This window comes from Xenopus laevis, chromosome 6L, assembly GCF_017654675.1.
Source record: "Xenopus laevis strain J_2021 chromosome 6L, Xenopus_laevis_v10.1, whole genome shotgun sequence".
Classification (NCBI taxonomy): Eukaryota; Metazoa; Chordata; class Amphibia; order Anura; family Pipidae; genus Xenopus; species Xenopus laevis.
The window spans coordinates 102,067,488-102,203,375 of NC_054381.1; the positions used below are offsets into that span (position 1 = coordinate 102,067,488).

The 135,888-nt window shown below is 37.5% G+C and overlaps 1 protein-coding gene across 3 annotated transcripts; it reads right to left on the bottom strand.

Moving 5' to 3' along the window:
* Positions 1–251: 251 nt before the first annotated feature.
* cmahp.L (cytidine monophospho-N-acetylneuraminic acid hydroxylase, pseudogene L homeolog) lies at positions 252–69,619 on the bottom strand. 3 transcript variants are annotated; one of them, XM_041565277.1, is made up of 15 exons: positions 69,500–69,619; positions 39,566–39,772; positions 32,422–32,513; positions 30,924–31,033; positions 29,939–30,129; positions 26,241–26,388; positions 25,135–25,216; positions 23,794–23,931; positions 22,273–22,408; positions 18,246–18,386; positions 16,630–16,804; positions 9,664–9,780; positions 8,288–8,403; positions 4,220–4,347; positions 252–595 (listed from the first exon to the last, which is right to left on the bottom strand). In XM_041565277.1, exons 1-14 carry the CDS (start codon positions 69,508–69,510, stop codon positions 4,236–4,238), a joined length of 1,776 nt encoding a protein of 591 aa, XP_041421211.1. In that variant the 5' UTR covers positions 69,511–69,619; the 3' UTR covers positions 252–595; positions 4,220–4,235.
* Between the last annotated feature and the right edge of the window lie 66,269 nt (positions 69,620–135,888).

The window sequence follows — 135,888 nt, forward strand, 5'->3', positions numbered from 1 at the left end:
CTTGATGGACTTTGTCTTTTTCCAACCCGATTTAACTAGGTAACTATATAACTATGGAACTTTAGCATGTAATCTTTTCTCTGCACTAAACCTATATTTAAAAATCCCAAATGAGCAGAGATAGTAAAGGTAGATAAAAATATAAGATTTCTTAGGTGGAAGAGGATTGATCAGCTGTGAACAATATTTGAAGAAATGCAGTTGGATTTGGTTTTTCTTTTGTTCCAGAAAGTTTGAAAGATTTCAAAATGTCTGTTGGAAGGTTTAATAGGCATATTACTGGATTGAGTTTCAATGAAATGTTTATGTAGAATGAAATGATCCTTTCTATTTCTTGACATAAGTAACTAATAAAGGGGACATGACCATAAAAATGAAGAGTATTTGGGTTAGGACAGTTACATTTGGGATAAATCTGCTGGAAAGTTAATGCCTAAATATTTTATACTGTCTTAATATGATGTACATTAAAGTAAGGAAAAGAAACCAAACCACTTTAACATATAAAAAAATCTTTGGTACAGAGCTTTGTGGATCTTTCATTTTCTTCTAAATGTAGTAAGTCGTAGTGTTGATTATTTGGCGCAGTCTTCATCTGCAAAAAAAAATAACATTGAACACATTAACACATTTTGAAGAAATATCATTTAAGTTTTTAGTGCTGTCTTTGAACCAACATTACAAAAGCATATGTGCTAATCAAATACTACTATTACTACTACTAATAATAATACCTTCATTTGGCCTTAAATATCACTTGTATACTGATGACATTCAGATACATTTAGACACTCCCTCACTAACCTCTGACGTTCAAACCCAGATAGTAGACTGCTTAGTAGCTATCTCTTCCTGGATGAACCAACGCCACCTCAAGCTCAACTTGGCCAAGACTAAGCTCATGGTCTATCCACCCAAATCACCCTTCACTCATCTGCTCCTCACTACATTTCTTCCCTTGTCTCATTATAAGTTTCTGCTCGTCTTCTCTGCTCCTCTCAGAGCCACCTTCTCTTCGCACCATCCACATCCATTGCCACCTCTCATCTCAAACCCTTCTATCTTGCTGCTCCCTTTGCTGCTACCATTTGGAGCATATTCCTGTGTCTACTGACTATGCCTTACCTTGTGCACTTTTTCATCTTCAATTTGTGCCTGTATGTTAGCCTCCCATCCACTTAGACTGTAAGCTCTATGGCACAGGGACCGCCTTCACACTATGTCTCTTTATGCACTGTACAGCACTGGGGCTCCTTAACAGCACTTTACTAATAAAGTTATACATACATACACACACACACACACACACACACATACCTACCCCATACAGTGTGAGAGGCACTAAGGAATAATATACAAGAAAGAACTGAATAATAATCACATAATCACAGGGCAAGCACTACAATTCTTTAGGGGAAAATGTTGTTGTCTCTTTTGTTAAGGTCAGTTGGCCATATTGGTACAGAAAGCAGGGCACAGGTTTCCAAAACCCACAATGCTGAAAACAGTGATCTGTAGTATATCAGTAGTGATGTTGCTGGGGAGGAAATTAAATCTAAGCATCTTCAAAAGAAATTCGATTTTTAAAGATATTTATATTGTGATAACTGATCATAAATGGACTTAAAGTGATAGAGAGAAAAAATGTATAGTTCCTTTTCTCTCTCTGTATACAATTTCTGTTTCAGAGGTATTTGAATTTAATTCTTCTGCAACTTGTCATTCACACAGTAGATGTCAGTATATCACCAGTGCGTTTTTATAGAAGTTTACTGTTGTAGTCCCAAATGCCCCTGTAGCTTGAGGGAAAATGAATTCCATGTGAAACTTCATGAGGAAAGGTAAAGAGAGTGTTACTTCCTTTTGAAATTTACAGGGAACATGTCAAAATCAATTAATCCCTGGCCTGTTTTAAAGGATACATCCACCCCTGAACTGCCAATCTGTAGATTCTGGCAAATGCCAGAGGGGCTGCTGTAAGAGGTCATAGACAATCAATATTTATTGGGCTGGTGGGGGCTTTTGGGCCTCTGTGTACTTGAAATGCCAGGGCCTATCCTGAAGTCCAGTCCAGGCCCTGATACGTCAAATATTTCTGCTAATGAAGAAGTTTTAATAAAGTTATGTCTTCTTGAAGCAAGAAAAGCACGGTGTCTGTGTGCAGTTTCTCCTCTGTCTAAAGAAGAATGGCAACATAGGGAAGAACTTGATTTAATGAAGAGGCTTCTTGGAAGATGATCGATGATACATATACAGATATGCAAGGCCAATACAAACATCTGTGTAGCAAACTTTTCTTTCCCAGGACAGTGTTGGTGGCAAGAAAGGACAATACAGAGTCAGCATAGGGAGAATTGTTTTTTATGAACCTGTGTGATTGCCATAAAGGAATGTGTTTACCTCTTTTGAAGTTTTAAACTGGTGACTGACGTGACATGATGTTTACTCAAATATATAGCAGTCATTTGTTGTTATAAAACCTCCCTGTAATAAAACTCACAGATGGTCTATAGGGTGTATGAGTTATATCACTCGGTATAAACAGAATCTTTTAGGCGCAGCTCTTGTTCCATTTTCGAATTACATTACATGGTTATATAAAGTATGGGTTTATCTTTCCAATATTCATTTGACCTTGAGGAGCCCTGCAAATTGTACTCTGACTTTATGCGTTTGTCTTCCTCCAAATCAAACAGTAAAAGGTTTTGTAAAGATTTAACTTGTTATACATATCAATATAGGTAAATATGTAACATTTTTAGAGAATGGAACTAGAGAAATCTAAAAGATTTTAGATAATATGCTGAGTTTTACTACATACTGCCTTTGTACAGCATATTTTATATGGCTTTATTTTACTATTGGTATCTATTACAGGTATGGTACCTGTTATCTAGAATGCTCTGGGCCTGGGGTTTTCCAGATAACAGATCTTTCTTTTAGAGCTTCTTAGCTTAAGTCTACTAGAGATTCATGTAAACATTACATAAACCCAGAAGGTTGGTTTTGCTTCCAATAAGGATTAATAATACAGGTAAGGTACCTGTTATCAAGAATGCTCGGTACTTGGGGTTTTCCAGATAAGGAATCTTTCCGTAATTTGGATCTTCATGCCTTATGACTACTAGAAAACCCTGTAAACATTAAATTAACCCAATAGGCTGGTTTTGTTTCCAATAAGGATTTATTATATCTTAGTTTGGATCAAGTACAAGGTACTGTTTTATTATTACAGAGAAAAAGACAATCATTATTAAAAATTTGGATTATTTGATTATAATGGGATTATATGGGAAGCAGCCTTTCTGTAATTCGGATCTTTCTGGATAACGGGTTTCCGGATAACGGATCCCATTGGATCAAGTACAAGCTACTGTTTAATTATTACAGAGGGGAAGTTATTTTTAAAAATTTGGATTATTTAGATAAAATGTAGTTTATGGGACACAGCCTTCCAGTTATTCTGAGTTTTCTGGATAACAAGTTTCCAGATATCCTACCTGTACTGGTATTACTGTGTCTAAGTTGTACTTCTGATTCTTGGTTTTCTGGATTATTTTAATTTTGATGCCTGTCCCAGTCCCTGCCTGCCCTATTCAATACTGACCCAAGTCTGTGTGCAACTATGAGAAATGGCTACCCCCCCATGCAACTTTAGTTACAATACACATTCACAACCACTGTGGATTCATACTGTACATGGCAAATTCTGAACCAGAAGAAAGCTTTAAAAAGGTAAAAACTACAGTGCCATTTCAGGTGAAAATCTTGCCTCAGGTGGCATGAACGAGTTTGGCGTCTGAGTTTGATTCTAATTTTACAAATAATTTATTGGCAATAATGCAAAACAATTTTATTGGATTTATAATGATTTCTAATGATTTTTAAGTATCAAATCCTCATCAGATCCAAATTAAGGAAAGATCCCTTATTTGGAAAACTCCAGGTGCAAAGCATTCTGGATAAAATACACTATACCTGTACTTTGAAAAATATAATAAGTGATGGGCGAATTTGTGGCGTTTCTCTTCGCCGAAAAATTTGCGAATTTCCTGCGAAATTCGCGAAACGGCGAAAAAATTTTAACGGGAATTCACCACGAATTTGCGCCTGGCAAATAAATTCGCCCATCAATAAATATAACACATATTTGCCAGTTTTCCTTATACACTTGCGTGCCTATTAGGTGCAGAGATATACTTTTGCTCATAGAACATACCCATAAATATGCTCATCTACATGATGCTGCAGTTTTGTAGTGTTGCATTGTTTTCCTTCTCTCGATCCAAGAATACTTTCCAGTCAGGAGGTGTTAGGGGCAGCTTGATTTGAAAATGGTTCCAAAATCTAAACAGGAGAATATATTTTACATTCCTTCAATAATTTACAGTATATTATATGTACTGTATATTAGTAATGTCCGGTTCACTTAAAGTCGACCAACACCCCACTGTAACCTGTCTGCTCCTAACATGACCTGGCAGGTCACCTCTATCTATAGACCTGTGCCTGCCCCATCCCTGACATCATGAATGGATGGGGCAAAAAGAGTAAGGCTGCAGATGGGGAGGGTGCAATGGAGAGCTCTGCCCAAACCCACCCGCGGGTCCCAGGCCAGCCCCATATCACTACTGTACGTGTATATTAAATAAAGTTCCTCAGCAACAGGCGCACTCCAGTACTTCATAATGTGGTTGAAATGAAGAACATGTATTGTCAATGTTTCAGTCCCATTTTGGACCTTTCTCAAGACATACCAAAATGTGACCCAAATGTTGACAATACATTTTCTTCATTTTCACAGCATTGTGAAGTCCTGAAGTGCATCTGTTGCTGAGGAACTTTACTTATGATTTTCAAGATGACACCCAGGCATATGCTGATTAGTTATGGGAGTGCACCACACATGGACCGTTTATAAAATAAGATATTCAATTTTTTTCAGTGGCTGCTTTTCCCTGATTTACATAATATTTTCCCAGATTTTACATCAAATTTTTTTTCCAAAAAATTGTTTCTAAACATTTCCCATAATGTAACATTAAGGCTGCTTTGCTTAACCCATGTCATTAACACAGTAACTGCTGTACGTCAAAGTACAACTGACTCCTGTGCTTATATCCCTTAAATACTTGAATAAGTTGCATTAACACATTTCCCCACATTTTTACAGTATTTTTTCTGGTTCCTAGAAAAAGTGTAAAATGGTGGTTCTACTGTACATGAAAGTTTCTGTTGTTTCCCTTCACATTGCACTGCACATGATGCATATCAAGTGTGGTCATTACAGTAACGAAAGTCTATCCTCCATTGAGCCGCACTGCGGGATGTGTCTCATGCTTCCCCACAACACAAGAAACCTCAGGTCACATGCAGGAAATGGAAGCGTTTATGATGTTCCTCCACTTTCTGCAGTACAACTTGTGCTTCTGCGTGAACTGCTAAATTATCATCAGTTAATCTGTGGCATATTTTATAGCGTCACTAAAGACCTCAAGAATTTAATGTATAGTATAATTTCCATTTAAACACAAGTACTTCTTTGGTTTAACTGGCCAAATATATATATATATATATATAGATAGATAGATAGATAGATAGATAGATAGATATATATGTGTGTGTAAAAAAGTGATGTGTACCACGTAAGACGCAGTAAACAAGTGCCCTCCACCTTGCCATTGGCCAGTGGGTCTTTAAAATAGAAAATAAAATATTATAAAAATGTACCATAAACACAGTGAAAACATAGGAGAAAGCTTGACTAAAGTAATGGAAACAAAGTAGCGAGAGAGAGAGAGAGAGAGAGAGAGAGAGAGAGAGAGAGAGAGAGAGAGAGAGAGAGAGAGAGATTGATTTTACATCCCTTGATTTTAAGTTTTCCCCATTTTACATTGTTGTTTGTGGTCCCAGCTATACATTATGCATTATACATGTCCCTGATTTTACATTTTCCTGAATTGTAAACCATTTTTTTCTGGTCCCCTGAAAAACGTAAAATGGGGGTTTTACTGTAATATATAAAAAAAAGTCTGTGATGTTGATCACTACTCTGTAGTATGTGAAATTATGCTCTTTTATTGATCTGTATGAGATGTTGTATCAATAAAATAATTTCACAAACTACACTGCTGATCCTTCATCTGTTTATATTATAACCTTTGATTGTGCACCTCTGCCAAATTAAAGTATGAGTGCGGGCGCTTCTGGACAATTCTATATATACAGTATATATATATATTTAGTATATAAGATATGGACCAAATCCACTTTTTTTGGGATTTGTCTGAATACTGAATCTTTCATGAAGGATTCAGCCAAGTCCCAAACTGAATAAGAACCCTAGTTTGCATATGCAACTTAGAGGCCTACTTTAAATTGTAGGGATGCACCGAATCCACTATTTTGGATTCGGCAGAATCCCAGAATCCATCTTGGAAGATTTGGCCGAATCCCGAACCGAATCGTAATTTACATATGCAAATTAGGGGCTGGGAAGGAAAACGTGGAAAAAATTGGTTTACTTCCTTGTTTTGTAACAAAAAGTCACGTGAAATCCTGCCCTTCCCATAATTTACATATGCAAATTCAAATTTGGATTTGGTTCGGCCAGGCACAAGGATTCGGCCGAATCCTGCTGAAAAAGGCCAAATCTTGGCCGAATCCTGAACCGAATCCTGGATTCCGTGCATCCCTATTAAATTGTTCTGGTTGAGTTTTTTAAGGGGAAAACTTTATTATTATTTTAGAGGGAAAAAAGTCAAATTTTTAGATTTATTATACCCCAAAGCTTCTACAAATCCAAAAATACTCCATCTCAAACTTGTCAAGGTCATAGAGAAGTCAATGGCAGATGTCCCTAAAGATACTTCTTGACATTGTGATCCGTACTAGTTTTTGAAACTTCAATCATACGATTCTAGTTGACACTCGATTTTGTCGCAATTTTTTTGCTCCGACTTTTCCCGAGAAGAATTATTGATAAATGAGTTAAATTCGTGGATGGGAGTTTGGTCGACATTTTTGATAAAAAATTTAGATAAACTCTAGTTGTAAAAAAAAACAAAAAACCTTAAACCACCAATGCCATGACATTTATTAAAAGTTCCTTAAAAATTGTGATTTACTTGATAATGTGGTCATTTGTCTTGTAATTTTAGGGGGTTGGGTTTGGCGTGGCTGGGTGAATCCAAATTCTGATGAAAAAGGCTTTAATTAAGCCAAATCCAAGATTTGGTGCACCTGTACAATATATATGTATACATATATATTGTTTGAGTGCACCAAATCTTGGATTTGGCTTATTTCAACTGCTCCCCAGCTTATACTTATTACAATTGTCAACAATTTACGCAGTGCTGTACAACACACTTTAACCTATTAACAGCTGCAAGAGGATAGAAGGCTATATATATATGGAGTTATTAAGATATGGACAGCCACAGTTACCATGTTGTTTAAATAGAGGGGAGAATGCAAAATACAGGGAAAGATTGTGACAGAATCAGTTTCAGTAAATAAAACCGAAGCTTGGGGAGCAAATACATCTTTCACTGGACATTGATATCAAACACCTGGCAAAAAACTCTACATTTATTTAGAGTAGTGTTACCTAGAGTAGTATTACTTAGATTACTAACTAAGATTACTAAAATTATACTATAGATTTAGGGGCAGATTTACTAAGGTTCGAGTGAATTTTCGAAGTACAAAAAGTTCAAATTTTGAAGTAATTTTTTGGACACTTCGACCATCGAATAGGATACTACGACTCTTTTTTTTAAAGAGTCGTAGTATCCTATTCGATGGTCGAAGTTAAAAAAACTTCGACTTCAATACTTCGCCAAATTAAAGCTGCCGAATTGCTATGTTTGCCTATGGGGACCTTCTACAAACTTTTTCTAAGTCTTTACACATCGAATAAAAATCCTTCGATCATACGCTAAAATCGTTCCAATCATTTGATCGAACGATTTTTATTCGATCGTAGGATTGCCAGTTTCGGTGAAAAAACTTCGAATTCGATATTGAAATTCAAATTTTTTCAATTCGATGGTCGAATTTCGAAGTTTTTTGTACTTCAAAATTCAACCCTTGATAAATCTGGCCCTAAGTATAATAAAAGTGATATAAGTCCCATCTCTTGTACATGCCACCGATCTTATTATCATACAACCTGATCTCTCTGAAGAAGCCAAGTGCAGTTTAGACTTTCATAACTTACAATACAAACAGTGCAGTTAGTTAACATTACATTACATAGAATCTGTAATAACTAGGAACCTACTGATGGTGGTAGATATCTGGATTGCGCTGAATACGGGTTTGGAATCCAATGTACAGATCATCCCATAGAAGCCCATGTTTCACCACATGCCTAATGACAGTTGCTCTACTGCTTATCTGTAGGAAAAGAAATACTTTCAAACTTTTATTAAAAACTTTGCAATTAGTGCAACAATTACAGATACAGATTGATGCCCCTGATGTCTGGATCACACTTTTTTAATCACAATTTCTGAAAATGTTGCCATTGAAAGATAAAATAATAATGAGTAAGAGCAAAAATAAAAAAAGGGGGCAGAATGAAAAGAGGGATGGGGGAAGAAAAAGAATAGTTTTGTCATTATGTTATACTCCAGGAAAGTATTTGGAAATTTGGTATGTTTATGTACATGTACAAATATACTCTTTGCTCAGCAGATTGTCAGTGCTTCTTTGGTTCTGTCAGTCATTTTCTCAAATCTTTTTAAACGTATCATCCTCTGGGAAGCATCTTGAGACAGAATACAATTGTATGAACTCCCCCAACTTGGATGGATTCTATTCATAAGCTAGCCTTGGTCACTTTTACCCTTGCCTTGAGGGCAGAGCCACCTGTTTGGCTATAAGAGCAGTTTGATGTTTCGCTGAGCTGTGAAGAGATCTGTATGCTCTCCCATCCCTTCACTCCCATACTTGTATGTTCCCTGTGATCCTGTGACCTGGTGATCTCTTTGTTCTGACTCTTTATAAGTTTACAATACTCAGCTAGTTTTAAATAAACTTGGTCTTTTCCCTCAAGTTGTCTCTGGTACTGGAATTCCCCCGACAATATAATTTACTACGCTTGTATTCTGCACTACACATATCCTAAATGTCTTGCAGGTGTACTATGAAAATAAAATCCGAAGTAAAAAAAACAATACTTTCATGGTAGACCTGATAGTATAAATGCAACCTTCACTGATTTCACCAATCAAAAGAACCACCTATGATTAAGTGCTGAGTAAGCATGAAACTCGTTAGGCTATAGATACTGTATGGGGTCAATATATGTTTGGAATATATGTATGGAAAAATGAAGACTTTGTAGATTTTAAGCTGTGCAATAGTTACTGTATATGTTGATATATATTTTATATGCATACAGATAACCAGGTTCCCTTGTAGAATTACAAAACTATGATAACATTTTCATTATTTTTTAATATAAAATCAGTTTTCTTTTCTGTCCTCTGCTGCCAAGCAACTGTGGTCTTTCAAAATGGAGAACATCCTAACTTGTTGTATTTCACTAATATAAATATTGATTTATATGCATTGCCCCTGACTCACTCATTGAAGCAAAGCCTTTGCAAGCCTATCCTACCCTAGTGGTTTGTTAGAAGTTAAAGACCTTACTTCTTCATATGGGTGGTCACGTTCAGGTCTCTCAGTAGGGAAGGACAGGTCCAAGAAATCCACTAAATAATTGTATCCTTTAGGCAAAGGAACAAAGTGTTCATCTGTTTCAATCATCTATAAAAAGCAGATATTAAACAGCAATGAAATAAAATAAGGCTTCAGGCAATTAGTTTTACTGAAACAGAACTAATGACATTGGGGATGTTTCAATAATATAATATACTTTAAATAAAACTTTCTTATTAACATAAGAAACATGCATGTGACGTCACGCACATGTGCATAATGAGCAATTCTGGCAGTTTTTCATTATGCGCATGCGAGTAACAGGAAATGGCTGCTCACACTGGGAGCTCCCTATAAGCCCGAACCTTTGATTGGGGATAACATATTTACCCAACAGGTGCCCTTTAAGACAAGCCTTGCTTTATCTCAAAATCTTGTTTGTGCACCAGAACAGGGGATCTGATGTCCATCCCCATGCACATGATTTCACAATTAAATGGTGAAGAGAACAAGAGGAATGCAGAGAGTGCAGTAAGTGCTCTAGTAAGTGCTGAATAGAAAGTGAAAGTAATTGTCTGCACTGCCTGTATGCCTAATGCATTAATTAGTTTATAATAGCTATGAATACTTAAAAAAAAAATAAGAATTTGGGTTTCATGTTTAATTTGAAAAGGACTTTTATTATACAGCTTTTTATGTCTGGGTGACAGGTCCACTTTAGGTCTACTAGAAAATCATTTAAACATTAAAGTGGACCTGTCACCCAGACACAAAAATCTGTATAATAAAAGTCCTTTTCAAATTGAACATGAAATTCAATTTCTATGTTTTATTAAAGCATTCATAGCTGTTGTAAGCTCATTTAAAAATCTCAGCTGTCAATCAAATATTGTCTGCTCCTCCTCTATGCCTAGGCATAGAGGCGGGGCAGACAATTAATTTACTTTCCATTCAGCACTTCCTAGATGTCACTGCTCTCCCCACATTCCCTCGTTCTCTTCACCATTTAATTGTGTAACCAGGGCATGGGGATGGACATCAGGTCCCCCATTCTGGTGCACAAACAAGATTCTGAGATGATACAAGACTTGCCTTAATAACAGTGTCCACAAAATGGCTCCTGCCTGCTTGCTATAATTATGAGTTCCCAGACTGAAGGAAACAAGATTCAGATATTTTATATAGTGTAATTAAAGTTCATTTTGCTTGACTAATGTGATAAAATACGATTTTGAATAATTTTTTTGGGTGACGGGTCCCCTTTAAACAATAGGCTGGTTTTGCCTCCAATAAGGATTAATTATATCTTAGTTGGGATCAAATACAAGCTACTGTTTTATTGTTATAGAGAAAAAGGAAATCATTTTGAAAAATTTGGATTATCTTGATTAAATGGAATCTATGGGAGCCCGTAATTTGGAGCTTTCTTGATAATGGGTTTCCAGATAACGGGTCCCAATACTATGTGTGTGTGTATATATATATATATATATATATATATATATATATATATATATATATATATATATATATATATATATATATATATATATATATATATATATATAGTTTGTGTGTGTGTGTATATATAGATACAAAGACCCCATTGAGGATCGAAACGTCGATTCCAATAAAGCTTTTTTACTGCAAAAGTCCCTAGAGTGCAACAGCATTTCTTGGAAACTATATCTAATACTTCTGTTCCAGGGCATTATCTCCTTTTAAGTGTGTGCAGCAGCCTTACGATATAAATATAGATACACGCACACACACACACCACGGAGAACAGAACATTTAATAAATACCAGCTTAATGAAGGATCCTTCATTAAATTGGTAATTTTTTCAAGTTTTGTTCTATTCTTCTTGATGTTTGTGTTGGTCAATCTGTTTTTCACTTATCATGAAACATTATACATGTATGAAATATAAATCTACTGAATACTCCCTTTTGTATATAGTATCCATGCTCAATCACTGATATTATAGAGGATACCGTATAATTAACTTTGAATGTTCTTATGTAGATTAATACAATATACCTTTTTTGGAATGGTGTAAACTGGGTCTAAAAACATGTTTTAATTACTTTTCATTTTATAATATATTAACATATATATAAGTTAGAAAAGCAGACCTCTCAGCAAAAAAATGATCAACATGACCTATAGGTAAACTTTAAATGCACATTAATATTTTGAAGAGTATTTTTTTAATGTGTCAGGATGACTTTAATAAACTGTCTAAATACTGTATGCAACCAAATTAACAAATAAAGTTATAGGACAAGAAAAGGCAAAACTGACAAGGGCTGTCATTCCCCATGTAACACAATTGCTTCTGCATATTCTCTTATGAAGAATGAAATTGATTGTTGTGTATTTGAAACAAATGTCTGGATTTACAGCGCTAATTTTGTTTTTATTAGTATTTATTATTTTTTTATTATTTTATTTAACATTATATCAATTACTAACAATATAGTTCCATTTTTTTTTTTACAATAAGTATCATATTATTGTTTACATAAGGTTTAGAGTATGCTGTTCCTTTAATTTGCAGGCCCATTTAAGAAAAGGTACCATTTTTGTTTTTTTTTGTTTTTTACATTTTTCTAATAATATACCTTTTTGATATTCATAGTACTGAGATCTTCTGCAGCATAAGAAAATGAATTCCAAGATTGTAAACAGTGTGGATTAGTTTTTATACAATCCACCATACAGTATAAGAAACATATATATGAAACTAAAAATCAACAGGATGTGGAACCAAATTGGGGTCTATCTGCCCAGTCAACAAAAGGGAGTAAAAATTACAGACAGGACTAAAAGGAATTTTAGGACCAATATGACTATGGTAATAAAAAAAATAAACAAGGAGGCAAAATATAAAAATATTTTTATATATTTGTATTTTGTACTTTTTATATATGTTGTAACCATATGATTTATGAGTAGAAAAGAAATGTGATATTTATCTATTATTCATATTTGTTCCTGTTTTTGACAAAATATATTTATCATATAAATTAGTTAATTTGTTTTCGATAACCTATATACATATTTATTCTTTGTTTTTATCTTTTTTTTACCTTGTTTCTTTGATTGAGTTGAGAATATGATGTATCTTTGTTGAAGATACCTGTACTTTTAGGTGACTTGACAAGAAGAACTGAACTGGGATCTGCTGCATAATAGATCCCAAATGAACAGCTTCTCACTTAAGGGGTATATTTATCAAAGAGTGAAGTTTGAGATCACCACAGTCCTCAAATGAAATTTCATCTCTCTCCATTCATTTCTATGGGACTTTTAAAAGAGTATTTATCAAAGGGTGAAAGTGAAAGTAAATACGCCTTTCAAAATCCCATAGAAATGAATGGAGAGTGGTAGAATTTCACTCTAGAGGACTGTGGAGATCTCTAACTTCACTCTTTGATAAATATACCCCTTAACCTCTAGGCCAACTCCTCCTCCAAGGAAGAAAGGGACAGTATCCTATGGTGGTCAAGGGCGAGATGAATTTTCATATGAAAAAAATTTAAATTTTGAGCTATTTTTTGTGTATATCTCTTGCAATAACCATTATTAAATCCAGTCTAGAAACTCCAGACAGCCTTGAGACAAGAGAAAGGTTTTATGATATTTAGAAAGAAAAGCACTTTGAGTAAACAGCAATACTGGAAAAACAAAATTAAAACGTAGTCTGTATTTTTCAAAGACCATCTAAATTAATTCATTTTAATATAATCATTTGGCTGTAAATTACAGATTTGTTTATCTGTTTTAGAATACTTAGATCATAAAATACCTAGGGGCAGATTTACTAAGGGTCGAATATCGAGGGTTAATTAACCCTCGATATTCGACTAGGAACTAAAATCGTTCGACTTCGAATATCGAAGTCGAACGATTTAGCGCTAATCCTACGATCGAACGATCGAAGGATTATTCGTTCGATCGAACGATTAAATCCTTCGAATCGAACGATTCGAAGGATTTTAATCCAACGATCGAAGGAATATCCTTCGATCAAAAAAACGCTGGCAAGCCTATGGGGACCTTCCCCATAGGCTAACATTGACTTCGGTAGCTTTTAGCTGCCGAAGTAGGGGGTCGAAGTTTTTCTTAAAGAGACAGTACTTCGATTATCGAATGGTCGAATAGTCGAACGATTTTTAGTTCGAATCGTTCGATTCGAAGTCGAAGTAGTAGTCAAAGGTCGAAGTAGCCCATTCGATGGTCGAAGTAGCCAAAAAAACACTTCAAAATTCGAAGTTTTTTTAATTCGAATCCTTCACTCGAGCTTTGTAAATGTGCCCTCTAGTGTACCAATAAAAAACTAATAGCTTTCTGAGGGCACAGAAAGTTCATTTTAATGACATGCAGGCTTACAGAAAATATGTATAAATTTAAAGGCACGGCAGGGTTTTTAAAGAGGTGGTTCATCTTTTAAGTTAACTTTTAGCATTTTTTTTTTTTTTTATAGTTTTTTAAATATTTGCCTTCTTCTTCCCACTCTTTCTAATGGGGGTCACTGACCCCAAATAAAAAAACAAATGTTCTTTAAGGATAAAAATGTAATGTTATCCCTACTTTTTATTACTCATCTTTCTATTCAGGCCCTCTCCTATTCATATTCCATTCTCTTATTCAAATCAATGCATGGATGCTTGGGTAATTTGGACCCTAGCCACCAGATTGCTGAAATTAAAAAGCTAAATAACACAAATAATAAAAAATGAAAACCAATTGCAACTTGTCTTCGAATATCACTCTCAACATCATACTAAGGGGCCGATTCACTAACTTCGAGTGAAGGATTCGAAGTAAAAAAACTTTGAATTTCGAAGTTTTTTTTGGGCTACTTCGACCATCGAATGGGCTACTTCGACCTTCGACTACGACTTCAAATCTAAGGATTCTAAGTAAAAATCGTTCGACTATTCGACCATTCGATAGTCGAAGTACTGTCTCTTTAAAAAAAACTTTGACCCCCTAGTTCGGTATCTAAAAGCTACCGAAGTCAATGTTAGCCTATGGGGAAGGTCCCCATAGGCTTTGCTAACTTTTTTTGATCGAAGGATATTCCTTCGATCGTTGGATTTAAATCCTTCGAATCGTTCGATTCGAAGGATTTAATCGTTCGATTGAAGGAATAATCCTTTGATCGTTCGATCGTACTATCTGCGCTAAATCCTGCGACTTCGATATTCGAAGTCGAAGGATTTTAGTTCCTAGTCGAATATCGAGGGTTAATTAACCCTCGATATTCGACCCTTAGTGAATCAGCCCCTAAGTTAACTTAAAGGTGAAGAACCCCTTTAAAGAATACAGAAAATATGCCAGATATTGATTGGGCAGGTTTGATTTTCAGGTTGTATTCCCATATTCCTAGGGCCAGATGATCAGATTAGCCTGATATTGCCCAATTTAGTTGGGCATATTGGGCAAATGATCCATTTGTTTTCCGATCCTGCCAAACGAGTGGATCTTATTGTGTGTGGCCAGCTTGAATAATATGTAAGAGGAGTAGACTGGACAGCTGATCCTCATAATAGGTTCATTGGTTACTGAGATGTTTGTGAAATCTTTGGAGCAGCAGTTGTACGCATGTGACCAACCACATCATCACAGCTTTGAGAATCTCACAGCTTCTAATGCACATGTGCCAGCTAAAAGCCTTTCATACTGTGCATGCAATTGTGCCCAGACTCAAGTACGTTCAGTGTTAGTAGACTGAATGTGACATCTTGTAGCTGCTAGTTTTACAGATTGTGGGTTAACTGTTGCAGGCACAATAATTCCATGTCCTTTAATAAGTAACTAGCTTTATAGGATCAAATTCATGCCCAAATATTTTTAAAATGATTGTGGGCACAAAAATGCCCACAATTTACATCTAGTTTTCTAAAGAAGTTCCTGTAGACTGTCTGACAACTAAAAGAAGAGAAGGATAATTGCAGGGGAAAGGGCAACAATTTCATTTACCAACTGTTGACCTGACAACTATCTTTATTGAGCATCCAGTAGAAGCTACTAAATTTCCTCTTCTTGAATTAGCAAGACATTACTGCTTAAATGTTTATTGGCCAAACATTGCATCCTTTTATGAAGTCCACCCTCTGATTACAGCCAGGGCACTAATTGCAAGAAAATTGCATCTCCCTATGCTTGAATAGATTTCCTACCATGTTCTTTCATACAGGCAGGTTAAATGGCTCCTAATAAAATTGACCAGAAAATGTAACAGTTGGCGTCGATTGGAAGCTCCATTGGGACAGGGACTAAAGTGCTACAGACTATGTTGGTGCTTTATAAATAAACAATAATTTAGATCATACGTTGAATTTAAAACTTACTGGTGCAGGTACTTGTGTGACAAAAACCATGAGAACATAACATTATGCCCTCCTGCTAATAGTCAACTTGATTTAACAATTCATTCCTTATGCCACAGCAAGAGTTGTCTAAAGCAGAAAAAGACTGTGATATGAAATGTACAATGATGTATGTATGTATATTATATAAGTAGTTGTGGACAGGTGCCTTGAGACCATAATTACTGCAGGCTGGAGTTTTTGACATTAAAATATTTCAGTAAGTGACGGCATTCATTTAAGAATACAAGTGCAAATTGTGTGCATTTAAATGCCATTCACATAGTTACTTGCAAATATATATAATCCTCTATACTTGCACCAAATCCTGGATGCTTCCCCCTTTTCTTAATAATTTGCAAGGTGTAAATCACATAGAGTTTGGGCAAAAGGGTAACACTTACACACACACTCACTCACACAACTGCCTTGCACCTAAAGAATTACACACAAATGTCATTTTCTGTACCATGTGAAATAACATGATCCATACTCTAAATGAATCATGGAATAAAATGATATATATAAATATCACACCTATGAAGTAAATGGTGTAAAAAAGTTGAACATGTTTACCCTCAGCACAAGATTATAGCCCTTAAACCCAGCCCAGGAGAAATATTCTTTAATCCAGGAGGGATAATGAAAAATCTCATCATCAAACGAAAAAGAATGGATACTAAGGTACGTATCATAGTCCCAGGAATCTTTGAACATTTTTGTTCCAGGAGGTGGATCAATAATTCCATTTCTAAATTTAAAAAAAGGACAGGTTATGACAAATGTTAAATCAATGCAAAATATACATATATACAATGTTATAATCCTAAACTAATACATTTAATACAGATACAACTAACAAATAAATCAATTTTATTATACTTTTCCCTTTTCTATATTACAGACATACAACCATACTGCAAAGGCTTCACTCTAAAAAATGGTATACAGATACATCTACGGGTATGGGATCTGATATCCGGAAACCCGTTATCCAGAAAGCTCCAAATTACAGAAAGGGCATACAGTTTACCAGCTAAGGAGATCAATCTGCTACAAGAAAAACAGACTAATAGTTACTTTACATCTAATTCTACATTAAATAATGTAAATAGCAGAGGGAAATGTAGTAACCTCCGCTGTATGCTGGTAAATGCAGGTAAAATGGGAGAGCTAGAGGTAATTGCATGCACTCAAAACTATCATTCAATTGTATCACTGAGACGTGGTGGAATGAAACATGTGACTGGGCTATCAATTTAAATGGCATACCCTTTTTAGGAGGGACAGGGGGATTAAAAAGGGGTGGAGTTTGTCTTTATATAAAACCTGAATTAAAGCCATGCACTAAAGAAATAATCAGGGGGCCCAGGGCCCCCAGTCGGACCCCCTGCTGCGTCAGCGCTTTGCTTGTGTGCGCACACAAGCAATTTTTTGGCACAACCGCCCAACAAATTAAGGTCACAGCATGAAGAAGCCACGGATCTGGGTGCAGATCTGGGCCGGTGGGGCCCACAAGAGTCGGGGGCTACAAGAGCCTGGGGCCCATCCGCCGGCCCAGTCTGACCCTGCCCCCATGGTGCAAATATAAAAACAATGTATATTTAAAAAAGAAAGAATAAACAACCCGATAAGTACATAAATAGAAAGCCTGTCAGTAATATTTCAATATAAAAAGGGAATTAGAATTTTTCAAGTTTTTTTTACTCCAAATGTATGACCTCTATATTTCCCACTAAAAGTTTCTTTCGAGGGAACTACAAAATTTTTTTTGACGGCGGTGAATTTTTGCTGCGAATTTTCGCGGGCGTTTCGCGAATTTATTCACTGGCGGCGAATCGCGCAAATTCGCGCCTGGCGAATAAATTCGCCCATCACTAGTCAGTCCATAAGATCAGTAAGTGACAGCAGCACAGAGCATGTGCAGTGAATAAGCATAGATGAAGATGGGGAGCTACAGGGGCATTTTTGGAGGCACAGATCTTTACTATTAAAGCACATTTTATGGATTCCACTTTAGCCATTCATACTCACAGGTACATTCTGGCACATTTGCACACCCTAGCACCCTGCCCTATATACACTCTTACATGCTCACATACTCTCACAACACCCTCACTTACACCCTCACTTGTAACCTGTATAGATTTGTTTTATACATATTGCTTTACTATAATAAGAAAAGAACATACTTATCTGTTGGGTCAATTAATAATCTTCCAAGGTCCAGTATTGCTCCAGGTTTGGGAGTCCATGTAACAACATCACTTGTATTTCTTATTAGCATATTAAGTTCAGCTGCATCATTTTTCAGATTTGTCTCTTTTATGTACCTTTGGGAATTCAAATAATCAAAGGTTAGAGAATTAGGCATGTATTTTGTTGTTGCTAAAAATTATTTTAGGGTTAACACAATAAAGTGTTTTAATGGTCTAGTAACTCCTGGCAACCAATCAGCTGTTTAAATGACCTGAGCAAAGTATGCATATTTTATTTATATGTGGTTACCGTAATTGTCAGTTTCAACTCACCATTATTCAGCATATTTGTAATAATTGTACAGTAACCCTCATTTTACATTTTTGTATTTAATATATATATATTTATATATATATATATATATATATATATATATATATATATATATATATATATATATATACAGGTATGGGACCACAGTACATGGGGCTTTCTGGATAACACATCTTTCTTTAATTTGGATCATACCTTAAGTCAACTACAAAATCATGTAAATGTTAAATAAACCCAATAAGCTGGTTCTGCTTCCAATAAGGATTAATTGTATCTTAGTTTGAATCATGTACAAGCTACTGTTTCATTAATACAGAGTAAAAGGACATTTTTTTTAGAAATCTGGATTATTTGGATAATATAAGGTCTATGGGAGACAGCCTTTTCGTTAAGTTGGAGCTTTCTGGATTCTGGATGCAGGTGATGTGTAGGTAATCTAATAAAAAGGACAAATGTGCCAATTATTGCTATTCAATTATTATTGTGCCAGTGATTGCAAACTCTTATGGTTTTACATGCGCACACAGAAAAGCATTAATTTACATTTCTATTGGTTATCTTTTTGAAAGCACACCCTGCATTCTGGTAAGACCCAGAGCTTTATAGCAGTGTGTGGTTTTTCAGCTGACATATAGGGGCAGATTTATCAAGGGTCGAATTTCGAAGTAGAAAATACTTCGAAATCCGACCATCGGATTAAATACTTGAATTTCGAATATCGAGGTCGAAGGATTTTTCACCGAATTTGGCCATCGAACGATCAAAGTAAAATTGTTCGATCAAACGAAGAAATCGTTCAAATCGAACGATTCGAACGATTATCGAATATTCAAACTTTTTTACTTCGAATCAAATTTGAAGTAAATTTGAAATCGTAGTATCCTATTTGATGTTCGAAGTATCCAAAAAATTACTTTGAATTTTGAAATTTTTTTACTTCGAAAATTCCCTCGAATTCACTTTGACCCTTGATAAATCCCCCGTGTATAATTTGCTAACAAAGTGTTCAAATTGGTTTGAAAAAAAAAACCAAGTCAAGTTCAAACCCTCCTAATGAAACCCAGTGCATATACTGTACAAACACACATTGACCCCTCCATACACTCACAAAACTATATGTATACCAACATCTATACTAACTAACTAGATTTTAGTGCCACTATAACCTTGGATATTAGGCTTGTCCAAGAAACCATCCAAGTACCTCTCAAAGGCATTAACAGAATCAGCCATCACGTCGCACATGGTAATTGCTGAGGTGAAAATATCAATTAATTCAATAAAGATGGGAACACCCAATCCACACTGCACACTTTGGGGTTTAATAGTTTAGGCAATGCTGTTTTGTCCTGAATGTAGTTGAGAACTTGGGACCAGAAGGCTTGGATTCTGGGACATGGCCACATAAGGTGGAAGCAAGGTGCCTCTGGGGCTCTACACTTAGGGCACTGGGGTGCGTTTGTTCATGCGAAACAGACTGGTTGGGGTTAAGTGGAGTCTGTGTAGGATTTGGAATTGAATGAGTCTGTCTCTAGTTGAAACCAAGTAGACATATGTACTGTCAGTTGCCTCTTGCCAGACATCATCTTCTAGCTCTGGAATGTCTCTGCTCCAGGCCATACCCACTGCATTAAATGGCGGTTTCATAGTGGCTATGAGGAGCGAGTATAGTGTGGTGACGAGCTTCCTAGTGTAGGTGGCTCTAATGGCTGAATCTATCTTAGTGACTGTAAGATTCAAGGTGTTCCCCTGAAATTGGGTATTAGTGGCCTGTCTCAATTGGAAATAGGAGAATCAGGAGAGAGCTTCCTGGGTTTGAACATTTTTGAGTTTGTTCCTGGGGCGTATCCTTCCGTCTTTAAGCAGGTTCCCAAGTGTGTAAGACCCCACTGTGGCCAGATTTTGTATTCTGCTATGTGTTGCAAATGTGGGAGGAAGGAGTTTCCCCATAGGGGTAGATGTGATAGATGTGGCAAGAGGAGAGGTTGTGCAAGATTGCAAACTTCAAGTGCTGTCATCCATTCTTTGTAGGGGGTGGTTATAGCTTGGTGTTTTGTCTGTAGATCGGGGGGTATGCGGAATGGAATGCATATGAGTGACTCTGTGGAGCTTGGTAGAGTGGGCTGTAGTGGGAAGTTCAGGTTATATGGGTCTGGGTTGAGCCACCAGTGAATATAGTATATCTGGGCTGCCAGTAAGTAAAGGTATCAATGTGGAAGGCCCAGCCCCCCCCCCTCACTGGGGCCCTTAAATTAGCCCTGACAAGCTTAGATCTATTTTTAATTTGATTAATAATGCTTTCCCTGTCAACTAGTATAAGGGAGAAGAGGGGAAAGTTCACATCACAAAACTGTCTTCACTGAGCAACCAAAGCCAACTAGATGAAATGCATCACATCATAAGTACATACAGGATTGATTGTGCATCAGGGAATCCTTGCATACATCTTGTTTCATAAAAAATGGAAAATTGCATTCTCTTTACATTTATGTTGAAACATTGCAACAAATGGATCTAGTAATGCAGACTACAGGTGAATTGTGGCTAAATCCATATTATTAAGCACTAATATGAAAAAGCAGCATGCATGGATGCTAATCCTCTCCTGTATTTACCTGCAACCCTTTTTCGGGGATAATGGAAAAGTCAGTAGAAAAATTGCAGCCCTATGGTTCCCACTTCATACTTGAGTACACACTAGAGGACATGTGCCCACAAGTACCTGCAATCCTCAACCTGAGGTGATGGCAGGTACTTGTCAGTAAATAATGGCACTACCATCCCAAAAAATTGCCTGATTCATTTATTGGCTTTTAAAGTATTTCATTCCAGGTGAGTTAATTTCAATGTTGTTTGACATGAGGAATGAGGTCATGTCAAATGAAGCCCATTTGCAGTGATCAATATTAAAGGTGCCATCTATTGTACCTTCAGCAATTATTACAATGTAAGAACATTAAGGGGGTTATTTACTAAAATTTTTTAATTAAAAAAAAGCTCGACCAAACTCAAAAACCCAATTTGAGCATATTTATTAATAAAAAAAACCTTGATTTAATTGGATAGTGTAAAAACTCAACAAAATTGAGTGAAAACTCGAATCGTACAAATTTTTCAGCCTTTTTCGTTCCGTTTTTTTAAGTTTTTGCCCAAAAACCCAGAAAAAGTAAAATTTTCGAGCTAAACCCAGCGCAGACCATGATAAATTCAAATTGGCAAAATAGAGTGGATTTGACCAGACTGTTCAATCACTATGCTTCCATCAGTGCTTTTATTCAACACAACATGTTTCGAGCTAGGCTCTTTATCAAGTGTGCACTTGATAAAGAGCCTAGCTCGAAACATGTTGTGTTGAATAAAAGCACTGATTTTGCAGCAACCCACTGCGTTGGACTGAAATTCATCACTTTTTGTTCTATTTAAATTCAAATTGGCATAGGTGACTCTCCCGTTGCCTTATATAAGACCTAGAAAGGTCTAAAATGGCAATATTTTGGATTCAGGCTTCTTGCAGCATCGGGGTATAAATAAAACACATTTTTTTCCCCTCTAAATATTTTTCTTTTCTAGTGAAAAAACTCTATTTTTTCGAGATTTCATAAGTTGACCTTTAATAAATAACCCCTATACTTTTACGAACTTATCCAAAGATACAGACAAAAAATTTGAAAACAACAATTAACATACTTATCTGATGGATGCTCTTCAACAAAATATCCAGCAAAAGGACAATAGATTTGAGGGTTCAAGTCTTTAACAAGCTGCGCTTTATAGTTTAGCAGCTTCTTTCTTTCAGTTTTGATAAACTGTGATTTCCACTCCTCTGTCAGCATAAAAACAGAATATTAGTGGGTGTGCAGCATGGGTTCCCACTTTCTTTTCTATTGAAACTATTATCTATTTTAAGAGAAACTTGTGATCTATCACCTGTAAATAGTTATAACAAAATTACCAACTGTAACTACATTTTCCATGAAATTTAAAAAAAAATCTTTTGTTTTTTATTTCACAGTTTCACAGCAACTGCTGTTCTAAATTCTGAACCTGTCAAGACATATCCATGGTCCTGCTAATGGGATCACAGTATTGTCCCTCTACAGAAGGCAGAACAGCAAAAGCAGGTATTAAACGTGCATGGATCTTTAATTGGAGCTATTCTGTGTCTTTTATTTACCTAGTGCTGCACATAAATGAGCTCTTCCTTCTTTTTATATTTGCATTTATACTGTATATGTGAGTGGAATTAGGTTCAGACATTCTTAATAACAGCAGCACAGAAATAGTGTTGCCTATTTATAACCAGCTGTCCACACATCTGTGTGCATGTTTATGTCTGCATATGGCTTAGCTTCCAATCTATCTAGTTATCTATACTAATTAGCAATCATATAGTGAGGGTCTGCTAGTTAAGAAGAATTAATTGGGTCAAATAAATAAGGAGGATTGAACACTCTCTCAAAAAGTATAGAAAATGTATTCAATTCATAATATTATAGTACTGAACAGTCGAACAAAGTTCTGTTATGAAATTTGTATCCTTCTCATGCAATATATCAAACATAAACTCATGACACCACATTCCTCCCAAAATAGTATTGCAATTCATACACAATGCAAAATGTCTTATCCCAAATATGCCAATTCATATTAAATCTGCACCAGTGTAGATGGTGTGTTAATGAACACAAAATACCCCCAGAATATACTAGGGGTTAACAGAGAGCAGTGTGCAACATTCCGCAATCAGTCATTTTTGTGCACTTTGCCCAATGCACTCTGGTGTTTGCAGGGTCGGACTGGGCCAACAGGACACTGGGATAAAACCCCGGTGGATCCCCAGGTCTTGTGGGCCCTCGCTGGACCAGACCCGCTCCCTGCACTAATCTTCCTGTCGCAACCTCCCTTCTTTGGGCCGGTTGTGGCAAAAACATAGTGTGCAGCACAGGGCCAGGCAGAGGAACTAGAGTTGTGGCAGGGGCCTGAGGGGTGCCCTGAGACAACAGCCCCGGTGGGCCGCAGGCTTCCCAGTCCGACCCTGGGTGTTTTCAAATTGATGCAGGCCTCTGCTCCTAGTTCCTCGCACTCTAGTTTTATCCTGGAGGTTTTAATAAATCTCAAGATACAGAGAGACAGAATAAATAACAATAACCCCAAAACATTGTAAATATTTTTCTGTGGCAAGGTATATGAGGAACCCCATGCTCCTACCTGTAAATTTTCCACCACTGAATGTCATTGGAAATCCGGAAGCTCCCCCGGCAAAATCACTCATCATAAGAGCAACGTTTGTGGGTAACTTGCCACCATTGGGTCGAGTACAGTCTACTGTATTCAGTATTTTATTACCTGAGGGCACAAAGCAGATAAATTGAGAATTCATGCACTATAACTCTTACCTTAATCTAAGTAAATTTCATAAAGTGCATAGCAGTGCCCTGTGTGGAGGCAGGGAAGCTGTTGCAAGATATTTTATGCTAAGCTTCCGACAAAGGAAAGTGCCCATTAATACAATTTCAAACTTGCTGGGAGTTCCTATGAGCCAATCAGTCTGGCTTGTTGAATTGTGTGCAATTGCACATATGGATGCTTTGAAAACCTGCCAGCCTTGGCATGGCGGTAATTCCAGAGTAGCCCTTAAGGTTTGGACACAACTGACTTGCACCAAACAAATCAGATATTTATACTATTAATGATACCGCATGCATTGTCATCATGAAAGAGATACTATCCCATGCACCACAACTTGCTCCAGTTGCAATGGATGAAATGCCCGGCGAAAATCACTGCAATGTACTGTAAATTAGAATCATGGAGATTTGCATCTGAATGTGACACTTAGGTGGTTATTTGTCAAAGGTCAAGTTTTAGAGGTTTGTGAGATTTTTTTATTCCTCAATTAAACTCACAACTCAAAAAACATGAGTTTTTTTAGCAAAACCCACCGAAAAAACCCCGAACATCATGAATGGTTTAAAAAAACCTCTGCCATTGACTTCTACATGACTTCTGCAGTTTTTAGCTGGAGTATTTTCAGATTCAAGATATTTTCAGCTTTGGGGTATAATAAATCTCAAAAAATGTAAAAATTTTTTAACCCAAAAATTTGAGTTTTGACTGATAAATACAATTGAAACGTCGAATTTTTAGAACATTTTTGGAAAAAGTTGCCTCTGCACTAACCCACTCCCAGTGCAACGCGTCCGGCTTCATCGACGGAGGTAGAGGAAGCGCAGGGAGCAGGTCTGGGTGGATATATTTATAAGGATAAACATTTTTAGTTCCTGCTGTCAGTGATTCATATTTTTCATGATTGTGAGAACATATTTGCAATTCACAATTAATTATATTATCTGCTTTACAAAACATAAACACTAAAATAAAAGACGGTCATTCAAGCCCCTGCCTGACTGCTAGGGAGCAAAGCACTAGGGTAGCAGTTAAATGTTAAAAAAAATTAAATAGGTGAACATCCCCTTTAAGTTACAGTTCTTATAGATTTATAAACAATAGAAGGGGGATTTCATTGTTTATTTATATATCAAAAATTACCTTTGTATTCCACAATGATACATGTGTCCATTTCAGGGTGAACACCGTCCATAAGAATCATGAACCTTAGGTTTTCATCTACCTAAAATATGAACATAGTTTATAATTTAGAGATGAGTAAAATCTTTATAATGGGAAACAATGGGAAGTAAGTAGTGATGAGCGAATTTGCGCCGTTTCGCTTCGCCGAAAAATTCGCAAATCTAGCGGGAAATTTGCAAAATGGTGCCGACGTCTCGTTTTTGATGCCGGCGTCCGTTTTGGACGCCGGCGCCCATTTTTTCAAAAAAAATTTATTCGCTGGCTGCGAATCGCGCAAATTCGCCACAAATTCGCGCCTGGCGAATAAATTCGCCCATCACTAGAAGTAAGTTCCCAACCCAAAAACTCCAATTAATCGAGTTTTCAGCAAATGTTCGAGTTTTCAGGCAGAACCCTCCAATAAAACTCAAACATCATGAAGTCTATTAACATCTTCAAATGGTTCAAGAGACCTCTGCCATGGGTCGGGGTATAATAAATCTCGAAAAATATGTTTAAAAAATATATATATATATATATAGTTTTTTTAACCCAAAAAATGTATATGTTTTACCAAAAGAAACATTGAAAACATGAATTTTCGGGGAAGACACTACTTGATCCTTAATAAATCTGTATATATATGTATATATAGTGTAAATAGCAAACAAGTAGTCATCACCAATGGCCACTTTCCACTGGCAATATTAGCAGAACAGTTGCTGCTATGCCCATGCACCAATAAATTTATTCAGAACGAAGTTTGGTGCTGTTACAACATTTCTGCTATATAGTGTAAATAAACATCATATTACTATTGGATCACGGGATAGATATGTGTTTATCTGTAAATACTGACACTGTGTTAGAGGTTAAGCAGAGTTATATTCTGCATATTAGATGATCAGCAAAAACCTGCTTTTAACCCCAGAAAATCTCCAAAGGAAGTGATTGCAAACTGCCTATTGCACATTTTTTGAAAGTAATTTTGCTACAGACTTTCATCAAACTAAACAGCCATCTTAAAAAGTATTTGCCAGAATCTCATTAAGGAAAGAAAAAAAAACATTTCAAATGTAACTAACCTCTTGCCAAATTCCAAAAGGGACAACATTGATATTGGTAAGTTTAACCCCACTTTTGTCCAGGTACCAAAAGACAGGGCGTTCAGTTTTTCCAACATATATAGGAATATCCGGTCTTTTTTCAGAGAGCTTCTTGAGTGTAGGATAACTATACAAAGAATGATAAAATGATTAATGTGGTTTGAATTTGCAAATCAGGAGCACTGATTGTATAAAATACTGCTGATCACTTGTGAATGATAGAACCTTTCAAGCTCAAGGTACTGGTTTATTATTACAGAGAAAAAGGAAATCATTTTTAAAAATATGAATTATTTGATCAAATGGAGTCTATGGGAGATGGCCTTCCCGTAATTTGGAGTTTTATGGATAATGGGTTTGCATATAAGGGACTCCATACCTGTGTATATATATATATATATATATATATATATATATATATATATATATATATATATATATATATATATATATATATATATATATATATATATATATATATATATATATATATATATATATACACATATATATATATATATATATATATGGCATACCTTGGCGCACGTACCACGGCAAATTTATTTTAACCACTCTCATTGTTGTGGCCACACCCCCTAATTACCATGTTTGTTTTGCAAAATTTGGCAGGTTATGAAAGTTTGAACATATTTCGGTGTTTTTTTTCCAGTTATTACAGTTTTGCTAATGAAGGTGAATTGCCCTTTAAGCTGTGAATCTAAATTTTCCCATGGGACCTGTTATCTTATATTGTTACAATTACTTATTTATCTTATATACAAAAGTATTTTATATGCAGCTGTGGCTGTTGTGGGCTCTATGCCAAAAGGCAATTAAGTTAGAAACTTTGTTTCTTTTTCTGGCTGTTAAGTGCAGAGAAAAACAGGGCCAGATGGTATTCATCCCAGGGTAATTAGCGAGCTTAGCTCTGTGATTGCCAAACCTCTTTACTTAATTTTTCAGGATTCATTGAGATCTGGTATTGTGCCAAGAGACTGGCGAATTGCTAATGTGGTGCCTCTATTCAAAAAAGGATCCCGTTCTCAGCCTCAAAACTATAGGCCAGTTAGTCTGACGTCAGTATTAGGAAAGCTTTTCGAAGGGTTAATAAAGGATAAGATACTGGACTTCATAGCAAATCATAATACTATGAGTTTGTGCCAGCATGGTTTTATGCGTAATAGATCTTGCCAGACTAACTTAATTTCTTTTTACGAGAATGTAAGTAGAGACCTCGATTCTGGGATGGCAGTGGATGTGATTTACTTAGACTTTGCTAAAGCATTTGATACAGTGCCACACAAAAGGTTACTGGTTAAATTAAGGAATGTTGGCCTGGAACATAGTATTTGTACCTGGATAGCGAACTGGCTAAAAGATAGACTACAAAGAGTGGTGGTAAATGGAACATTTTCTAATTGGACCAGTGTTGTTAGTGGAGTACCGCAGGGCTCTGTACTAGGTCCCTTGCTTTTCAACTTGTTTATTAATGACCTGGAGGTGGGCATTGAAAGTACTGTTTCTATTTTTGCAGATGATACTAAATTGTGCAGAACTATAGGTTCCATGCAGGATGCTGCCACTTTGCAAAGTGATCTGTCTAAACTGGAAAACTGGGCAGCAAACTGGAAAATGAGGTTCAATGTTGATAAATGCAAGGTTATGCACTTTGGCAAAAATAATATAAATGCAAGTTATACACTAAATGGCAATGTGTTGGGAGTTTCCTTAAATGAAAAGGATCTAGGGGTCTTTGTAGATAACACGTTGTCTAATTCTGGGCAGTGTCATTCTGTGGCTACTAAAGCAAATAAAGTTCTGTCTTGCATAAAAAAGGGCATTAACTCAAGGGATGAAAACATAATTATGCCTCTTTATAGGTCCCTGGTAAGGCCTCATCTGGAGTATGCAGTTCAGTTTTGGACTCCAGTCCTTAAGAGGGATATAAATGAGCTGGAGAGAGTGCAGAGACGTGCAACTAAATTGGTTAGAGGGACGGAAGACTTAAATTATGAGGGTAGACTGTCAAGGTTGGGGTTGTTTTCTCTGGAAAAAAGGCGCTTGCGAGGGGACATGATTACACTTTACAAGTACATTAGAGGACATTATAGACAAATGGCAGGGGACCTTTTTACCCATAAAGTGGATCACCGTACCAGAGGCCACCCCTTTAGACTAGAAGAAAAGAACTTTCATTTGAAGCAACGTAGAGGGTTCTTCACAGTCAGGACAGTGAGGTTGTGGAATGCACTGCCGGGTGATGTTGTGATGGCTGATTCAGTTAATGCCTTTAAGAATGGCTTGGATGATTTTTTGGACAGACATAATATTAAAGGCTATTGTGATACTAAACTCTATAGTTAATATAGGTATGGGTATATAGAATTTTAATTAAAAGTAGGGAGGGGTGTGTGTATGGATGCTGGGTTTTCATTTGGAGGGGTTGAACTTGATGGACTTTGTCTTTTTTCAACCCAATTTAACTATGTAACTATGTAACTTTCCAGTATAAATGAGAGACTGCAGGTTGAGCTGTCAAAAGAGGGACTGTCCCTCTAAAAACAGTTGGGAGGTATGTTATGGTACACATTCAGTGCTCTCTATTTTTTCTTGTACATGTGTATGTTATATAGCATTATAATACACAAAAGCCATGAATATCTTGTAAATGATATCCTTATAAACAGTGAGTTCTGATGTCATTTCTGTCACATGACTCACTGAAACTTGTGTATTATAATAAATAAAGTACCCCCAGTTGCAAAATATGAGGATATTAGAAGTTACCTCGGAGTTCCATGACCTGTATAAAAACATTCGGCCTTCGGCCTCGTGTTTTTATCAGGTCATGAAACTCCTCGGTAACTTATAATATCCTTATATTTTACAAGAGGGGGTACTTTATTCACTATACATTTGTCATAAACACAATCACATGAAAAAGAGTGCCAGATAAACATATGTATATTATTTGATTTTTAGAATGAGCAATGGCCTTTCCTTTAAACAATGTTGTTTGCTGCTCTCAAATAAAACCATGTGTGTGCTATCATGGGTGATATATGCAGAATTTAACCCAAACCCACTCTGTCAATGTAAGCCCATGTTAACCACCCACAATACTAAACACAATGTTGGTCAAGTGATGAAACGTTACCTACACTTTTCTCATGCTTTTCATATCTATAAGTTTTTAACTGGTATACTGTATACTAAAGGTTATATGTTAATTTTTAACTTCTTTGGAATAGTCACAATTCACTGATGGGAGGGGGCAAGAATTAAGGTTGCTTACAAGAGATTCCTATTCTAATTAGTGATTATATTTGGATCTTGCACACCTTATAGTTTGGTTCATGAGAAGAGGTGAGAGGTACACATGGTTTCCCTATGGTGTTAATACAGGTAGGAGAAATTGTTTATTTTTTTCCCTGTAATAAGAAGATAGTACCTTTAACTTGATCCAAACTAAAATATAATTAATCCTTACTGAAGGCAAAAAAATCTGATTTTTAGTAGACTTAATGTATGGAGATCCAAATTACAGAAAGATCCCTTATAAGGAAAACCCGGGCATTCTGGGTAACAGGTCCCATACCAGTATAATTATTCTGATATAAAAGCACCTTATTCTCTAAAGCACTGCGGGAAATCTTTTTGTATTTGTATATATTTACCTAAGATGATCAGAGTGCATGTGACTTATATAAATCAAGTCTGCTCTGCACAGTCTTTCTAGCCAGTCACATGGAGGCTCATGAAGTAACCACCATCCTCGAGCAAAAGCAGGTCCAATCAGCCAAGGATCAAACACCATGTGCTTGTTTCCAAGCTTGAGATCCATGCATGCATGGGTAAGATATGTCACCTGCAAAAGCACAACTTACAGTTACAGTCCTATTAATGTTGTACTTTGTTTCACACAGACAATAAAATAAGTTATAGGCCATTCCATCAAAAATCCTCTCACTTTAGTTTTTATGCTGCCAATATGACTGCAATATAAAAAACGAAGGCCAGTTGAAAGTTGGTTAGCATAAGATTTGCTTTCTTTTAAAAATGAAATACAGTACATGAATTTGAAGGACTACTCCTGTGGTGGTCACTAGTGATGGGTGAATTTGGGCCGATTTGCTTTGCAGAAAAATTTGCGAAACGACACCGGTGTCTCTTTTTTGAAGCCGACGTCCGTCTTTGGACGCCGGCAAAAATCCGCTGGTGAATTTTGGCTGCGGTTCACAAATTTATTCGCCGGCAGTGAATCGCGGGAATTAATTCGCCCATCACTAGTGGTCACACTTTTGAAGTTCAAGCCCCACCGGGGCCTCACTTAGCTTATTACAATGTTACAGGGAATATATTGATATTTCAGCCATTCTGTTTCAATAATATATAGGGCAGTAAATGCATGTTCAACCCAAATATCTCCCTAACTGACCTTAGCTGATCTTATAGATGTATCTAGGTAGAGCAAATAAGCATTCTCCTTAAGTCTCATCCTGATTAATCTTTAGTCTGAGCCCCTTCCCACAGGTCTCCAGGTCCTCCCCTGGGTATCAGCCCCACAGTTTAGGAACCACTGCCCTACTCATAAAAAAGGTATCTATACTCTGTTCTGCCTATAGGCTTAGTTATTTAACAAGCGTGTCCCCCAAATCTTACCTGAACCTCTCCACCTTCTAAGCATACCGCCATGCGAGGATCACTATCCCAAGGATTTGGAGGACTTAATTCAACAAGTGAAACGCCATTTTCGTCATCATTTTCTATTACTACAAAAGTAAAATATAATGCTTGATTATAGATGATTTTATTTTGGAAAAGCTGCTCTGAAAATCAGCAGAAAAATCATATTCAGTGTAAAATAGATCCATCTTTAAAAAAATCATATCTATTTGTCAGTGAGCTATAATTGCAACCTGCTATAAATGTAACTGAGAATCGGAAAAAGAAATCACAGTATTTTCAAAGCAATATTGGTTGATATTTGGCATGGAGACCTTGCAGCAGGGTTTACAGCCTACTGACAATACAGGATAATTCTGGATAACTACTTTGTGTTTAAATTGGGCCATTACCTCTGGATAACAGAACCGGGTCAATTTAATTTTCCTATGCCACACACAGTGGATTTTCAATCATGGACTTGAAATAGGTCTTGCATCTGTGTAAGTACATGCATGGGTGTCAGCAGAATTTTTTCGGAGTGTGGCTAGTAGGCTAATATCACACAGGCTAACATCCCACTGAAGATGAACCTATTTATGACAAGTCAGATGATAGCCTAATTAAAGTTTGCCTTGGGGTGGGAAGTATAAAAAATGTTTTTTTGTTGTTGGGAATTAAATTTACAAACAATTTCTTGAAACTAGCTGGAGAAGTCAGGGTGGGGCAACTGCAGACACCCATGAGTACATGGAACTATGCCTTGACTTGCACAAGCTATAAGGGGTGGTTTAATAATTTTGGTAAAAGTTTAAACATTGAAACAGAAAATGTTCCCAACTAAATTAAACAATGTATTTGTTCTTTCCAAGAAATTATGTGTTCAGAAGTATTAATAAAGCAAAAGTAATAACATAAATATTAGCTTTTTACATTTTTTTTGTGTGTGGTCACCAGAAGACGCTATCATTGCAACGTCCTCCAGCCTACTTCCTTGACACACACCAACTACTGTTCCCTGATCTCTCCTGCCATGAAATATAATTAATGACATAGACCTAGTAAAACCAGTGAAACCTAGTATCACATATAACTGCACCAGGAAGAGATAAATTCGTCAGTTTTGTTAACCTCATTGTAAACTTACAGCCCAAATGATACACAGACTGAAAGAATGAAACAGTAAGAAGTAACGTGTAGCTGCTACGATTTACTCCACTTATTTATCATCTCATGTACCAGTCAACCTTGTATATAGGGCAAATTACATTTCCCATTTCATTAGATTGCTTCTAATCCAATATAATATATATTGTATTCATACATCAATGTCTCAGAGGACAGCATACTTAAAGGTCACCAGAATACTGTACCATTCATGCTTTGTATAGAGATGAAGGAGGACCAAACATTGGGAAGTGGCACATCAACCACTAAAAGAGTAGTTCTTGAGGACCACTTGTAAAAACACTTTGTGAAAAAGAGAAATATTTACCCAACTCATCTTGGCAAAAACTGTCTGGTGGGTTCACATATTTCATTGAACTTACATCCAGCTTCCAATTATGCTTTGTACAGCGGACTGTCCTGCATTGAAATATAAGCAAATATACAGCATTAACGAGTACAAATCATCTGCATTTCGTTTTTTTTCATGCCTCATACTATAAAACACATTCTGATGCAACTATACTTTGGAAATTTACAGTATCTAGTAGTGACAATTCTAAAGCAAATGGACTTGATGAGTAATTTTAAAAATGTTAACTTTCACTTTAAGTGGCAATCAAAAAGCATCTAATATCTTGGGATGAACATTTTTCCTGATAATATGTTGGGAGCACTAGCTCCGGTAACTACAAACATGTTTCTCATAAGTTATTAAGTATGATATCATCTTGGATTAAATTAAAATTATTTTGGGTAGGCAAGGTGAATGCCCTAAAAACGTCTGCTCTTCCTCATCTGTTTAGGACCCTTTCTGTTACTCCACCAGAAGGTACACTGCAACAAAAAGTCTTTAAAAACTATGTGAGATAACAAGAGAGCCCGTCTTAACTGTTTTACTGCCTCTAGGAGCAGACACAAGGGAGGTTTAGGCATACCAAATCTTCATTATTATTGACTTAGTTGACCTAATACTATAGCATGGTGCTGAAGTAACAAAGTGGGTTATTATTGAACAGGATTCTCTGAATAATAGGCATGTACGAAATCTACTATGGTCTAAACGTCTGTTGACACAAGGATGGGCGAACCGTTACTGACACACTTTCGTAAGAAATGGCGTAGATATGGACTTGCTTATAAGTAAGTTTCTCCATCTACACTGCTTAACTCAGACTTTGCTCCAGAGACTTCTCATGGGACTTTTTAATGGTGGGAGCAAAAAAAACTTGATTACAATTTATTCCATCACAAAACACACATCTTTGCTCTCTTTTACAAGACCAGTATAACACCCCTCAACAGGAAAGTTAGATTTTTACCAAAATCACTATGGAAGGAAGACACCTTCCTACATCCAACTTCATTTAAATTAATGTGTTTTCAGATACTCCCCCAGAGATGGTCAATCTCGATCCTATATGGCCACATAGTTCATCTAATGAAATGTGTTCAACACTGAGAAAGAGACCTTCGGGTCTGCTTTGATCTTAACAATTGGATAGACATTATTAGAGATTCAGATTGTTGCTCTATAAATAGCTCTATACAGGAAACTTCACAGAAAATCTTCCATCAATGGTACTTAGTCCCAGCAACATTGACAACATGGTATCCGTCCTCTTCATCTCTTTGCTTCAGAAATTGTGGTCAGTTTGGATACTTTTTGTATATATGATGGGGGTGCCCAAAGGCAGGGCCTGAAACGTAAAAAGCCCTTTTTGTATGTTTTTGGGCTAAATAAATCGAAATTACACAACTACAACTCACTCAGTGTGCTGCTGGTAATTCGTTTGATACAAGGTTATGGCCCTGTGGCAGGCCCTCCAGTACAGCACCTGACACCACAATTTTGGGTGGTTTTTGTTTTGGGAGTTTGAGCTCTTTATACCCGCTCCCTGTTAACTGTCTACTAGTAAATCATGTGAACATTAAATAAACCCAGTAGGCTGTTTTTGCTTCCAATAAGGATTCATGATATCTTTTTGCATATAGTACAAGGTTCAGTTTTATTATTACAGAGAAAAAGGAAATCATTTTAAAAAATTTCTGGGTTAAGAGTGAAGCACATTTGCTTTGTGGATAGCGATTTACTGGAAATTGTTTTACACCATTGTAAAACTCTCTTAAAGCAGCAGGGAGCCAGAGTAAATACTCTGCATTATAATACATTTTTATCTTTTTCTAGCCTTTAGAATCAATTTCTCTAATGGGCAAAATAAAACGTGATTGCGTTTGTTGCTTATTGAGGTGGATGTTAACTGTCCACTGCAGATTTGTGAAGTTTAGGTCACTATTCTAATTGCTCCAGAACTGGTCACTCTAATGCCATAAAAATAGGATTTGTTTATTCCAAATACCGACCAGTGAGCCTAGAATTTGCTTTCAAGCCAACATATATCTATCCACTATATTCTTTAATTACACATATTAATATTCAACTGTTTATTGGTTCCAAGAGCATTCATTTCATGAGCTGAGATAAACTGTGTTTGGATAGTAACTTGAAAATGGTGTGATTTACTATTACATATGTTTTTTTCTGTAGACAATGTACAGAGAGCACAGCTGTAACTAACTAACCTTAATGTGCTACATTGTTGTTGGTTTGGTTGCTTTAAATACTAAGCATTTAAGTTATATTGAAATATTTTTTCTTGTTTGTATGGGATAGGTATTTAGCATGAGGCAATATATGTTATATACCATAAAAATTTTTTGAGGTGACCAAGGGGCTGATTCACTAAGCTCGAGTGAAGGATTCGAATGAAAAATACTTCGAATTTCGAAGTATTTTTTGGGTACTTCGACCATCGAATTGGTTAAATTCGTTCGAATTCGAACGAAATCGAACGAATCGAACGAAAAATCGTTCGACTATTCGACCATTCGATAGTCGAAGTACTTCCCCTTTAAAAAAAACTTCGACCCCCTACTTCGGCAGCTAAAAGCTACCGAAGTCAATGTTAGCCTATGGGGAAGGTCCCCATAGGCTTGCCTGTGATTTTTTGATCGAAGGATTTTCCTTCGATCGTTGGATTAAAATCCTTCGAATCGTTCGATTCGAAGGATTTAATCGTTCGATCGAACGGAAAATCCTTCGATCGATCGATCGCAGGATTAGCGCTAAATCCTTCGACTTCGATATTCGAAGTCAAAGGATTTCAATCCGAGGGTCGAATTTCGAAGTATTTTTAACTTCGAAATTCGACCCTTAGTGAATCGGCCCCCTAGTTTTCTTTTATATAATATATTAAAGGGGTGCTTCACCTTTAAGTTAACTTTTATTATGTTATAGAGATGCTAATTTTAAGCAACTTTTCTATAGGCCTTACATTTCTTTTTCCAGCTTTCAAATGGGGGGTCACTAACCCCATCTAAAAAAAACAAATGCTGCTCTGTAAGGCTACACATTTATTGTCATTGCTACTTTTTATTACTCATGTTTCTATTTAGTCCCTTTCTATTTTAGTCTATTTAGTCTCCAGTATGCAATTTCAGCAATCTTTTTTTATGCTACTTTTATTACTTATCTTTCTTTTTAGTCCCTCTCCTATTCTTATTCCAGTCTCTTATTCAAATCAATGCATGGTTGATAGGGCCCACATTACCCTAGCAACCATGCATTGATTTGAATAAGAGACTGGAATATAAATAGGAGAGGAACTAAATAGAAAGATGAGTAATAAAAGTAGCATAACAAAAGATTGCTGAAATTGCATACTGGAGGACTGCCGAATAAAAAGCTAAATAACTCAAAAACAACCTGGAATCTCCGTGAGCTGCATAGAGCATAGTCCATCTTAGGATGGAAGGGCCATAAAATAATCGGGATAGTAAACCACTTGTACAAGTAAGGGTGAATGCACACAAAGACAGAGCAAACCATGTGCAAATATTTGTTCTCTATTTCACACCTATTGTAAAGTAAAAAATGTGGAAATACAGAGTCTTTTAATCCATTGTTTACTTATTGACATAAGACATAAACTAGTATTGACATTGACCTAGACCTGTATAGATTTTTTAAAGGAAGAACGTGACCATGAAACATGAAAATGGGCTTATGATATTTGATAAGCTGTCGCAAATAAAAAAGTTGGGAGGGCACACTGCCTCATAAAGTAAAAACCACAGTTTATTGAAACAAAAAACAGGTGGCTGCAGTGTAACATAGTCTCTTTAACACTGCTCATCACATTAAACCTTCCACGGAAAATGTGGCATTTATCCACTATGATACATTAAGGCAGTGAAAAGTAACCAGTAACAAGTGAAAATATATTTTACATATTTAAAGTATAGATCTGTTCATCTAACACCTGCTAATTGACTATTTTGTTGTAACTGCCCTGTTCTATAGAGATTGCCATTCTATAGTTCTGTTGAGAGCAGAATGGCATGTGTATCTTCCTGTGTATAAGCCCCATGGCTAAAACCAGGCCCGGTCTGGCAGAAGGGGCTGCTGTAAGATGCCATAGACAGTCACTATTTAGTGGGCTGGTGAGAGGTTGTTTGGACCTCCGTGTACTTCAAATGCCAGGGCCTGTATTGAATCTCAGACCTGGCTAAAGTATCTAATCTCCATACTGCACTCAGAGTCTCAGCCTTGAGGGTATTTCATGTAAATGGATGAATTCTGGCTTGGGAGTCCTTATTCACAGGATTCCTTCTGCTTTGCTTATAAATAAGAAATGTATCTCCTCAACAAAAATGTATATTTGTGGAGCCATTTCCCTAGCTCTACATGCTGATCAGAAAACCCTGTAGTACATCGATGAGCCTCAATAAGGAAAAAACTGGTCTGTAAAAAAAACTGTACTCTAAAACCCAGTGCTTGAGTTTCAACCTAAAATATAGGATATATCATGGAAATGGATATTTTTGAATTATGGGAATAAAACCTGTATCACTCCTATCTTATTATGTTAAAATAATAGTGTATGCTAAACAGTTTATCTAATTTCTGCTACGTAAATATATGCCTACTGCCCAGTAGGAAAAGCTGTCCTCATATTTACAAAATAGATTATTCATATGGTAGATGAACTTACCATTGCAAATAATTTGGATTTTCCTTGCCTAGAGTTCTTTGACTGTTTGTGTCATTTGTGTAACTAATAATGTTTGTTTCAGGGGTTAGCTACTAAGAGGAAAAGTGGGTGCTTCAGCCATTCTGGCAATGCTAATAAGGAATAGTCAGGTCTCAAGAGTGTGTGATTAGTGAGACATGCACGAGCACTTTAATAGGAACTCACTGACTTTTAGAGGCGTATTTATCAACATTGAAGGCAAACATCACCAGTGATGTTGCGCATAGCAACCAATCAGCAATTAGATTTATTTGCCAACAAGTTAGAAAACAAAAGCATCTGATTACTATGGGCAACATCACTGTCAATGTTTGTCCCCAATGTTAATAAATACACCCTAAGGGGCAAATTCAGTAACCTCCAGAAATTCACCAGCGACGGCTTCGCTCACATCGCCACATTGCCATTTCGGCAGGCGAAAATTCGTCAGGACCAGGCCCGGACTGGCAATCTGTGGGTTCTGGCAATTCACTAAAATGCAAAGTTGCATCCAGGGCAACGAACGATAGCAAGTTTCGCTAGCGTTAATTCGGCAAGCAAAGCGAAGTTGCGCTAGCCCTGGCTAATTTGCATAACGCGGGAAGTTAAATTTGAATGGACATATATGTTGCAGCAAATACATTACACTACACAAGAAAATAGAGTTGTTTATAATGCCCTACACATGTGCCCAATGTATAGTTTATGTGCCATATGTTAGGAAATGTAGGGGGGAAGGAGGGAACCCAAAATTAATTTACGATCTTTTCCAGTCTATCGACCTGTAAAAAGTAAAAGACGCCAGCGTTTTTTGGGACTTAGAAAAATGTTCAACTGTTTTTTTGAGGAACTCCTATCTACTCTATTGCACTTCGCCTGGTCTGAGATGGCGAAGGCAAGAGGTAACGTTCAGTAAAATCCGCATCTTAGTGAATTTGCTATGTAACGCTCATTCGCCAGAGCGAACGAGCGTTACATCGCATCTCTGCAAAAGCAAAAATGAAAGGCTTTACCCCCACATAAGGAATTATGGGTGGAGAGATGCATATTCTTCATGTCTGTATAGCTAACTGTATATCCAAAACTGCTGGTTTAATAGCACAGATACAGCCTAATAATTTAGAGCTATATATTCAAGCTTGCAGACAGTGGGGCTCATTTATAAACACTGGGCAAATTTGACCTGGGCAGTAATTTAGTGCTCAGCCTGCAGCTGGCTTGAAGAAGCTAAGCAGTGCAGTTTTGGACTCCAGTCCTTAAAGGAGAAATCAAGTATGGAGTATGGGGCATCTCCCTGGGGGAGCTAGTTAGCCTGGGGGGAGGAGGGAGGGGGGTCTACCTGGGGTGGGGGTACTGGTTTTTTTCAGGGCAAGTTGAATTCTGCTTTAAGAGGGCTATAAATGAGCTAGAGAGAGTACAGAGATGTGCAACTAAACTGGTTAGGGGGATGGAAGACTTTAATTATTAGGGTAGACTGTCAAGGTTGGAGTTGTTTTCTCTGTAAAAAGGGCACTTCTGAGGGAGTAGCCATCTAAATTCATGGCCCAGTCACATGTCTCTTCCCACTAGCTCTCAGTACAACCAATCCTATCATAATTTGTTTTACATATGAGTAACTTCAGTGCTTACATTTTGCATGAAAGTTCCATACGTTTGCAAGCAGACGGGTTTCTTACTGTCAATCAACTGGCTGCCTCAACTGACTGGCATCCTCAAGTTAACCTCACCAACCTTTGTTATTTAGCATCGGGGAAGCAAATCTTTGGACTGGATTAAACCACACCAATTGACTAAACAACCCATACCAATTGACTAAACAACCCATACATTAAAATAACAGATAATTATATATTTTTTTACTCTTTTTATTTTTTATGTTGTTGCTGCTTTATTCAGCTTGTTTGTATACGGGTCCTTAGCATTCTATTAATAGATCCTATACTGGTAAAACAATTTTTACAATAGCTGGGGTTTTCATTTTGCCTTTCCTCTCTTCAAAAAACAAATTACATAATAGGTTGTAAAAAGACACACGTCCCTCAAGTTCAACCTTTTAAGCTTTTTTAACCTGCCTAACTGCCAGTTGATACAGAGGAAGGCAAAATAAAACATCTGAAGCCTCTCCAATTTGCCTCAGAGTGGGAAAAAATTCATTTCTGACTCCAAAATGCCACTCGGACTAGTCCCTGGATCAACTTGTAGGAATTATTTTGATTATTTGATTTAACTATACAGCAATGAAATGCACATTGCATGGCTTCAGAGAAACAACTGAAGTCTGCAGTATGCTTGTAAACTGACTTGAATTTGGGACGAGCAACAGTGATATCCCTACAATATTGCATTAACACCACGTTGGAAAAATCAAAAAGTCATAAAATACAGTACATGCATCATTACCTGTTCCCGAGGTCCTCAATATCTTTAATAAATGTCCCTCCTTGGTGCTTACACAAGTTCTTGCAGGCTCGTAGTTCTTCTCCATTTTTATATATGATAAAGTTTTTTCCACTCTCCTTGTTTCGTAAAAAGTTGATTCCTTCTTTTAAACTCTCCACTTCTGCAGATGCAAGGTGTAAAAGTGTGTGAGCTGTTTGCCCGTCATTGCTAAAAGTAAAAGAAAAATATTCTTATTACAACTGGATTCTAATAACAGCAGCAGATTGCACTAAGCAGTCACGCACCACAAATTACCAGGTAAATATTGCAGGCATAAGAAAAATATAACTTCATAGCCAACATCAGATTCCAATTGGAAGCAGATATCAGGTCAAATATAAAGCTCTTCGAAACAGTTGTACAAATGCAGGGTTCTTTTCCTTAAGATATCTTCTCCCAGACATACTGTTACATCCGCATCAAGTTTCCTCTGAGATCTACTACAATTAACCATTTAATAGGAGAAAACTACCAAAGCCCTGCAGTCTTGATATATGTAGTATTCCTATCTTACAATAGATGTGTTAATGAAAAATTCTGTTTTATTCTCTGTTCACTCTGCTGCCCTGAGCTAATTATTAAAATGTATTTCTATAGCATTATTGAAAAGGGGATAAAAAACAACATCACTGAGGTCATTACTAAACTTCATTTTATATATAAAGTGCCAACTGTCTTCTGCAACAAAAAATTACAGTAGGGGGGTTATTTACTAAACTTCGGAATTTATTAAACCCCGAGGATGGAAAAATCAAAATCTCAGACCTGTTGAGGTTGCATATAAGTCAATGGGAGAAGTCTCAATGATTTTTTGATGTGCGCTGGGTTTCCTGCAATACCCCAACATTTTTGGAGTTTTCAGGTAAAAAATTACGAAAAAAATTGAAAAAGGGATTAAAAAAATCACTAATTTTTTTTTTCCCCGCAAAGCAAATTTTCGGGAAAATGTAATAATAAATAAGCGTAAAAAAACTAAGCGGATTTGATCAGAGTTTGTAGCAAAAAATATTGCGATGAATTCGGACTTTGGTAAATAACCTCCTAAGTTTCCATTGTTCAATATAATGTATTTTTTTATTTATAGATTTATCCTAATATTTTTTTGAAGTCCTTTGTACATGAAAACCGCTGTAACTCAGTCATGAAGCAAGCGGTCTAAACTCCAAGTTGCAGGACGAAATTTTAAAAAGCCTACATAAGTACTAATGCTCAGTATCCCAACTGAGAAGTGTTCAAAATTGGTAGTAAATCACTGGTGCCCATTGTTCTCAACCCCAAAATTAGTGTTTTTAAAACCCCCCTAAATACCAGGTTTAAGACTTTAACCTGTCCCATATACATACATACATACATACATACATACATACATACATACAAAGAACTCCAATATTCTAGTAGTAGTATTCTAGTAATAGCAGTTAATAGACTGACTTAATATCTTCCATTCTTCAGACACAAATAATCCCTCAATAAATAAAAACACACCCTTAATTGATATCATTAAAAAGTGTTCCCTTACCTTAAACATAGGTTCATTTTATAAAATAGGTTTATTCATAAGGGCTCTTACTCATGAGCATTTTTACCTGCGCTCCCCTGCGTTCCGTTTTTCGGCGTTCAGCCGCAGGGGAGCGCAGGAATAGACTCATTGCATTTTTTCAAATGGGGCTGTACTCACACAGGCGCATGTAGGCGCCGAACACAGGAAAAATGCAGCATGTTGCGTCTCAACCTGCGTTCGGCGCCTACATGCGCCTGTGTGAGTACAGACCCATTTGAAAAAATGAAATGCGTCTATTCCTGCGCTCCCCTGCGGCTGAATGCCGAAAAACGGAACGCAGGGGAGCGCAGGTAAAAACGCTCATAAAGTAAGAGTCCTTAAATAGGTTGGAGGCCCCCCAACCTCAATACATTATGAAGTCTGCAAACATCTTCAAATGCCTTTTACATGACCTTGACAGGTTTTAGCTGGAGTATTTTCTTATTCAATGCTTACATAATACAGACTAGATCTACATATAACGATAAGCTATAGTTGTACTCCACCTGCAGTGCAGTGAGTGTAATTGTCTAATATGGTATATATGTAATAAAGGTTTTACACTATATTCCTGCGCTTTACATCTCTACTAGCACAAAGCAACATCTGATAACATCCTGGCTTTGCTGATTAGTGCGTTTTTGAGCTAAACGTCTGTGAGTACCCACCTTGAAGCACGCTTATGGTGATCTGTAAAGAGTAATATTAACACTGTACAGTAATAGTGGGCAAATGTGGAACTGTAACAAATGAAAAACCACTACACTTAGGGGGGTTATTTATCAACGGTCGCTTTTGTGAGTTTTATTATACCTCGAATAAACGCACAACTCGACAACTTTATGAAAAAACTCGAATGTAAGAAACTTGAATCAGCGAATTTTATTTTTACAAGCTGTAAAGTCTACATTAATAGTGTTACAAGGTGTTCAAGATTATATCAATAATGTAAAATGTCTAGACTCTAAGACAATGTTTTCTTTCCAGACAGATGCTGGCGCTGTTTATTCTATGCAGGTTCAGTTCAATTATACCAAAAGTATAGAGCAAATACTTTGTTAGAGAATCACCAATGGGCGTATTTATCAAACGATAAACAGTTTACCACAATTTGCAAGTTTAATGCAGTTTTTACTTTGTCTTTTAATCTAATATCAGCTGAGACTGGGCCAAATGCTAAATAAAAAGCATAATAGCAATTGAGGTTAGTTCAAAGCAGTTGCAAAACCTGTTCTTGTCAAATTTAAGTGGAAAGAATTTGAAGCATTTAAGTAAAGAAAACTCTACTGCTTAGATATTATTAATAAAAAATGTACAGATATGTAGTATACAGCGGCCCCCAATCTTTTTTGCACCACAGACCAATTTCAAGCTAGACACTTTTTACAAGGACCGGGGGGGGGGGGTGTAGATGTAAGGCACTGTAAAAAAAAAATGAAGATGTGGAAGCACTCTAAAGGCCAAGTAATAGTATATTTAAGTATAATGGAAGTGCTAGTTTTAATGCACATTTCCTAGTCCCCTGTCTCAAAGTTTACAAAACAGGGGTTTTTAGTTACAAAGTTATGATTGTAATGATGCCGTATTCTTCCTATGGCGACAGTAAATCAGGATATGTAATGCCTACACCTCATACTTGCAATTTAAATATTGTATCAGCAGCCACAGGTTTCCATCATATTACCATTCCTAATACCTTCCAATATGGGTTACAAAATTTTATCATAGATGCTATGACAAATTATAATTCGTATACCTGGAATTACGAAAAGAATATTAATATTCTACCTGGGCACACTCTCATTGTAACCAATAGCACTCCCATATCCAATCGAAATTGGTTTGCTATGATGGTAATATGTGTTAGTCAAAAGCTCCTAGAAAACCCTAAGATCCATAATTATTCATTAGTGCCAACACCCGACACTTGTGTTAATGTCACCACTATTAAAAGAGCTTACCATGTTACTCTCAAAATTATTACACCTCCTGTTCAGTTGTGTAACTCTTCTCGTATAAAACGAGAATGGTATGACACATTACTTGGTGGCACTGGAACTGCTATGGGAGTTCTAAATGGAGTAGACATGGAAATCCTTAAGAATAAGTTATCCACTGCTGCTTCACATTTAAAAACTGCTTTCCATGTCACAGCCCAATGGGCACCTACTGTAGTGGACTCCCAAATCACCCAACTTGCCTTAGATAAAGCGATGCTTCCCTATTTGGGTAATCTTACATATGCTGTATATAATTTTACTCTTGGCAGTTCGAGTTGGTCTATGTGTGCTGTTCGGTATCTTTGGATGTCCCAACAGCGTTTCGCACTAGAAAATGCTATCATTACTTCCAAATTTTCTAAATTTTCCCAATTGCTTCCTTCGTCTCCTACAGATTGGATCCATCATGATCCTACTAAATCTGTATGTCACGAGTATGTCAATAATTCTGTTTCCTATTTTTCCTGTCAAGTCTCTTTTACGTGGTATTCACGATTCAATTGGATGAGGTCCAGTTAGCCTGTAAGTTTACTGTTCTACCGTTTCCACATTTTGATGGCCTCATACGCAATCTCACTTGGTGGATCCCTTCCCTCATTGGAGACTATGTTATCCCGAATTCTAACCACACTTTTACTCTAAATCATTGCTCTCTGACCACTCATGGCTATGTTTGTCGCCATTCTAGTCCAGTGTATGAACCATGTCTCCTACACACTGACCTTAATATTTGCAATTGGCATGTTTATCCTAGTGATTACAGTATGATGATTGAGATAGCCCCTCAATATGTTTGTATAGTCACTAATTCTCCTGTTGGAATTCCTATTATTGATTATCACTTACCTTTCTCAGGTTGTCTCTCCAATCTTACTATTCTTCATTGGGGTTCTGCTGTTTACTATTTCTCACCCATTCCTAACATTTACCTACAAACTCATTACATTCCATCCCCACTTCCTTTCGATTCTTATCAACTACCTCTTCATGTATATCAGAATCTACTTTCTGATAACACTGCTGCTATGGCTGCTTATCGTAAACACGATAAGCAACTCTATGATACACACATCAAAACAATTGCTACCAAAACCAAACTCATTTCCCTGGGTTCTAACCTACAAGACGATCTCCAACATCATTGGTATGACGTCTTTACTGGATGGTCACCTACTGGATCTGCTATTATGCATTCCATTTTCTATCCATTAGTGGGTGTTACTATTATCCTTCTCCTCCTCGTTATCTTCAATCTCTATCTGTCTTGTACTTTTCGTAAACGTGTTCAACACCTTGTTACCAAATCCGAACATGCGCAACTTAGACTTTTGGATGCTCGTTTATAATAATCACTTATGTGATTAAAAGGGGGATTGAAGACAGCACTAGTGCATATAGGCACTTATATAATCATTACAGCACTAGTGCATACAGGCACTTATATAATCATTATAATCATGGTTTTAGCACATTAATCCAGGGCCTCAATTGTCATATAGGCATATTGCGGGTTAAATCATATAATATAGGTTTGTATTTTGTTCTTGTAATATTCCTCTTGATGCCCTGCTAGCTTTGGAACATGGATGTTCGTCATGTCCCTTTCCCATGTTCCCGCCAAGATAATGTTATCTAGCACGTAGTCGAGATGTTGCCAATAAAAACTAACAATGTCGGACAAACACTAACAATAGTACATTGTTCTGTCAAGTACTTTTATTTTTACCAAAGTATTCTGTGTGCAGATGTATCCTGTTTGAAGTGACGTAATTTTCTCTATAAGAATTTGTACCCTTACCCATAATAAACGAATTTGCTTCCAGACTACATCTCGGTGTGTTCTGTGCATATTCCCGGAGCTCCGTTTTGCCTGAGTGGACTGTGATAGTGACAACTGGATACACGCATCACGAGTGAAGTTGGCACCAACCCTTTCCTCTCTGACGACCACAGATGACAACACCAAAGGTTCCCCAAATCAAGCACCGCTCAAAGATGACAAGAAGATACTCCCTGATGAGTCGTCGACTGAGGATCATGGACAATCCAACAACAAGGAGAGCAGTTTGCTGTTTGTTTATGACTCACCTTTTGCTCTTTATCCCCATGTGGGTGTTGTTTAACTGCATCTATTCACCATCTTTGGTTGGGCCGTTGCAATCAATATGCTATCAAACACCTTACCAGAATACTTCTCATCTCAATATTACAGAAGCAGAAGTAGAACCATTTCTATTGTCGCTCGAAATCGCCTAGCGAGGCAATTTCGAGCGACAGTAGAGAAAAGATCGCCGCGTGTGTTTTTACGCTGGCGATTTTACGCGATTCCCCATAGACGCCAGCGCAAAAGTTTCCCCAGCGATTGCGGCTTAAAAGTCGCGGCGAAAAGTCGCCGCGAGTCAAATCGAGGCGCTATCGCCTAGTGTGGCCTTAGCCTTACACTGAAACCAAGGTTCAACAGACACTGATTACACTGAATGCTACTATGCAGTAAGACTTTTTATACTATGGCCGAAAGGCAAACAAGTTAGGGACCGCCATGAGGGGTTTACCTTGACGTGGTATGGTGGCTTTTCAACTTTATGATCATAACTTTGTAACTAAAAACCCCTGTTTTGTAAACTTTGAGACAGGGGACTAGGGAATGTGCATTAAAACTAGCACTTCCATTATACTTAAATATACTATAACTTAGCCTTTAGAGTGCTCCCACATCTTCATTTTTTTTACATAGATGTAAGGCACAGCCAGCGGCCCGGTTGTTGGGGACCCCTGTAGTAGTATATTTTGAGGCTTACTATGTATAATGCCCCCCATTAGTGCCTTCTCATTTTATACATATAATTAAGCCCTAAGCCCCAAGTCTTCATTAGTAAAGTGATGAAAACATCCTTAACAGGAAAACAGCAGTATTCTGTTGTGAGTTGTCTAAAGCTCCAGCAATTTAAGGTGCCTGTTACATAAACAGAGTTAGAGTTCCAACGTGTTGACTGGCCCTTGTATTTTATTTTGAATAGATCTTTCTGTATTGGCCTTGGAGGAAGAGAGGCAACAAATGGCCAGTAATACCCTGTCCTAGGAAACTGTAATGCAGAAATTTAACATACAGTATTGTATAGTGCATCAATATTTAATAAGTAACTAGGTAATTTTTTAACAGAACAGTCATAATATGTTGATTCTGTGAGCCACTTTTTAAGGTGCCTGCTAGATAAATAGAGTTAGAGTTAGAGTTCCAACGTGTTGACTAACCCATGTGTTTTATTTTGAATACAGTATTGTACAGTGTAGAAGCTATCAATGTTTAATTAGTAACTAGGACATTTTTTAACAGAACAGCCATAATTTGTTGGTTCTGCAAGCTGCTCGTGTATTAAAAAACAATGGAATGCTATTGATTAGTATAGTCTTAAGCAGGTTATAAAGCAATACTGTCAACTGTGGGTGACTGAACAAATATAATATGGCTTAGGACAGACACTATTTTTTGCCTGGGGCAGGATGTACTGTTTCTCTTTTCTATTCATACGTGGCTTTAATTTTTTACTGTAAATGCTATGTGCAGTATTTATTGCAGTATATTTATAGAATGGTATTGATTTCTTTTCTTGTATTCAGTTTCTAACCTTGCCACACCAATATAGTCAGGTGTATATAAATCACAATAATGATAGAGTGTTTAATCCAGATAAATGTCATTAACAACTCACCCTTGTATTGTGCACTAAACTATCGTTGCATAGACAATTTTACTTCTTGCAGAGAATAGAACTTTATGCTTCTAGTGTATATACCTGGTTCAATGGAGTATGCAAGATATATACAGGCACTTGCAATTCAGATGTATTTTCTAACCTAATTACCAAACATTTCAGCATGAAGGACACAAGAGCACTCATGGGTCTTTATTTTATGTGCACATGGTGTATGTCAACGTTTCGGTCCTATATAAAGGACCTTTCTGAAGACATCCATTGACAGGGATGCTGTTATATGTTGTGCCCAGGAGCCATGAAACGAAAAGATCAATTAGTATCTGAAAGAAGAAAACTAGAAAAGGAGCTGGGTTTCCACTATGATTGTCATAATTAACACAAAGGAGTTTATCATGTGTCACTGATAGCTACAGTAAAAGTGTTTCAGATGACTAGTCTTGCTCACATTACTTATATATAGATTAAATAATAAATTATGCAGCAGACTCTCCTTAGCTAGATTATTTGATTAGCTGTCTTTTGTCTTGGTCTGCTCTTGTTCTCTTTAGGGATGAAAACATATATGGCATTCTGTTTTGTGTTTTTGTCTCTCCAAAAACAGTGTCAAAACACCATAAGTGAATGGGAGTCAGATGAAAATATTAACATTGGCGGTTTTCAAGGGGTGCTTTTCAGGTGTAAGTTGGAGGGAAGTGGGTAGCATTTTGACACATTAGGCAGAGTCAGGTAGTTCCTAAATATGTGCTGCATCTTGAAGCCTGCACAGATATGCTAAGCACTGCCAAACCCATACAGTATATGGCCATATGTACACACTTTTATATCTAGTAGGCGTGTCACTTCTTGTCCCGTGGAAATACGTTTACCAAGACTTTATATCCAAAATTCATGACTATTTAAAATAGTTTCTTCTACATACTGTACATACATTTGAAGGAGAAGACAAGGCTAAAACAAAGTAAGCTTTATCATAAAGGTCAATATAAATACTCCAGTAAACCCTGCTGCTCTTGGTCCTTTGTAAAAGAAACATCACATTTCTTTCCTTCTATTGTGTACACATGAGCTTCTATATCAGACTTCCTTCTTTCAGCTTAAACCTCCAGAGCATGGGCTCGAGGCCTTGATGTAATGCGGGTGGGCCAATTGCATGATGGGGCTGACTAATGACATCATGGGGGGTGGTCCGATGAATTCAGGGGTGGGTCTATGGCATGGCAATTGGCCAAATGCTTCATCAAGTTCAGGAAATCCTGCCCAGTTTTCTTAATATGGAAAACCGAGCAGGCAGTTTTGACCCGGATAGCCCCTCAAAAAAAAACAGGCTGTTCAGGTGTAAAGTGGGCAGGTGGCAACCCTACAGCTGCTATCCTAAACAAACAGAGAGTTTCTAATCTATTGGCAATGAACTACCTCAGTAGCGTTCCTTCTCCTTTAAACGGCAAATAATATCAAACAAAAGGTTAACAACCAGCAGCACTGAATGAGAGTCAGTAGATGAGAACATAACAGCATTAAGTGCTACTGACTCTTCAAGTGCCTGTCTATTCCCCACTTATTTGTATACCATTAGACTTTATAGACTTGGAAAAACATCTGTTTCAATTCCTTGCAAGCATCATATGTTTTGTTGTCAGCACTAACAGCAGTGGTGGTTGCTTCTCCACTCAGGATATTTTAGTGTTTGGTAGCCTTTAAACAACTCCCAGGCTCCAGTGCAGAGTTGGGCTACTTCACTATCATAAGGAATAGGAAGAAAACCACAAACACAGTGTTTACAACTGTTACACAAATTTAGATTATTTGTTTAAATTCCCACACACAAAAAATTTAAAGAACCATATTCTAAATAAATAACCATAGCACAGCATGACTACACCATATCTCCAGAAATCAATCAAGAAACTGCTCAATTTTTAAAAATAGAAACTTATTATGTACCTCCCAGTACAGTTCTCCTGTACACATATATCTGGGAATTATGGAAAATGTAAATTTTTTTACCGTGATTTGAGTTATTTTGTGGTAATACCCACAACTTTTTAAGAATTTGAATGTTTTATCATTTAATGAGATGCATTTAGTGCAAAAGACTCAAATGTAAAAATGTGGCATCTACTGTAATTGCTGCCCAGTTCATGTAGAAAGTCATGTTTCTCAAGATTTTCACAATTTTATTTTAACTTGTTAGGACTCATTGAAAATGATGAGTGAAATATGGTTTTGCTGGTTTTACATTTTCTCATGGTTTAAATCGATTGCATTGAGGGAGTTGGTAGAGTTTTCGATTAAGGAAAAACTTGAGAATTCCTAAATTCTAATTTTGATTTGAATTGAATATGCCTCTCCATGTCTAATATCCCAAAGCACTATATATAACAGTAAGCTTATATGAGTCCCTGTTCCATGGGTACAGACTCTATTTGAAGACTGCCGCCCCCTGAAAGGGCCCAAGAAATGTACAAGTCCCAGGTATTCTTTGCATAAATCCCTGTGCTCTAAAACCTTACCTGATCTTAATTGTGTACCTAAAATGTCAGTCATAAGTCCTCCTTTATCTGTGTCTTCTCCATTTAGCTATTAACTTGGGGGTAAAGAATGGGAGCTATGCACAGTCCTTTACAAATCGCAAGGGTTGTGGTTGGATTTGTGGTTTAGCAGTGGCGAAGGTTGGCATGGAAGGAGTTGAATGTAGGGTACAACAGATTCAGCCCTAGGGCCAAATGATCCGATTACAACAAAGTAAATGGGCGCAGACGGGATGATGACTGCATCAACTAGCTGATGCAATCCTGGATTACCAAGAAAAATCAAACCTGCCCGAACGATATCTGGCCAATTTGTGGCCTGATATTGATCATGGAGACCTCTTGGATCGCCCCATACATGAGCAGATAGACTGTCTAATTGGTCTAAAGGACTGATATTGGCAGCTTTAATCTACATGCGTATGGTCACCTTAATGTTTAATTCAGTTTTCATTTTTCATCAGTAATTTAGATCTATTAACTATAAAGTAGAATGATGTTTGATTAAATTGTTTAAAATGTTTTACAAAATTGCAGGAATGGAATTCAGGCAAACTATCCGAGAGAGATAAGGTCTGTTTTTCCAATTTTAAATAAATGGTTCCTTCTTCTGAGTTTAAAAAAAATTACACTTTGTTTGCCAGGAAGCAAGGCACCAGTACAAAGAGTTTTTTTCTGCTAGGAATATGATGTAGACCTCCACTTGGTCATGCTTGAGTGTACAGTTTGTTAAGTCTATGATAACAGCATTAGTTAACTTTCCAATGACGTTCTAGAAATTTACTGCTGAATTAGCACGTAGCAAGTGTTTACCAGGAAGCAAGACACCAATAGAAAGAGGGTTTTTTTTCTGCTATGTATATGATGTACAGTGGACCTTCGCTTGGTCATGCTTGATTGTACAGTTTATTTGTTCTATGATAACAGTATAGTTAACTTTCCAATGACGTGCTAGGATTTTACTGCTGAATTAGCAAGTAGCACGTGTTTACCAGTAAGCAAGGTACCAGTAGACCAGTAGAAAGAGTTTTTTTTCTGCTATGAATATAATGTAGACCTCCACTTGGTCATGCTTGAGTGTACCGTTTGTTAGTTCTATGATAACAGTATTAGTTAACTTTCAAATGACATGCTAGCAATCTTCAAGTATCTTCACCTTTTTGAAATGTGAAATTGTATTACTTGAATGGAATCATATTATATGTTGCATGTAAAACGTAGTCCCTGTGTAAAATGTAAAATGAAGCAATAGAATTCTTCATGAATCAGATGAAAATTGAGCATAGGACTGGCCAGATATGGGATGACTTTGACGTAGTTGGCCAGCTTAAATATATTCCAATATATGGACAAACAATCCCTGTTTTGTTTAAGTAGCTGTATGCACAAAATGTCTTAATGTCTGGGTTGAGTGCAGAGGAACTCTTGTATTTGTCTATATACAGTATATATATATATATATATATATATATATATATATATATATATATATATATATATATATATATATAGTGGTGCACTCGCAATACAGGCAACTGCCTGGGTGCTGGTTATAACATAGCTATCTAATCAAAAAATAAAACCGCACTTCAATCTTCCACTTTTTTCACTATTTCCAGACCTTGGAGTACGGTTTTATTTTTTGATTAGATATTTTTTTGATGTCTCTGTCTTAAATATATTGATAATGGGTTGAGTGCAGAGGACTCTTGTCTATGTATATATATATATATATATATATACATATATAAATCTCATCAGGCTGGAGCACTCATACAATCAAGGCCGACTGCCTGGGTGCAGGTTACAGATAGTATGTACAAAACAGTCTTGAAAAAACCGCACTCACAGGACTTGTAAAGATGAAAAAAGAAAAGTTTTATTACGACGTTTCGGCTCTAATACTAGAGCCTTCCTCAGGAAGGCTCTAGTATTAGAGCCGAAACGTCGTAATAAAACTTTTCTTTTTTTCATCTTTACAAGTCCTGTGAGTGCGGTTTTTTCAAGACTGTTTTGTACATATATATATATACATATATATATATATATATATATATATATATATATATATATATATATATATATATATATATATATGTTTTTATCCTTTTCCAACACTATCTACTGACCATATACCACCGTGCCAGGGCTGTCCTGTACCCTTTGGTTCTGCAGTTGTGAATTGCTGATATATCGATTATCTAGTGTGTGGGCACGGATAGAAGTATACCTGCCTGCCTAGTGCTGGTTCCATGTGTGGAACGCACTAATCCCAGACGCAACCCAGTTCTTATATGCCCTTTTGCGGGCTTCTACTACTGGCTACACGTGAGGTGCGAGGGAGAGGAGGGAAAAGGGGGACAAGCAGTGTAAGGTGTAATAGAAAGTGAAGGGAATAAAATGCATACAGGCATATAAGTATATAAACCTTTTTCCGAAACTACTATCTCTGTGCCAAAGAACCCCACACTATTGTGCAGAGCCGTCCTTACCCAATCAGAAGTGCTGACAGGCCCGGGGGCCAATGGAGAAACGTCCAATCAAAGCGGTTGTCAGACCTGCTTCCGCCAATCGCAGCGTCTAGTGGAGGTGGGTGTGCTCCCATGCGCAATGAACACCAGTATACCCGCCCGTTGCCTAGTTCCCGTCACTTGGCAACCCGAAAATTAGCATACTAGCAGCGGACGCAGTAGCCGCAGCTCCCTGTGGCTCCTGAGCCGCTGCTCAGAGGAAAAGTGGAGAAGTGCCTAATAGCGACAGCCATGGACATTTTATTATATAGACAACGTGAGTACTGGTACACATAATGCGGTGCTTAATAGAAATAAGTGTGGATGCTGGAAGTACGAACCAGTGTTCATATTTCGGCATGTAGTACAACCTGAACATTTATAGCAACCATATTTTAAGGGGGCAAAAAGAGAAGGCTTCTTTTCATAGCAGCGTTGGGGATCAGAGGGCGTCAAAATTTCCCGCAGATTTCTTCCTCTGCTGTATCCCCATAGTGGTTTTTGACTTAGTATTTTTGGTAAAGTTTTATCACTGCCCAGAATTTGCCAATTTTGATCTACTATGTTCCGTATGGGTTTAGAAGCTGATGTATATTGTGAGGTAATCACAAATCTCTCCAGTTTTGTGTTCTTCTCAGTGGGTCTATGTGCATTATTTTTAGCACGTGTTAAGGCCTGATCCAACAATTCATGTTTGTACCCCAGTACCTGAAATCTACTGTATGTCTCCTTTAGTTGAGTGGCACAGATATCGGTATCTGAATTATTACGTAAAGTCCGTAAGAATTGTGAGTATGGAACACTATTCTTAGAACTTGCGGGGTGGAAGCTATTATAATGAAGGATCGTATTTCGATCTGTGGGTTTCCGGTATAATTTATAACCTAATGAAGAACCACATTTAAAGACTTGGACATCCAGAAATTGGACTTGATCGCCCCCTTTGTTCAAAGTCAATTTTACAGGGGTTGGCAGTAGATTGAGTGTGTGTACCATATTCTCCAACGAGACTTCATCGCCATGCCATATTATAAATATATCGTCAATGTAGCGATAGTATGCAATCAGGTTACTCATATATTGTGGTATAATGTGTGAGTTCTCATAAACAGACATGAAGCAGTTGGCATAGGCCGGAGCCATTGCTGCACCCATAGCTGTGCCCTCTTTCTGCAAGTAGTACGTGTTCTCAAATTTGAAAAAGTTTAATTTCAATGTTAATTCCAATAGGTTGTATATAAACGTAATTGGTGGACCATCATAATGTGAGGAGTTTTGTAAAATGTCACAAACAGCTCTAATACCCTCATCATGGGGGATTATGGTATATAAACTGCTCACATCAAGACTTGCCAAAATCACTTCGCCTTGGGGTAATGTTATTGTGGATATCAATTCCAAAAAGTGAGGGGTGTCCCACAAGTAGTATGGCAAAGCTTTTACTGAATCCTGTAAGAGAAAATCTAAATATCGTCCAGAGGGGTAAAATAAGCTGTTGGTAGAAGATACGATAGGGCGTCCGGGAGGGTTGGTTAGATGTTTATGTATTTTAGGTAAACAATATAATACAGGACAAATAGGGTATTCAGGTAACAAATATTTATATAGGTCAAGGTTGATCCAATTGGCCTCTAGGGCTTGTTGTAATGTTGCTCTTAATTGTAATTTAAAATTATCTGTAGGATCCCCTTTTAATTCTAAATAGGTTTTTTCATCCATCAATTGTCTCAGGAGTTCAGATCTATAATCTATATAATTCATTACAACAATCCCACCTCCATCAGCAGGACGGATAATGATAGAGGGGTCTTTTTTTAAGGTTCCAATAGCTTGTCTTTCCTCTGGTGTTAGATTAGGATGAGTTCTAGTTATTTCTGGTGACATTTTGGAAATTTCATGATCAATGGTTTGTAAAAACACTTTAATGCTGTTGTTAGTTGAAATAGGATCATAGTTCCCCTTTAATCTCCAGGGAGATATTATATCCTCCGCCTTAGTTTCCCCAAATTCTATGGAACATGTTCAGGTTGTACTACATGCCGAAATATGATCACTGGTTCGTACTTCCAGCATCCACACTCAGGCAAAAATATTTCTATTAAGCACCGCATTATGTGTACCAGTACTCACGTTGTCCATATAATAAAATGTCCATGTGGCCTCATGTATGTGGGGAAAACACAGAACACTTTAAGGGAGAGAATGGGCAACCATCGCTCATCATTACGGGCCGCATTTGAAACAGGCAGAAGTGACATTGCCTTATATAAACATTATCTGGAAAAAGGACATGGCCCTCCCACCTTTGCTTCATGGGCATTGACATTGTAACTAAACCCAGAAGAGGAGGAGATTGGAGTAAATTATTGTTACAAAGAGAAACTTTCTGGATACAGACTTTGAATACAGTTTCCCCAAGGGGCCTTAACGAATATTGCTCTTTTGTATCATTCTTAAATAGCCGCTAATGGAGTATTTTTTAACGTTTGATACATATTTATGGTTCTTATCCTGCTTATTGGAATGTAACTTATGGCTTTTTATCTACAAATATATGTGTTTTTTCACTTTTTTCACCTTTTAGATTCTGACTTGGGACAAACGAGCATGCTGGGAAGGCTATGCCTGATCTGTTGGACTTTTTTCACTTGGTGGGGGTTGGTGTCTTGGCGTGGCTTTGTGAGTTTGCCTATTTAAAGCTCATTGTTTGTAATTTTTAGTATCTTGACAAAGGCCCCAGTGAGGGTCGAAACGTCGATTTTTGAAATAAAAATCATTTTTTTGCAAGACCCTGTTGTGCAACAGCCTTTATTCTACTTTTATATATATATATATATGTATATATATATATATATGTATGTATATATATATATATATATATCTATATATATCTATATATATATATATATATATATATATATATATATATATATATATATATATATATATATATATATAGGATCCCTTATCCCTTATTATATTGGTGTTTGTAATTTTTCATTTTTATACAAAAAAAAATTTCCTAATGATGTTTACTTTTTCTATTTTTGTACTGATTTTTGGTTTTGGGCTTAATCGTGAACAGAACATAACTATACATGCACAAAGTAAATTTTTTGTTGCAATGAGAAGTAACCATATGAAAGTACCCTAGCAACAAATCAGTGAACCCTTAAATGAGCAACTGTTGGAGTAATTAAACGCTGACTCCAAATAATGTGACATAGCAAAAGGAAACCCTAACTATCTACCAATAAGAAGAAATAAATGACATAACAAGGATGATAGTGGTTCAAGAAGGACCGCCATTCAGAACGGTAAAGCTAAATTCACGGAGATTCCCATAAAACTGTAACACAACAGTTATCTGTTTTGACTGACCAATTAACATCATCGAGCAATATGGGACCGTAGTGAATTACAGTGAACGGCCGCGGGAGATAATAGGAATGTTGAAATTGGATGACGAGTGATTGGATTCCGAGACCACAACGACAAACCAGTCCCTCATGATACAATTTAGACCTGAAATTAACAGGGTCTAGCCTGTTAGATTTCCTGATGGATACCGATTCCAACACATGGAGCAAGGGCGATAGAAGTTATAGCGACTTCGCCTAAGACGAGACAGAGTGGAAGTTAGAGTCCATTGACTGTTTACAAAATAGAACAACAGATTGTCACAAATCCAATAAGAACAATTGAGGGTTACCACGGGTTTCTCTAGGGAACGTATTCCTTAATTAGTTTTTTTTATTTTATTTTATTTTTTTCTTATGTTTTTCTTATTTGCACTTTGTCCGGTTCTACGCTTTTTCAATTATTTTAAACATTCTTTCTTGCTCTAAAAACCTTGTTTTCCTTGCCAATGGTTAACGTGATGAATGGAATAATGATAATGTTTTTGGCCTAATATGGCAATTCACTGATGCACGTAAGAATCATCTGTCCCACGGGGGGGTTATACTGAGTTGACATATATATTTTTATTGACATATATTTATTTTTTACTTTTTTATTTTTGCTTTCTATTCTGTTTTCCTGATTCCTCTACTCGTATCTACATAAACCCATTTTAAGAGATCGGTGACATGATACAACAATTTTGCTGATTCCTCTTCTCGTATCTATGAACCAGCGTTACGAGCAAATAGTAAATAGTTGTGCTGGGTGGATTAACCGACTCAGAGCTTAGTGTATATTTCATTCCTTGTCAAAACAGATTATAACTTTCTTTGTACTACACACTATAACTTATAACAACTGACTTTCGCTACAAGATTGCATACAACTCTTCTTCCGTACGCGAGCAGTAAAAGACATAGCAAATTATTTACGAGAGTTGCTTATCACTGACAAGCTGAGAGCATTCAAAGTGTACTTTTTCTATGTGTCCACTGGCTTAGTTAGTGATAGTTCTTGTTAGTTTCTATTTTATTTTACATATTACTTCAATGTAAATTATTCATTCTGTTTAATATGTCATTGTATTAATCTTCTTATTCTGCATACTATTTGTTATCATATTGATTTTTATGGTTTATTGTGAAAACCAAATAAAATATTTCAAATCCAAAGTGTACTTTTATTGATTTATCCACAGTTTTCACAACAATCTCCAGGCAGGGGGATAAAGGTAACATTGTTTCATTCACTATCTAGAAATGTTACAATATTAACAATCGCTAATTGACGCCCCCTATAGCCTTTGATGAGTCTGGATGGTGGAATTTTTCACCATTCGTCCATACAAAAGTGTGTTTAGGGTCATTGTCTTGTTGGAGTATCCAACCCCTGGGTAACTTCAACTTTGTGACTGATGCTTGAATATTATCCTGAAGAATTTGTTGATATTGGGTTGAAATCATCCGACCCTCGACTTTAACATGGGCCCCAGTCCCCGAACTAGCCACACAGCCCCACAGCATGATGGAACCTCCACCAAATTTGACAGTAGGTAGCAGGTGTTTTTCTTGGAATGCAGTGTTCTTCTGCCATGCAAAGCTCTTTTGTTATGACCAAATAACTAAATTTTTGTCTCATCAGTCGAAAGCACTTTGTTCCAAAATAACTGTGATTTGTCTAAATGAGTTTTTTCATATAACAAGCGGCTGTTTGTGGCGTGAGTGCAGAAAGGGCTTCTTTCTCATTACCCTGCCATACAGATGTTCTTTGTGCTAATTGCGGTGAATTGTAGCACCATGTACAGATACACCATCTGCAGCAACATGTTCTTGCAGGTCTTTGGAGTTGATCTTTATGTTGTCTGTAACCATCCTCACAATCCTCCACATATGTCGCTCCTGTATTTTTCTTGGCCTGCCAGACCTGGGGTTTACAGCAACTGTTCCTATAGCCTTCTATTTCCTGATTTGATTCCTTACAGTTGAAACTTCTGAGATGGCTCTTATAGCCTTCCCCTAAACTATGATACTGAATAATCTTTGTTTGAAGAACTTTTGAGAGTTGCTTTGAGGATCCCATGCGGTCACTCTTCCAAAGGAGAGTCTAACAGAAGCAGAACTTGCAATTGGCCACCTTAAATACTGTACCTTTTCTGGACACATGGACACACCTGTCTATGAAGTTTAAGGCTTAACAAGCTAATCCAACCAATTTGGTGTTGCCAGTAATCAGTATTTAGCAGTTGCATACATTAGAATTAGCAAAATTACAAGGGTGCCCAAATTTTTGCATAGACAGTTTTTCACATTTGATTTAATTTCATACAACTGAATACTGCTTTCACTTAAAAATCTTTGGTCAGAAAACACCCCAGTACTCCTGGGAAATGAAAGACATATCACTTTTTTGTTGAAAGTGGAGTAAATTATTAGGCAGGCTGAGAGGGGGTAAAAACATTTAGGGGGTATGCACAGGGGAATGGATTGTGGGTGTGTGACCAAAAATGGGTGGGATCTAAGTTATTAACATGGAGCACTGTACACCACCACTTTCAGATGTGTCCCCAGATTTCACTTTGAAAAGCTGGTCACTTTTTTTCAGGTCAATTGCATATACACCCTGCAACTTATCAATTATCCGTTGAAAATGGATGCAAGAACTAACACACCACTGTTTCACATGTTCTTATGTCTCCTGACGTGAGACAAAGGAGGGGAAAGAGGAAAGGTGGGTGTATTTGAGTAGGATGGGACTGGTTAAAGGTGGGAGGGATACATGGTGGGGCTCCCATGACAATTTAGTTTAAAAAACAGAAATTTGTCTTTTAAAGTTACCAGGAGTAACTTTGTGCCATCCATGGTAACTATGGAAAAATAACTCTTTCTTCAACCTCACCTTTCCTTGGGTTGTCTTCATAGGGGATTTCTTATTATAACTAATGCCCCTTTTTACAGATTCTACCCATCACCAGTGAGTGTCTCCATCAATTTGAGTCTGCAGGTTGTTGCTCCTTCCTACTATAGATGTTACATCTCCTTTTTAAGTGTAAGGATAGGACACGGAGCTTAAATAATCAGATGGGAGCCTGTATAGGGGTGAACCAGGAGTATAACCAAAAATAGTGGTACTGAGTCTTAGAGACATGGTGAAGAAAAATAAGGTTTCATGAGGCAAAAACAAAACATGTGGTTGATGGAAATATTAAATAATATACCAGTTAGTGAAATAAGGAATCGGCAGACAAAAACAGTGTCCAATAAATAGGCTGTAGTCAGGTCAGGCAGCAGCCAAACAGAGTCCAGTAATCAGGCCAAGGTCATAACTGGGAAATCCAACAAGACAGGTAAGGAGGCAACAGGAGAACTGGAGCAAAACTGGGAATCAGGAACACGGAAGGGCCTCGAGAACAGGAATCCAGGAACAGGTAACAGGAATCAAGACACGGAATAATAAGAACAGGGCTAGGATGCAAAATGACCAAGCCAGGAGTTATGGTCAGGGGCAGTTTTATAAGGGGTTCTGATTAGGGGGGTGACAAAAACATGAGACTAATGAAGTGGGCTGAAACAAGGGAGCAGACAGAATATAATGAATATGAAAATAGGACTGATCAGAGGCAGCCATGAAAGCCTCCAGTGGCTCAAAAGGAAAGTGCATAGTTCCTGGAACAATCACCCCAGAGATTGAAACCCAGATGATCCTGACAATAAGATAACAGTCAGAAATGCATTGCTGAGATTTGACAGCTCTAGTCCAAAACAGTTTACCTATTTCACAATTTATGCTGGCAAATGTGTACAGATAATAATAAAAGGGAATTAAACAATGAAAGAATGTTTTTTGAAACTGGGATATCCTTTATCTGTTATAGAGAGGGCACTGGAATTACCTAGCTTGTGGTTGGTTGGAATAAGAGCTCTATGACTGAATTAAGTTCCTTTAAATTCAGTGTTTTGTTTTTGTTACTAGCCTATAATAACGTGTCCCATGTAGGCACGAAATGGGTAAAGCTCGCCATAGATGCAAAGATCCGATCGTTCGAATCCTCAAATGATTGGATTTCCCCATCTCCCGACATGATATGTATGGCACAGGGGTAAAACACTAATAGAAATGGGCGTATCAACAAAAAAGATATTCCCCATTGATACAGACTTGTAATAGTACTGTGAAACGTAAGTTGTTTGAAATAAAGATAACTTTTTAAGCAGATTTAGTGCCCTGGAGAATCGTGTTGCATCTTCTCCTCCTGCATGAGTTTCTCCTCCTAGAAACTGCTGGGAAGAAGCCTCCAGACTCCATACAGAGTGTTGATTCTGCTGCTCTAAACTTGCAGTTTTTATTCATGTAAAGAGAAGCAATCAGCTCTAAACATCATCTCCCTGTAGCTGCACTGACAAACACAGCTTCTGTCTGCATGTAGCGACACAGTGTACAGTTAATGGAATGCACTGGAATTAAGGGGAAATGGTTATACAGTGGTCTTGTTCTGGTACAATGTGGTATCACGTTTCATTTCTAAGCCATTGTGCTGTTCTTCTACTGTTCTCTTAGAGAAGAAAAGTTCAATAGCTCTTCAGTTGGGGTTCCGCCAGTCTGAGTGTCTTTATGTACCTTCAACTGTGACACCTCCTATGTATAATATAATGTATAATATAATGTATATCTGAAGTAAATTCTGATCAGGTACCATAGAAAGAGAACACCAGCCTCAATTTTACCCCTTACAAAAAAAGAAGAGCAAGTACGATGTAATAATGACAAGCACAAGATGTTTTTACATTCTATTTTGTTTCAATAAAAATTAACATTGATATGGGCACTGCTTAGCTCTTTAATCTATAAACAGATCAACAACTAGACAAAGATTCCCCTTGGGCCTCAGTTTATTTGACGGTAAGTCAGCATTATTACCACTTACAAAAGGAGTGTCACAAACTGCATGTTTGGCCAAATTGAAGTGAACTCGCTATGTTGTACCTGGAGTTTGGAAAGCAACAGCGTTTAACTCTATATGATTCTTTGGTTTTGTGGTTAAAGGACAAATTTACCTTTTCTAATGTGCACATACACACTTATGAGTCGTTACTGCTAAAGTCAGTATTACACTATTTTGTTTTAGTCATTTTTTGTTGTTGTATTCCTTTTTAGCCTATGGTGCTGACCAACTAATGATACAATGTATCTGAAATCGACCTCTTTTTTATTGGTCTACTTCTTAGGACACATATTTAGCCAGGAATCACATCAGTCTCATAGTTCTCACATAATTCTTATTAGTAAACTGGAGCACTATTTCAGGGTCATATTTTTAATAAAGGATAAGAATGCACAAATCAACCAACATGCAATTTCCAGATTCCAATATGTTATTTCAATGTCTTATATAAATATTATGACGAGCTCCTATTATGAATTTCACTATTGCTTATTGTATTTTTAGATGAGTAGACTCAAAGAACACTGTGTCCTATTTATTCCAGAAAGTGATGACTGCCGACTCCCAAATATTCACTCTTTCAATCCAGACAATCGAGTTTTTACTACACTGGCTTGCACGTATCTGCAATCTAACTCCAACCCGTCTAGCTAGATTTTCTAGATGTCTCCTTGATGCAGGGGCGTTTCTGCCATGAGGCAAGGTGAGTACCTTGCCTCAGGCGGCATCTCCCCAGCAGTTACAAGGGGCGGCAAAAAGCCGCTCCTTGTAACTTTAAGATCCAAATTTCCGGTTTCTAAACTGGAAATTCGGCTTTTCTAGCGCAGAGAGCGCAATTTCGCTCTCTGCGCTGGCAATGCGGCCCCCCCTGGACCCTCATTGGCGATTTTAAGGTAAGTACGACGGCGGCATTTTAAACGCTGCCTCAGGCGGCAAAACAACCTGAAGCGCGCCTGCCTTGATGTTGCACAATATTATTTTCTTCTTCTTCAGAAATATAAGCAATAGTTTAAACATGATGTTGTCCAGGGCCCTTATTGTGCCTGTGCACATTGCTTTTTGCTATGGAAAAAATCCCTCCCTATAGAGGAATCTATAAGAAAATCTCATGCTCCACAACTGTGATTTATTTAAAATTGTGCAGCTACTTTCTGCAGACACTGTTATACTGTTATACTTTAAAATGTTCATTTACAAGTTGGGGTGTGTTTTTTTCTGTCAAACCATCATTTATTTACCATATCGGTACGGGATCCCTTATTCAGAAACCTATTATTCCGAAATCTCAAAATTACAGGAAGAATATCTTGAGCATATAAAGCACATACCTCTCAACATTTTGGAAATAGAAAGTGGGACATAAAGATTTGCCGCGCAAAAAATGACCATGCCCATTTTTGTGGCCACACCCCCTAGTTGCCAATTTTACAAAGTTTGTCAGGTTATGGAAGTGTTTTTTATGTGTTATTACAGTTTTGCTAATGAAGGTGAATTGCCATTTAAGCTGCAAGTCATAGCTTCCCTGAGAGACCAGTTTATCTTAAATTGTTACAATTGCTTCTTTGCTTATATTAAATTGTTACAATTGCTTCTTTGCTTATCTTAAATTGTTACAAAAGTATCAAAGTGCACTTAGCACATATTCTGGGATCTCTGCCAAAAGCCAATTAAGTTCGAAATGTTGTATCTTTTTCTGGCTAATTCAGTGCAGGAGATCAAAGAGAAAGTCGGGACAAGACTGCAGGTTGAGCTGTCAAAATGGGGACAGTCCCACAAAAAACAAGACAGTTGGGAGGTACGAAACCATATTATTATTATAATTTTAAAAAATGTATCTCCTTTTTTCTCTGTAATAATAAAACAGTATCCTGTACTTATCCTAAAAACCCCAAGTCCTAAACATTTGACCCGTTTCGCCAAAAATTAGCCGCCGGTGAAATGTCGACAACACCCATTAAAGTCTACGGGCGCCCAAAAAATTTTGACGCATGTCTTTTATTTGTCGCACGACGCCATACAAGTCTATGGGTGTCATTTCCAATGCGAAACAAGGTGAAAAAATTCACCCATCCCTACTAAACATTCTAGATCCTACACCTGTATTAAATATAGCAGATGAAATGCTCTTTTTGCTCTTAAAAATCACTGTGATAAGTGTGTCAAAGTCCCTCCTGTGAATGGACACAACAGTGTATGTGGTGGCTGAACCAGATATGCAACAGGTCAGAGACTATAGTAGATAAAGAGAAAAGTGGGGGACATATGCATGTCTGAGATGGCACAATTTATTTCTGTAAGACATGTATTCAATGCACACATGAACATATACAGCAAAGATTTCTTAGATAATCTTAGAGTATAATCTGCAGTTTCCTGCCTCGTATTGTATAAATCCAAATAAAGATGACTAATAAAAAATAACATTTATTGCAGTAAATTTATAAGGACTGCTCTTTTCCAGATATATGGGCAGTTCAGTATTCAAATAATAATATAAGTACAATTTCCTATAATCTGCTTGCAAATTAGAACTTTTCCTAACTCTCCTTTCCATTATACAACTTGCATACTGTTTCTAAAAAGTTGCACAAAGTATATATTTTGCCCAAATAGTGTACAAACATGTGCAATGTCTCTATAAACATATTACATAAAGGATCTGGTTATAGGTACAGGTATGTGATCCATTATCTGGAAACCCGTTATCCAGAAAGCTCAGATTTACGGAAAGGCGGTCTCCCATAGACTCCATTTTATCCAAATACAATTTTTTTAAAAATTATTTCCTTTTTCTCTGTAATAATACAACAGTACCTTGTACTTGATCCAAACTAAGATATAATTATTCGTATTGGAAGCAAAGCCAGCATATTAGGTTTATATGGTGTTTATAAGATGTTCTAGTAGACATAAGGTATGAAGATCCAAATTACTGAAAGATCAGTTATCCAGAAAACCCCAGGTCCCATGTATTCTGGATAACAGGTCCCACACCTGTACATCTTAATTCAATACTTTTTGTCTAAAATTGAATGAGAATGATTTTTTCCATACATATTAATAAAAGCAGCTATTACTATCTATATGTCATCTCTCTTTTTGATTATTCTTCTTTTTCTTTATGACCAAGAGCTTTATTTAAACAATAATGTTATACATTCTTCTCTTACATGAAGGGTTTTAATAGAAGCAGTTTTCTACCCCTCACCTACTCTGCCAGACAAAAAAATTGAAAATGTGAAAATATAGGAGTCCAATTCTTTTATGATTTAAAGTGTACACATTGAAGATAACCCTTATTATGTAGGCAATAATGAATGATATATTGTACCTGATATCAATCTAGGCTAAAAACATTGTTAATCAATAAACACTTTTACTGAAGTTCCCCATAGAACAATTTCCACAAGGGAAGCACACCAATACATTTGCCAACAATGCCTTTAAAACATTTATTCAGCAGAATTCAGCAGAAGCTTGTGCCACATTCTGCTGAATAATGTTTTGACCCATAGAACCTTTTGGTCTGTGTTAAAGGAATATGGAATATGGTTAGGATTTTTTTCTCTGTAATAATAAAACAGTTGCTTGTACTTGAGCCCAACTGAGATAGAATTAATCCTTATTGGAAGCAAAACCAGACTATTGGGTTTATTTAATGTTTACATGATTTTCTAGTAGACTTAAGGTATGAAGATCCAAATTACAGAAAGATCAGTATCCGGAACACCCCATGTCCCGATTCTGGATAACAGGTCCCATACTTGTAACTACATTTGAAGTAACTACATAATTACTGTAATTATTTTTGATGCTTTAAAAAATAATCTTGACCCCTCTCACAGAGAAAACCAACATTTAACCTTCAACTGATATTTCCTTAGGGTTACCCAATGTTGTTCAATAAAGAATAATTAAATCCTGGAAAACACTGTACCAAAGAGTGACATACCTCTGTTCCATAGTAGGGAAGATGCAGCTTATAAAGAAATCTTAAGTTAGAGCAGCTCCTGAGCTTGGTGAGAATGATACTTGTACACAGTAACTGAATTAGAGTACTCCTACCACACCTTGGGGGTCATTTATCAACACTGGGCAAATTTGCCCTAGGGCAGTAACCAATGGCAACCAATCAAATTGCTGCTAAAAAGCCAATCACTGATTGGTTGCTATAGATAACTGCCCTTGGGCAAATTTGCCCAGTGTTGATAAACAAGCCCCCTTGTGTAAAGCTGCAAAGAATGAGACATCCCTTTTTGCACAGCAAAGACAGTAGCAAATGCCATAGATGCACTTAAATAGACAAATAGAAAAACACTGGCACTCAAGGAAACTTCAATGAAGGGAAAATGAATCGCCGCATGTGATTAGCGCCAGCGTTTTTTCATTTTAGCCGGCGCAGAGTCAGGGAAGGCGTTTGGGGAGATTGGTCGCTGCAAAGACGAGGCGATTCATCGCCAGACTACCAAATCTCCCCAAAACGCCCAGTGTGGCCTTACCCTTAAGGTGAGCAACACCTCTACTGCAATACAGAGGAAGGAACTGATAAGATCTAGAATGGTTTACTGAATAAATCAGAAAGCCACTGCATATCTCATGTCTCATGTTCATTTTAAACTCACATTAAAGAGAGGAGACTATACAACAGAAAGAATAAACTCATCCAGTCAAAAAGGAATGTTAAATGGAGAGTGGAATGTGGTCGTTGTTTAACAGGTTAAATATGTTACACCCCCATACAAAAATCAGAGTTAACCGGAGAAAGAAATTTAAAAAATCGAATACGTCCAATGAGATAATATAATTTACAAAGAAAGGGAGTTAGAAAGAAAGGAGGAAAAGAACAGGAAGAAGACACCGGACAGGGGGAGAGGAAGAACTTCAAACCTGTTAAGAAGCCAGGGAAGGAATATGAAAGGAGTAGTTGGTTAAAGGTGTTCACTTTAAGAGTTAACAAAGATCACCTCTTCCTGCAAGTGGGGGCACAGGTGCTGGGTGCAGGGGGATACAAGGTGTGGGAGCAACATAGCTGAGGGGAAAACATGGGTCACAATGAAGGTCTTAAAGGGGAGGTTCACCTTTAACATTTTGGGGCAGATTTTTTAAGGGTCGAAAACTCAAAATTGGAAAAAAAAAAGACCCATCAAATTGTATAAAAAAAGGTTTTTTTTCCGGGTGAATAGTCCATTTTCGTTCGAATTCTAATCATACGCATCGCAGTAATATCACATTCGATCGAATCCGAATCAAAGTTTTTTCCAACAAAAACTTTGATTTAGATGGGTAGACTCAAAGAACACTGTGTCCTATTTATTCCAGAATTCTATTGAATATATCCTACAAAGCAAGTGATGACTGCCGCCTCCCAAATATTCACTCTTTCAATCCAGACAATCGAGTTTTTACTACACTGGCTTGCACGTATCTGCAATCTAACTCCAACCCGTCTAGATAGCATTATTACCACTTACAAAAGGAGTGTCACAAACTGCATGTTTGGCCAAATTGAAGTGAACTCGCTATGTTGTACCTGGAGTTTGGAAAGCAACAGGGTTTAACTCTATATGATTCTTTGGTTTTGTGGTTAAAGGACAAATTTACCTTTTCTAATGTGCACATACACACTTATGAGTCGTTACTGCTAAAGTCAGTATTACACTATTTTGTTTTAGTCATTTTTTGTTGTTGTATTCCTTTTTAGCCTATGGTGCTGACCAACTAATGATACAATGTATCTGAAATCGACCTCTTTTTTATTGGTCTACTTCTTAGGACACATATTTAGCCAGGAATCACATCAGTCTCATAGTTCTCACATAATTCTTATTAGTAAACTGGAGCACTATTTCAGGGTCATATTTTTAATAAAGGATAAGAATGCACAAATCAACCAACATGCAATTTCCAGATTCCAATATGTTAGTTCAATGTCTTATATAAATATTATGACAAGCTCCGATTATGAATTTCACAATTGCTTTTGTATTTTTAGATGGGTAGACTCAAAGAACACTGTGTCCTATTTATTCCAGAATTCTATTGAATATATCCTACAAAGCAAGTGATGACTGCCGACTCCCAAATATTCACTCTTTCAATCCAGACAATCGAGTTTTTACTACACTGGCTTGCACGTATCTGCAATCTAACTCCAACCCGTCTAGCTAGATTTTCTAGATGTCTCCTTGATGTTGCACATGATCTGATAACCTCTCAAATATAGACTCACTACAATTCCAGCCCATTCTAAGTCCATTCTTTTCTGCAGAAATATCAGCAATACATAAACACACATACACACATGCCATCTGAAATGATATCACTGCTTCCAGATAATATTTTTGATTGTCAAGTATGTATAGTGTTCATCACTTATTTATCACAGCTGAGAATTTTTTTGAATAATTCCCTGCTGCTTGTAACTGTAACAAATAAATATGCATTATGTCGTTTTGGTAGCCCAACAAAGATATGTAATCAAAAGTAAATAGTTTAAACCTGATGTTGTCCAGGGCTCTTATTGTGCCTGTGCACATTGCTTTTTGCTATGGAAAAAATCCCTCCCTATAGAGGAATCTATAAGAAAATCTCATGCTCCACAACTGTGATTTATTTAAAATTGTGCAGCTACTTTCTGCAGACACTGTTATACTGTTATACTTTAAAATGTTCATTTACAAGTTGGGGTGTGTTTTTTTCTGCCCAACCATCATTTATTTAAAAACTGCATTTATAAGCATTGCTTTCCCATATCGGTACAGGATCCCTTATTCAGAAACCTATTATTCAGAAATCTCAAAATTACAGGAAGAATATCTTGAGCATATAAAGCACATACCTCTCAACATTTTGGAAATAGAAAGTGGGACATAAAGATTTGCCGCGCAAAAAATGACCATGCCCATTTTTGTGGCCACACCCCCTAGTTGCCAATTTTACAAAGTTTGTCAGGTTATGGAAGTGTTTTTTATGTGTTATTACAGTTTTGCTAATGAAGGTGAATTGCCATTTAAGCTGCAAGTCATAGCTTCCCTGAGAGACCAGTTTATCTTAAATTATTACAATTGCTCCTTTGCTTATATTAAATTGTTACAATTGCTTCTTTGCTTATCTTAAATTGTTACAAAAGTATCAAAGTGCACTTAGCACATATTCTGGGATCTCTGCCAAAAGCCAATTAAGTTCGAAATGTTGTATCTTTTTCTGGCTAATTCAGTGTAGGAGATCAAAGAGAAAGTCGGGACATTTCATTAACAATCCGGGACTGCAGGTTGAGCTGTCAAAATGGGGACAGTCCCGCAAAAAACAAGACAGTTGGGAGGTATGAAAGCATATTATTATAATTTTAAAAAATGTATCTCCTTTTTCTCTGTAATAATAAAACAGTATCCTGTACTTATCCTAAAAACCTCAAGTCCTAAACATTATGGATGGGCGAATTTGACCCGTTTCTCCAAAAATTAGCCGCCGGCAAAATGTCGCCGACACCCATTGAATTCTATGGGCGCCCCAAAAATTTTGACACACGTCTTTTTTTTTGTCGCACAACGCCATACAAGTCTGTGGGTGTCCTTTCCAATGCGAAACAAGGTGAAAAAATTCGCCCATCCCTACTAAACATTCTAGATCCTACACCTGTATTAAATATAGCAGATGAAATGCTCTTTTTGCACTTAAAAATCACTGTGATAAGTAGTGTCAAAGTCCCTCCTGTGACTGGACACAACAGTGTATGTGGTGGCTGAACCAGATATGCAACAGGTCAGAGACTATAGTAGATAAAGAGAAAAGTGGGGGACATATGCATGTCTGAGATGGCACAATTTATTTCTGTAAGACATGTATTCAATGCACACATGAAGATATACAGCAAAGATTTCTTAGATAATCTTAGAGTATAATCTGCAGTTTCCTACCTCGTATTGTATAAAGCCAAATAAAAATGACTAATAAAGATTTATTGCAGTAAATTTATAAGGACTGCTCTTTTCCAGATATATGGGCAGTTCAGTATTCAAATAATAATATAAGAATACAATTTCCTATAATCTGTTGCAAATTAGAATTTTTCCTAACTCACCTTTCCATTATACAACTTGCATTCTATTTCTAAAAAGTTGCACAAAGTATATATTTTGCCCAAATAGTGTACAAACATGTGCAATGTCTCTATAAACATATTACATAAAGGATCTGGTTATAGGTACAGGTATGTGATCCGTTATCTGGAAACCCGTTATCCAGAAAGCTCAGATTTACAGAAAGGCCGTCTCCCATAGACTCCATTTTATCCAAATACAATTTTTTAAAAAATTATTTCCTTTTTCTCTGTAATAATAAAACAGTACCTTGTACTTGATCCAAACTGAGATATAATTAATTCTTATTGGAAGCAAAACCAGCATATAAGGTTTATATAATGTTTATAAGATGTTCTAGTAGACATAAGGTGATGATCCAAATTACTGAAAGATCAGTTATCCGGAAAACCCCAGGTTCCAAGTATTCTGGATAACAGGTCCCACACCTGTACATCTTAGTTCAATACTTTTTGTCTAAAATTGAATGAGAATGTTAATATCTATATGTCATCTCTCTTTTTGATTATTCTTCTTTTTACTGAAGTTCCCCATAGAACAATTTCCAAAAGGGAGAAGCCTGTGCCACATTCTGCTGAATAATGTTTTGAAGGCATTGCCAAATATATTGGTGTGCTTCCTCCCAGTTGGAACATGTTGGCTGGTTTGGTAGTAGCTTGAGGAGTTGAAGTAAGTTATATGCCAAAAATGTCTCTATGTATAATTACATTGTTCCCCATAGAACCTTTTGGTCTGTGTTATAGGAATATGGAATATGGTTAGGACTTTTTTCTCTGTAATAATAAAACATTACCTATTACTTGAGCCCAACTGAGATAGAATTAATCCTTATTGGAAGCAAAACCAGACTATTGGGTTTATTTAATGTTTACATGATTTTCTAGTAGACTTAAGGTATGAAGATCCAAATTACAGAAAGATCAGTATCCGGAACACCCCATGTCCCGATTCTGGATAACAGGTCCCATTCTTGTAACTACATTTGAAGTAACTACATAATTACTGTAATTGTTTTTGATGCTTTAAAAAATATTCTTGACCCCTCTCACAGAGAAAACCAACATTTTACCTCCAACTGATATTTCCTTAGGGTTACCCAATGTTGTTCAATAAAGAATAATTAAATCCTGGAAAACACTGTACCAAAGAGTGACATACCTCTGTTCCATAGTAGGGAAGATGCAGCTTATAAAGAAATCTTAAGTTAGAGCAGCTCCTGAGCTTCCAGTGTGAGTATGGTGAGAATGAAACTTGTACACAGTAACTGAATTAGAGTACTCCTCCCACACCTTGTGTAAAGCTGCAAAGAATGAGACATCCTTTTTTGTACAGCAAAGACAGTAGCAGTAGCAAATGCCATAGATGCACTTAAATAGACAAATAGAAAAACACTGGCACTCAAGGAAACTTCAATGCAGGGTTACCCCTTGCTGGTTTATTAGGTGTGAACGTCATTGATGCACTTACCATGGCCTGTAGAGATCATTTATAAATAATGTGTAATAAAGTGGAATGACATTGGGAACAAGTATTGAACACATGAAGAAAAGGAGGTGCAAAAAAGCATGGAAAGTCAAAAAACCTGCCGAAATCTGTCAGTATTTAGAAAGCAATCCTGCCCCCCCATCAGAGCAAATTAATATCAGCTGGTTTAGTCGTAACTGATGGCCTATAAGGGCTCTTAAAGACAAGCGTTTTTAGCTGCGCTCCCCTGCGTTCCGGTCCATACGTTCAGCCACAGGGGAGTGCAGGAGTAGACGCCGAATTCTTTTCAATGGGGCTGTACTCACACAGATGCATGTAAGCGCCGAACGCAGGTTGGGACGCAGCATTTTGCATTTTAATTTTTTTTTTAAGATTTTATTTATTTGTAATTTTAACAAGAAGAAAATAGAGTGAGAGAAAGAAGAGAAAGAGAGAAGAGAAGAAGAGGAGTCTCAAGGGTCGCTGAGAGTGGACGTTGTTACAGAGTACATCATTCCATATAAATACATTTACATCACATTTTGCATTTTGCATTTTTCCTGCGTTCGGCGCTTACATGTGTCTGTGTGAGTACAGCCCCATTGAAAAGAATTCAGTGTGTCTATTCCTCCCCTGCGGCTGAACGCATAAAACCAGAATGCAGGGGAGCGCAGCTAAAAACCGCTTGTCTGTAAGAGCCCTAAAAAGGTTTCTCATTACCAAGGTATTACACAAGAAGAATCTCATGATAAAAACAAAGAGCTTTCTCAAGACCTTCCCAACCTTACTGTTGGGGCCATAATCCAGAAGTGGAAAAAACATAATTTCATCCTGTCATTGCCAACAAAAACTTTTCTACTATGTATTAAATACATTTCAGTAAGCGTGTTCCCTGTGTCATTCCACTTTATTACACATAACTTGAATTTATGGACTTTTTTGTTTTGTTTTCTTTGTATGTGTGAATTACTTGGGATGTTACAGACATCTGGGGGCAGATTTATCGAAGGTTGAACTGAAAAATTCAGAGTAAAGAAATTTGAATTGCAAGCTATTTTTGTGTACTTCGACTAGGGGATAGTCCAAATTAGATTCGAATTTGAAAAAAATTTGAAAATTCTAAATTGAAATTTATCATGTACTGTCTCTTTAAAACTTTGACTTCAACCATTTGCCATCTAAAACCTGCTGAATTGCTGTTTGAGCCTGTGGGGGACCTCCTAGAACCCACATGGAGTCAATTGGTGGACTTTGAAAAAAATACTTTGAATCGAATTTGAACGAATATGCACTTACTTCGGTTCGAACAATCAAATAAAATGAACGCTAATCACACGTGTCGATTCGTTTTCAGAAGTTTCCTCGTGAGGCAACTTTGGGCTACTTTGGAAAGCGAATCACCGCATGTGATTAGCGCCAGCGTTTTTTCATTTTAGCCGGCGCAGAGTCAGGGAAGGCGTTTGGGGAGATTGGTCGCCGCAAAGACTGGGCGATTAGTCGTCAGGCGACCAAATCTCCCCAAAACGCCCAGTGTGGCCTTACCCTTAAGGTGAGCAACACCTCTACTGCAATATAGAGGAAGGAACTGATAAGATCTAGAATGGTTTACTGAATAAATCAGAAAGCTACTGCATATCTCATGTCTCATGTTCATTTTAAACTCACATTAAAGAGAGGAGACTATACAACAGAAAGAATAAACTCATCCAGTCATATAGGAATGTTAAATGGAGAGTGGAATGTGGTCCTTGTTTAACAGGTTAAATATGTTACACCCCCATACAAAAATCAGAGTAAACCGGAGAAAGAAATTTAAAAAATCGAATACGTCCAATGAGATAATATATCTTACAAAGAAAGGGAGTTAGAAAGAAAGGAGGAAAAGAACAGGAAGAAGACACCGGGCAGGGGGAGATTAACTGAGGAAGAACTTCAAACCTGTTAAGAAGCCAGGAAAGGAGTAGTTGGTTAAAGGTGTTCACTTTAAGAGTTAACAAAGATCATCTCTTCCTGCAAGTGGGGGCACAGGTGCTGGGTGCAGGGGGATACAAGGTGTGGGAGCAACATAGCTGAGGGGAAAACATGGGTCACAATGAAGGTCTTAAAGGGGAGGTTCACCTTTAACATTTTGGGGCAGATTTTTTAAGGGTCGAATTTTTTAACTCCCATCAACTCGAAATTGGAAAAAAAAAAGACCCATCAAAATGTATTAAAAAAAGTTTTTTTTTCCGGGTGAATAGTCCATTTTCGTTCGAATTCTAATCATACGCATCGCAGTAATATCACATTCGATCGAATCCGAATTAAAGTTTTTTCCAACAAAAACTCCGATTTTTCAAAGTCCACCAATTGACTGCAAATAGGTTCTAGGAGGTCCCCCTAGGCTAAAACAGCAATTCGGCAGGTTTTAGATGGGGAATAGTCAAAGTTGAATTTTTAAAGAGACAGTACATGATACATTTCAATATTTAAATTTATTTTAAATTCAAATTGAATTTGGACTTTCCCTTGTCGAACTCCATGTCAATATTTATTGGGATAGCCCCTCCCCCTTGCTCCCATTAGAAGGACCCTCCCCAAACCTTTAAAATGCCAACCACACCCACTTACCGGCGTCTTTTTTGTCCTTCTCTTTTGCTTTTGTTCCCATAGGAAGCAAAATTTTCTTTTTAACCTTGGGAAAGCATCAGACCTGCCCATAAGGCGTAATTAGAGATATATTTACTGAGAAAATCATTGACGTGTTCAATACTTATTTTCCCTGCTGTATGCTCTCCATTAGCCCCAGACTTGTCATTAAGATCACAGCAAAAATTACCAATGAGCACTCCATTAACCCTTGACTTGCCAATAATCATTGCATAAATGGATAGATTGAAAGCATTACCTCACCCAAGTAGAATACCACAAAGGCTGCACCAACTCTGCTTGCCTCTCTCTGACTTGTGCCTCCTCTGCCTGACCAAACGTTGTCTCAGAAGATTGTGCTCTCTACATTATACGAAAAGTCATTTTAGGGTTAGGCCACACTGGGCATTTTGGGGAGATTTGGTCGCCTGGTGACTAATCTCCCCAAACGCCTTTCCTGACTCTGCGCCGGCTAAAATGAAAAAACGCCAGCGCTAATCACACGTGTCGATTCGTTTTCCGAAGTTTCCTCGTGAGGCAACTTTGGGCTACTACGGAAAACAAATCACCGCATGTGATTAGCGCCAGCGTTTTTTCATTTTAGCCGGCACAGAGTCAGTTTGTGGGTTTCCGAAGCCTTCTCTGCCGGGCACCGGGCAATATACGATTTGGAGAGCCAGGGTGTGCAAGCTGGTAACTATACCTGTTGCTCACCTGGAACAAGTAACCCTAATGGATATATATCACTGGGCTGGGTGGCTGCTAGGTCCTGATATATGCTTACTCTAAACATCAGCCACCCTAAACTATGCATTATATGTGGTTGTGATTGTTTCTGGGGTACATGGGGTCTAATACCGATGAGTATTGACATGGATACTACATCTGAATGTCTTATTCCAATGCATTGCTCCTATTATAAAGAATGGCTTAATCAATTAAGCAGGGAATTTAATCTATTACATGGCATGTTTCTCCCTGTGGTAGGTAAGTCTACATATTGTCTTGCTAAACATAGCAGGAGTTTCTGAAGCCAGTCTGTCATAAGGATTTTTTGGTTAACAATAACCACAGGTATGTAGTACACAACAAAGTGTTTGGGGCCATTGAATGTAAATTTTCCCAGATTCAGCTGCCTTGTATTGTAGATCACTGCCTGCTTGAATGGAGGGCCACGCAATTCTTGCTTATTCCAGTCAAATGTGCAGTATAATTATTATCCATTGCTGGGGCTCGGGGATTGGGCATTGTGCTCTGCCAGAACCAGTATCTCAGGGCCCTGACCGAAGCATATGTAATAACCTACTATGATAAAGCACACAGTTTAATACATGTAGCACCATGGCCCACACCCTGCATGGGGAAATCTAATGGATAATCATCTGTTTTGCTCCAACATGGTTATGATATCTGTAATGTTGTTCCATCCATTCCTGTGATGTTAAATGTTCAGTTTAATATGTATTAGCAGCACTGGGATATCACAATATCTACAGTTACCTGGAGAATACATGTGTATGCTAAAAATAAGCGTAGTGTAATGAGGTATGGGCCATTTTATCTGTCATACGGAACACTTGTATGGTAGGAGGCCTATAGAGGCAGTGAGATATCTGGCCATTGGGAGTTTTTTTTTTTAAGGTCTAAATAAGGCTGGTCGCATGCCTCAGGTCTATATTTCAGACCAAAAGTTTTCAGGTTATAGGAGTCTTCAACAAGCAGAGACAATAGAGATGACCTTGTTTAGGTTACAAATAGGACTGGTCCAGGATAGGAGCCATTTGCTTATACTGCCAGCAAAGCGAAGCATCATTGTGACTTAAAAGCCAGGCTTATGCTCTGTGTCCAGAAGGCCGACTTATTGGGGCTGTTTTTCTTCAGTTTTCCAATCTCCTAGCTATTGGGTATTTAGAATAGTGGGCTGGCTGTTCTTCCATACCAGATAGGTAACTGATTTTCCTCTCTGTGTCAATGCCATCTTGATCCACCAGCAATATTGGAACCTGCCTCCTCACCGTTACCTACTTGTGTATTTGACCTGTTCCATTGCCTCGGCTATAACGTATTGGATTATCTTGAACACGATCATAGTCTTCCCTTATGTGAGACATTTGCAGTTATTACAGAAGAGTGCAATCTCCTACATCTGCCAGCCTTATCCATTTAATTTGTGAATGAATTGAGGAAATGTTAGGTATCTGTGCTGCAAGTTTGTCTAGCTTCAAACAGGATGTTTGGATGGGTTTGTCTGTTTTTGTCCAAGTCTGTCATACTGTTTCCTAGACTGTGAGGATTTCACATTTACACTGACTGAGCATTGTGGTCTATTGTACATAGTAACAGGACTCTCTGTCCAGGTAACCTTCTAGATACAACACTCATATTAGCCATGCTTCTTCTCTGATTTCACATTGCGGTTCTATAAAAGCAGTTCTTCCTTGTGAGGCTCAGCCACTCCGGATGCACTCCTGATACATCTGACACAGCATGGCTCTAGAAGCCCTTCTGACACTTACTGGAATATCCATATGGCCTCTCCAGTCCTAAGGTCAGCTTCATTGATGGAGTCAATATATGTAGGATAGTTGATTTCCACATATAAATATGTTCCTTACAGGTGGGATGAAAACAGACTTAGAGGGTGAGAGAGGTTTAGAGGGTGATTCTAATCCTCTCTCCAGAGGTTGTAGCCTTCCTCCATGATTCATGGGATTCCCCTTTAGTTTCACTGGGGGTTATTTTGGATCTGTAACCTTAGGGGTACCCAGTTATACAACAAGACTATGGTGGGTTAACTAACCAAGGTTCTATTGTTGCTCTGGTTTCCACAGAGAATATCTTCTGGATAAGGGGATTGGTACCAGTGTTTTCACCGTTGGTTGAGTTTCCCTCAGCACAGGACCTTACACGATGTAAGGAATTCTAACCCAAGATAGGTCTCAGGTGCCCTTGTCCCTGTTCTTTTAGGGTCTGTTTTCTGTTAATACATTTCTGACTGCTAGGCACTCCGATATATAGATGTTTATGGTGCATGCCTCATGTTCCTCATTGTGCATTGTTTGCCCTGCGCTTATTGTAATATTCTAATCAGGCCATACCTACAATGTGTCAGTTTGGTTCTTACTCCTACCAAGTGTTTCTTACAGGTGCCTTGCAATCTGTACTGAAACTAGGCATACATGTGACAGAAGTTTTCTGGTGAGTAGGAGCGTAAGTATTTCAGCTTGCTGAATTCGTCACGTGCAGGGGTGTCTCTATCGCTCTCTCTTTTGGAAGGGGGAAGTGGGTTATTGAACTTGCTTGTTCCTCACTCTGAAAGTAGGCTAGCACCTCTCTCTCTCTCTGTCTGTGGTACAGAGTCTATAATATATGGCTATTCTTAGCCTTGTAAACTTTTATGGTGTTTCACCTGGTGTCTCTATATTAACTTATAGAGGTTACATGATTGTGGTCTATCTAGTCAGTGTTATTCCATTCCTAATTACAAATTCTTGTTAAAGCCTATTCCCTCCCATTTGGAAAATCGTAACTTGCTACATCCCGATGAGTAGTGACATGGAGTTCGACAAGGGAAAAGGGAAGATTGTGTCATACTTACCGTGATCTTCCTTTCCTGGACGAACTCCATGTCACTACATGTTTTTTAATTCGAATTTTCACTTTGACCTGTGATACATCTGCCCCAATGTATGTTATAGAATGGCTAATTCTAAGCAAATTTTAATGTGGCCTTTATTTTTTTTCTTGCTCTGTAAGGCTACACATGTATTATTGTTGCTACAATGTTTAACTCATCTTTCTATTCAGACCCTCTCTTATTCATATTCCAAATCAATGCATGGTTTTTAGGATAACTTGAACCCTAGCAACCAGATTGCTAAAATTGCAAAATGTTAGCCCTTTTCCTTTTTTGTATATACAGCTCCAGGTCCCTGCACTGCAACTGTGTGAGAAACTCACACTCATAGCCATTTAAGCTGTCCCATACTTTTCTCCTACAAGTGTATTTACCCTTTACCCCTTTTTTTCCCTAAGTATATTTATGGCTTTCCACCCCCTCCCTTAGCCTTCCCTTTTAACATACCTTCCTATACATATCTGCATCTCCTACCACTGTAATGGCAAAGAAAATGGTATTTACTAGATATCAAAAGAATTATAGTGCTGTATACTCAAGTTATTTATATACAGTCCAATGTAATAGCTTTGCGTGTTTTCCACCAAATTATTGCTAACAGTATTACTTGTAATACTTTGACCTACTTTCCCCGCATCAAAAATTTTATGTTGACACCCATGTTCCAGGCAGAGCATTAACTCCCACACACGCACAGATTGAGTAATCCTCAAATTTTTCATCAGTCAACTTGCTAGAGGCTTTCTCACATACCGAAAGCCACATTTGGTATACAGGTATGGGAAAACCGGTTATACAGAAAGCTCTGAATTACTGAAAGGTCATCTCCCACACTGCATTTTATCCAAATTATCTTTAAAATGATTTCCTTTTTCTCTGTAATAATAAAACAGTCCATTGTACTTGATCCAAACTAAGATATAATTAAGCCTTATTGGAAGAAAAATCAGACTATTGGGTTTATTTCATGTCTACATGATTTTCTAGGAGATTTAAGAGAAGTAGAATTATGTAGTTTTGGTAGCCCATGCTTTTATGCAAAAACACAAAAAAGAGAAATATGTATACATGTATTAATCTGTTAGTTTTGGGTTTTATTACCAACAAATTTTGTTGATGAAAATAGGATGAAATATTTGCACTGCATTTCACATTTGTGTGTTGCCATGTCTCATTACACCAGATTCATCTTATAAACAGAAATATGTAATTGATATTAAATAGTTTAAACATTCTATTGGCCAGTGCTCTTATTGTGCCTGTGCACATTGCTTTTTGCTATGGAAATACTGTAAGCCCTCCCTATAGAGGAATCCATAAGAAAATCTTATGCACAACTGTTATTTATTTAAAATTGTGCAGCTACTTTCTGCAGACAGTGTTTTACTGTTATACTTTTAAATGTTCATTTACAATTTGGGGTATGTTTCTTTTCTGTCCAACCTTCTTTTTGTTTTGTTTTTTAAAAAACTGTATTTATAAGCATTTCTTTCCTATATCGGTACAGGATCCCTTATTCAGAAACCTATTATACAGAAATCTCCAAAATACAGGAAGAATATCTTAAGCATATAAAGCACATACCTCCCAACATTTTGGAAATAGAAAGCAGGACAAAAACATTTGTTGTGCAAAAAAATTACCACGCCCATTTGTGGCCACACCCCCTAACTACCATGTTCATTTTGCAGATTATGAATATGTGAACACATTTCTGTTTTTTTTATGCTATTACAGTTTTGCTAAAGGTGAACTGCCCTTTAAACTGCAAGTCATAGCTTTCCTGAGAGACCAGCTTATCTTAAATTCTTACAATTGCGTCTTTGCTTATCTTAAATTGTTACAAAGTATCGTCTTTGCTTATCTTAAATTGTTACAAAGTATCAAAGTGCAACTAGCACATATTCTGGGCTCTCTGACAAAAACCAATTAAGTAAGAAACTTTGTATCTTTTTGTGGCTGATTCAGTGTAGAAGATAAAAGAGAAAGTCTGGACATTTCATTAACAATCCAGTACTGTGGGTTGAGTTGTCAAAATTGGGACAGTCGGGAGGTATGAAAGCATAAAACCTAAAGAGAGAAAAGAACCCCACCTATAACTAACAGGATTTTGTAGTAATCCCAATTAGAGGTGTGTTACCTTATCAATATTGAACAACAAGGCACATATAGTTTAAACAGTTTCTATACTGTATTGAATTGAGTAAAGTGAGACCAACACAAAATACAGGGAATTGATAAATATATGTGATAATAATTAATAGGATGTGAGTGCCAATTACAACGTGTGTGAATTCATTAACCTAATATACATATATAAATTTAATTAATTAGCATAAAAAAGATTGCTTGATTAATTTAGTAAAGTACTAATCAATAAACAGGGTAAGATCTTAATAAATTAATTTAAAAAGACTGCTGCAGGCATTTACTCATAGATCTGTACCTTATCACTACAATTAATCACCATATGGTACCAAAGTGCAGTGCCTAAATAGTTAAAGTGCTAGTGCAATAAATAATAGGGATTACTTAGAAATTCATTTATTATCTAAAAATATGTAAACCTAACAACCAAAAAAGGGGGGTGAGTTAATGGAAACAATTCATGGCTAAAATCCATAAAAAAAAATTGAATAGATGGTGGAGTTGTCCCAAAAGCTAACTGCCTATTCAATTTCTAAAACCTGGGACACCACAAAATAGAAGGCAGGACAGGTTAACCGGGACTGTGGCTTTGATGTATTAACTTGCCCTAGACTTTGAAGGAGAACTGAGCAACCCTAAAAAGTCACAAATCCACGGCCGATTTTTAAGTGCACAGCAGATTTGCACTTTAAAATTACTTACTGCAATAAGCTGTGTCAAAGTCCCTCCTGTGACTGGACACAACAGTGTATGTGGTGGCTGAACCAGATATGCAACAGGTCAGAGACTATAGTAGATAAAGAGGAAAGTGGGGGACATATGCATGTCTGAGATGGAACAATTTCTGTAAGACGTATTCAATTTCTTAATGGCATTGCTAAACTATGCTCACATGAAGATATACAGCAAAGATTTCTTAGATGTGTAATCTGCATTTCCCTGATTCGTATTGGATGACTAATAATGATTTATTGCAGTAAATGTATGATGACTGCTCTTTTCTAGATATATGGGCGGTTCAGTATTCAAATAATATAATAATAAGTATACAATTCCCTATAATCTACTTAGAACTAATTAGAACTTTTCCTAACTCATCTTTCCACTATACAAACAACTTGCATACCATGCCGAAAAAGTTGCGCAAAGTATATATTTTGCCCAAATAGTGCACCCCCGCCTAATGGATTTTAAAAATTAGCGGTGAGCACAACTTTCCCTTGTTTGTTATAGTTTATACAGGAGCAGTGACCAGCTCCATGTTGTTGCTCCCACCCTTCCCAGCTATAGTCAGGTGATCCCACTGGTGTCTAAGAAAAGGGCAGCCAAGTTTGGGAGTTTTACTTTGAAAGCAGCTAGTAAGTTGCAGGTAAAACCTAGTCCCTTTGTAAAATGTATAATGAAGCAATAGAATTCTTAATGAATCAGATGAAAATTGAGCATAGGACTGGCCAGATATGGGATGACTTTGACGTAGTTGGCCAGCTTAAATATATTGCAATATATAGACAAACAATCCCTGTTTTGTTTAAAGGGTAAGGCATTTTTCAGTAGCAGTATGCACAAAATATCTGTCTTAAATATATTGATACTGGGTTGAGTGCAGAGAACTCTTGTATTTGTCTATAAGTGTACCTACATGTGCAATGTCTCTATATAACATAAAGGATCTGGTTATAGGTACAGGTATGGGATCTGGAAACCCGTTAGCCTGAATGCTCTGAATTATGTCAAAAATCCAAACCCAAATCCAAATTTTTAATAATGATTTCCTTTTTCTCTGTAATAATAAAACAATATCTTATACTTGATCCAAACTAAGATATAGCTATGATTTTCAAGTAGACATAAGGTGTGAAAATCCAAATTACGGAAAGATCCATTATCTGGAAAACCCCAGGTCTCGAGCATTCTGGATAACAGGTTCCATACCTGTACATCTTAATTCAATATTTTTGTCTAAAATAGCATGAACGTTTTTTTTCCCCATACATATTAATAAAAGCAGCTATTTATAGTTGTAAGTCATATCTCTCTTTTCTTTATGACCAAGAGCTTTATTAAGCAATAATGTTATACATTCTTCTCTTACATGATGGATTTTTAATAGAAGCAGTTTCCTACCCCTACTCTGCCAGACAGCTTGTAGTTTGCATTTTCAGTTTTGCGTTTCTGCCAATTACAGTTGTCTTTATTTTCAGTGATTTTGTTGAATTTCAGCCTTTCTTTGCTGTTGATTTCTTGTTCTAGTTTGTTCTTGTACTTTTGTTCTTGTACTTTTGTTCTTGTTCTTGTTTATTTTGTATTGTGGATCAGTTCTGATTTTCAGTGATTATATTGCCTTTCAATTTTGTGTTCTGTTGATTACTGTTTACCAAGTGTGATAAGTGATCAGTTATCACTTTAATTTATTGAATTTTCAGTTGCTGCTGTTCGTTTAGTTGTTCAATAGTTGTTCAATAGTTGTGCAATAGTTGTTCAATAGTTGTTCAATAGTTGTGCAATACATGCTCTTTTTGTTGAGTCACTAGTGATCAGATATTTTGGTCACTAGTAGCTGTTGATTTTACTTGGTACTGATTGTAAGTCTTTTGGATAGTGAGATAGGGTTTTGTTTCAGTGGGTTAGGCGTTTTGTTCCAGAAAGTTTCGGGGAGTTTGAGAGTTCAGGGGGTTGGTTTTAGGTTTTGGTTTTTTTTATCTGTTTTTGTAAGGGATAATGTAGGGGGTGCTGTGGAGGCAGATGAGAAAGGCTAGTCCTTTAGGCAGGGACTGGCTGTGCCAACGGAACAAGTAAAGGGAAGGCATGAAGAGGGTGACGAATCCGACTGGACTGGAAGCAGGAGAGGACTGGAAAGCAGGAACAGGCAAGGTCAGGTGAAGGTCAGGTAAGGATAAGGCAGAATAAGTATAAGGCAGATAGGATCAGAACAAGGCAAGGTAACAAGGTAAGATTCAAGGTAACGCAGGACAAGGCAAGACTAGGAAAGGAGGCTAGAACAGGAACCTTTAGCTACGGGCGATACCACAGTGCTAGTATAGGTTAATGCTCAGGCAAAGAGTGTGATGAGAACTGGCTAGCAATAGGGCAGGGTCAGCCCTGATTGGCTGACCAAAACCACCAATCAGGCTGCTGTTGGGCTAGGGCTGCAAAGGCCAGGTAATACATAGTGAGCAACCCCACAGGTTCACTTGGCCCCAATGGCTAAGGCACAGAGCCAGAATCCCAAAGGTCCTTGGCTTGAATCCCAGCAGAGCCTCATAGTTTTGTTTATCTTATTGTAGGGAGACAGAGGATTAATTCCCCTCTGTTCCTGAAAATATAAACCACATGGTGGTAGGCCCCCAAAATCTAAGCCTCTCTGTCGCAAGGAGTACAGTAAGTACATGGGTGGTGTTGAAAGAACTGACCAACTCCAACATTATTATCATGCCACCCAAAAACTACAGTACAAAACACAAGGGTTCATTTATGAAGACCCAGCACAGAAGTGTAACAATTAAGACAAAAGCTTTGTGAATTTTAACATATCCACTTTTGGATATTTTGATAATGCATTTGTGATCAAGTGAAATAAAATATTGGAGAAATGGACAGTTAATAGTCAAATACATGAAAACTGAAAAGTTCTATCCAATGAATCAAGGAAATCCAGAATAAATGGATATCATATAAAAGTTATGGTATTTATAAACCTGGAACTGTAAATAGTATATACATCAACTAAGGAAGAAGAAGAAAACACAATAATGACATAATTCATTGTCATCAATTGTACAATAAAATCCCATTCAGGTGCTTGTGAAAAAGCTATAAGATTGTTACAACTGAGATACCATATGTCTTGTTTTTAACTTATATTTTTTTGTCGAATGTATGGTGTGACAAAGAGCTATGTCCCAATAGGCTGCCTGTATATGATGGGAGGTATATAGCACCCAGCCTGAGATATTGGCTCCTTTAAAATCTCCAGGGTAAAACAGATTAGGACCCTGGAGCAAGGATAGTTCAGTATGCTGCCCAATTAGTCCGCAGGTGGGGCTGTTTAAGGGAGCCTGGCGGGGAGTGGGTGTGTGTTGTACTGGGAGTCAGAGAGGACCTCTGAACACACGCTGTGAAGTGTTTTGTGAACAAACTGTCTGTTTGACTGCAACTCAAAATGGCAAATGTTTGTTACCACCGCAAGGAACTTTCCTATGGACTGTAACACTGCAAACCGGTGAGGTTTTCATTATTATTTGACTGTTTAGCACGGAAATTGTGCCTGTTTAAGTTGTCCAGTTTGAACAATAAAACCCCAGGCAGGAGCCTGTTTCACTTTTGTTTCAAACCTAAGCCTCCTGTCTCCTCTGTAAGAACTGTTTTACCTGAGCCCTACCGGCTGCTTTGAGCTATTCCCCACAAATGGTGTTTCGGATGCGGGCAACAGAGAGACAGTGAGCATAATAGGACAGCCATTGGTAAAAGGCCAGTGCTATCTGCTGCAGACTGTGGGAGTTGTAGTTCAACAACATGGAGGAACTTGTGTTGCAGCTGGCCAAAGTCAATGCTAGTCAGCAAGAGACCAATGCCATTCAGACGGAGAGTATGGCCACCCAGCAAGAGACTAATCGTTTGCTTGCAGCCCAACTGGCAGCATTAGCAAAGGTGGGTGAGGCTGATCGACAACTCTTGACGGATGTGGTACAGCAGATGGCTGCACTGAGGTGAAATGTGTCAAGTGGGGCCCCTAGCACAGATAGCTCCATTAAGGCCAGTCGTTTTCTGCAAAAGATGACGCCACATGATGATGTTGAGGCATATCTGCATACTTTTGAAAGGACTGCCGAGAGGGAGTCTTGGCCCAAGTCCCAGTGGGCAGGTCTGGTAGCGCCTTTTCTGACTGGGGATTCCCAAAAGGCATACTTTGATTTGACCATAGCCGATGCCAAAGACTATGACAGGTTAAAAACGGAGATACTCCACCGCTTGGGTGTCACCTCAGCCGTGCGAGCTCAACGGGTGCACAAGTGGTCATACCAGCAAGAGAGGTCTCCCCGTGCCCAGATGTATGACTTAATTCATCTTGTGAAAAAGTGGCTGCAGCCAGAATCCCTGTCAGCTCCTCAAATCGTGGAAAGGGTCACTGTGGATCGCTTTCTGAGAGCTCTTCCGCCATCCTTGAGGAGGTGGGTGAGTCATGCAGATCCCCAGACAGCCGATCACCTGGTGGAAATGGTGGAACGTTATATTGCCGCTGAGGACAACTTAGGATCGTTTTCACAACAGCGCAAGCCAGCCACAAAACATCCATCTGCAAGGTCCCCAGGAAAAGCCAGTGATTCGTTGCCTCAGGATACTGGGGCTGACCAAAAGGCTATAGAATGGTCTAAAGGAGCTGACAAAACTCAGCTGTCCCCTCCAACCAAGGGTCGAGGCCAAGTGCAATGCTGGCGATGTAATGAGTGGGGTCATGTTGCTGCCAGGTGCCCACTACCTGCAGAGCCCATGGATTGTCACTCGGCTCAGCAGGTGTCGTTGTTTGCTCACCCTGCGTGCACCGCAGACACTGACTTGCATATGGCGGTGGTAAAGGTGGGTGGAAAGTCTGTTCAAGCTCTGTTGGATTCCGGGAGCTTAGTGACAATGGTGCACGCCAGTTTGGTAAGCCCAGACCAAGTTAATGAACGTAATCTTGGGGTGCTCTGTATTCATGGAGACTGTAAAAGTTATCCCACTGCTATAGTGACATTTGAAACTGTTACTGGTACTGTCTGTCATGAAGTGGGTGTTTCCTCTGTTTTGATGCATAGTGTAATTTTGGGACGAGACTTTCCCCTCTTTTGGAAGCTCTGGGGAAAGGAAGGTTCTCCACAGGGGTCTGAGAAAGGGATTCCTAAGGATGCACCAGGGGTTTGTAAACCTAACTCAGAGGTAGTTACTGAAGGGGAGACCATGCTTGAAGCAGATAATTTTCCCCTAGAGGTACTAGCAGGTGAAACAGAGTTGCCCTTGGAGCCCTCCGAAGCATCCGATATGCCAGATTTGGAGGTCTCTCGGGTTAACTTTGGAACAGCTCAAATGAGGGACCCTACACTGAATAGGGCCTGGGAAAATGTTAAGGTAATTAATGGTGTACCTCAGGAACCTGGTGCTGAGAGTGTATTCCCTCATTTTTCTGTCAGTCAAGATTTACTGTATCGGGTTGACAAAGTCCAAGGGAGGGTGGTAGAACAGTTGTTAGTGCCCCAGTCCTATAGACGAATGGTCTTGGACCTGGCCCACACTCACCCCCTGGGTGGTCACCTACGTCAGGAGAAAACCCAACAGCGAATTTTACAAAGGTTTTATTGGCCCGGTATATTTGTGGAGGTGAAGGGGTATTGTGACTCTTGCCCAGAATGCCAACTGTCTGCCCCGGTACCTCACTTCCGTAGCCCCCTAGTGCCATTGCCTATCATTGAGGTCCCATTTGAAAGAATTGCAATGGACTTGGTAGGGCCACTGGTTAAGTCAGCGCGGGGCCATCAGTATATTGTTGGATTATGGATTATGCTACGCGGTATCCTGAGGCAGTCCCTTTAAGAAACACAGCCTCCAAAAATATTGCTAAAGAGCTGTTCTATATGTTTACCCGCACTGGCATTCCTAAAGAAGTCCTCACAGACCAGGGTACACCCTTTATGTCTCGGGTTATGAAGGAACTATGTAAGCTGTTGAAAATTAAACAGTTAAGAACTTCTGTTTATCACCCCCAGACTGATGGGTTGGTAGAGCGCTTTAACAAAACCCTGAAAAACATGTTAAAGAAGGTGGTAGATAAGGATGGGAGGGATTGGGACTGTCTTACTATGTTACTATGTTACCCAGGAGGGTATACAAATGGTGAAAATAGCTGAAACCTTGTCAGAGCCACAAAAGCAAGAAGTCAGGGAGTTTCTGCAAAGAAACACTGAGGTGTTTTCTGACATACCAGGTTGTACAAATTTGATAAAGCATGATGTCATTACTGATCCTCAGGTTCGGGTCCGCCTTAAGCCCTATCGGATCCCAGAGGCCCGTAGACAGGCAGTCGACGAGGAAGTGCAGAGGATGCTGGATTTGGGGGTAATTGAGAAGTCTGTAAGTGAGTGGAATAGTCCCATTGTGCTTGTTCCTAAATCAGATGGGTCTATACGATTTTGCAATGACTTCAGGAAGGTAAATGAAGTCTCAAAGTTTGATGCTTACCCTATGCCAAGGGTTGACGAGTTGATTGAACGACTAGGTCCTGCTAGGTACATAACAACTCTTGACCTAACTAGAGGGTATTGGCAGGTACCAATGTCAGAAACAGCTAGGGAGAAAACAGCCTTTTCTACCCCACAAGGGCTCTTCCAGTATGTTCGTATGCCATTTGGCCTCCAGGGGGCCCCAGCCACATTTCAAAGAATGATGGACCAAATTCTTAGACCTCATCAACATTTTGCCTCTGCTTATTTGGATGACGTGGTCATTTTTAGCAGGGATTGGCAAAGTCACCTCCCCAGAGTACAGGCCGTACTAAATTCCATTAGAGAAGCAGGCCTGACGGCAAATCCCAAGAAATGTGCCCTAGGTTTGGAAGAAGCCCGTTATCTGTAGTACACTATAGGGAGAGGTGTTATCAAGCCTCAAGTGAACAAGGTAGAGGCAATTAAAGACTGGCCCCAGACACTCTCTAAAAAGCAGGTTCGTACTTTTCTTGGTATGGTGGGCTATTATCGCAGATTCATTCCAAATTTTGCAAGCAGGGCTGCTCCTTTGACCGACCTGACCAAAGGGAAAGGGTCCACAATGATTAAGTGGGGTCCAGAGGCAGAGGAGGCATTCCATGATTTGAAAGTGGTTTTATGCCAAGATCCAGTGTTGGTCGCACCAGACTTCAAAGAGAAATTTGTTGTGCAAACTGATGCCTCTGGTGTTGGATTAGGTGCAGTATTGTCACAGTTAGTTGGGGAAGAAGAGCATCCAGTGGTCTACTTGAGCAGGAAGTTGACCCCTGCAGAAAAAAATTATAGTATTGTTGAGCGGGAGTGCTTAGCAATTAGATGGGCACTGGAAGCTTTGCGGTACTACCTTCTGGGCCGCCAGTTTGTGCTCATTACGGACCACTCTCCCTTAACCTGGATGTCACAGGCAAAAGAAAGAAATGCAAGGGTCACACGTTGGTTCCTTTCCTTGCAGAATTTCAATTTTACAGTGGAACACCGAGCAGGCAAACTGCAGGGTAATGCAGATGCCTTGTCAAGGGTCCACTGTATGGTGGCTAATGGTGTCCGAAACCCCGGGTTCGAACAGAGGGGGGAGGTATGTGACAAAGAGCTATGTCCCAATAGGCTGCCTGTATATGATGGGAGGTATATAGCACCCAGCCTGAGATATTGGCTCCTTTAAAATCTCCAGGGTAAGACAGATTAGGACCCTGGAGCAAGGATAGTTCAGTATGCTGCCCAATTAGTCCGCAGGTGGGGCTGTTTAAGGGAGCCTGGCGGGGAGTGGGTGTGTGTTGTACTGGGAGTCAGAGAGGACCTCTGAACACACGCTGTGAAGTGTTTTGTGAACAAACTGTCTGTTTGACTGCAACTCAAAATGGCAAATGTTTGTTACCACCGCAAGGAACTTTCCTATGGACTGTAACACTGCAAACCGGTGAGGTTTTCATTATTATTTGACTGTTTAGCACGGAAATTGTGCCTGTTTAAGTTGTCCGGTTTGAACAATAAAACCCCAGGCAGGAGCCTGTTTCACTTTTGTTTCAAACCTAAGCCTCCTGTCTCCTCTGTAAGAACTGTTTTACCTGAGCCCTACCGGCTGCTTTGAGCTATTCCCCACAATGGATATAGATACGCTGCTTAACTGGGGATTTTTGACACATTAATTGTTAGGCCTATTTGGCGAATATGGATCTAATGGATGTTTATTGTGACATATTTGCATGTCCAAGCCATCCAAGCATGTCACTGTCAACATGAATGAGGATACTGTTCAAGTTTTGGTCTAAATCTATAACTAAACCTATGTCATTTTGTTTTTTTCTTTCATTATAGAAGCCACAAACATTCCTTAAACCTAAAGATAAGATTTAACAAAAGACAAAAATGAAAACAATTGGGTTATATTTATTGTTTTCTATTAAGAAGGTGTTTACCAAGTTAAACACCTTCCATATATCCCAATCAATGAACAGTAGGTTTTCACACAGTGTATACCAATGTCTTAAAAGCTGAAAGTACTCCTTCAATTATTTTCTAAAATTGTAGTTTATAAATATGGTATGCTTTATGATGTAAATTTATCTTAGCAGCTTTGTAAAAATATTTTTTTGTATATAATTGTTTTGCATAGACCAGCTTTTCCTCTGCAAAAGAGACACATTTTAGTTTTGCCAATGGCACTCCTATCCAACAGGACAAATTTCTTACATGTTCAAAGCCATAAAACCATTTTCTATATCATTAAACAGTGCCACCTTGTGCTTAAATAGAAAATCTTTTTGTCACATTTTTGTGGCACTTTTCAACTCTTTTCTGTGTGTAATAAAGCAGGGGAAGGCAATATAAACACTATTGACCAAAAGTGGCTTTCATTTACTATAAACTCAGGGTTTCATATCAGATCAGAATTAATGCAAAATTTCATGTTATCACACAAATTGTTTTATCCGCACCCTGTTTGTTGTGTGCTCTGGCTTCAAAATTTGTGTGTGCACAAGCACAAAGCTTAGATGGAACATTGTCAACCTGTGCTTGCAAGTTAAACACAATCCAGTTGTACCAATTAATATAAAGTAGTTTTATTTCACACAGTTTACACTTATGAAATACCAAACAGATCAGAGGACTGAAAGTGCCCCCTACTGGTTAGACTTTCAGAATAGGTCTCAATGAAAGAAAGAGAATAAAAGGGACACAACCAAAAAAGAGAAAAAACAAGAAAGTGACAAAGAAAGAAAAAAAGAGGAAAAATCAATCTAATATATAATATCCCCATTTTACGTTTTGTGGTTTTCTCATTGTTTTAAAAAGTTCTGAAAATTCGAGATTTACTGTATTAAGTGTAAAAACCACAAAAACCACTAATACAAAACTTCGCCAGGTAGACGTTGTCAAGGTCCTATAGAAATCAACGGGAGCTGCACTGATCTTTTTGGACTGCTCTAAATGAATTCGGTTTTTGTAAAAAAAAAAAAAATTTTCACCAGGGGGTTTACAGCGGAACTGCAAAAAAAACATTAGTCTCATACTGAGTGGCCTTAATTTCCTGCAGGATCACTATGCTCTGCTGCTTAATGGAACCGTTTTCTTGCTGGGCAGCATTTGTCTCCTGCTGACTAGCATTGACTCGGGCCAGCTATAACATAAGTTCATCCATGCTTTTCTTCTCACAGTCTGCAATAAACAAGCACTGCCCCTTTAACAGCTGTTTGTCCTTTTAACACTGTCTCTCTGTTGCCAGCATACTCCATTATTTGTTGGGGAATTGCTTGTAGCAGCGAATAGGGGTCAGGAAAAACAGTTCCACAGATGAAACAAGTTGGCAGCAAAATTTCTCCCAAGCTCACCGAACTCCTCATCACCAGGCTCACCCTAAGTGCACCTCCTGCTGACTAATTGGCCAGAGTACTCTCCAACCATGCTCAGGCTTGGATTTGTGGAGAAACACTGGGGAGGCACAGGAGATACAATAGTTTTTAAAAATTCCTGTACGTCAATCCCCATTGCTCTGGTCCCGCTGATGAAAATTCGATTTGAATAAAAGGGAGGGGACGAGGTGACTAATGACAGCGATCCTAGGGGCAACTGTTATGTAAATCTGGCCCTGACCATGCTCAGGGCCCTAGCCAATATTATCCTTGAAATTTAAAAGAGCCAGTACCTCAGCCTGGGCTCTATACATCTGCCATCATAGAAATAATTCCCACTGGGACAACCCTTTTGTCTCTAATAATAATTCATGGTCCATATTTTGTACCAGTAAGTCTGAGGTTCATGCTGTCCAATATGAACATAAAGCTTTGTTGGGTACCTCCATAAACTGTGAATATAGCACTTTACCAGTAGTTCTAATCTTAATGTAAGTGCACTTCTCAGTCCATCCTGAAAACTGTGTGACAAACCTGGAGTAAATGTTACTTGTAATGGATTGCATTTAGCTTTGTCATTTGTGACAAAGATAATTTTAGCCTTTAAAGGATAAGTAAACCTTTAAAATAATCGAATGTAAAATTGATGAAAGTGCTATTCTAAGCACTTTTGCAACTTCCATTGATTATGTATTTTTTTTTAATTCCAAGATATTAAGGGATACATGTACTATTTATATGAATGAATTTTGTTACAATAGTGCCACCTGTTGATCAGTTTCTGACAATTCTGGCCACCAAGTAGTCTATAAAGTTTCGATGAAGGAGAAAGAACGAGGGCTTGTCTGATGATCTTCTGATGTTATATGAGAGCAATAGATACCACACAATGCTTGGTGTAATCATGCATATTTATTACATTTAACTAACTAGAAAAAATATACAAAACAAGAATAAATTCTATAAATTGTGGCGTAAGACAGTGGGCCAGTCATTTTTAATCTTTTATGGCTACAAAGTTGTCAGGACCAGGATGTAAGGCCTCTAGAGGAAATTGAATACATGAGATTACTGAACAAAATCCAATAGGGTCAGGCAGAATCATAATCCAGGCAGTGAAAAAGAATAGTCATGAACAGGCAAAGAGTCAATCAACTAGAAAATCCAGAATTAATAAATGATTACACATACAAGAGCTATTAGGAAGGTAGACTTCAGATCAGACATCATACCCACATCTAAAGAGTTTTGTACATTGGAATGCAGCATCAAACCACCAATGTAAGGTCATTTATGACTGAGAAGGCAGTGTGCAAAGTACAAAAAACCTGGTGCAACATGCATTTTTTTGCACTCTGCCTTCTTCTCTGCATGCTTTACTCCAGGTCTCTGTTCTCTACAGAGACCTGTGGTGATCCCCATGACACAAATGTGTAGCACCCTGCCCCTACATGTCCCATAACTTGCAAGTCACACAAATGTTAGGGAGCAGGGAATAATGCAGTCTGCCCCCTTGTGCTGTTGTACCTCTGCTCATGGTCTACATAAGTTACACCTTTTATTTCTTTGTACATTATATAAAAAGTAAGATATGCATTTAGAAATTGCACTAAACTTGTTGTAGAAGCTGCATTTAACATAAGCTGACAACAAAGACTTGGAGATGGGCATATTAATTGTTCTGTCTCTGATCACACTACTGTGCATGGACACCAGAGCTATGGTCACAGTATCCTCTTTAAAGCAGCCTGCAAGGTAATTAATGATCAATTAGTGGTGGCAATGGGCACCTGTCTCAGGAAGTGAAAAGGGACATATACTAACTTGACAGATGGACGACCCATTTGCTGAGTTGTCCAGCTGCTTCACAGGTTTTCTTGATCAACCGCTGGGAATCATAGTGTAAGATGCCAGTCTGGGAGAGGGCTTTCAAACAAGCATTGAAGGGAAGATATATGAGATATGGGATATATTAGAATTCCCTTGGTACTTACCAAAGACCATGTACAATTGAGACTGTCATTTATTATGGCCCCAGCCTTTGCTGCAAGTCACCACATCAGGTGTGTCTCCTGGAGATTTACTGCTCCAGGTAGCAGATGACTGGACACAATTTAGCATAGAATATCTTCAGTTTGTAGTACTGCAAAACAGCAGCCAAAATAAAAATTCTCACAGGAAGGGTATTTAAATAAGCGACTATATGAACAGAACACTACACTTATAAACATGAGACGAACTAGACTTTAGGAAAGAGGCAATACAAATTTAATTGTCTACCCTTCTGCAGCCCAGAAGGACCTCCATTTTCCATCCAAAAAAATTTAAACTTTTTTCGTTCTTTAAGCCTTAATAAAGTTTCATTCTGAATGACTTAAGGCAGGGGTCCCCAACCTTAATCGCCCATGAGCCACATTCAAATGTAAAAAGTGTTGGGGAGCAACACAAGCATGAAAAAGTCCATTGGGTGCCAAATAAGGGCTGTAATTGGCTATTTGGTAGCCCCTAAATGGACTGGCAGCCTACAGAAGGCTCTAGTTGGCACTATACTTAGTTTTTATTCAATTAAAACTTGCTTCCAAGCTTGGAATTTAAAAATAAGCACCTGCTTTGAGGACCCTGAGAGCAACATCAAAGGGGTTGGAGAGCAACATGTTGCTCACGAGCTACTGGTTGGGGATCACTGACTTAAGGTGACTTTCCACTGGACAAAGACAGAGATGGGTACTATAGTGATTCATTGCTAAGTTATAAGCAGCAGCTGGTTGTCATCCTTGGAGAGCTTTTAAATGAGCGATGACATATGCGCCTGCTCTCATGACTTTAAGATAATTATTGCCTTTACTGGTGTGTCCTTATTGGATTATACATATATTAAAAGGTACCAAGTAGTATGTTTTCACTGTATGCCATTTTAAAGAAAATATCTTAGAAGAGCTACACCCTGCTTGCTGCTAATCTTGTTTGGTCCGTAGCGCTCCAAGTGTACTTTTCAAGTGTACTGAGCAAATAGCTTGCATATTTCCGTGATCTACACCTGGAATTTTAGGTCTTGGATTAATTTGTTGGATGGGTTTTCCATAATGAAGCAACACCATACACACAACAGGACTAGGGCTTACTGTGTTTTTTTCCCAGGGCCCCGGCGGGCCAGACCCACACTGTAGACATATGCTATTTTATATTACTTAAAAATATGCATGAAAAATGTCTTCCAAATATGTTTAAAGACAATTGAAGAATGAGTGGGAACAAAACGTTTGTAGCTGCCTATGCCTTAGCTATGCCACAGATGTGAATGAATTATCTGCTAATTAATCTAAAATAAATGTGACTCACAATGGAATCAAATGAAAAGCGCCAAAGCCGTAGCTTGCACCACTTGTACAGGATAGGATCCGTTATCCAGAAACCCATTAGCCAAAAAGCTCTGAATTACAGGAAAACCATCTCAATTAGACTCAAATTATATTTTGTACTTGATCCCAACTAAGATATAGTTGATCCTTAATGGTGGACAACCTTATTGGGTTTAATTAATGTTTAAATAATTTTTAGCAGACTTAGGAACATATTTATTATGCTGTATAAAAAACAGTGGGATAATACACCACACATAGCCAGGCCAGACATTTTTTGCCAGTTTTTACTTCGAGTGACTCAGCTGGAAGCAATGTAAAATAATGGCATGAAATCTGGAGTTCTCACAGCGTAAAATTGCACACACCTTCGCCATTTATTTTACACAGCTTTTTACACCATTTTTAGGCACATTTTGTTTTACTCAGCATAATAAATATGCCCCTTATAGTATGGTGATTCCAATGATGGGGCGAAAACCCCAGGTCCTGAGCATTCTGAATAACAGGTCGCATACCTGTAGCTGTAACCCACATATTTTAAAAAAACTGAATTCCTATACTGGATGGATATTAAACCTATGATTGATATGAACCATTAATTGCAGCAGGTGATTTCATTGCACTTCCCTTGGTCAACCAAGTGTCCCATGTGCCTATAAGTCGAAACAAAATTAGTTTCATTCACTTGTCCATATTTTTGCCAATAATTGCCTGTTCCATTTACTTACAGTATCTGTGAAAGAACTGTGTTCTTTATCTTTCAATTTTGCAATAAGATTAGAAACATAACTAAACATAAATGATAGCAATATGGTTTATTGTCATCTTTTTATTGTATGTTTGCAGTGCAGGTCTGTAACATCAACTATATACCTGTATTGTTAAAGCACTTAAAGCAATCGCACCTTAAAGGGATACTGTCATGGGAAAAAACATTTTTTTCAAAATGAATCGGTTAATAGTGCTGCTCCAGCAGAATTCTGCACTGAAATCCATTTCTCAAAAGAGCAAACAGATTTTTTTATATTCAATTTTGAAATCTGACATGGGGCTAGACATATTGTCAATTTCCCAGCTGCCCCAAGTCATGTGACTTGTGCTCTGATAAACTTCAATCACTCTTTACTGCTGTACTGCCAGTTGAAATGATATCACCCCTCCCTTTCCCCCCCAGCAGCCAAACAAAAGAACAATGGGAAGGTAACCAGATAGCAGCTCCCTAACACAAGATAATAGCTGCCTGGTAGATCTAAGAACACTCAATAGTAAAAACCCATGTCTCACTGAGACACATTCAGTTATATTGAGAAGGAAAAACAGCAGCCTACCAGAAAGCATTTCTCTCCTAAAGTGCAGGCACAAGTCACATGACCAGGGGCAGCTGAAACGTATATCTTATCATTTATATTAGTTCTCATATATGTTTAAGGGGTATGCAGTGTTAGAATTTTGCACTAATTTCAGATATATTTGTTGAAACACTGAGATAATCATTTCTGGTCTTTACTATTCGAATCTGTAATCTTACTTTCTGTAATACACTTAAACGACACTACCCTCAAATAGGTTTTCTGCTTTTTTTTCAAGAAAAGGGAGAATTTTACAACTATATTTTACATTACTTTGAAAGAAAATAACTTTACAGTATGTATTTGTACTTACTCTTCTCTTCATTGTAACCCCATGCAGACAGTGATGTCATCATTCTGTGTCAATGGCTAGAGAAGAAATTTATTGACTGGGGCAGTGATCCCCAATCAGCGAATTGTGAGCAACATGTTGCTTATCTATCTCTCTGATTTTGCTCTCTATTGAATTTTTAACTTGGAGTCATAAAGACCAAGTTACTGCCAAACAGACCCACCTGTAGTCTGTCAGTCCAGAGAGGGGCTACCACCAATAACAGTCTTTATTGGGACCCTCTAGAAACTTTTTCATGCTTGTGTTGCTTCCATACTTTATTATACCATGTGGCTCATGGGTAAAAAGGTTGGCGACCAAACGACTGGGGGACTGTCCTGCAGCCTGATGACTGTGCAGCAGGGAAGCACAAATTGGAGGAACTAGGAAGAGTCCTGTCTTTGCAGGAAAAGGAGGGGGAGGAGATCATGGAGCCCTTTAAAGGCCCCAGTTTATCCCACAGTTAGCAGGCGATCCAAGAGAGCTTTGTCCACAACTAAAGTCTGGAGCTTTACTCCATACTGGATGGGACTAATATGCAACCCGCTAATATGCCTAAAGACCGAGACCTGTCCAAAGCCAAGGACGACATTGCTGGAACAGAGGAGATGATTATGATCTCTAGTGTGTGGACCTCAATGAGCATCCCTAAGTGAGCAGTCCACCACCGGAAAAGATAAGTGCTTATCACTTCACCATGGCTATTATTATTATTAATTACTATTATTAATGGGTCTTGCATTGTGCTTTTTGAAATTTAACAGCAACTTCCACTCTGCCAAGATGAGAGAATTTGTTTGTGCTACATAAGGATCTATAAAAGAATGAATTTGCTGCGGGGCCATAAAAAGTTGAACGCAGCGTCAGACTAGCCCACCAAGATACCAGGAAAACTCCCAGTGGGCCAAGGAATCAGTGGGCCCTTGTGCTGCTAAACATTTGGCCTATTTCATGGCCATTCCTTATTTCTATGAGAACAAAGAAGCTAAATAGATGGAATAATACATTATAGTATGTAAAGAAAAGAGACTAGGAGAATAGCGGTTGAGTGAGAAAAGGAAGAATAATAGTACTACGAGTGGGCCCCTGGTATCCCAGTCCAACACTGTTGAACCACTAGTCTCAGGGTGAATGAGACTCTTAGCAGTTGTTCTGATTCTCAATTCATTGTTATTGATGCCCTCACAGAGCAACTCTAGGGACAGCAACCTTTTTGTTCTTTCAAGAAACATTCAGTGCTCCTCTCTATTAGGATAGCGGAGAAAGGAGTCGGCTGTCTCGGCCTGTCCCTTTCCTCCTTTTATTCTCATCGCACTCAAGATGTCAGCAATCACAAAACCATTCTTCAAAAAAACAGGCTGTTGCGGTCAAAACTGGACAGGTGACAACTTTGAATAAAGTGCTAATGCAGCTAATATTCTGATCAATTAATTATCCTAAGTAACTTATAGTGATACATTAAATTAATTAAACTATAATAAACTTAGTTCAAGTTAATAACACTCCACCAATTCATCCAGGAATTAGTTAATTAAATGTATAAATTCATAGATTAATTTTATATACAGGCTGAGATGAATCAACTGGTATTTCACATCTTGCTTTCAATTAATTATCCTATAAAGTGCGGTGTAATAAGTTAATGTGAATAAAACTTGGTAATTCGTTGACTAATTAAAAAGGAGTATGAAAAATAATGACCAAAATTAAAGGTGGGTTAAAAAGTCATATAGTCACAATCCATAAAATAGTTAATAGAAACGGTAAAAGAGTAGATGGTGGAGTTGTCCCGTAGACTAACTGCCTGTTTTGTTTCTAAAGCCTGTGACACCACATAGTTAAGGCAGGAAAGGGTAACCGGGGCTATGGCCTTGGTATTTATCTTGCCCTAGTAGTTAGAAGAGGCTAAGTAACCCTAAAAAGCCACAAATCCACAGCCCCTTAGAAAAGAAGGAAGAATGAAGATTGGTAAAGAAAAAGTTGGATTTGGACTGGAGGTAATTCACACCCACATCTGTTGTAATCTAGATCAGACTGTTACTCCAATTAGGTTAAGTTATTAAAACAGAAAAAAACCTATTTCAATCTGGAGACCGAAAATCAATTATATCAACCCAGGGCACTATGGGTGAATGCTTTGCTAGAAGTCACATGGGAAGTCAAAGTGCTTTATATGTCACACCATAGTTCCATGAGCAAGCAATAAAGCTCCTCTTCATCACCTTTATGACATACACCTACTTTGATAAACAAATGACTTTTGGGCATGAAAGAATTCCCAGACTAAGCATATAAATTGCAAAACAATGTTTGAATTAATGAGCTGGAGCTGGAGCAGAGCATTATTCCTTTGGAAACTAATATAATGTTAGCTGAGTAGCTGGAAAACTTCTCATCAAAAAGTTACTAAATGGAAGCTGTATTTAAGGCAATAGGTAGAGAGAGGATCCAATTCTAAAATAATAGTAAGCATTCATTAAGGACTGATATATTCTGTGGTCACTTTATTGTGGTTCCATTTCTGAAGGTAAATAGATCATTATGAATCATCCAGAAGCTTTGCCTTTTGTTAGTTGCAGAAATTATGTTGTTTATTGAAACTACTGTACATGCCCTGGTCTCTGAAAGGTATTTTCTTCTGTTATATGAATATCTTTTTTTAAAGTAATTTACTTTAGTATACCTTATGAAAAGTTTTCAAACACATATTTTAATGTAATTTCCTGTTTTTTTTCAAGCAGTCAAGATTATAAAACAATCCCGACAGTGTAAAAAAGAGAAATGATTCACTTAATCAAAGTACCTAGATATTGTTATTGGGCACCTGCTCTCTGGAATCTCTTCAGGGAGTGTAGCACAGCCATAAAAGATATATGGGGGAATGTAATACTGGTCACTAACGCAAAAATTATTTGCAATTCATTTGCAATGTGAATAAATGTTTGCATAGTGAACAATTATGCCTTTGCAAACCCTTTGCCCCTTACACGACAGTAGCATAGCAATTACAAATGTTATAGTTTGCAAATTAAAAAGTTGTTACTTTTGCTCCAAAAGTTCAAGCCACTTTCAAGCAGGTGCAATTGAGATTTGCAATGCAATAAAAAGTCTAATGAAAAATATTGCATTGCGACATGCAAATTTTTATACTTGCATGCAGATTTTTTTTCTTTGCAAATTTTATTACATTTCCCCCTAGAATTTTAGGTATAAAAGATATCTACCATTTTCATAATTGCTCTCTGCTTAATTCTTATTATTATAAGAGTGGAGAATCTTTATTATTCCTGTTGAATGAATTTGGAATGAAAGACACAGTATTGATGGATCAAAGGAAATATGAAACTATTCTGCTCTTCAGATCACATCAAAATAAAATCATAATAAAATCATAAATGCTAAAGATAGTATTTATTCTGTAATTCCTTAGTACACATGGATTTGTAAACACACAGGCTTAACATATTGCACCACCATTGGCATTATCACTATATGATAATAAGTACTATGAGGATACTACTAAAACAAGTTTGTTATAGGGGGATACAGGGGCCTACAAATGTAAACTTTGTCCTGAACCCACCACTGCTGATGGCCCTTGTAAAATCATACTCTTATTTACATGAATTCTACTTTTTATGGATGTATATCTTTAGTTACATAGCATTGCTTTTATACACATTTTTATAGTACATGAATAGCACAGACAGGGTGAGAAGTTTGTAATAAGAAAAAAATTGAAGAAGGTCTCTGCCCTGCAAAGCTTAAAAACACATGGAAATTGGCAGTGTTCTATCTGCTATGCTCAGCACTGCTTTGATTTACGTTTAGGGTCTGATTCACTATGGGTCGAATATCGAGGTAACCCTCGATATTCGACTAGGAATTGAAATCCTCCGACTTCGAATATCGAAGTCGAAGGATTTAGCGCAAATACTACGATCGTACGATCGAAGGATTATTGCTTCGATCGAACAATTAAATCCTTCGAATCGAACGATTCGAAGGATTTAAATCCAACGATCGAAGGAATATCCTTCGATCAAAAAAGTTAGGCAAGCCTATGGGGACCTTCCCCATAGGCTAACATTGACTTCGGTAGCTTTTAGCTGCCGAAGTAGGGGTCGAAGTTTTTTTTAAAGAGACAGTACTTCGACTATCGAATGGTCGAATAGTCGAACGATTTTTAGTTTGAATCCTTCGATTCGTAGTCGTAGTCGAAGGTCGAAGTAGCCCATTCGATGGTCGAAGTAGCCCAAAAAATTGTTCGAAATTCAAAGTTTTTTTACTTCGAATCCTTCACTCAAATTTAGTGAATCAGCCCCTTAATGTTAGATTGATTTAGTATTGCCTCATTATTAATTAAAATGTAAAACTGAATCTGTTGTGTGAGCCGCGTCATATTTAAATATAAATGCAGTAATTAATGAGCGATAGAAAAGAGGACAAAATAATTGCCCAGTGGGCCCACCCAACCAACATTAATTATCTATGTCTCATTTCATTCCATCAGCACAACAGAAATGAAGCACCACCTCTATAGATGGCAAAAGAACTACCCTTGAGTAGAATTTTACATGCAAACTACCCTGCAATTTCTATACAAGAGGAAGTTGTTGTAAACGGTGTTTGGGGTTATCAGTAGTTTGTGTCAAAACAATTAATATGGGTATAATTAATTATGCTTTACATGTGGACACAGATAAACTGATAATGCTCACTGGATAGACTAACCAGTTGGCACATATTTATGGAAAATATGTAGTGCCCTTACATATTTACGGAATTCCTTGTGCCCTTAGAGAAGCCGTTTTATCTCTCTGTGCAATAAGCCCCCTATTTATGTTGTTCCATGTAGTAGAAACTCACTGTGCACTTGTGTGCATTGCTGCAATTAATTAGTAAACTTTTTTGAAAAGGTCAAAGTGCAAAGTGTATTCAATCTGAAAAAACAGAAGAAGGCCCAACCAATACAATATCAAAATATCAAACTATGTGAACGTTTTTTCATTTGAACTCCCTCCTTGGTGTTTTGACAGATGCAGCTACTTTGTGGCAGTAAAAAATCAACTGAACTGCAGGTCATTGCTGTCACTAGGGATGTACCAGGGAACACCTGAACCCAAATCATTGCATATTTTACTAAAAAGGGACTTTATTTTTTAATTCCTTCTGTAACAATATAGGTGGTTCTATAGATAATGTAAGGGGCAAATTCATCAAGGGTCGAATTTCGAGGGGTTAAATCCCTCGAAATTCGACTGTGGAATAGAATCGAATAGAATCGAATAGACAATTCGGGCGAATTTACGCGCTGGCGAATAGTCGAATTGGCGAATATTCGCCAGGCGAATAGGCGCTCGATCGAATATTCGCTCGAAGGATTTTCATTCGATCGAATGTCTTTTTATTCGATCAAAAACTTGGAAAACAAGCCTATGGGACTTTCCCATAGGCTTTTAAAGGAGAAGGAAAGCTATGGAGGGATTTTATTGCCAATAGATTAGCTGCAATAGTGCAAGCTGGAATGCTATATTTATTCTGTAGAATGTTTAACCATACCTGAGTAAAAAGCTCTAGAAACTCTGTTTGTTTAGGATAGGAGCTGCAGTATTAACATGGTGTGACATCACTTCCTGCCTGAGTCTCTCCCTGCTCTGGGCTCAGATTACAGTAGAAAAGGGAGGGGGGTGGGGAAGAGGAGCAAACTGAGCATGCTCTTGCCCAGGGCAATGAGGTTTAAGATGAAGGCAGGAAGTCTGATACAGAAGCCCATGTGTATACAATAGAAGGAAAGAAATGCTGTGTTTCTTTTGACAGAGGACTCAGAGCAGTATTACTTTGGGGGTTTACTGGTATATTTAGATGGACCTTTCTGATAAGGCTTACTTAGTTTTAACCTTTCCTTCTCCTTTAAAGCAATTCGGTAGGTTTTAGGTGGCGAAGTAGGCAGTCGAAGTATTTTTAAAAGAGACAGTACTTCGACTATCGAATGGGCGAATAGTCGCAGCGTTTTTGCGCTCGATCCAGTACTTCGACTATCGAATGGCGAATAGTCGCAGCGTTTTTGCGCTCGATCTATTCGAATCATTCTACTCAGGCGAATTTACGCCAATTCGATAGTCGAGGAGCACAAAAATTCGAAGTTTTTTTACTTCGAATCCTTCACTCGAAGTTAGTGAATCGGCCCCTAAGTGTTTAGTTTCAGGACGTTGAATTAAAAACAATTTTATTTTGAAATACAAATGCTGTAGAGTTTTTTCAGCTCATTAAAACAGTTGGTTGGTATTTTCCAATAGAATCTATACTGAGATTGTTTCAGATAAAATTACTGAAAGAGAGACATAACATAGGAGTTGCACTAAATCTTTCCAATATTTTGGTTAAATGGTTTTCCTACAGTGTTTCAATAGAATGCTGCACATATTGCTGAAATGGAATAAAGGTGACCATACACAAGCTGCTAACTGCCAACCTGGTTCCTCCAGACAGAGTCAGCCTGCATATGCACCACTGATGGGTGACCATTGGCCATATCAATTGGACAGATTTGTAAATTCTGTTGGTCAATGAATGCATTGGCAGTCCATAGGCTCCAATGTATTATCTGATTGTTGGCCCTGGGGCATGTGTGGCTAAATAGGGCCCAGATCTGCTTGTTTGGTGACCCCACCAAATGACTGGATCTGGCAGTGTATGGCCAGTTTAAAATTTTAATGTAGCTGCTATTTGAATAATAGACCCTTTAAATAGTTAAACTTGTAAAAAGAACCTGAGTTCTAAAGGCATTTGCTAATGGAAAGTGACTATTACAGGGCATCTACATGCAATTTCCTGACCAATTATGCATAGACCAGGGGAAAACCTATGCTGGAGAATATATATATATGTGCAGGGTCAGACAGGGCCGGCCCAGATCTGCACCCAAACCTGCGATTTGCAGGCTCCTTCCTGCCGCATCTGCCGAAAACAATAGTGTGCACGTTCACACCCGTGCGGCGGCGCAGTGACGCAGCAGGGGGGTCCAGGGGTCTGGAGGGGGCCAGTGGGCCCAGTGGGTCCCAGGCCCCCCAATCCGACCCTGCATATACTATTTCAGTGAAGAGGCTATAAGCACTCCTAAGGGGTCATCCTGGCCAATAGTATGTTGTCTGCAGACAAAGCTATATCATGTCCCCTTGACTTTGATACATAACTGTAAAAATGGCAAACCTAAACGTACAAGCTCATTCCAAAAGGTCACAGTAAGTGGTGAACATATACTTAGTTTCCATAGTTTCTAAGTAGCCACACAACAATGTACTCAGCATTATTTTTGAGCTGGTCCTTATTTATAAAGGGGCTATCAACCCCAAATAGGCAAACACACCCTGGATTGTATTCTCTACACTTTCAATCAGACAGGATCAAAACACTGCAGTTTACTTCAGGAAAAGGAATAGAAAAGTCTTAAATACTGGAAGTAATTGTGATGGCTTACAGAACTTTTACCAACAAATGAAACAAGTCCAGATCCCAGAAAGTTGAAAACCCTGAAAGATAACTACTACAGCTATATGTGGCATACTATATATACTGTTATAGGGTGTTTATATTCTCCATTGACTATTCAGCTGTGCAAGAATGGCATTTGTAACTAACTAAGTTCTGGGGAACTAATTCAAGGATCTTCTGAATAATTATTTTTCTGGTCTATTGTGTAAGAACTGAAACCGTTTGTATTGTTTATTTCATTGGGTGTAATGACTGAATATAACAAGATAATAAAGACTAATTGTTTATATCTTACAAGTTGCAGAACCTCTAATTTTCTCACCACCAATTAAATTCGCTTTATCATTTACACAAACGTTGTATTTAAAAAAAAAATGTGTTATTCAACCTGTTTGTAGACTCATTTATTTGTACAGCAGGGAAAAACAAATATTTCCCAATCAAATCCCTTTGAAGCTAGCTGGCCATACACAGAAAGATTCACTCATTTGGTGAGATTGCCATCAAGGAGGACCCCATAAACAGTTCTTTTCTTACATGATCCTGATAGATATTGGGCTGAGCCTTAACCATATATTGGTCAGACAGGATTGTATTTGAGTGGTAAAGCTTGAGTTAGCATTTTAGCTCAGAAAATAATAATTTATTAGCAATGCCAGTTTATACATGGGAAAATAGTGACTGCATATGCAGTGTTGGACATGGGTGCAATGCAGGGTGGATATGGGTGAAAACTGCAGTGGAATCCAATCATTTTAGGGTCTTATTGCACTTTAGGAAAGTTGGTTTCCTGTAGTAGAACTAGTAGCAGTTATATAATGGAGAAGATAGTAGTATAGTGAGTGTTCAGAATATATTTAATACTTCACCAATCACATAAGGTACCCACAATCAAATTCTTTTGCCTTCCTGTAAGGATGCTGGCTCAACAAGAATCGCTCTAAAAAAGAATAAAGAGAATTTCAGAGGAATATTTTTAAATATTTGCCATATACATTTTACAATGTAACCCTCTGCAAGAATGTAATGGGGAAATGCTTGCCACTGTACCTAAAATGTGTTTACTATTTGTGATATTGGTAATTATGCCTTATATGTTTTGTTTTTTGTATTCCTAGATATATATTATTGCATCGTGCCTTGTATTGTGTATGAAATGTTAGGAAACCAAGTTTGATAAAGAGTAGTGAGGGGAAGGGATAAAAGTTACATGCCATTAAAAACCTGTAATAATAATCATATGGCATCATGGAAATATTGTTATAAATGAATTTGATGTTGGTTACAGAATTGAATATATAGATTTATGACATACATTTACTATACTGTATGTCAATGTGTTTGTGTCATTTTTATAGAGCTTTTTCCCATTGGACTTATGGTTCTTTATACCAGTCGGCCTACAATCTTTTCCTAGTACTAATTACAGATTGCTGGAGATTCAGTGATTTCCCATAGGATTTGATATTGCAATTTTGCTTGACTGTGCAGTTCAAGCACCAGTGTCACAAATTAGGCAGAATGTTATCAGCCAAGATGTAAAATACAGGGTTCACACCCCCTCTTTTTTACTCTTGAAATGTATTTAGTGGTGCTTGGAATGACTGCTACAACTTCCTTTTTCTTCACCAAGACTTCCACTTATTTGTGGCAAAATTTCTGACTTGAGGGCCATATGACCCTCCAGCTTTCCTTCAGATCCTCTTGTGTGTGGCTGGTGAGGTGAATAAATTCTGCACAAATAAGGCAAAAATATTAGTTTGTTGCATAGGTGCTCTGTTCATTCAGTGATACTGCCGGCAATGACATTTAAAAGCAAGGTCAGCTGGAGTAGTATCAGTTGGAGTAGCTAAGGATATTCTGCTTCACAAACAGTTGTGTGTAATCTTCACACAAGAATTAATATACTTAAAGCTTCTTGCATCACTATCGAATTTAGGTTGTTTACATTCTGTCTGTTTATTCCGGTTTATTCAGGTTTTCACTAAGGTCTTCTAGTATATATATATATATATATGTACACTTACAGACACTCCAAATCATAGGCACAGACAGTTCAATTCAGCACTGGCCAATTTATTGGAAGCTTTTCATTGCAAGATACAGAAAACAAAAAAACCTAAGCCTGTCCGGCTGTAACTAATACACAGGTACTTCCCTGACTAACCAAGAACAATGGCCTTGTGCCCCAATCCCTTACAAAGTGAAAATGCTCATAGTAAGTTTTTCCACACTTACATGGCAGTTAGAACCCAGAACAGCAGCTTCTGCTTTCCCCATGGTTCTCTCTTACTCTCTGAAAAACCCAGCTCCTTTTCGTAGGGAGCCAACCCCTGTGCAGCTGCAGCCTAATCACCCTGCAGCTACCTGTCTGGGAACCCAATTCACCTGGAGCGGCCTACTGGATTGGAGGAATCGCCCACCTTTATCCATTGACTCCAGGACTTCGTAAGTCAGCTTTTACTTAAGCTGTATAATTTTATTTCTCCCCATTGCAATACTAACATGATTACCACACATATGACAGGAATCTGGGGGAAACATACACTGAATCAACCTGTTATATATATTTCCATTTGCTGCTGGATAGATCATTGGTTTATGTGCAACTACCCATGAGACCTGCACAACATGCATCCAATTTCCTCATTGTTTAGTCAGTTACAGTTATACAGGCATTTTCTACAACAAAGAGACATTAACAAAACAATATAAGGTGAGCAAATCCTTTACTAAGCATTGTCATTGGATCTACATATAGGGTGAGTTCTTTAGCACTTTTTTGTCATGTCAATCAAGGGGTGTATACTCTAAATTTCTTTACTATATATCCCCAAGTATATCCATGGAGCATTAAGCTCTCTCTTTTTTGTATACCTGCACTTTATGATATAGCAACTAATAATATATGAATTCATAGTTATATAACACCTAGACAAAAATTCTCTAGTTACAACTATCTATTTAATCCATTCACTTTTCTATGTATTGTTCACTTTATACACAGTTTCACTTAAAGGAAAACTATACCCCCCAAACAATGTAGGTCTCTATTAAAAGATACTGAGTAAAACAGCTCATGTGTAAAACCCTGCTTCATGTAAATGAACCATTATCATAATAATATACTTTTTTAGTAGTATGTGCCATTGGGTAATCATAAATAGAAAATTGCCATTTTAAAAAATAAGGGCCGCCCCCTGAGATCGTACGATTCACTGTGCACACATACAAACCACATGTAAGGTCACATGAGCCAATTAACAGACAGAGTTCTGCCTTTTGCTTCCTCATTTCTTCCTGTTACAGTTAGTGTTGTAGTATTTCTGGTCAGGTGATCTCTGAGGCAGCACAGATAGAGTCACGAAATGGTGGTTCAAGGCAAGAGATGTAAAAGGGCAATATTTATGTAAATATATATTCCAGTTTGGTAAGATTCTTTAATATGTCATACAATTTGATATAAACTATCTGTTGCTTAAGTATTCATTTTGGAGGTATAGTTTTCCTTTAATTCAGTTAGTTTTTTTTCTTCTTTTTTTCCTTTCCTTTCCTTTTTTTTTGCACATTTGCACTTTATAAATCATTAAATAATACTCAATGAATTTATTGTCATTTTTTTAAATAACCAATTATTTAATTCAGTATCCACACAATAATTAACTTGTATCACTTTAGACTGTTTCTTGCACTTGTCACTTTCTAAATAATTATTTATTTAACTTAGTATTTATACAATAATAAACTTGTATCACTTTATGAATTTAGTATTTATCGCTGTTTTTCTATTCATATTCATTTTTTAATCATATTAATTCTTGGGACCAGTTGAGGAGCATTATTCAGTCTATTTATATACAAAAAAAACCTTCTTTCTAATTATTGATCAGACCTATTATTAATTTACTTGTAATTAGCCATTTATTAGGCTCATAAATCACTAATTAACATTTGGAAGGTTTTAATGTCCATTAATATTGATATTTTCAAATCATTTCATATATTGTAATCAACAGGGTTTTCTCTAATATTTACCATTTTGTTCAGACTATTCTACTTTTTTGATAATCATGGAACATATTGAAGACACTATTTATTCTGAGCGCAAACATAAATTAGACAGCATATACACAGATTCTAGTGTTAATTTAACCTCAGACTCTAAGAACCTCTTTCATAAGATAGAAAGTCTCTCACTTTTGTCCCTCCAAAAAATTCAACCTATTTGAAACAATATTGGATGTTAATAGATTTATTAGGAAGATTTTGATTAAGAAACATTTTTTTGATTGTGATAATGAAACTAGGAGGGCTGACAATGGAGACAGATGTAATATGAATAGATTCAGTGGTACTGATGGATTAAATTTTGACGAAACGTACTATTCTCACGCTGGAATCCCTCAAACGTGAGAATGATGATTCAGATATTAGAGTTATGGCTGAACAAAATTTTACAAAAGAAAAGTTTTGTAAAAAACTAACTTCTATCCTACTTACCTCAGATTTCTGACAATGTCAGAACAAGGTTCATGGACATTACTTTTTTCCTGTAAAAAAACAACTCTGAGCATGACTCCATATCTCACAATAATAATAATAATAAACAAACAAACAAACCTACTTATATATTTACAATTGATAATCTTTGAAAGAAAAAAAATACAAATAATAATGACGGATCCATATTTATAACTTTCATGGTTATTAAACATATACATCTTACAATATATCTTTGACAGTTTCAAATATTTTATCACATGACTGGCCAGGTCATCTAATAATCCAAACAATCAAAGGTTTATAAGATGTATATATAGTACTCTTTAAATTTTTTCCCTATTCTAATCATATCAATACGTACGTTATCATGTATGTTTATAAAAAAAAATGCCAATTCATTGACCTGCGCAGGATTTCCGTACGTGCACCTAATAAAATAAAAGTTATGCATAGTGTAGTCAACTAAAAATCAAATTAGTTGATGTTAGAGTTTGCTACATTACTACCATGCAAACATGCTCATGTTAGTCTTTACATTTTTCAAACGTAAAAGTAATTTTCACACAAATCTACATATCATGCATGCTTTACGGCTTTATGTGCTACAAGAAAGCTTCTCCTTTATATCCTCTTTATCCATGATGCTTTAATGTGGAAAAGGAATCCATATCCTACAATAATCATAAACAAGTTAGAGTAATCACTCTAAGCTTAGCCTTTACTTACCTGTGAATCCCGCTAACAAATGCTTTTTGTTCCCATGCTTCCTGCTTCACACTTAGGGGCAGATGTATCAAGGGTCGAATATCGAGGGTTAATTAATCCTCGATATTCGACTGCCAAATTAAAATCCTTCGACTTCGAATATCGAAGTCGAAGGATTTTGTGCAATTCGTTCGATCGAAGGAATTTAATCCATCGATTGAAGGATTATCTTTCGATCATAAGATTGTTAGCAAGCCTATGGGGAAGAAATTTTTAAAGAGACAGTACTTTGACTATCGAATATTCGAAGGTCGTAGTCGAAGGTCGAAGTAGCCAATTCGATGGTCGAAGTAGCCAAAAAAACCATTCGAAATTCGAACTATTTGTCCTCTATTTCCTATTCACTCGAACTTAGTGAATGGGTCCCTTAAAGTTGCTATCTTTTTCTGTTAAAACATGGGAACCCAAAAATTTGGGTTATACGAATTCCATTATAAATTAGGACTTATTTAATAGTTGAGCTCTGTACTTATTCAGCAAAGGTAAGTGAAATAATTGCATCATTGGCAAATATACCAAAATTCACTGTAATTAGTGTCCCTCAATCTATTAAGAAATTTACATGGAAATATAATGCAGCATTTAGGAAATAAGATTTGTTTATCTGTACCAACTTCTATACTGTAGACATATGTTCATTACATAAACACCATGTTCTGGTTGAACAGTTGTACAAATCACTCCCTGGTGTAACCTGAGTATTACCAGTGTGCCCTTTAGAGCCAAATCTTACAAGTTAGAATATTCAATGTATAGATTTGTTATTTGAGAAAAACCAAATCAATATCTAAACATTTGTGAACCTGATTTGATTATGAAACATCAACATCAGTGCCACTTAAATGGATATTACTATTTAAAATATTTAGATCAGTGGAAGCAAAATATCATTTTTGTTCTGGTTAAAAAAAACAAAAACATAACATGACACCAAAGGATGGGGTTGGGTAGATTGGAATCTAGACAGAAAAACAGTGCTGGAGCTACAATGCACCAAATTGATCTGAAACTTACAAAAAATCTACAAAAACTTGCTCACTGTATGCTACATATAGACACACTTTACAATTTATATTAGAAATAAAACAAGATATAATTCTTTTGATATTTATAATTCCACTGACAAAATAGCTATTTAATAATCTTAACCTGGCATTTGTTTACATAGGGAGTTGCGAGTCGAAGATATTCTACAGTATAAAACAGTTAATACATATTAAACTTCTCTTTCTGTGCTATACACTAAAACACATTACAATAATGACAGTTTAAAATTACTGCATATTTCCATGTAAATATTACTTTCTTAAAAATTATGCCCAATCATATTCACTTACAAAAACTTTCAAAAACCTTTAAAAAATAAGTACATTCCTTTAGCCCTATTCAGAAATTATTCCTTGTTTTCATTAACAAGGAGTAACTCCTTATGTCTTCAGCCCTAGGTCTTTTGTAAGGACAGACTGGTCTGTCCATGGGACATTGGGAATGGCCATTCTGTGCATTTAGTTGCTTTGCCTGAACTTGTTCATTTATCAGCCCGGAATTTTTATCAGTATGATATATTTTCAGTTTTAAACGTTTCATACAATAGCACTTTTTTTCATAATGCCCAAAACGATGGCAGAAATTTCAAGTAGAATATTTATAATTCTGTGTTTTGGCTTTACGTAACTGGCATATTTCTCTGATCACATGCTTGTTTGTGGGGTCTGAGCTCTGCAGTACAAGATGTCTTATCAATGTAAGTGGCTGCTTCTGTAAGAGTGTTAAACATTGAAGCACGGACCACAGCTCCTGTATCTAAGTAGTAAAACTTCTTTACAAAAGCTCGCATCATTTCTTCAGGAACTTGATTTTCACCAATACCCATAACTAGCCTATAAGCTTGCTCAAATATACCCATAAACACAAAAGGCTCATCATCTATGGAGGTCTTAAGGTCATTAAGCAGTGCAGTGTTAAAAAACTCTTCTCCATTAATTATATAATTAAGCTGCAAAAGCCTCTCCCTTCTAGAGCCATATATTCGATTCCCATCTATATCAATCTCTGGCTCAGTCACTGGTATTGATAACCTATGGGAAATTGGCACCCAAAGTCTAAACACTTTGTTCTTTTGTTCCTCACTTAAATCATATTTCTCTATATGAGATTCAAATAAATCAGAAACCATGAGGACATTTAACTTGGGGTTGAAATCTCTTTCACAATTTTAAATAACTGTTTATTAATTTTTAATTGCAGTTTTGCCCTGTCACAGTCTAATTCTGGATTATTGAGATCCGGAATAAACATGGATCTCTGTTCCTTTGTAATAAACGAAACCTGGTTATTACTTTGCAAAACTGACTCTATTTCTGACAGTCTAAGTTCATGCTTAGAAATTTCCTCAGCCAGACAGTCAGTGCTAACTCTGTCACATTCTACTTCTCTCTTATCTGGAGTAGTAATCTTTTCTACATCATTTTCCTTCCTCTCTGAGCACATTAACGTATTAAACGTTTTCACTAATAGCATTCCATTCTGAATTTTATGTTTCAATCTGGAAAATGAAATATCTTTTTTTCTCTACCAACACATTAGCATTCATACATTGAGTAAATAGATCTGATCATATCTCTGCATCAGACATAACACTATGAGGGATATCAAACTTGAATTTGCTCTTACTAGCTAAATTATCAAGAAAATCCATACTTACCGGAAAGCAGAATCTTTCTCACTGCGCCCGCAATTATGTCAACGCCTGAAATACACAAAACATAGTCATGTGGAAGCTTTAGTTCAGCTACACCCTCCTGTCCCCCTTTGAAGCTGACAGAATGTGTATATGTCTAGTGTCCAGGACTATAATCTGACTAGGCTCGCCATTTGTAGAAACTACAGCCTTTTTAAATAATATGTATAGGTTCTATGGTCAACAAACACCACTCACCAAGGTGATATTTAAGTATATTTAATGTATATAAATGTGTTACAGAAGGCTACCCATAAGACATTCCATATATTTCCTGTAACCTAATCCCACTCCAGACTTAAGGAACAAATGGAGTATGGGAACCGATGTGTGAAGGATGTGTGAATGACAAGTCATGAGTGCACAAATGAAACATATTCAAACTTAATCAATACTGGAATATAACCATTTTTCCAATACCCAATATTTAACAGTTACACTATAATATCCAGAATCCCAGTTTTCTTCTTTGCAGGATCTCTCTGTACTTGTTATGTTCCCTCACCTTAGTGCTCTGTACTTTCTCTATAACAAGTATTTTCTGCATCTGCATCTACTGTCTGCAGTCTATCCTGACATGCCCGATCTGTGGCTTACTATCTGAAATCCAAGACAACTTGAGAGGCAGCACTTGGAGATGCCTGATATATACTGTGAGGGTTAAAATATACTAAATAGTTGCGAATAAACTGCTTCCTTAACTGCCTCCCTTAATCTTATAGACAGAGGGTAATTTTTTTTTTAATGTTATTTTTGTTGAAATTTTTCTGGTATACAATTTCTCGGTATAATTCATTATAATATAATATTCATTATAGAAGAAAACATATGGTAACACAGAAGAGCAGTACAGCCCATAAAATAATATGTCAGTTCACATTGAAGAATAAAGGGAAAATTAAACTGCAAACTAACAGCACTTATAATGGATTCTACAACTTTAGCTTGAGAAGCAGTAAATGTTAGTTTAATAGTGAACTGGTAGTAAATCGGGTTGAGCAGGTTTGAAATATACAGAGGAAGCAGACCCTGCGACTGCAGGGGGTATAGGGGGCCCCATGAAGCCCTAATTAATGAGCAATTTCGATATATTTAAGTAAAGCAGGACAACCTGTGGATATGTTGGGGGCTCTAAAATTAATTTGCTGTGGGACCCAGTAACATATAGTTATACCACTGATTATTATACTAATGGGCAGCATTGCAAAGTTCTGGTGTCTCGCGTTAGGTCTCAGGTGTTCCATATTTTATCGAAGAGATCAATAATGTCATAACTTAAGGTTGCATAAAAGTCCTTATGTCTGATATATCAAATTAGTTCCAGAAATTCCTGTTCTGACTGTCATTTCCATTCACAAGAAATGGAACATTGTGGTGCAGATAGGACTGAATAAGCAATTCTCTGTGCTAGGTTTTTAAAGTTTTGGGATTTTTTTTCGCCTAGCAAGAATATGAAAAAGATGAACCTTACTTAACAAGTTGGCCAGCATATCCCAAAACATGTTAAGTATAGGGCATGTCCATGACACATTTAAGGTTGTTCCTTCTGCCAAGCCACATCTCCAGCTTGGTGGTAAAGCTGTATAGGGAAACAATGTATTCAGGAGTACTGATGTATGATACTTTCTTATTTGTACCTTGTAGATATTTTCTTTAAAGGAGAAGGAACGCTACAGAGGCATTTTATTGCCCATAGATTAGCTGCAATAGTACAAGTTAGAATGCTATATTTATTCTGTAGAATGTTTTACCATACTCGGGGGGGGGAAAGCTCTAGAAGCTCTCTGTTTGTTAAAGATAGTAGCTGCAGTATTAGCTTGTTGTGACATCACTTCCTGCCTGAGTCTCTCCCTGTTCACTTATAGCTCTGGGCTCAGATTACAGCAGAGAAGGGAGGAGGGTTAGAGGAGTAAACTGAGCATGCTCACGCCCGGGGCAAGGAGGTTTAAGCTGAAGGCGGGAAGTCTGATACAGAAGCCCGTGTGTACACAATAGAAGGAAAGAAATGCAGTGTTTCTTTTTACAGAGGACTCAGAGCAGCATAAAGGTGGCCATAGACTCAAAGATCCGCTCGTTTGGCGACATCGCCAAACGAGCGGATCTTTCCCCGATATGCCGCTAACGACATGGCTATATCGGGGGTAATTCGACCGTATGGCCGAACGATCGAATTACGATGCGCCAAGGGGCTCCGACGGGTCGGTCGGTTAAAAATCCAACCTTCCCAATCGATATTGTGGCCAGATATCGGAAGCCCGACAGATAAGCTGTCAAATTGGTCCAAACGACCGATATCGGCAGCTTTATCTGCCCGTGTATGGCCACCTTTACTTTGAGAGTTTACTGGTATATTTACTGTAGGTGGACCTGTCTTATAAGGCTTACTTAGTTTTAACCTTTCCTTCTCCTTTAGTAGTAACACATATATGGTGTATATGAATAACATTTGGACAGCCGTCCGTTTGTGTAGCCTAAAGGTGGCCATAGACGTTACAATTTTTAAAAGATCTTAGAACCAAGCTTATCTTGAAACGATTGTTTAAATGTACAGTTTGTCCATCAACTAAAAAGAAAATTTCAAGTGATATCATCTAGTTGAAGCCAGGAAAACTGTGGGTAGCTGCCTACTTGGCCCTGCAAACAACTGGACAATGGATACATTTCACTGTGAATGATGAAAATCTTCTAACCTGACCGATCGATTTTCTGACCGATGTTGGACGAAAAATCGTCAGATGCACGATCTTTGGGTGCCCATTAACCTCACGATAATTTGACAGATTTTTTGGATGGCACTAAAATCCATCATTAGGGAGATAAACATCTTAGTCTATGGTCACCTTAAAGTGCTGATATTGAAATCGGGAGTTTGCCTTTAAGGAAAAAAGATAAAGCAAAGTGTCTCACTTGAAGCAGTGGGTTTAATTACTAATATTATTTTCTACACGGAATTCTTCAGGGTATCCATGCCAATTCCCCATCTAGTGCCCCAAACACACCCAGGAAAAATGCTGTATGCTATCAATGCAATTTGATATGTAATATCCTAGAACACAAGGCAGCATAAATGCAGTGTCAAGCTCATGTAAAACACCTTCCAGAATACACAACAAAGTAAATGCAGTGCCAATTTAATATATGACAAATTCCAGAACACATACTGGGAAAAATAAAGTGCCAGTTCCGTGTCTAATCGCTCTGTCCTGTTTGTTGAAGGAAATGTATAAGCGCTCAAATAGAGAGGCTTCACCTAACTTTATTAAAATCTGCCAAAGCTTTTTGCTTGATTCTAAGTACAGATACACGAGTGATTAAATTATACTGAATCCATGAAATAAGCAGGCACAACAATTTTTATATTTGTGTTAGAAACAGCAACACACTTTGTTTTGGAGAATATCTAAACCACAAATAATACAAATGAAAACCTAAAGTGGCAGGCATCCCATAGTGAAATATATGTTGGACGCAGACATTTTTTGTGAATTGTGTACATTGCCTAGAGAATACCTCCCAACATTTGAAAAATGGAAAGAGGGACAAAAATAAATTATTGACCATGCCCATTTTGTGGCCACCCCCTATATACCACTCCATTTTGCAAGCTTTGTTTGAACAAATTTCTGTGAGTTTTAGGGGCATATTTTATGTGTTATTTCAGTTTTACTAATGAAGGTGAAATTGCCCTTTAAGCTGTAAATTTCAGTTCCTCCCAAGAGATGTGTTAATCATATTGTATAATCATATTGTAATAGTCAGAAAATATTGATGAAGCAAACGGTGTGATCCCAACTTTATTACATGGTGCACATGACACTTCATACACTATCAAATGTTTTGGGATCACGTCCCTTCCTCAGTGAGAGTGAACTAGTGAGACTGTACATATTTATTTCCTATAAATATGAAAAGTAGTGATGGGCGAATTTGCCGAAATGCATTAGTCTATGGGCTCCATTTTTGCAGTGAAACTCAGCGAAAAAATTACTAATCTAAAGTCTCATTAGTTCACGCCGAAAAGCCTCTTATTTAATTATGTTTCAGAAACTTTGTATCTTGTTCTGTCATCAGTGTGGGGATCAAAGGAGAAATTCAGGACATAAAAATAAAATAAAAAACTTACTGCGGGCTGAGCTGTCAGAATCAGGACTGTCCCCGCAATTTAACAAATTGTGTATTTCTAAAATACTGTACATGGGGTATTAACTTTTAGTAAGTGATAATCTGAGGTAATTACATTTTTATGGCTTTTCATTTGTTTAGCTTTTTGTTCAGCCACCCTCCAGTGTAGTATTTCAGCAGTTATTTGAGTGCTAGGGTCTGATTTTCCCCAGCGACCAGGCAGTGGAGAGGAAAGGGACAGAATAGAAAGTAATAAAACTAACCATAACAATTAGATTGTAGCAATTGTTTAAAAGCTGGAAAGAGATAGAAGAATGAATAAAAAAGACTCCTAGGCATAAGGCATTCTATAACATACTAAAAGTTAACTTAAATATGACAAACCCTTTTATAATATGTTCATATAATATTTAAAGAATATGATAAAAAAAAACCTAGTCTCTGCTTTAGTATGAATGAACTTGTATTGAATTCTATCATAGATATATAACCCTAATTGGGTTACTGTCTCTTTAAATAGCAATTAACCCTTGGCAATCCAGGGGCCCAAAGTCCCTTTTGCGTATGAAAAGTTCTGGGAACTGGGATTTACAGCGCAGTGCCTCCACCTAGGGAACACTAAGGAGCACATCTCAGGGGATTTCCACTAGGAAAAAATAAAACACACACAGTTTGCAATACAACAAATATAAACTTTATGTAAACTGTAAATGCAAATCACACAATATAGCTTTTGCTCTGGAGAACCTGTGTGGACTATCAACCCCTGACACAGTCTCTCAATGCCACAGTCCCACACCGGGTGGATAAATAAATGCAAAATCACTCCGGTCAGTTCAATATCCCTTCCCCAAGAGCTCTTATGGCCACAGGCAGCGCTACCTGCCTCAAGTTACCTTTCCCTTTGAAAGTTGTAGCCGCTCCCACGTTGCAGGTACACAAGCAAAATCTGTCCTCACCCTGGGGGAAACACACAGTAGCCAAAATATCCACAGGCAGGAGATTGGAAAAAAAGTTTTGCACGTTGCTATCTCTGAATTTTTTTAGAAACTGCAGCAAAAAACGTCACTAAGATAAAACTGTGTAGACAAAAAAAGTTGCTGTAAGAAAAAATTGGAATTGGAGAAATAACTTGAGAAAACTCCATTTAGACAAAAAGTTGCACAGACAAAAAAGTTTGCACAAGAAAAAACACCTATTGACTTTAATGCATTTGGATTGAGAAAAAAAATCACACGTTAAAAAAATTGTCGTCCATTGACTTTATTGCATTTTGCTGATTTTTCGCCATTTCGCTAATTTTTTTACCAGTTTTGCTCACTTTTCGTTGAAGCGAAAAGATACAGATTTGCTCATCACTAGTCTACAAACCAAGGCCATAAAGAGTGTTGTTAGCCCAGTATAATTTGATATAACACCTGTATATATATTTCTGGGATGACCAATCAGTTCTGAAATTTGCTACCAAATTACACCTCAAAATCATTGACAGAGCATCGATTTGTACTGTTGCAGAAATCATGTTGGGACCAATACATAAAGTGATAGTAGTAGTGAAGTAAACACTATTATGGGTAACGTAATAAGTGGCCTTAAGTATGCCACATGTCTATTAACCCATAGAAACCAATCTTGCACCCAGGGTTAGACATTAAAGGACATTAAAGGAAAAATGTAATAAAAATTGCAAAGCTTGCCACTGGTCTAGTAACTCTATAAAAATGGGAGCAGCCAATATCACATTTTGCTGTACTGTATGTCGCTCAGGCTATGAAAGTCAATGTTGCTTTTCAAATGAATGAGGTCATAATGATCATATGCTTAAAAATATAAATAGGTAGATAAATATATATCCAGCGTTATAATTTTAGAAATGGCATTACTTAGTATAAATGGTTATTAAGGATAAACAGTCCACAGATAACAAAGAAATGTGTAATTGCGAGAAACTTCCTCTTGACTATTTCTGTAGGTTTAGGTTTATTGGTCACATTTCAGATTATCAACCAACCTTAATGGAGCAGGAGTGTGTAAATTGACCAGCTCTGAAAACAATGACAGAGGCAGGTTTCATTATGACTAATGTCTGGTTATGAAAGTCCAACATGAATATGTGCTGTAGGTGTGGTGTTACATGCAAAGTCACCAGGATTGAGAAGAATGATAAAGCAATGCCAGTCATTGCACACATTCAGATGTCGGGGTCCAACATAATTGCCTCACTGTGTAAACTCACCGGCTCTTAGTACATTTACACAAGGTTAATTTGAGTCACCAAACATTAATAGGGATTGGCAGGAATATATGTCAACTATTTTGAACGAGAATAAAACCATAAGTTCAGTTATTTGGGATATGGGGGTTAGAAATTAGGGACTGTGCAATGATAGCCAATCAATCTGTTGTCAGACTCAAATAACAACAAATGCGGGGTATTGAAGATGTGGGATACAGGGAGTAGGGATCAGAGAAGCCAATGAGGCATGAATGGGGAAAATGCATCAAGATCTAGCGCAAGGGGAGAGAAGGCATGGTCAGAAATCACGTAGAATCCGTGCACATAAAGTATGGGAAGGAGAGTAATAGAGACAGGGAAGAAGTGGGAGAGTATATATGAGAATATATGGTCAGTTGCAGGATGAACAATAAAAGACACATTTGATTGTTTACTTTACTGTGTAAAGTTGCCTCTTGCGACTGGTAGACTACCTTCAGGGGGTTGGGAGTTGGCAGGACCTTTACTGTGTGAAGTAAACATCTTACTCAAGGATGAGAATCAGGTTTTATTCAGCAGATCCAACACAATCAATATTAAAGCTCAATTGACTTGACTTTGGTGTATCTTGAGTTACAAATCACGATCACAAAATCTGTATTTCTCTGTCTCTCCGAAGCCTCCAGAACCCCTGTCCTGTGATAAGACCCTAGTAGAGTGTTGTGACTGTTTGGGGGCCTCCTCTTCTTTATCTCAATAATATTCCTCCATTGTCATGTCCAAATACATGCAGAGTATGAACTTCAACTGGCTGTCTTACTACAGTCCGTAGCAGGTCTAAACTGGGATTCAAAATTAGCTCTGGTATTCAAGTACAACAGTGCCTCTCACTTTTGCTAGAACACACACACACATACACTTCACGTCCTTACAACTGCACTAGTGCAAATTTGCCTGTTGTGTCAAGGTAAATTTTCAGGAAGATATTAGCTCAGTCACATCATCTGTCACCTATAGGAATACTCTGTATATTGAAATGTTCGCCCCTTTAACACAAGTATGTCAAGGCTACACTTGACCTGTGCTAAGTCAATATCTTAGTAATGAGACATAAAAAAAGGTATGTCACCCTATACCAGAGCAATACTCCAGATGTTGTTAAACTATAACTCACAAACCAACTACTGCAAATGACTATTAAGGGTGCTGGGAGTTGTATTAAAAAAAACACCTCGAAGGCCACAGACTGCCCTTCCCTATATAAGCCCTAAAAAGGCTGAAGTAACTATCTTTCTGTTCCTATGTGCAGAAGTGGAACCAAACCAGTGACACCCACTTGTGTAATTGAGTCAACTTACAAAAATATAGAAAAAATATCGCAGCTATGTACATTAAACCAAGGGCTAATTTATAATGGTAGGCAAGGTATTATGGGTGTCATGTGCCATCTCCAGGGTGCCATTCTTACTCAAATCTGTTGCTCTAGGCAGAGCCTGCAGTTCCTGCACATGTTGTCTACCCTATAGGTCTTATTCTGCCATCCCCTTGCACACCCCTACATTGTACATCATTAAGGATGGACATGGTGTGGGCACCAGGGGATGCCTATGGCAGTCATTGTGTACAGCAGGGGTCTCCAACCTTTTTTTTACCTGTGAGCCTCATTCAAATATAAAAAGAGTTGGGGAGCAACAGAAACATGAAAAAGTCCCTTTGGGTGCCAAATAAGGGCTGTGATTGGCTATTTGGTAGCCCCTATGTGGACTGGCTCTACTTGGCACTATACTTAGTTTTTATTCAGTTAAAACTTGCTTTCAAGCTTGGAATTCAAAAATAAGCACCTTCTTTGAGGACCCTGAGAGCAACATCCAAGGGGTTGGAGGGCAACATGTTGCTCACAAGCTACTGGTTGGGGATCACTGGTGTACAGGGATCCCTTGTGCCTGTGTGAGCTGCACAATTTTGCACTCCAGCACTTGCTCCCTGTGAAAGAGCTGCCAAGTCCTTATTGATCCCTCTTAAAAGCAGATCACTGACCCTAGCAACCAGGTTTTTGTTGTTATGTCAAAATGGCATAAAATGTCAATAAGAGAGGACTTAGAGACTGAATGTGGTAAATTTATTGGACAACAAATATTTTGATCAACACTATGAACAATTATTGGTTAAATAGATGAATAGACTCACTCAACATGTAATCAAAATCATAAGCGTTACTTAAAATGGCATTTTGCTACTGTTTATCGCCGCTCGCAATGAAAAAACATTCGCTAGCGAATATTACATTACGCATTATCACTAAGCAAAGGTTAGCGTTAATACCTGCTCTGGAGTTTCGTTAAATATTTTGCCGTTGAGGTCTGTAATCAGTCAAAAAGGACGCAAACAGGGTCACTAATGTTGGCAAACTTTTTTTTCACTGACGATACATATTACGTCCCCCCAATTAATTCTTATTTTAACAGATATGTTTGGAAAATTTTTGAGGGATTTTAACAAATAGACAGTTATCATGTGGTCACCATTCTTTTCTATCCAGTTTTCCTGTCTGTGATGCTTGGAATACAACAACTAATTCCTGTGTGGCCTGAAAATATTTATGTAGATAAGAGTTAAATAATCACACCCATGGTCAGAGCAATCACTTATATAGATGCTTACATAATTAAGAAATTATTGTTTAATTACAGTTTCCCATACTTTACCTGTGTCACTTGTAGGTGGCCCCTCACTCCAATATGTATTGGGGTTCTTCTCAACAGAGTAATGGCACCGTCCAGGTCACAGCACTTCCAAGATCAGCATAAAATAAACTCTGGAGAACCACAGTGAATTCAGTGTGTTTATTTCAGCACAACATGTTTCGGATAATCATATCCTTAATCAGGTGCTGACACTGCATTATATTTTTATTACTTTAAAACACTTATTTCTTTGTTACTGTTCCTTCCCATCATAAATGAAAATCCCCATAGTGCATTACACAAAATGCACCCAAACTAGCTCTATCCAAACTTAAACATCATTCCTCAAGTATCTGCTCCATAATGTTATTTTATACATGTCGTATGGTCTGTTGCAGTTCTAAAGCTGGCCATAGACGCAAAGATTTGATCGTACGAATCTCAGTTTCGGGCCGTGGGTGGAGTGTCCCGACATTTTTCGTGAGATGCCAATTGTTCGTTCAGTTGAAAATTTCTGTCGGGTACCGATAACATCTCTGGATATATTGTCATTCTGACGAGATCAGTGGGAGACTTACACTAGCCTTTGTCGGACATAACTTTCGTACGATTGCTGTCAAGTGCAGAACATCGTCTGATCTGTTCTTTTACTACTTTATTTGATCTGAAAGGTTAGTGGCAGGTCGGGAGATACCCCTGAACGATCGGTCGTCAGATATGAAGGTAAATCTGCACATCTATGGCCAGCTTTAGACTGCCATGTGATAAGTTCTGGACTATGTGCACACTCTTTGGAGACTACCGACATATTAGCATAAAATACATTTTTATGTCCTGGTAATAAAACCATCTGAATTTAACAGCACATGAATGCTGTCTTATCTCTTTGTCTCCTGAGTAATTGGGATTTAATTGGATTAGAACTGATACACAAATGCAGGTTAAATTATTGCCAGGTTACATATATTACCAGCAAAAAAAAAAAAAAAGATTTTTTTGACAGTGTGTTATGGAACAGAAGCTTTGCTGTGTACCATTTGAAAAGCTTTTATTGTTCAGGAAGTAATTAATACACAGCTTTTTATGTGCCATCACGGTGGATTTAATTTAAAGGCCTTTTTTTTATATGCTTCAAAAATTCCAATATTTTAATAAATTAATTATATATTTGAATAACAGAATACCTTTCAAATAATTCCATGATTTACAAAGCTATGCTATCCTAGCCTTTGGTTCTAGTTTGCTAATTATATTTTATACCGCATATTCAAAGGCTGGATTATTTTAAAATGATGCTGTAATTCAAAGAAGTTTATGGTGCCCTTGAACACACACACAACCTCTAGTTTGATAGACCAAACTATCATCCCATCACTACATTTTTCCCAGTAATGTGTTATGACAATAAACTTCTTTCTGGGGTGGAAGAGATCCAGTGAATTCATCCGTGAATAAATTTATAGAGCTATTGTTTTCGATTAAAGAGATATTTGCCACAATACATGTGATTCTGCAAGGGAGACAGAAAAAATGCTTGGATTTATATACAGTACATACTAAGCATTTGACTAACAAAGATCAGCTCATGGAATAATAAATATCTCTAAAATTTCTGTAGACTAACTTTTGTACCTTGTTTCAAGAGCCCAAGGAGAAATTTACTAAAGGGCGAAGTGGCTAACAATAGCGACCAAAAACCACATCCGCAGGGACAACGGCAATTCACTAATAGGCGCAGATGACAATTCGCTAGCGAAAGAGACCATCGCTAGCTTTCGGTCATACTCTATCGTCAGACGACTTTTCGCTCTGTCAAAAAGTATTTACCCTGCAAATTAAGTAAAGTGCGGATTTTACTAAACCTTACCTCTTTTTGCAGATTTGACTTCGCCACATCAGACCAGGCGAAGTGCTATAAAGTAGCTAGATCTACCTCAATCTTCTGTCACTTACATCATATCCTGTGTGCCGAAAATGATTAAAGTTCAAGAAATATTGGCGACTTTTCGTTTTTTTGGGTTTTTTTGCCTGCAATCCCTCTTTTTTTGGTTAACCGTTTTTTCCAGACATTTCATAACATATGGAAAATTCATTTTACAGTGTAGGCATTATATTAATTCTCTTGTCTTTATTAAGGTTCACTGGACATGTGTAATAAAAAGTGGTAACTACAAGCATTTGCACCAACATTTATAATAAAGACCTCCATACAACTTTAAATTACTCGCCCTATGCAAATTGATCTAAGCGCAAGATCACTAGTGAATTTTCGCTAGACAGAAACACTGCCGAAGTAACGCTAGAGAAAATTTGCCAGCTTTTGGTGCCAAGGATAAAACTATGTATATTAGTGAATTGGCGTAGTCGTAGCGCCTTTGTGCCTTGTCAAGTGGTGCGAGGTGTGCAAAGCTGACTCTTTGCCCGTTCATGAATCTACCCCCAAGAATGGAGCATTTGCCCCATCCCTAAAAAAAAATGTAAATGTGGAAGGAAAATATTCCTATTCTGTACTTCTTTATCTTTGTAAAAGCCCACAATGCACCCTACTAGTGATGGGCGAATTAGCGCGATTCGCCGCCAGCGAATAAATTCGCGAAACGCCCGCGAAAATTCGCGGCAAAAATTCGCCGGCGTCAAAAAAAAAATTTCCGAAAAAAACGAGACGCTGGCGCCGTTTCACTAATTTTTCGCCGTTTCACTAATTTTTCCGCGAAGCAAAATGGCGCAAATTCGCCCATCACTACACCCTACTGTTGCCACAATGTCATAAATGGGCCTGAGGTTTAAAGTTTTTGAAGCCTCGGAGCTACAGAGATGCATTCAGACCAATAGGCAGATCTATTTTATATCACTTCACTCACCTGAAAAGAGTTGTTGACAGTTCTGGAGTTAATTTATCAAAATGTAAATGGTACAGGAACCTAATGTATTTCTCAAGAAAAATTCTGGGCAGTTTTCATGCTCAAAAAAAAGGCGAGAAATATTTCCCAACATATCTCATGCGCAAGATTTAATGATCAAAAACAGATTCCAGTTAAAAAACAAGGAAAAGGCTTTAATGCAAATCTTCAGTTTGTTAAAGTACCTGTACACTGTACTTGATCTCTGCGCTTTTGTTTTGTTTTTTTAAATGCTGTTATCTATTGTATGGTGTTTACTTGAAAAAGTCAGATGTGGCTGCCATTTTAGTTAAACTGAAGTCATCAACACTGCAGAAGAAATGCACAAGCACAATTATTCGGCTTGCCTTTTGACGCACATTCTCATGTGCTGTTTCCACAGTACATATCAAAGCGCAGGAGGCTTATACTATATTGATATACTATATTAACATAATGATATGCAGAGTTGCAAGGAAGCAGCAGGGAGACACAAGTCGATCGAGTCTTTTTGCCAGATTTACACGTCATCATAGCAGTCGTTAGGGTAGGACTAAACTGACGTTTTCAGTGCGATCTGACACGACTGTCAGATGCAGACCCAGCGTGCAGCGTCTTCATCCGACAGTCGTGTCGCATCATATCAACGCTGCAACTTCATCCGACATTTCTATCTCTTACCTTATTTCCGTCGCATGCGATTTGTCACAGGCGTTTTATCGCAGCACGGCGGATTGCACCGAAAACATCTGTGTTGTCCTACCCTTAGTTGGTTGTGAGGCAGTTGCGGGACAGTGTATGTGAGCGTTGCTTCACAAATCATGTGCATGAAGACTAATTATGCGCATGCGCTGCACAGAAACACTCTCTAATGCACATGTGTTTCAGTTTTGTTCTTGGTGAGATGAATGATGCTTATTTCTCCTGAAGTCAATAGTGGTAGACAATAGAGGTTATTACATAGCCTTTCCTTTGCCTTTCCTTGTCCTTTAAAGATGAGAAGAAATGAGCTTGATGTTTTTTACCTGGGTAGTGGCATGGACTTGAATGAGAATTTGGAGGCAATATGGAGCAAAGAAATTCATTTGTGAAGCTATTCACCTGAACATTGGACAGTTCCCTTAATGGTGCAGTGATGAATTCAAAGGAAAAGTATAACCTTTTTAAAATTATATATTTTTGCCTGGTGCTGAACCGAACAATCATAAATGAGCCCGTTATTGGTTGTTACAGTGTTTACAATTGGTTTTACTCAGCAGTGATATCAAAGAGGTTGCAACCATTTTAATTTCAAGGGAGAACTAAACCCTAAAAATGAATATAGCTAAACATGTCATATTTTATATACTGCACTTATTGTACCAGCCTAAAGTTTCAGCTTCTCTTCAAACTTGTCACAGGGGGTCTGTCTGTGACACTCACATGTTCAGTGGGCTCTGAGCAGCTGTTGAGAAGCTAAACTTAGGGGTCATCGTAAATTATCAAGCAGAAAATGAGGTTTGTGTGTGATATAAGTTGATGCTAAAAGGCTGATTATTACATTTTTGTTAGTTGCACTGGTTTCTATGCTGCCATGTGGTAATTAACTGTATTAATTACTAATTAGCATTATATTGTGACATTTCTATTCTATGTGTACTGTATATTGTGAGTGGGTCCCTAAGCTCAGTAAGTGACAGCAGCACAGAGCATGTGCAGTGAATCAGCAGAAAACAAGATGAGGAGCTACTAGGGCATCTTTGGAGACACAGATGTAGAGAATCCATTTTACCCTGTGGTGAGACTACACCGTTACATTCTTCTATATCCTTTCTGGTACTAGTGTTAGAGCAATAAGTGCCAATTATATTTTTATGACTGAATCCAATTGCATTATCATTATTGTAAAAAATAAATACCTTCAATTAATTTGTAATTGGTTGTCATTCAACATATTTGTTTTTTTATTTAAATTGTTTTGTGTGGCTATTAGGCTCAGCTGTAAGGCTGGGCGTGTTAACTACAATCTGTTAGGGTTTAATTACCCTAGCAACCAGGCAGTAGTTTGAAAATCAGAATAAAAGATGAATAGTAGACAGCAGCCAAGAAAGATAAACAATATGAATAACAATAAAATGAAACCCTTATACTTGAACCATGGTAGTTGCCCTACAGCCTGAGATCATTTTAGGGGAATGTTGGGACATGTACACCAAACTACATATTGCAAAGAATATAATGGTTTCTAGGGCCAGTGGCCCCAACAATAGCTGAATTAATAATTGGAAAACCATGAATTTTCAGTTATCTTGACTCCAATGTTTGTACTGCAACAGATTTCAAAGCATATCAACAGGTATGCTTATTTATATCACATTTATTGCTAGTGGACCTCTTGGGGGTAGAACAGATTTGTAATGTTCTAAAGTCTTCACAAACGAATTAATCATATACATATGAAAGGCTGGGAGAACTTTTCGCATTGCATAGCGATTTTTATTACATTCCCCCGATAGTTCGTCAAACAGATGACTAAGAAAAAAGTCTGCTCTGACCTTACCAGGGTAAATTAGCAACAGTTTTTTGTTCTCCTTAAGAATTCAGATTTGCAGACAACCAATAAATTATGCAGCTTGTTGAATGTCAGCATGTTTTAATGCTATTCCTTTAACCTACTTCCTATTACTGAATACTAACAACATGTGGTTTTGACTGTGCATGACATCAGACTAAATTTACACACAGCAGAGCAAAATATGTTTTTAAATTAGTATATACATGTGAAGTATTGTTTGTTTTCCACTGAACTGAGCCTTATGAATTAGATGGTAAAACTGGTAAATTTGCATTAAGCAGCTAAAATGAAACACTAAACTTTACATTTCTTTCCAGGTACATATTTTGAACTAAAAATAACCAAATATGACCAAGTGTATCTAAATTAGAGCAGAACCTGCATAACACATTATTATACAATCAGGGTCGGACTGGAGCCTTCGGGGCCACTGGGGCTGGACAACGACAGGCCCTCTTGGCAGTCCCCGGGTGGGCCCCTCCAACCGCTAAAATTCCAGCATCAGGGATGCCAGGTCTAATTTTCAAAACCAAAAACCAAAGTCAGCTACAAAACCAGCCCAAAACTAGCCAAGAAACATTTCAAATGTAGCCCAGACATAGCACAATATGTGCAGTGAAAAAAAGTCTAATAAATAAATTAATATGATATATAATATAAATTAAAATGTGAAAAATTCACTGTTTGTCAATTTTTTCCATTAAGCAAAATGGGACAGATTCGCCCGTCACCAGGTGCGTAACTATAGAGTGGGGCCCAGACGGTATAGGGGTCCCATAAGGCCCTAATACATATACAATTAGGGTTGCCACCCGGCCGGTATTTTACCGGCCTAGTCTTTAGGACAAAGACTAGATTCTATGGGGTATATTAATCAAAACGTGAAGTTAGAGATTACCACAGTCCTCTAGAGTGAAATTCCGCCACTATCCATTCATTTCTATGGGATTTTTAATGTGGATTTTTCTATGGGAGTATTTATCAATGGGTGAAAGTTCTTCCTTTGATAAATACACCTTTCAAAATCCCATAGAAATTAATGGAGAGTGGCGGAATTTCACTCTAGAGGACTGTGGTGATCTCTAACTTGACACTTTTTGATGAATGGGCCTGTGCACTACGATGTGATTCTTGCCTGGAGGAATCACGTTCCAATAAGTTTTCAATCAAGTATGGCTTCATTTGGGGCTCCATAAGGCTTTAGTTGGGGCTAATTCATATCTGTGTATGGCCTAATATCTGCAAGCAAAGCAAGTAACAACTTCATAGAAGCTTGGGTAAACTAAAACAAGAATGTAATAATTATGGTAACCTAATACTGTATCTAAAATCTTAATTCCAAAATACATAAGGGTATGGTGACCCTTTCACAAACTACAGAACTTAAAGGGTTTCTGTCATGATTTTTATGGTGTAGTTTTTATTTCTAAATTACACAATTGACACTGCAAATAATTCACTCTACCATGTAAAATGTCATTCTTTACCCAACAAGTGTATCTTTTTTTAGTTTTAACATTGGTGTGTAGGCAGCCATCTCAGGTCATTTCGCCTGATCCTGTGCTTTCAGAAAAAAGCCAGCACAGGATGTAACTGCTTTCTGGCAGGCTATTGTTTCTCCTTCTCAATGTAACGGAGTGTCTCGGTGGGACAGGGATTTTTACTATTGAGTGCTGTTACTATATCTACCAGGGAGCTTTTATCTGGTTACCTTTCCATTGTTCTGCTGATGAGCTGCTGGGGGGGGGAAAGAGTGGTGATATCACTACAATTTGCAGTACAGCAGTAAAGAGTGACTGAAGTTTATCAGAGCACAAGTCACAGGACTGGGGCAGCTAGGGAACTGACAATATGTCTAGCCCCATGTCAGATTGCAAAATTAAATGTAAAAAAAAATCTGTTTGCTCTTTTGGAAAATGGATTTCAGTGCAGCAGTCTGCTGGAGCAGCACTATTAACTGGTGTGTTTTGAAAAAAAACATGTTTTCCCCATGACAGTAAATATTTATGCCAATGTGGTCTTGTTCAACTTCTCAAAGGAGTTGTTTTTTTTTAAATTCAAACAATAGTATGTACCATACCCTTTTATATGCACTCCATGCACCCTTCTAAAATATCACATTTTGAAACATAAAAACCTATCTGTTGCTACTCGGATATAATAGAGTCTGTGTTATGCAGCAGATAACCTGATATCAAGATCAACAGATTGGCCGTATGACCTTAATGTAATATCTTTATGCTCTGGATAAAAATAAACTATGATAACGTTATCAAAGTTTCCAAACACATGATCATCTAGGCACAATGAGTGTTCCAAGCATCACATTAATAATACCGCACTGATAGCATCAAAGATGGAAAATATAATTACCTTATGATGACAGGTTATTTCCCCATCCCCCCAACAAATGCTGCATCTAAAGCTTATATTTTAATTAAATATCTCCCTTTTGCCTCAGCAGTAGCTTGTAGAAGTCATGGCACCTCCTTGTCACATAATATTCCTTATGTCAACACCACAACTAACACAATGTGAGTTTTGGATCTGTACTTAGCTCATATGAGACAGCTAATGCATATAAACAGCTTTGAGGCAAAAATTACAATATGGTGCTATTAATTAAAGCATGATGAAATCTGTAAGGTGAAAAGAGTTTTCAAAAAATGAACTTGGGTTTTAAAATATTTTCTTACAACATTCATTTTGCTTGTTTTGGGCCAGGGATAGAATTCAAACTATCTCTCTAAAAATCTCTCTAGTTCAAAAAAATTTCAAATCTCATTCATAGTAGTTTGTTTACAATACAGGCGTTAAAATATTGGCTTGACATGGATGTAAAATTCTTAGCAATATAAGAGAAAAGAGAATGTATGTATATATATATATATATATATATATATATATATATATATATATATATATATATATATATATATATATATGTATATATATATATATGTAGTCCCGCAGTACCAGCACTCTGATCCTTAAACTGGTTCGTGGTGCACGATCAAATTCAGGATATATAGAATAAGAAGGATCAGCACTCACTATATTGATGTGTAGAAAAATTTGCTTTTTATTATTTACATCATAATCCGACGTTTCGGTCCCACCTGGGGACCTTTTTCAATATATGTGTGTATATATATATGTATATATAGGGGACCTGTCACCTTAAAAATAATTCCAAATTCTATTTTATGATATTAAAGCAAAATAAACTCCACTTACACTATAAAAATTATTTAAAATGTGATTTCAAGAATTCAAGAATTTTTTTTTGCCAGGCATGGCTTTGCTGTGAAATTCAGCATTTCGTCATATGCAAATTTTTTCTTAAAAGTGCTGCAAACTTTTTCCGTGAAATAAATTTCCAGAATAAAAAAGTCGGCAAGACAAAAAAGTCACCGTAAGAAAAAACGCCTATTGACTTTAGTGTGTTCGGACAAAAAGGCGCTGAAAAAAGTCGGTGGAAGAAAAAAACACCCAATAATGTTAATGCATTTGGAGTGAGTAAAAAATTTGCATGTGTAAAAAATAGTTGCGCAGAAAAGATGTTGGCGCCTATTGACTTCAATGTGTTTCACAATCTCTGCAAACAGGCAGATGCCATTTTATTAAGTTATTAATGTTATTAAAGGAGAACTTAACCCCCAATACTAAAACCCCCTACCCCTAAAGTTTAAAACAGGTATGAATGTTTTCATGTAAAAATAATTTCGGTTTCATGTTTGATTTAACTTTTATTGTACAGCTTTTTAAGTCTGGATGACATGTCCCCTTTAACTTAACTTTTCTATGAGTCTCAAGGATTTAAGCTCAGGCAGAACAGTGTGGACAAGGACAGGTATAACTAGGCATGCTCAGAAGGTACAGAGCATTGGGCAAAAGAGGCAACATACTTATGTTAATTCCATATATTAGAACAGAGGCACGTTGCTGTCAGCCAGTTATGTCATAATGGAATGTTCCAGTCCAACACTGTTTACACTGGGCAGACTGTCCATAGCTCTGTTGGAAAGAAGGGTGCATTTATATATCTGCGTTCTAATGTGTAAAGAATTCAGAGTACCTTTAAGAAACCCACACAAGCACAGGGAGAACATATAAAACTTTGTGCAGCTAGTGCCCTGGCTGGTACCAAACCTAAGACCCAACGGAAGGCAGGGCAACAATGCTAATCACATATGAACATATTAGCAGATTTCATATTCTGCAAAGAAAAATTTCTGAATATAATTTAAATAGAAAAAATATTGGATTATAAAAATTAAGATTTATTATACCCCAATGCTGCAAAAAGCCAGAATCCGAAAATCTGGCATCTCAGACCTGTCGAGGTCCTGTATAAGAGCTTTTACAAACGTTTTTACCTGCGCTCCCCTGCGTTCCGGTTTCATGCATTGCCTCAGGGGAGTGCAGGGGTAAACACACTGCATTCTTTTCAATGTGGCTGTACTCACACAGACGCATGTAAGTGCCGAATGCAGGCAAAATGCAACATGCTGCGTCCCAACCTGCGTTCGGCACTTACATGCGTCTCTGTGAGTACAGCCCCATTGAAAAGAATTCAGTGTGTTTACTCCTGTACTCCCTTGCGGCTGAACGCATGAAACTGGAACGCAGGGAATCGCAGGTAATAGCACTCCTCTGTAAGAGCCCTAAGTCAATGGGAGAGGCAATCTTAATTTTAAGATATCGTGGTTTGCGCTGAGTTTTGCCCGAAAAAAACCTGCAAAATTTTAGAGATTCAGTGGAAAACTCTGAAAAAATCTGAAGATTCAGGTTTTCGCTCTATTTTATCGGGTTTTTCCTGAACTAATTAATTCAAGATTTTTTAATTAATAAATTAAATCAATTCAGGCATGGGAGTTTGGTTGTGGTTTTGTGGTTAATGTCCCCATTATAAATCTCATTGTTAACTGAACATTTCCCAAAATCTTATTTCAAGGTTAAAAATGATGCTTAAATAAATGGTTACTTTACATTCAAGTGGGGGTAAACCAACAATTACAGTAAATCCTTTATTCAGAGTTTGTATGGGAATGTTTTGCAGTAAGCAGGACAAAAATTGCCTTGGGGATCGCAAATATTTGTTTTTTGTAACACTGATTAAACTGCATGCTCTCATCTTAAACATAATGCTGGCAACTCTGCTTTCATAATATTAGACTTCTGCTGGCACAAAATAATATCCTGTTTCTAGGCGAACAAAACACATTAAAGAATATTAATCTTATCCTGTAGGACAACAGTAGCTGCCAAACATACCTGATTGCAGGCATTACTTCACCCAACTGCACCTGACATTGCACCTAACATTCCTATTTACAGTGTAGTTGCATCTTGTGAAACTGATCTCATACACAGGCAATAGGCTTTTTCAATTTAAAGTCTGCAAGTTCAGATACATTGTCTTATTTTAGTTAAATTCTGCAAAATGTTGTCATTGCCCTTGATGTCCTCACAACAAGAACTGTTGGTTTTTTACATTGTATTTTGTAAATGTGTAGTTTGTTCTATTCCGTATCAGTCTGGTCATGTTGTACATTTTGGTCTGGTCTGTAAGCTGCAACACGGAAGAATTATCTCTCTTTGATAAAAAATATACACAGTTCCTGTTTACATGGTAACCTTGATGTGAGTTAAACACATGTATACTTTCTAGTTCAGTTTTGGTTCTGGCTAGTGATTGGCGAATTTATTGCCCCGTTTTTTTTTGGACGCTGGCACATTTTCGCCGGGCAAATGTGCACCGGCGTCCAGAAACAGACGCTGTTTTGCGAATTTTGCTGGAAATTCACAAATTTTCCGTCGAAGTGAAACGGGACAAATTCACGCAATCACTAGTTCTGGCCTGTTTTTTTGTATAAGGCAGTACCCCATAGTATATCAGTCATTTTTACTTACAAGTATAGGATCATTATCCAGAAACTTCCGAATTATAGGAAGGCCATCTTCAATAGACTTAATTTTAATCAAATAATTAAACGTTTTTTTTTTAAAATACATCGTTTTTTTCTCTGTAATAATAAAAAGTAGCTTGTACTTGATCCCAACTAACATATAATGAATCCTTATTGCTGGCAAAACAATCCATTTGGGCTTGTTTAATGTTTCAATTATTTTTTTTAGACAGGGTATGGAGATCCAAATTACGGAAAGATCCGTTATCCATAAAACTCCAGGTCCCAAGCATTCTGGATAACAGGTCCCATACCTGTACATACAGTATAATAACATCTCCAATAAACTTTATCTACTGTAGATCCAACTATGTATAGCAACCAGATATACATAAATTTATCAAATATAGTGAATTTAGCCACAATTGTTGATCGTCCAACTAAATCTATTTGTTCATCCCACATATACTTGTATATTTACGTATGAAGATATCATAGTTTTAGTTCAGGGCATTTATAGAGACAAGAATAAGGAAATGTGAGATGCTACAAAGAAAAAAAAAGCTTTAGATGTGAAATTCAGGCCCGGATTGGTGGAGAGGCCACAAAGGCCCAGGCTTAGGGCGGCAAGAATATATATAGGACAGATCTTTTCTCACTTTTGTTTGAGCAGGGGCACACAATGCTACTGGGGGAGATTAGTGGCCCAGCGACAAATTGCTTCTTCTTCGGATGACGAATCTTCCCTAAATGCCTTCCCGCCGGCTAGAATGTAAATCGTCGGCGGGATGGCACTCGGAACGATTCGTTTTCCGAAGTTGCCTCACAAGGAAACTTCGGGCGACTTTGGAAACCGAAGCATTCCGTGTGCCATCCCATCAGCAATTTACACTTTAGCCAACGGGGAGGCAGTTTGGGGAGATTAGTCGCCCAAAGAAGAAGCAATTTGTTGCTGGGTGATTTATCTACCCCAGTAGCTTTGTGTGCCCCTGCCCTTAAAGTCAAGGGCAATTAAATTAAAGTACATGTTGATTTGTAATCATTAGTTTCAAATGGTAGTTCTGAAAAATTCTTCCCTTCTTCTGTTAATTTTTTTGCCCTATTAACACGATTACCATCTGTGGACAATATAACAGGATGACTGGGGAACTGGCAGCTATGCTCTCAATCTCAGCAAGGCACCCCCGCTCCAGGTGTAGGATATATGCAAATCAACAAGAGAGCTGAGAGAAAGCAAACGAAGAGGCAGAACTTGCTGCTAAGTGCTCTTTATTGCACACAACATGTTTCGGGCCCAAAGCCCTTTATCAAGTGTCTTGATAAAGGGCTTTGGGCCCGAAACATGTTGTGTGCAATAAAGAGCACTTAGCAGCAAGTTCTGCCTCTTCGTTTGCTTTCTCTCAGCTCTCTTGTTGATTTACGATTACCATCTGATTGCACTGGTAAATAGGGATGTAGCGAACGGCGGAAAAAATGTTCGCGAACTTGCGTCAAAAATGCGAACGGTTCGCGAACGTCGCGAACCCCATAGACTTCAATGGGAAGGCGAATTTTAAAAGCTAGAAAAGACATTTCTGGTCAGAAAAATGATTTTAAAGTTGTTTAAAGGGTGCAACGACCTGGACAGTGGCATGCCAGAGGGGGATCAAGGGCAAAAATGTATCTGAAAAATACATTGTTGACACAGCGCTGCGTTTTGTGCTGTAAAGGGCAGAAATCACACTACGTCACTCAGGTGATGTTTCTGGACACGGAATGTGAAAAAGCTCACACAGCTAGGTGGCACTTGGTTAAAGACTGGGCAAACAATGCCTGCAAGGGCAACGTATACAGTAGTGGGTACGGAATATATTATTGCTGCTGTAAAAACATCACTCAGGTGATGTTTACGGACACGGAATTATTATTGTTATTTAGACAGAATGTGAAAAAGCTCACACAGCTAGGTGGCACTTGCATACCTCCCAACTGTCCCTCTTTTGACCACTCAACCCCCTGTCCCTCTTTTCTACTGGAAAGTCCCTCTTTTCTCTGAACTGAACAGCCAGAAAAAAAACAGTTTCTAACTTAATTAGCTTTTGGCAGAGAGCTCAGAACAGCTAACAGGTGCAAATAAGATACTTTGTAACAATTTTGACTCTGGTTGGTGCTGGTAGTGGTGAACTACTAGGAGGAGCAGCACACCAGTCCCTCTTTTCTCTGAACTGAACAGCCAGAAAAAAAACAGTTTCTAACTTAATTAGCTTTTGGCAGAGAGCTCAGAACAGCTAACAGGTGCAAATAAGATACTTTGTAACAATTTTGACTCTGGTTGGTGCTGGTAGTGGTGAACTACTAGGAGGAGGAGCAGCACACCAGTCCCACTCCCCAACACAGCTAGACTAATAGCACTGGGCTCTTACAGTAGCAAAGTAAAAAAAACAAAAAAGAAAATAAAAGCAGTCCTTACAAGGACTATTGGGTTACAGGCAGCAGTCAGCAGATGAGATCAGAAGCAGTGCCCACAGCAGCTACATACAGAGCACTGCAGTAGAAGGTAGATTACTAGCCAGCAAAGCTACATAACCTAAAATGTCCCTCAAATCCCTGCAGAGTTCTGTCCCTACAATACAGAGCAGTATCAAGTAGATTACTAGCCAGCAAAGTTATTATCAACTGTCCCTCAAATCACTCAACAGCTCTCTCCCTACACTAGCTCTTCCAAGCACACACAGGCAGAATGAAAAAACGCTGCAGGGCTTCAGTTTATATATGGAAGGGGAGTGGTCCAGGGGGTGTGGGGTGGTCCAGGAGGGAGAGCTTCCTGATTGGCTGCCATGTATCTGCTGCTCTGGGGTGAGAGGGCAAAAATAAGCGCCAGCTAAGGCGAACCCAAATTGGCGAACGTCGCGCGACGTTCGCGAACATTCGGCGGACGCGAACGGTCGATGTTCGCGCGAATTAGTTCGCGGCCGAACAGTCCGCGACATCCCTACTGGTAAAATATGGGTCCATTGGCAACCTAACTTCTTTGATATCATATTACTGCAGCCTGTTTTTACGCAAGAAATGTGTAGGGTATAAAATAATGATCTTATGATTTTAGTATCCATTCACTTTATGTAATCTTGCTCTAAAGCAATCATTAGAGATTTAGATAAGGACCAGGGATCATCACTATCTTTCTGCTCTACCTTCTGGCAGACTTGAAGAGGTAAGAGATAAAGAGTCACTAGATTTAAAATATAGTATTTACCAAACTTTCTTCCATGCCATTTTCATAAGCTAAACATTACAGGGCAAATTGATTAAGGGTCAAATTTAAAATTCCAATTCGAATGGTAAATTATCCAAACTCAATTCAAATTTTAATTTGATTTTCGAGATTTATCACACTCTTTAAAATATCAAATTCGACTATGCGCCACCTAAAACCTGCCGAGTTCATGTATAAGACAATGGGAGAGGTTCAGGGACCAATTTGGACATACAGTATTACTAGCATTCCTGACATTCAAATTTTTTTTCTCTCGAGTTTAGCCGAATTAGATTCGAGTTTTCGAGTCAGTAAAATTCGTGCTTGTTTTAGATATTTGATTTTTTTATCAAATAACCCTCCAATCGAATTTCAAGTATATCCAAATTTAATTGAGTTAAAAAAAACTCACATGAAATCAAAATTCAACCTTTAATAAATGTGCCTCTACATGTTGCTTTCACATGTAAATAATATATTAAAAATATTTTTTTTCCAGATGATCCCTTTAGCTAGGTCTGGATACACTTTGTTCTGTAGCATTTTTATTAATGTATAGTTCCTCACATATTTTCTGGTAACAGGCAACAGATGACCTTAATTAGAATGCAAAGAAAATAAATGTCTGTATTTATTGGGATTGGGGAGTGCATTTCCACACTGGGTGCATATGGGGCAGAGTGTTGCTGTCTGTCACACTACGCATACACCCCTGTATTGCCAGAGATTTTGTGCTTGGTGTGATATTTTCATGAGGAGTACAATGTCCATAAATAAGCCACAGACTTTACTGTTATAAGTCAGTCTATCCAGAATGCTATGAATTACAGGAAGGCTATATCCCATAGAGTCCATTTTAAATAAATTATTCTTTTATTTTAAAGTGGTGGTTCACCTTTTGAGTTAACTTTTAGTATGTTATAGAATGGCCAATTCTAAGTAACTTTTCAATTGGCCTTCACTTTTTTTTATCATGTTTTAATTATTTACTGTCTGCTTCAGACTCTTTGCAGCTTTCCAATGGGGGTCACTGACAGCATCTAAAAAACAAATGCTCTGTAAGTCTACAAATTTATCTTTCTATTCAGTCCCTCTCCTGTTCATATTCCAGTCACTTATTCAAAGCATTGCATAGTTGCTAGGGTAATTTGGACCCTAGCAGCTAGATAATTGGAGAGTTCATGAATTGAATGCTAAATAACCCAAAAAGCACAAAAAATAAAAACCAATTGCAAATTGTCTCAAAACATCACTCTCAACATCATAGTAAAATTTAATTTTAAGGGCAAGTAAAGGCAAAAATATTAAAATCCAATTTTTACTTTCTTTAATGAAAAAGAAAAATACTTTCCCAATATACTTTAATTAAAAAATGTGTACCATTTTTATAAGAAACCTGACTGTATGTAGTGAAATTCTCCCTTCATTTACTGCTGTGGATAGGAATTGTCAGACGGTTCCTAACTGCTCTGCAGCGAAACAATGATACTTATGAACAGCAGAGGGGGGGGCCCCACCTTACTTCCCAGCCATGCAGAATTTATGCAGCTTTGTATGTTTCCCTGTAGAGAAGTTGGCGACTATGTAGAGATTTGTATTGGATTTTATGTTTGCCTTTACATTCCCTTTACGGTTTGTCCCTGCAGCTGGAGTTGGAAAGATCATGGAGCCAAATTTAAATAGATAAACGGGGATTCTATTTGGAGGATTATTTTGCTCTGCGGAGTTGGAGAAAGTTTGTATTAAACAAAACAAAAAATATAAACCCACATTAGATTACATGACAACACAGGACCCAGTGCAGTCTGTATATTCTGATTATTAATCAGTCTTGCTGTATCGGCTTCTGGCAGATATTATTTGACTTGTGTTGTTTTTATAATTTATGATGATCCCTAAGCAGCCCAGACCACACTGAGCATGAGCACAGTCTTAGTCTTGCAAAGATGTTTAACAAAGTTACAAGATGGTGACCCCCTGTGGCCAACTTTGAAAGCATAAATTATTTGTTTGATTAGGCTTGTGGTGCAATAAGTTCATGTTTTAGTTTAGTACAGCATTTCTCGCCTTATTCTATTTTGGATTAGTAGTATTTTTGAAGATATGGTGATCCAAATTATGGAAATATCCCATATCCAGAAAACCCCAGGTCCCAAGTATTCGGGACAATGGAACCTGTACCTGAAGTGTACTAAGTGTATTAAGGTAGTTTGCTTATACTGTGTTTCTTTGTATGCTGGGCAATATTGTATATTGCACGTCCCTGGTAAGGTGCCTTTATATATTTCTAATATAGTTTCATGTTTTAAAAAGGATATTTCCTATTTAAGTATTTGAATTTGAATAAAATGATTTTACTTATTATTGCTGAAATATACATTGGCTTTAGGAAGACATTGCGCGTGACATTGATGTTTTCTGAAGCCACACCACTGGGAAGTAATAGTTTTATACAGGTTATATACATATCCTTATTTGGAACCACTTATCTTAAAAAGCAGATGACTTTGAATCCAACAGCAAGGAGAAGAGACAATGAATAAATTCAAGTACATACTGTAAGTGGCTCAGTCTCATTATATAAACTATTCACACCCATTCTTTTCTTTGTGTAAGCAGAAGATCATTGTAACAGTTCTACAATATTATGGCAAGGTTTTCTTATATAGTCGCTTGTGCTACAGCAACATCTACTGGATGACAGTAAAACTGCTTTTCTACATATTGTAATAAATATTAACGGCACAGAGGATAGCTGTCTTCAAATTTTAAACAGCACAGGTGAATTGTATTGCCGATGACTTAGGCTTGTTTAGTTCAAAAGGTTAAATCCTGAACTTGATATAGGGGATACATATTGTGACATATTTTTATGCTCTGTTGAGACTCTATGAGACAAGGGTTGTTGCTATTGCTGCAATTTTTAAAGGGATTAAATGCATC

Coding starts and splice junctions, on each gene's coding strand:
- cmahp.L (XM_041565276.1), bottom strand. CDS start 39,879: ATGCCTGCAATATTTACCTG. Junction 39,773..39,859: donor ATGCCTGCAATATTTACCTG/GTAATTTGTGGT, acceptor TTTTACTTTTAG/CAATGACGGGCAAACAGCTC. Junction 32,514..39,565: donor ATTGAGGACCTCGGGAACAG/GTAATGATGCAT, acceptor ATTTCAATGCAG/GACAGTCCGCTGTACAAAGC.